At 45.8% G+C, this 144179-nt stretch overlaps 1 protein-coding gene across 2 annotated transcripts; it reads right to left on the minus strand.

Moving 5' to 3' along the window:
- Positions 1–11626: 11626 nt before the first annotated feature.
- TRIM72 (tripartite motif containing 72) lies at positions 11627–108365 on the minus strand. 2 transcript variants are annotated; one of them, XM_069244147.1, is made up of 7 exons: positions 108232–108365; positions 57421–57842; positions 47105–47200; positions 20596–20826; positions 20089–20111; positions 15887–16005; positions 11627–12991 (listed from the first exon to the last, which is right to left on the minus strand). In XM_069244147.1, exons 2-7 carry the CDS (start codon positions 57811–57813, stop codon positions 12429–12431), a joined length of 1425 nt encoding a protein of 474 aa, XP_069100248.1. In that variant the 5' UTR covers positions 57814–57842; positions 108232–108365; the 3' UTR covers positions 11627–12428. The 2 variants fall into 2 exon arrangements, with proteins under 2 accessions (XP_069100248.1, XP_069100249.1); XM_069244148.1 differs by lacking the exon at positions 108232–108365 and adding an exon at positions 97817–97954 and having other exon boundaries at positions 12221–12991.
- Positions 108366–144179: the final 35814 nt, after the last annotated feature.

The raw sequence follows: 144179 nt of genomic DNA on the forward strand, positions 1-144179 counted from the left end.
TTAAAGGAATTCCTATCTCTCCGAATCCTAACTGTAACTATATAGTGGCTACTGCCAATATAACATGTATATATTCACCAATAAAGTTTCAAAACTGAGTGGAGAAGACACAATATTTAACCATAAACTGTATCATTGACGGCAACATTTATTGTAGAATGATAGGTCATTATCCTTTTTATATGATAATTACAAGTTTTAGACATCACATATTTGACAATATCTTAAACGTTTTCCAAAACTGTGGTCTTTACTATATGTAGATCACTATGACATCCGCGGGAAAAAATACATTTTTGTTATAGACTTTCAGTCTTCTCAGAGTATCCCAGTGGACAGCCTGCTCCATTTTATCGTGCACTTCACCACAAAATATACAATGAAGCAACATAGACTCGTAATCTCATACTTATACTTATTCCCTGTGTTACTTTACGCAGATAACGCAGTGCTTTTGGCTCACACAGTAAGAGCACTTCGCAGTCTGGTGGAGTCTTTTGTGACTTTTATGAGCAAATTGGATTTAACCACAAATTTTGGGAAGTCTAATATTTTGGCATACGGCCCAAGCAAAAGCAATATCGTCAGTCTACAGACTGGCAGTCATTTGTTGAATAGAGTTAATACTTTGCCCTACCTGGGTGAACCTTCGACTCTTCTGGTTCCTGGCAGTCACAGATAAGAAACTACAGTCTCAAGCTAATAAAATTAGCAGGAGCAATATGTAACCTCCTGCAGCCTGTGGGAGGACCACACCTTTCCCCTCTGCTCACTATTTAAAAGTCACAATGTGTTCCTGCAGATCGTTATGGAGCCTAGGTATCGGGGTACTCCAGCATTCTCCCACTTCAGGTGGAAGAATACCGCATATGTAGGTGACTTCTTTGTCTCCCCCTCTCCCACTCACACAGCACCAGCTCACACTATGTTACCCATTCAGAATTAAGATTACAGTATCGAAGTGTAGAAGTGAAGCTGGCTCCTTTGTTGTTATGGGTGATGATCTGGACCAATAAGGAGGGAAGACTGAACAGGGACATCATAAGGGACAGTCTCACACTCGAGAGCCCCTGAAGATCCCCTGGATAGGCTAAGTAAGAGCTAGGATTGGCCAGTATGTTTGATTTACCCTCATCTTTAACAAAGGCTTACAGGCAGCTTGTTAAGCTTAAGTTTTGCAAATTTAGTCAAACCTAGAGTGTACGTATGGAATCTATCAAAAGTTCCTTTAAAGACTATATTTTATTGACTAGGCAAATCTACGCTTTATTTAAATTTAGTCCTGATTTAATAGCAAATGTCACTTTTGCTGCGCTTTAGAGCAGGAACAGTGTGGCATCTCCTCTGTTTCTCGGACGGCCAGAGTGCTTTTTGCTTTCCCACAAGGGTTTGCCCAAGTGACGAGTCCTCTTACAAAGGTTGTTGCAATATATCTTTTTTGTAGATATTTTAAATAGATTTTTATTTACTTATACTCTTTATAACCAATCTTAAAGTGCCTACCGCTTAAAAGGCAGCTTTTGGGCAGCCCTGTATGTCATGTTATGGGGTGAGTTCCTATTTGATAGCAGCAGTGAGGTCATGCAAGTCTAGTGAACGGTAGCCTCTTAGGCACCAAAATAGAAAGAGGACAGCACATAGAGTGGAACTCGCTGTCCTCGCTCTCATCACTCCCACTCCACTTCGGTTAAAGCGAGGCGGCAGGAGCCCCCGGTGGGGAGGAAAACCACTCCCCAATAAACAAACGTGCCTTTCCGAGTCGCGGGCGCATAAACACGGTGCATATGCAAAGTCATAAATCACAATACTTTTATAATAATGAATAAAGACATAGGGGGTCATTACGACCCTGGCGGTCTGAGACAGCCAGGGCTAAAGTGGCGTCCGTACCGCCAACAGGCTGGCGGTACGGAGACCCGTATTTCGACCGCAGCGGTAGCACCGCGGTCGCACCACCTGGGCCGGCGGTTTCCCGCCGTTTTAGCCCCGGCGGTGATAATCCACCAGGGCAGCGCTGCAAGCAGCGCTGCCCTGGGGATTATGACTTCCCTACCGCCAGCCTGTTCCTGGCGGTCTGCACCGCCAGGAAGAGGCTGGCGGTAAGGGGAGTCCTGGGGCCCCTGGGGGCCCCTGCACTGCCCATGCCACTGGCATGGGCAGTGCAGGGGCCCCCTAACAGGGCCCCGTGCAGCTTTTCACTGTCTGCATAGCAGACAGTGAAAAGCGCAACGGGTGCAACTACACCCGTCGCACGGCCGCAACACCGCCGGCTCTATTAGGAGCCAGCTCCTATGTTGCAGCCGCATCCCCGCTGGGCCTGCGGGCGTAAACTAGGTTTGCGCCCGCCGGCCCAGTGGGGATGTTGTAATGGGCACCGCGGGAGTGCGGCCGCATTGGCGGTTACAGCACCCCCATAGACACATAACTGGCTGTGGAGCAGCAAAGAAAGAGGGGTGTTATGTCTCAGGAGGTTTATATAGGGCTAGGCGCAATGGTTGGCCATGTGATACATATGTGTTAGCAGAAGTGTTATTGCTAAACTTCATTTGATTGGCTGCTGAAAATATTAAAGCATGAAAAGAGAAGCATAATTGGAGCTTCCGATCCTGACATAGATTTGTGAATTGACCGGCTTTTCTGTCACACTCTTTGGCTAGCACGAGCTGTTTGGAGGTTCCATTTAGCAGCGCCATCTTGAATATATTAACTTAATTTCAAAACACTCTTCAGCTTAAAGCAAATGCTATCTGTAGCAGATTGTATCAAAAGAATTGCTTAACAAAAATGTCAATAATTACAGAGCATTGTTACTTAGCCCGACATGAAAAACTGTCAATTATGCTCAACTGCATTGGTCATTCCAGCAGCGCCGCCTTAGATGTATTTAACCTTATTTCAAAAGAAGCCCTGCCTTCACATCGTGCTAGGTATGTCTCCATTGTGTCCCCCCATAGTGTGGCTTAATCACTGTTAACATAGTCCATGCTAAGTCACCTGCCTTGTGTTATCATCATAGTATTTGACCAGGGGTGCCCGACGCCTGGCACCTCATCCTTGACCTATGTTGTATGATTCTTTTCCTGACCTCATGTGTGGTGCGACCCATGTAGGCCAAATTACAAGGACAAGTTATTGCATAAATCACGTATTTTGTAATAGAATCATAAAGGACATTTGACAGATTATTTGCCCATTTGTTGTGATCTCTTTGGTGTTGTTTGTGAATCTGCATATGCTGCAGTTACTTTATTTAAAATGACCCTGCATGGGTGGTAGTGATAGCATGGAGCTTATGTCTTGATTTGGTTGGTCTGGCTGCATGTACAATGAATTCCTTAATACATGTACAATTAATTCCTTAATACATTTACAATGAACTCCTTAATAAATTTGCCTCTTATGAGAATAAGGGTGATGGCAACTGTATATTATGAAGTAATTTCTAGTTGTTCTTGATAATTTTCTTAATTTTGTTGGCTTGAGGACTGATTGTAAGTATACACGTGAGGGTCATGTTGTTGTCTTTACTTTTAGGACTTAGGAGGGTTTTATGAGGTGTGTACCAAGCTCGTTTAACAGCAGGTTTTAACAATTTCTTCAGGAATACTCATTCCATTAACTTAGTACTTAGAATATTTGCATTTTTGAATTCATGTTCCTTTTGTATAGTTTATCTTTATTTGTAAAAATTGTCCATAAGGCAAATTTTCTTTGGGTGAACGAGAGTGTGCACTCAAGAAACGTAACAGAGCATTTTTATCAGGGGGTTTTGGGTATGGCTTTCCACTATTGTGTTGTATCCAAAGGTCAAAAAATTGAGCATGTGTCTATCTTAATGCATTATAAGTAATAAATAATTAGACCGTCTATTGAGCCCTTCAAGGATTAGAATGAAAAAACTCCCCCTGCCCCGCCAACAGCTGAAAAACCTTTATAGTAAAAACATAATAAACTCCATTTATTATGTTTTTACTATAAAAAAAGACAGCTCCACGGCAGTGACGGGACAGAGGGGGAGTGCACAGCACTCCCACTCAGTGCACATGTATGTTTAGCCAGCGGTCTCAGGCTGGCAAAACATACATGTGCACTAGGCTCTCTCCAACCTCGCACTGCATTGCTGGGTTGGAGAGACCAGGCAGAGGCTCCCACTCTGCCTTGGAGTGCCCTGACTGGGCGCTCCGTCCAATCCTACTGTTGCTTTCATTCTGCCAGCAGCATGAAAGCTGTGGTATGATTGGATGCAGGGCAGGCTGGGAGCCTGTGCCTGTAACGATGGAGCAGAGCAGATGGAGCGGTGCTGCGCAGCAAAAAGGTACGTTTTATTATATATTGTTTTTCGGATCCCTCCCTCAACCATGAGCCACCCCACCCCTTTTTTCTCTGGCGAGCCACACCTGCAGGTCATAGAATCTCATATAAACGTCTGATTTTGGATAAAAGGTTTTAGAAAAATATTCAATGTGTTGTAATGCAGCTTAATTCTGTTGGTGCTGTAACAGGAGATCCAGTCTAAGATGGTTCTTTTGTTGCCACGTTTCGTTAGCCTCAGAAGGAGAGGTTAGTTGTGGACTGTTTCAAAGCAAAGGGGTCCAGTAATATAATTGACAGATGTTCTTTATAGTTGACCAATGTTCTTTAAAATAGAAAATGTGGCCATTTTAAAAAGAAGAAAAGCCTTTTCTGGCAAAACCAACCAACCACCCTTTTAAAAGGTTGGATGTGTCTATTACAGCTGCTCAGTCGGTGTCACTGAGACTGAGGCCTCGGTTGTGAGGGCACCTTGGCCTTCACATCGTGATTGTTGGACACTTGCTAGCTGCACAGCATTAATGAGCCTGTAGTATTATCTTGCTTCATTAAAGTAATACCCTTCCAGCTTTGCCCGATTTCTGCACCTCGTTCTGGCACAATTGGTGCATGCTAATAGGCTGCCGATCCATAGCGCCTCAAGGAAGAAGGGTGAATTCGGTCTAAAATTACAGCTGCATCATGTGTTACTGCTGCATGAAACGTGTACACACTGGGCTAAGGAGGGCTAAAGGTTTGGGGCGTCATAACTCGCGTACTTAAGACCTTTCGTAGCTCGTTAGTGAATGGAGGTGCTTTAGACAGTCCTTTTTATGCCATTGGTCCATGTGGGGAAACAAAGGCTAGGAATGTGCGCTGCACCTGCTTGAAATGTATGGCCAGTTCAAGTATACACTTAGACGTAGACAAAGACACACACTTGTGACAGTGCTAGCATACATGACCATTATATTACTGTCCTTGTACTCACATCCAGCGACGTATAATATTCTAATATAGCGCTGTGCACGGTAGCTCCAGTCAGACATATTACCAGAAAGGAGGGCTGCACTCACAGAGCTGTTGTGGATCATGCCTCACTCGGGGAGAGACTTTCTTGATAAATCAAAATACGGAAAGCTAGCAATCCCAAACTAGAGAACGTATCTGCAGGTGATGTGAGATGCTAAATGGAGCCAGAGGTGGGCAATTGTGGACGGGGCAGGGCATTAATGAGAAGTGGACAATGTAGTGTGAAGTGAAAAGAGAATCCCAATTCTTTGCAGCGGTGCTGCTATTGCCAGAGTGTGACTCCATCACATCGGTAAAGTGGTAAAGTTGAATACCTGTTCTGTCTTCCCGCACAACAAACAAAATGCCCTCTAGCCATACACGGTTGGTTCCTAATGGCCCTCATCTTTCCCTTTCCTATAACTAAAAAATTTTTGAAAAGTAAACAGACTTCTGTAGGTATTAAATCTTGTTTGGTGGCCATTTCCTTCCAAAAGCGAACAGTCACTCAACATTTATTTTCCTATTAAGTGTTAAGGAACTGCAAGAGAATTTACCCATGTCAGAGCCATCAACTATACCATTATTGTGTGCTGCCATATGAATGACTCTTAGGGGCTTATTTACAAGCCCCGCGTGCCGCTGGGTTGTCACTTTTTGTGACGCACCAGTGGTGCATAGTGCAGGCCCATATCCACAAGGCCACACAAAGCCACTTTGTGTAGTTTTTCATGGCCTTGTAGATATGTTGTAAGGCAACACAGCACAATTCGCTGCATTGCCTTACACTATGTCAGGGAGGCATTGTATGAGCATTGAGGTGGGTTTTCCCACCTAACACCCATGGGTTTTCATGCATTGCCCAGATTTACAATTATCTGTAAACCTGGGAATGTGTCAAAATCTAACATCCCCTCAGGGGAGGCGCAACAAGGAGAAATATTTTATTTCTCGTTTTTTCCTCTTTCTATGTGTGCCTCAGTCTGTAGCACACATAGGAAGAGGAAAAAGCCTCCATGGATTGTTTTGCGATACAGGCATCCTTGTACCATGGTGCAAGGGTGCCTGCATTGGCACTTGGCAGCCCATTGTGCACCAGTGCAGGGAGATGAGGACAGAAATGCTATATATCTTGTAGATACAGCACATTTCTTCCCTTTCCCTGTTGTGCAGGGCAGAGCAGCGAGGTCACTTGCTGCACTACCCTGCCCCATGGGGCTTGTGAATAAGCCCCTTAAAGCCTTGTAAGGCTGGGACAGACACTGGTCAGTCAGGACACTGTCAAGTTTACAGGCTTTGTTATTCTTATGAACAGGGTTCAAATTACAAAAAGGTTTCAAATGTATTTTTTATTTTTTTAGCCATCAACCAGAAATAAACATAATGCATATTGCATACACTTAAATGTATGTTTTTCTTTTGGCTTTAACTTTTAACAAATCTGTGCTGAATTTCGAACAATGGCCCATACTTGGTAGGTCCAGAGTTCTGCCAGTCTGGAGCAGGTTCCTCAAATGGACAAAAGTGCTGTTAGCCATCCAGAAAATGTTTTTTGTATGGGCTAACCAACCCAAACCTATCTACAGATTGTATGAAATTGGATTATTATTTGGGGTGGGCAACTGCCAGTTCAAGCAATATTCACAACCCTCGTCAGGGTGAACCCTAAAAGTCACTAAATTAACCTCTGCTCAACACAAAAATCCAATACTGGGACCCGGAGATTTGAATTTTTAACGTTTTAAGTAGAAATAGCACCAGAAATCTCACAGTGCCACTGATAATCAATAGACATGGTGGACCGAGACCTACGTGCGATTTGAGGCCAACCATGATGGAGCACCAGTCGGATACACCAACCAGGTCTGTCCTGGTGAACGATTGTACCTTCTGACTCAGAGGCCGATTTATATGTTTGCGGTAAAGATACTCCGTTGCAACAGTGGCAGTGTATCCTTACCCGTCTGATTTAGATCTCCGTCACTGCCATAGCCAAACCTCTCTGACGGCCTGATGAAGTAAGGGTCATTGGGGAAATGACAATATGTCCCCCACCCAATTAAGATGGACATATAGCCATTTTTTTATTGTTTGTCACTGCCAGGCAAATTCTGGTGGTGAGGGACAGTAAAATTCTAGTAATGGCCCCCTCGGCATGGAAGATGACTCCCAATGGTGGAGGAAGCACTACATTTTATATTTTCAAAAACAAAATCCTGTAAGTAAAAAACAGAAAACGGCTTGGTGCAGGGCGGCTCCATGCTGATGCAGCCTTGCACCAAACACCGAAATGCATTGGCAGCAACTGCTATCATGGCGGTTCCTGACTATATATTATAAATGACCACCTGCTTTGCTGTCATATAAAGATGTGGTGGTTAGTGCCTCCGCCAGAGGGATGGAGTAATTTACTCTGTACCCTGGTGGAACAACTGGCCATCCACCAACTTAGAAATGAGGCCATAAGTCCTTTATGTCCCAACCAAAAACATGAGTACACTTCTAAAGCCTCTCATAACCTCAGGGGTGGCACTTAGAGACTCACCATCGAGTGTCCACAGAGGCCTACAACAGGCTCTAGTCAGGGTTCACTTGCCACTGGGCAGATGGGTACTCACAAGAAAATATCTCTTGCAGCTCACTTTCTTCCTGTAGCCACACAGGAGGCTAGCCAACTGATCCTTGGAGTTTACCTCTTTGTCCTGGGTACAAGAGGGAGCAGGTCAAGTCTGTCAGCTCTCCTCTCAGGTCACAGACAGACAGCAGATCCAGTCTGATCTCTCACTGGTCCAGAAAATGTTCTGAAGTGGTTGCCTGGAGATGCCACATTGGTGACTGGGATGAGCTGTGGGGTTGACCCCTGGTCCCTTCCTAACCCACGGGCCCTGACCTACCTGTTGTTGCAGTAGTTCTTGTTTGTCTTTCCACAAAGAGGCCCAAAATGCAATGCGTCAGAGCATTTTCAATACGGTGAAATTCTTCAGTCCCACTCAACTTGGGCTCTGAAGGCTGGAGGTGTGTATGGGGTGTACACTGTGATAATTCCTGTGTCCTCCCACATCTAACACTAAATCCAGGTTGAGGCATGCACCGTAACCAACACAAACCTAGAAGCAGACATCTGGTAGGACAAAAGCAGGGTCCTTATGCAACAAGATCCATACAAATTGTCTTAGCATCCTTTTCTCTCCTCTCCTTTTCATGTGTGCCTCCAGTGTTACATGTAGCTCAATGAACCCGTCAAGTAGGATTGGACTCTGTAGTGTCAAAATAAATGCCCCCAGACCTCACCCTGCATATTTTGTGGTGTTCAGAGGAGTCATCTCGGCCCATTCAAGTCATCCTATTTTTCTCCTGGGAGGCTTTTCACACCTTTTTCACATCTATTCAAGGTTAATTACTGACTGGGGTACTACTGGAGAGTTATTGCACATTAGCCTTCAGGAACTTCAGGAAAGGAAAAGGTTGCTTCCTTAAAGTTACATTTCTCACTATTTTTTAAAAAGCCAACTTCATAATTGAACTGGATTTTTAATAACTTTTAAAAATAGGGGTTTAATTCATTTTCTAGCTGGTCCTGTTCCTCAGATACAGTATAGGTATTTTAATCTGTTCCCTGGGACACCAGCACAGGCTCTCCAGCAATCCTGGTGCGGCTCTCATGCTACCACAGCTGGGTTGGAGAAACCTAAGTGAGCATGTGTGTTTAGCTGGCATGCGACATCCGACCAAACACACATGCCCACTTAAGGCACAGACTCCCCTCCCCTGTTTCCCCCTCCCGTGACCCAGCCCTGCCTCTCCCCACACATGCTGCTGGCTCTTAGCCAGGGGGACGATGCTCCTCCGCCATTACGAAAGAAGCCGCCCCTGTCTGATGCCCTCATCTGTGATTTAGAGTGGAAGCTCACCATGATGGACAGGTTCAACTTGGGAATCAAACCTATCTTATACTGCTTTGCAAATTGGATGGACAAGGACACTCCTTTCGCACCACCTCACCTTTCAATTCATAAAGAGACTTAGGGCTTGATTTAGAGTTTGGTGGAGGGGATACTCTGTCACAAACGTGATGGACATCCCATCTGCCGTACTACAAGTTTCATAGGCTAGAATGGAATTGTAATCAGCAGATGGGACATCCGTCACATTCATGTTGGAGTAACCCCCTCTGCCAAACCCCAAATCAGGCCCTTAAAGTGGCAGACTTTTGCACATTTAGTCGAGGCTTTGTGAATGCAGAACTGTTGAATATATTAGGAGCCAAGCTCTCTTGGTATTACAATTGACAATGTAACCGTTTCGCCTTCCCTCCATGCTCACACAGTAAAATGTTGGACTCCCATAGAGGATGTGTAGGTACTTGTCTGCCAGATTATTTCCTTAAGTCCATTCAGTATACTTAAAATAAACTGAAGCTTCTGTAAAATATGTAGAGAAATATAGTGAGAAAAATTAACTAATGGCCAAGTTTATAGTTTAACAGCTGCATTATAGCCTATGGCACTTGTAATATGTGGGTTGGGATATCCACCATGTTGTGACAGAATGTACCATCCGCCAAACTTTATGTTAGGCCCTAAGTGGTTCTCTACACAGAAAATCGCTAATTAAAAAAAATGGTTCTTTTTGTGATCAACAGGTGTTGAATTGAGAGATATATTTTAAACACCTACACAAAGTGAGTTAAATCTACTACAAACATTACCAAACCCACATTAATGTAGCTGAAGTGCAATGCTCATGGTTTACCAGTGCATTCACCCAAGGAAAAAAAAGATAATTGGTAAAACTCTGATTATTTGTATACAAGTTTTGATTATAAATTGAAGTCATATTTTGGTGAAACACCCCGAGTTAAAACTTCACTATGGCATATATTTTTACAATAGAGTTTGAGGAAATGTATTCTTCTTTGGAACTATGGGTGTTTGCATTTAGGGGAAATATCTAGAAAAAACAATTGATCAATCAGGTGTTTGGGAGATGCTCCCTTTAAAGGTTTATCAAAGTTGTGATTTTTTTCTCAGTAAGACGTTACCTTTAAGTTCTATCTTTCTTTACACTGTCCTGAACTGCATGTGAGATTTTTCAAGACTGTTTTCTCATTTTTTAAATGTATTCTTAAGTCGATTATTTTTCGTTGCATGTTTGAGTCTCATTGCCTGTTCATTTATTTAACTGGCATTAACATTTGTTGGAAAAAGGAACATAATATAGCCTTAGAACCCGCCGTAGCGGGCTCTACCGGCTATTAAAGGCCCGCTCCCCGCGTTAAATGCCTGAGCTGAAGGCGAGGGCATTTAACAAAGGAGAGGGACTTGAATAGCTGGTAGAGCCCGCTACGGCGGGTTCTAAGGCTATTAGAACATTCTGCCACACAGGGCAGAATGTTCTATTAAAAAAAAAATGTTCACGGAGCCCGAGGGGATTAAAATCCCCTCGGGCTCCGTGAGGCTTTGTTCACAGCTCTTGCTGTGAACAAAGCGAATATTGGAATGTTGGCGCTGCGGGCTTTTACCAGCCAGTAAAAGCCCGCAGCACTCCATTGTTTTCAATGGAGCCTCCAGCATTCCAATGTTCTAATTACTATTATTGTCCTATGTATTGGATGAATATTTTTAAAACCAGATGTTCAGCCCCACCAACCTCCAACCCAAGGATTCATGGGTTTGTGATGGCTTGACGTGAAAGAAGGCACGTGAATAATCAGAGCTCCGGGTTTAAACACCATCATTTAGAAATGGATTAGTGAAGCCAGATGATGTCCCCAGAAGCATCAGAAAATTTGGGTAAAAATGATGGAATAGCGGGATGAAGTCGTGAGCCACTGGAATAGCCTCAAATGAGACACTGGGTGAAACTGTGAGGTTAACCTTGTATGCTTGAGAAACTGGGAAAGCCTGTGCCAAATAATGGTTTATGTTTACATGTTATTGCCTTTCATTATATGTATTGACATAAACAAAAAATGCTAATTAAAAGAATTTAGAAAATGAAAAGATTTAGATGTCAGTTCCATTTGTACTGATAACTGAGAAAAAGAGGTGGAGCTAGCTGCAAGAAGAGTCTTTGATTTAGTGGGCAGGAGAACCATTGGATCTAAACCGCTTAAGGGATCTGCTTTTAAGGTGACTTGCTGTAAATAAAAGACTCTGTGGTTCGTTTTGAAGTTTGCCCCTAAAAGATGATATTTAGAAACAAAGAACCCCGCCACCTTGTAACATAGGTAGCCTCAAGATGAGTTACAGAGTGCAGGCAAAAAGGAGATCTGATTAGTTGGGCTCCATTTCCTCATTAGACAAAACAGGAGGCAGCGAGACGCTTTATTTATTTATGTATTTATTTAGTGTATTTGCCTCCAATACAAAAACAAACAACAGCAGTTCATAGAACAGAGTGATATAGTAGTTAAATAAAACTCATACTGACGTGTCGTGATATGCAATAATTGTGACAGCTGTGTTTGGACATTTCAGTGCTCGGTTATAACCAGCATTTTCACTTATAAGGTATTGCAGCACATCAAAAGGTTCAGGAAAAGAAAAAAACAAAAAGGGATTGGAGAAACAGGCATCACAACTTAAAAGCACAATCAAAAGCAATCGATCAAATTATGCCTTTGAAAGTTAAAACATTTAGAAACGTAAATAAAAAACTTTGATTTCAGAAAAATGACGCCATAAACAGGGATTTCCCTGAGAAGAAGACAAAAGGAAAATGTAAGATGACTGACTACTGGAGCCTGGAGCTTTGAGTATTATTCACCAAAGGCAAAAGCTCCACAGTGATACATTGGCATAAAGATGTCCCTAAAAAGTGTTGTGGGTCAGCATGTAATTGCCCTCTAAATGCTATATTTGACATTGGACTGGAGAATTTGAGAGTTCAACACTAAATTAATAACATTTCCACAACATACATTTCAGGATTACTTTTATTTGTGTACTTATTGGCAGATCTTGACATCACCAGGGCACAGACTGAAAACAGAGTGACTAGAGAAGAAGAAGCTGAAAGGAAGAAGAAAAGAGAAAGATGACACAAACGAAATTAATTTAAGTAAAAGCAAAAACGAAGATTAGGTGAGAGAAAGCAGAAGAAATTAGAAAAAAGGGGGGTCTTCACTAATCCGAGCCTGGAAAGAAGATCTTCAGGGGCTGGCTGTTTTTGCCCTTGTCATGCCAGCAAACATCAAAGAAAGGGTACAGCTTGCCAGAGAACTTCTCATGAAACGTGTAGAGAGGGCGTAGGTTGTCCTCATCGTCAGCATTGTAGAAGGCCACCACTCCATCGCTGAAGCTGAGATAGATGCCGATCTTCTCTGGCTTCTCTTCAACCCGCAGCTGCCGGGGCTCCTTCTGTTCTAGGTAGGCCTCATACACCTTACCGTCCTTGAACCCCATGAGCCAGAAACCGTTAGAGGGGCTGGCATGCAGCCTGCCCTTGCGGTTGGCTGTCTCCGAGATCACTCCCACGCTCCAGCGGGGTTTATCAGCTACCACCACCTCCCAGTAATGTTCGCCGCTATCAAAACTCTCCCTGGTCACCAGGCAGTTAGATTTATCAAACCGACAAGGCTCATCTGACACTGACTGCTTGTGGTCGGTACATTCCACAGACCGCCCGTCCTCTGAGACCACAAGGTTCTGCTGCGCTGTCTCGGGGTCTAAGGTCAAATTTTCCAGTGCTAAGAAAAAAGAAAAGACACATTAAAATAAGGAGTTTCTGTAGCAAGAAACGGAAGGGGTGGAGGTGCTGGGGTAAGGCTGCGGCTAAGGGGTGGGGTTGGAAGGGAAGCAGCTAGCCCAGTAATTATATACTAAAGCAGTCTAGAATGTTTGGTTTTCAGAAGTGGGGTTTAGGAAGTGAAAACCTGTTAGAACAAATGGTCTAAACTGTAAAAAAAAATAACATCAAATTATCATCTTTTTGAGAATAGACATCATGTCCATGAAGAACATTCATACAGAAGCTGAAAAACATAGATAATTCTGCTTTTAGCGAATTTCATTAAATTAAACATTGTGAATCAGGAAAACACATTTTGCGAATAGTTCAAACAGATATAAAATACGGAAATACACAAGCCTGCTATTCATCCTATGACTTGCACCTGTTTTTGTGAAACAGGTACCCTGTAGTTTCCATTATGTTAGTGAGTTTTGTGAGCACTGTAGAGATCAATGAGATCAAACTCCCTTAGAACCTAATTTTTATTCATTCAGTGTAGCAAAATCAAGTGACCCCTGCGAAGCCATTCTGGAAACTGTGGAACCCAGTGGCAACTACCATACCACAGAAAAATAACTTATTTCCCAACTGCTGTTAGTCACTCATAGCTCAATACATTGAGGCACATTACTGGAACTTTTTCTGAATGCATCGAACTGGATTGGTGCTGGTTTTAGTGGACTATAGTTGATTATGCAAATACATAATCCACGCATATGACATGCCTCCTTCATAAAAATCATTTTGAACGGTACTCAAGACGACCACCAGCAAACGTTGAGCTTGGAATCTGCATCAAGAGACCGATGGGCCTGATTTATAGAGGACTTTTGAAACATAACATTTTACAACTCACATAGGCCTTTCTATGAGTCACAAAACATTTTCAGAGTTGAAAAGAGCTTTTGTGATCATTTCGAAATCACAAGTATGAAGGGATGTGGAGGGTACGTCCATCTCCTATTTCGGAATCGGACAAGTGTGTATCAATGGTTTGCCACTGGAATTGCTATTACAAACCACTGGTCAGCTCCCAACCTCCAAGTTGGGATAGTAATTGACTGAAAGCTTCCCCTTCGGAAATCATGTCAGTGGCATGGGTGGAGGAGCAGGCAGAGGTGCAAAGAACAGTACCTGCCCTCTCCAAGGCTTCTCAATGTCTTTCTAAAGGGGCAACATTTCTTTTATCAGCACAATGGAATGTAGCAATTGTTTGTGACCACAATTGGATCTCAAACCACTGATCTGTTACCAGCTCCAAGTTGATGTGGTAACTTATTTGAGAAGGGGAAGCTCTTTCTTTGTGAAAGATTGGCCCTTGTGAATTGTGATAGGTGGCTTCAGGAGAGCGGGCAGTCATCCAGGGAACCAATTCTTGCTTTTCTCTTTTTTTCTAATTCAAGTAGCACCTGTCCCTCTAAGGGACATGGTTTGCTTCTAAAAATGTTGACAAGTTGGAAATTCGAGAGCAGGGACAGGGGACTGCTGTCCCCCGCAGGCCTCCTTCTTCGTGATCACAGCCATTCAAAAAGGCTCACAACATGTGAGATTCCTCATTATTATTATTCATGAGTCAGGAGGTTTTGGACCCTCAATAAATATAAGTTTTGGGATGTAACTAATTAGTGCTTTAGTTGCATCGCAAAATTATGAGCAGGGAACAAAACTTCAGTGCTCATTGTACCTATTTGCAACCTACACAATGTTACATCAGGTTCTAAAAGTAGCAGCACTAATTTTATGTTTTGCATCCAACCTTGCTGACAAATGATCAGTTGCTGTATACTGAAGAAAGGTTGTGTCTAAAACCCAAGTCTTGTGTTATTGTTGTTAACTTCTTACTGAACTTTGCCAAGTAAAAAGCATAGTAAAAATATGACCTGGATACTGCAATTGAGAAAAAACAAGTCATATTGGAAATAGGTCACATTGGCCCATATGCATGAAACTTTCATTTTGCATTTCCTAAATAGCGACTCCCATGAAATTGCTATTTAGGAAATACAAATTAAAATGACCGAATGTTGCGATTTCCGAATAGTGATTACTATGGAGACGCAACTGCTAATAGGACATCGCAAATTTGGAAATGCAAAGCAATAGTGATTCAGTCTGTTAAGAAATGCTAAATAGCTTCATACATGTGGCTCATTGTGCCTTCCGGTGTTTCTTCTTGATGAAAGGGAACATCAGAAACAAGTATTCTTTGGAGATGTATTGGGCCAGAAGCAAAGACAGTTTTCCAATATAGGTATAAACTCATAAGTGGGTTTGTTAATCTGCTGGCATAGAACCTCTGCTAGCATACTGAATTTAGTACTCTAGCAAACCACCAGTACACCGATTTTCCTCTGTATTAAGATTTTTAGAGGCAGAACTCCTATATTTGGAGCAATTTTCAGATAGGTGTATTTGAGGGTGGCACTGGAAATAAACATCCCTACGTTTCATGGTGGGGGTGACAGAAGGGGTTTCTCCACAGGATACTTGCATCTAAACAAAAAAATATGTTTCGCACATTTCTGCAAAATGTACTGAAGAGACCCTTCCAGCCTATGGACTATCACAAGAGTTAGTTTAGTGGATGAAGTTTTTGCATGGATTTCTACAATTTGCATAGATTTACTTGTGTATTGTGAATGTTTATGATTTTATAGAAAGTTTAACATTTACATAAATCGTAGGCAGGAGTATATGACTGGAAGATTTTAGGCTTTCATTTGCATATTAAGGATCCAGCCTCATTCTTCTTAGCTTACACATACATTTCTGTAGCCTCCCTAAAATCACTATTGTCTTACAGTTTTCAGACACAAATTCATTCATCCAACCATATTCTTTAGATACTAACGTGGCATCAAGGAGCGGTACATCTTCCTCCACACCTGGAACTTGAAGTCATCTGAAATGATTGGCAACTGGATGTCAAGGCGTCCCAAAGGGGGTGATTCCCCTAGGACTTTATTCAACCTGCAAAAAAGAAAATACATTAGTGCAAAGGTTCAGATTTGTCTTACTATTTTGTTAAGATGCTGTTTTTTTTTTTTCTACTTGTCAGCCATTTTTTCCTAACCACCTTAACTAAGGGAATTTTAAAACGTGTCCTAGCAGCATATATTTTTATGATAGTAGCATTTACATGTTCATATGGACATGGGACATGGTGTTCCAAACGTATGCGTCTATATTATTAGGACCTATTGCATTTTATCAGTCTAGTTGGATTTCGCCCAAAACCTCACATCTTCCCAATCTACATATCTGATCAAACTCTTTGCCGTAGAATTTTGCTTCCATTTTCTGGCTCTTTCTGAGCATTTTTCCTACAAGAATTCATTGTATGCATCAAAGAAATATTGTATGTATCAAATGCACACAGAAAGTAAGCATTTATACACTTAAAAACATTAAGATTCCTAGTTTAATTGTAGTGATCAGTTCAGATAAAATGGTATAAATGAAAAGAAAATGGAAGGCCAATTTAGAGTTTGGTGAAGATGGTACTCTGTCGCCAAAATGTTTTTCTACTTGACTGATTTAAAGGTGGATGGTCCTCTAAGTTTATACTAATAGGGAAAAAATTACTGTGTTGGTGTAAACCTTCCCCTGACGGTAGAGTGTAGGAGCAGTTAAGGTAAATCATCTGACCATCTATCCTATTAAGAGTGGATGATTGGATGACTTTCTTTTACTGTTCATCATCATCAGTTATATCCTGGTGGTGAGGGACATTTAAAAAAAGAAACGTGACCCTCCCCTCGTCACCATGGAAAAGAATTGCCATGTTGTGGGGTGGGAGGTGGGTCCTTAGCTTTTTATTTTTCAAAAAAAGGCTCTTGGTTTGGGAGTTTGCTTTGGAAATAAAATAAACATTTTGGAAACATTTGAGGGCCGCCTGTGATGTTTGACGGATATGTTAAAAAGTTTTCTACATTGACAAAAACAATTACAGCAGTTCCTGGCAATTTAAAGCGATGTCCGTGAGCAAGTGGACATCTCTAAATCTGGTGGGTGAAGAAAAGGCAGGGTGGCAGACATAAAGTCCTTCCCTAACCTGTCTACCTTTACTCTGCCCTTCAAACCCCAAATCAGGCCTTCCTATCTATGTTTCTATAAAAAAATTTAAGTTATTAAGGTATTGCAGTTTGGAATGAGTTGGAAGTTAAATTTAACACTTTATAAAATACAGCTGAGGCTTAACATTTTGTTCAGAAACCTCTACTTTATAGTTTTAATGAAATTTTTAAAAGAAGCAAACCTTTCACACGTGACTTGTACAAAAAACGAATAAAAGTTGCTTTGCATTTTAATGTGAGTATGATCATTGTAAAGGTATTACCAATTTCCATTATAATCAAATGTATTCATTTATTCACTTGGGTATTTTATTACATGGCAAATCTCATCATTCTGTAATTTTGGAGCACTAGAAAATACAGAACACAAGGGAGCAAAGCATATACAATAAATATTGAGCATTTAGATAGTGTAAATGTAGTTTGGAAGCAACAGAGAGAATATTAGAATAGAATAATAAGCCCTAACTAGGAAGAAACTTGTGAAAGTGAACCTTACTGTGATTGGGTGACAGCATATGTTGTTGAGTCAACCAGGACCGTTAAATAGCCCTGAATTGTGCCATACACTGGATCTTAGATAAGATAACTAAGAGTCAAGACTTCAGACAGAGCTGTACAGTCAGAGCTCTGAGGTCGTGCCTGTCAGGACCAGGACTCTGTCACTGATCTCCACAATGTTGGGAACATGTTTAAAGGGTCTTCTGAACCCTACTGTGTCTTGCTTTGAGAAAAAAAGGTGGTCTGTACCTCAATGGTAAGAAACCAAGGTCAAGCTGCAACACATTGATGTGAAGTGTCAACTCAAAGTAGAACTAACCTCACAAGTCATGAAGCTCAAAGTCCAATGGTCTGGTCAGAAGATGTGCCATACACAACATTTTGAGGTAACAGTATCTACTGAGCTTGCTCCTGTGCCTTGCCACTGGGCCAATTCAAGTAGCACCTCCTGACTCGAGGGTCTATGAATGTCAGCTACGTGGTTATGCTCGCTACATCATAATGAAACTACATGGTAATTCAATTGTGCTAACTTAAGCATGCATCATCATGTTGAAGTTTAGAGGAAAACAACAATTTACATAGAATCCTACATCGGCAAATGCTCATGAATGTCCCACCGGGCCTCACTCATACAGTATTTGGCCTTTACATAGAACCACTGGCGCATAATCTAAGTTTGATCTGTTGCTTTCTGCAACTTCCACATCTGACTCTGCCCATAAAAGAACGCCAGGCACCTTTGAAAAGCATTCAAAACCGGCGGTTCTTCCGCCTTACTGCTTAATTTCCAGAGCCACTAAAATATTTAACCTTCCTCAGTTACAGACATAAATACATGTGACTCAATCGTGCCACGTAACGACTCTAGTATCTTTCAATTTCATCATCATCACAGTACTGCAAAACCATCACAACATCATTGGCTCGTCAGCATATTGGATAACACTCCAATGTGTTGTCCCTAGACGGTAAAGTCCTTCTTAGAGCTTGTACATAAATCTCAGAAAATACCTCCCTAACTTTGGTTTTAATGACCCCCTTCTCAACACCTTTACCCAGAAGTATCATAGCTTTCAAGTACATTGGAAGACCTGGAGATTGGAGAGACTACATGATCATCGCCCAACAAGCTAGCATTATGGCCTAATGAATGAATACCTAGTTAGACTCACAGCAAGATCATGGGTCCGTGGGGTGTTGATCATGAAGCATGTAGGTGCAAGAATGTGTTTGGTATCATATCGCCTATGTAGGTGAACAGAACTTCAAATTTGTTTTGTTCAAAACGTCTTGGAGTTTGGCAAGTGCAAAACACCTGCACAGTGGAAGAAGCCAAATTATAGAGCCTTCAACAGTACAGCCTCCCCAACTTCTATAATCATTTGAAATAACTTATATGCTTTGACTAACTGAGGGCTCCCACTCTCTGGGGGGGCTATATGATACTGATTCTTATGGTTAGCTTTGTCAGATATTTCTTAAAAAACGATGACACCCCTCATCCATGCTAGGTAGCCAGCTACATCTTTGGGGTTGCTACTTTGTCAACACCAACTTTGTGCAAGACGATTCATCAGAATTCTTGGAGTCTTTTGTTTATGAAGGTAAAGGGAAGGACGTCTCACATGCAAGTGCTAAAAATGCATTGTTAGCTAAAAAAACAGTATTAAAATGCTCTTTGCTGTCCCATCGTAGGCAAAGTTAAAAACAAAGGAGGAGTGAGTGAGAAATCGATAATATAAAGATACATTACACACTATCCTATTGAGCTAAGCATGTTTCAGCCCCTACATGGCACTAAATGCACCCTGAGGCATTCTTCAGGATTGTAAAACTCTTTCTATACATTGGCTATTCTAATAACCCTTCACTAAGTGAAATTAGAAAGATGGACTGAACCTTGATTACAGTCAATGTATTTCTCTGGAATCCTAGAGCAAACATATAAACACAACAACAAGGTTAAATAATTCAGTAGTCAAACACCAAATATATCAGTGCAAGCACTGACAATTCCACATGCCTGCTGGAGATCTCTAAGTATGGCGGGAGGACCTCCCCCAATGCGGACCAGTGCGGATGGTGGAGTATATTTCTTCATTCACCTGCCAGACTGAGAGACTGGCTGCCATGCCATAAATAATGGCATTATTTTTTAATGAAAGAATAACACTAACTTAACAGTGATCTTTTTTTCTTTTTTTGTGCACAACCTTCTCATAGTTTGTTTCCACATAAACCTATAATTTCTATTAGAGAAAACCGATCAAGCTCAATCAAGCTACCTTTGAAATGTCAGAAACAATAAGGAAGCACTGGTTAATGAACTGCAGTGCAGTACTCATTACTCTGGGTGAACCTCAGTAATTCGTATCTTAAAAGTTTGTGACCTCCATCAGTGAAGAAGGATTGACAGTTGAGGTCAGACAGTTCCAATCGAGAGTGGATAGTATAGAAGAACACTGTACTGTACCTGTTCGCAACCAGGCAATATTTCTGTGAGAACAAAAAGAAGAAAAGGGAAAATGAGTAAATCTGATGTGCTGATTTCACAAGAAAAATACTGTCTTAGAGACAGATTTCATACATTCAAAGACATGAAGAGCAAGCTACAGAACACAGGGTAGATGATCAACCAGAAGTGGTCAGAAAAGAATCAGTCTCAGAGACACGCAAAAGTACGTATAACTTTCAACAGCACACTACCAATCGAACGCTAGTACAGCTTGGGTAGTGTTAGTAACATGCACGGCTTAACTTGGAAATCCTTGCAGTGCAGGGGAAGGGTCAGTTACATGTCAGCTAAGCCTGACATGTACCAGACAATCACCATGGTGAATGGCCATTTAAAGCTACCAGTGTGTCACAACATTATCCAGTTTTCCAGTAGGCTGGACAACCTCTACATAGGACAAAACATGGATCAAGAACAATGAAAATGGACATTGTCCCACTCCTCCCCTCAGATATACTGCCGTACCCTGAGGAATTCAGTCTGCGCCTCTCCTTCCACTTCGTTCAGCACTCCCTCCATTTGCTTCAGCTGCTCCAGGTAGCGTGACATGGTCTTGCGTTCCTCCAGCAGTGCGGACGAGGCTGCGCGTTGCACCTTCTCTGCCTCCTGGCCCAGTGATGACTCCATGACGTTCAAGTAGGCTCGCATCATGTTCAACTGCTCACGCACATTCGCCTTGAACTTTTCTACTGTGTCCTGAGGAAGATAGGAGAAGGAGAAGACAAAGGGAGTGATGTATCAGTTAATGGCAACCATTTCATGGTGTTGTTTGCCATGCAATGACAACAGGATGAAAAAGTTCATTACCACGGGTGGACAAAGAGCTCTACGAGTCATAATTCATACATTGTGGCAGAAGCCTAGCTCATAAGCTGGATGTCAGAAATAAATGACTACAGGCTTACCTCTCAATTAAAAACTTTAGTGAAAACATAGTTATATTAAATTTTTGAGTAATACTAAGTCATGGGATCACACATTCAGAAACACTGGTGTAAATGTACATTCATGAGGTGATTAATTAAGATTGAGGATCTATCCTTCAAGATAGAAACTCATCATATTATAAGCATGGGAGTATTGTGTGCCTAGAAACAGACCTGCCAACACACACGTGCCACAGTGTGTCACATGATTATGGCTCCCTTCATACGGTCACCTGGTGAGGAGCCAAAATCACACAGTGGCAGGGAAAACAAACTGGAAACCACTGAACAAAGTGGCTTTCTGGCTTGTCTTGGAGGCTGTAAGTAGCCAATGTCCAATGAAGGGTGTGAAAACACCCTGGGACATCGTCGACAACCTCAGCAACCCTTTTGCTTTCTTCTGGGAGTGCGTGGGGGAATTGGTGGTGGGCAGGGTGCCTCTTAGGTAGCTCTCTGCACGAATTTCCAACCGTCCCAAAGCCCCACACCCCTCATCATGCAGTCAAATGTATTTATAAGTTGACAGGTCTGTAGAGATCGACCCTAAGAGTGTTTTGTCTGAAATTATCCTGAAAGATTTGTTTGCCGATATGGCAAAGACAAACAACTGACAAGAAGCTTGTTCATCTGCACATTTATGGAACTATATCAATTTGTTTCTGCTACGTTTCAATTTTTATTTGTGATGCTCCCTTTCCAAAAATATTTGTTCGTTTACATATGGAAAACAAAATTGCTGTAGCACAGTGCTGGTCAACAGTGATATACAAGTAAGTTATACACAGGCCCCAAAAACATCCTATAAAGAAGCTCTGTTGTCAGCCACACAGTTGAGTTATAGTAAAAAAGTATGCCTTTTAATAAAAACGTTCTGCATTGTGTGAAAGTTCCAAATCCTGCCTATGAGGCTGATGCAGATTACTATCTGAACGGGGAAAGAGTTTCTGCAAAGTGATTCCATTAATCTACTCCAAGAATACGGTAGGGTGACCTCCACCTAGAAGCAGAGAGGTAGCTACAGCCTTCAGAGGTCTGCTTTTATGGGAAACCGCATGCATTCCCTGCAAAACACCATGGGACATGAAAGGGAAAGGAAGTAAAGCAAATTTGGGAGTGCTCTGGTTGTCCTCTGTGGTCAGCATCCATCCTCCATCTTGCAACCGCCATACTTTCAAAGAAATCAAAGTTTGCAATCAACCAAGGGTAACCCTATCAAAAGGTGCAACACTAGAAATTGCAAAACATATATCTACGTACACATTCTGTTGCTTTCCAAACAATATTGCAAAAATGATGCACTCAGCATTGGCAAACATTTTAAACAGAAAAAATGAATATGAAGGCACCACTTAGGCGTCAAGCTACTAGACTTAAGGAGGAATCTCCTTTGAGGGTAGTTATTGCGTCCCTAAATCTATAAAATGCTATCAGCTGTCACAGCCCTTTGCAGAAAAGGGTAAAGCTGGATACCCTCTCAGGACTACAAGGGAAGGATATCCATGCACTCTTTTATCATATCATGTTAAACTAAATGGTATCCCCAGAGAGCACCAATATGCAGTCTGTGTTCCTCAGGATCATGAGCCGCACAAACCTATGCCAATAGGCATACATACATGTCAACTTTCAGGGACAAGGAACAAACGGAGCAAATGATACCCCTGCAGTGTGTAAACCTTGAAAAAAACACAATCACTGAAGTAAATCAATGTTTCCAAATAGTTAACATCAAATATTGGGCGAAGAGAATTGAAATTGGTAACCAGTACGTAGAAGCTGTAGTATGTGTGTCTAAAATGTGCAACAATCTATGCATACGAGTTAAAAAAACATTGGCCCTATTCACAAGGTATGTTCACACATGTCCATTCACTCATGTGTACATTTACTCTCATTTCCAGCTGCATAGTTACATCTTGGTGCAGATTTATACATCTTTACACCCTCAGGTTTGTGGTTGGAGGCTGAATTTATGAATGAAAACTTATGACTACTAACCTTTCACATTTTCACATTTAAGTTAATTATTCATTTTTTAAAATGAGCAAATATTTGATTTAATTTGACTTTTTAACGCCCCAAACTATTTTATATATATTTAATTTGAAAGTTGAACTCGTTTAATGTATTAATACTTACTTTAGGGTGTTATGTTAAGCCCCAGCCTCCATTATTTTCTATGGGGTTGAGTTGCAATACCTGTGAATGACCATGTGTTGCACTTGAGTTAGTCAAAGTCTAAGATCGATTACATTTAAAACTGTTTTGAGACCTTTTTGGCTGTGGAATTGGGCCTTATGTTTCTAGTGTAGTTCAGTTCATATGGGATATGTAATGTTTACTTGCATCATCTTGCCCAAATGGACTACTATACTGGATAAAAAAATATTTGATAACTTAGGGCCTGATTTAGAATTTGACGGACGGGTTACTCTGTCACCATGGTGACGGATATCCTGCTGCCAAAATCTAAATCCCATAGGATAAAATGGAATTTCGATTTTGGCGGACGGGATGTCTGTCACCGTTGTGACAGAGTAACCCAAATGTTCAGAGTTAAAAGGTTTGGCAATCCTACATGTGATTTATGTACTTCTTACAGAATTGCAGGTACTAAATTGCAGTGCCTCTGGGCACTAGTCCCAAGAAAAATAGTGGAGGGACTAATTAGCATATTTAATTCAGAATGACAACACAGGAAGTGATGTCACAATAAGTAATGTTACACCCTTATAAAAGCAAGCTAACTTAATCACACAGAAAAGTGATATGAAAGTTTTTTGTTGGTTTAACATTTTATAAATTGATGTAGGTGCAACTGAGCTGAGAAACGACACTTTTTAAACAGAGGTTCAACTCTTCTTCCCTCTAATATTTAATTTTCTATGCAGTTGTGGAAGCCCTGAGGAGGCTTGGGAACCACTGCCTTAAAGAGTTCTGCAGAGGAAGAGTTGGGATGTTCCTCACAGGTTTAGAGGTGGAGGACAGTACCTCAGAGAAAGAAGGGGAACATGGCAGCCTCAACATAGTGGGGTTTTGGGTAGAGAACCTTCACTCAGATAAAATAGAGGGACAAGGTTGATATCTTCGTTTAGCTGGTTTGGAGGATAAGAGCTCAGATAGTGCATGTAGACTTGCACACCTTGGGAGATGTTTATTTTCTAGGTCTGGTGAAATCTTTTGATAAGAGGCAAAGGGAGGCTTGGGGCCTTTTTAGGGTCGAGCCTGCGCGTGCATGCGTCTCGCTTGCGAGACTCTGTTTTGTACAGTAAAGGGCTTGTCGCTTACCATTTGGTGGCTTGAATGGCACTCTGCTTAACAGCTTTGCAATTTGTCACTGTAGACCTGGCATCATTTCCGTTCGTCTGTCTGGAGCAGAGACAAAGCACTGATTGATTCACATAATCAGTGCCCATCTGCTGTGCCTGACGTGAATGAGGAACTTTTTTGTCCCTTTTAACTTCTAGTGCCTTGCAAACAGAAGGCGTGAGATTGTGAAAAACGTGCCCAGCAGGACAAACAAAATTGCAAAGTTCTATTTTTCATAACTAACTTTCTTTTATTTTGCCAAGTCATCTTTTCTCACTTTGTACTCATGTTTTCTTTTGTTTTTGCTCGTGGGCACTGCCCTCAAAAGATGATCATTATCTTGGTCTAAATATTGCAAACCAACATTGTTTCTTTATTATGTGTAATTTCTGAAATGATGCTTTAACATAAACATGCAGTACACACCATTACACAACCACTCCAATTTGCTCCACTCCAATTCACCCCAATTCACCTCACATCAATCAATCCCACCCCTCCACTCCACTCCAACCCACTCCAATCCTCCTAACCCACCCCATTATAATCTGCCCCACTCCAATCCAAAACAATCTACATCACTCCAAAACAATATGCCCCACTCCAATCCAAAATAATATGGCCCCACTCCAATCGAAAACATTCTGCCCCACTCCAATCCAAAACAATCTGCCCCACTGCAATCCAACAAAAGCTGCCCCACTCTAATTCAAAACAATCTGCCCCACTACAATCTGCATCACTCCAAGCTGCCCCACTATAATCCAAAACAATATGCCCCACTCCAATCCTCCCAACTCCAATCCAAAACAATCTGACCCACTCCAATTCAAAACAATCTGACCCACTCCAATTAATCTTAATCCAGTCTCCCCCACTCCAATCCAAAACAACCTGTCCCACTCCAATGTGACCCACTCCAATCCAAAACAATATGCCCCACACCTATCCAATCCACCTCACTCCAATCCAATCCACCCCACTGCATCTCAATTCACCCCACTCCAATCCACCCTAATACAATCTGCCACACTCCAGTCTACCCCACTCCAATCCAAAACAATCTGCCCCACTCTAGTCAGCCCAACTCAAATCCATAACAATGTGCCCCACTCCAATCTACCCCACTCCTGTTCATTTCAATCTGCCTACCTCCAATCTGTCCCACTTTAATCCAAAACAATCTGCCCCATTCCAACCTGCCCTGCTCCACCCTGCCCCACTCCAATCCCAAACAACCCACTCCAATCCAAAACAAGGCGTCCTACTCCAATTCGCCCTATTCAGTCCAATCCACCCCAGCCATCCAAATTCACCTCACTCCAGTCCACCACAATTCACCCCACTACAGACCAGTCTAGCCCACACCAATCCAATTCACCCAAATCCAGACCAGTCCAATCTACCCAACTCTAATTCAATACACCTCACCCCAATCCACTGCAGTCCAATCCACCCCACTCCAGTCGCACACCAATCCAATCCACCCCAGTCAATATACCCCACTCCAATACACTTTACCCCAATCCAATACACCCCAACCCAATCCACTCCAGTCTGATCCACCCCACCCCACTCCAATACAACCCACCCTACTCCAATACAACTCAACCACTCCAATCCGCCCCAATCCAATCACGTTCACTGCTACCCAATTCACCCAAATCCAACCCAATCCATCCACACCACATTAATCCATCCCACTCCAATACAATCCACTTTAATCCACCCCACTCCAGTCCAATCCAGTCCACATCAATCCACCCTACTTCAGTCCAATCCACTCACTCCAAACCACCTTAATGTACTCCACTCCAATCCAGTCCACCCCTCCAATTAGCCCACCCCCCACCAAACCAATTAAATACATCCCACTCCACTCCAATCCACCCCACTCCAATCTATCCCACCCCACTCCAATTCACCCCACCTCAATGCAATCCAACCCAATCCAATCCATCCAATCCAATGCAACGCACCCCACTGCAGTCCAATCCCCCCACTGCAATCCAATCCATCCCACTGCAGCCCACCCCACTCAATTTTAATACACCCCATTCCAAACCAATCTACCCCACTCCACCTCACCCAAATCCACCCACTCACTCCAAACGACCACACTCTACTCCAATCCATCCCACTCTATCCCAATCCACCCATCCCAGTTCACTCCATCCCACTCCAGTAAAGTTTATCCAGCCCACCCCAATCCAATCCACCTCACCCAACACCAGTCCAATGCACCCCACTTCAGTCCAATCCACTGCACTCCAATCCACCCCACTCCAGTCCAGTGAATCCCATTCACCCCACTTCAGTCCAATCTAATCCATCCCACCCCAACCCACCTCACTCCAGTCCAGTGAATTACATCCACCCCACTTCAGTCCAATCTAATCCACCCCACTCCAATCAAAACCACCCACCCTAATCCAACTTAACCCACCCACTCCAATCCACCCCACTCTACCCCAAATCAATCCACCTCACTCTACTCCAATCTAATCCACTCCACTCCACCTCAACCCACTCCACCCTATTCCACCCCACTCTACAATACGAAGCGCTCTGCCACTGAATCACTCAACTCTTCTTCCCTCTAATCAACTCTATGGCACTCTACTCCCCTACTGCACTCTAAAACTGCAACAAAGCCACTCTACAACACTCTACTACCCTATTCCACTCTGACACTTCATGCCACTAAATTTTAGCCGTGCTGGACAGCAGTCACACTGGTATACATCATGGCAACACACATTGCCAAAGCCAATAGCTCTTGCAGAGGAGTGACCTATTGACTTTGCCAATGCTTGTTTGGAGTATGGTTTCAAATGACTGAAGATTCACAACAAATACCCCTAACCCCACTCATTACTCCTCCCTCTGTGCTGCAGACCGCCTTGGCCTTTTTTAGCTGGGTATACCACATTTCTTGCTGGGAAATCTCACATCCTCCTAACATTATTGACTAAGTTACACCCCTGCTCAAGAGCACAACCCCAGCCTCCTCCGTTGACAGACAAAGTGAACAGAAAAACAGAGCAACATAATTGAATTTCGCCCAGTGGAGAGGCAAGAGAACAAAATCTCTGATAAACCATGATTTAAGTAAAAGACCATCAGGCCAGATAGGCCTATTGCACTTCCAGGAAAGTTCTTCAAAATACAGTAGGCCTGCATGGAGCAATACCTGCATCGCCTTAATTAAATATATATTAATGAATTCATCCACTTTACTTTAAATACAACAGAATGGTGGTGGGCTCCCAGGCATCTACAATACACAAACGTGAACAGGCTAATCAAGCATCGAGCTTGACTCAAGCAAAGTGTCTGGATCTGGCTCAGCTCTTGGTCTCTGGGGACTGACGAGCCAAAATAGAGCCCTTACAGCCCTTTTTCTTCCCTAATGTAGTTTGGTTTAGAAAGTATTACTAACAAATACATGTGACTAATGCCTTCATATAATTGAATGTTTTAAATCGAAAAGCACATATGAAAAAAATAACCCGTACTTGAACTTTAAAGAATGTTGAGGAGTTTTTATTATATGTTTACGTGACATTTATTGCTTGGTTTTTACGCCAAATCTTTCGATGGCTCTGCTTTTGCTTTGTCCTTTATGGCCATGCCACACGCCAGGCTCACCTCTGGCTTGGCTGTCTTGATGAACCTAATGACTTATCCACCTCTCCTTTGGAAGCAGGTTAGTAGCAAGGGATGCATGGCTACTGAAGTGCCATGCCGATGCGTTGATCCTCTCTCCCAGGACAGCTCTCTGAGCTCCTGATCAGTCCCCCGTTGGCTGTTTTGAGCTAACAATGTGCCAAAGGTGCAGAGCTCCCGGAAGCAGGCAGGAGAGTGATGGCGGGCTGGACTTGGTGGATGTTGGTCTATGCTGCTTGCTCCAGTTCCTCTTCCTCTCTCAATGTGCTTTCACCACTATAGTTTTCTCTACTTCCCTCCTTTACCTCCTCTCTCCACTCTTTGCTCTCCCTGCCCTGCTTTCTTAACTTACTCTCTTTTTGTCCCTGCCTCGCCTTCCTTCATTGCGGTCATCACCTGCCATGTTCTGCATCAGTCCCTGAAGAACAAGTTACTTACCTATGGTAAATCTCTTTCCAGTGGATACTCTGTCTAACTGCAGATTCCTCACCTTGTGTATGATTGGGGATAGCTGTGATGTTTTGAATAGTTGGAATAGTTTCAATATGTGAAGTCGCTGGAATTGTTGTACAGGTTGGACACCCGAATTGCTAAAATAGATGGATAGCTGGATTTGTTTGATTATTTTAAGTGGTTGGATTAGATGGGATACTTGGGATGGTTCGAATACTTGGAATATTTGGTTTACTGAGGATAGATGAGAAAATGTGATTATTCGGAATAGTCTAACTACCTGAATACTATGAATATTTTGAATTGATTGGATATTTTGGAAACTTGGAAAAAGTTGTGATAACAGCAATACCTGAATAGTTCGTATTATAGAATAATTATAATAGTTGAGATAACCTAAATGACTGAAATGTCTGGGATAGTCTAAAATAATTGGTAGGCAGGAATAGTTAGACTATTGGTATATCTGAAATAGCATTTCTGGAATACTTGCAGTAACTGGGATAAGAGAGGCATTTGTAATACACAGAAATCCACTAACGTTGCAATAGTTGGGTAGGTTTGGACAGCTGGAATACTTGGGACATCTGGAATGTTAGCAATACCAAATTTACCAATTGTCACTGATGCCTGCTCTCAACTTTATTGCATACAGGCAGCTTTCTTACAGTTCCCTCCTACCTATGAGCCTCTTTGACCTAAGGTGTCATTGAAAATGCCTTAAGGAATGCATTCGACTCCGTGCACCATGACCTTTCTTTGTCATTTGCCACAGATATCTACTTTTCTGAGGCAAAGTGATACCATCAGCTAAAGAATCAGTCAGTTCTACGGAAATTCCTCTCACCTTCCATTTATTTGTGAGACACGTACTGGCTGCATAATAATGAGTATGTTAATATACATGTTTCCAAGCATCATCCCTGTCTCCCTAAATGGGATTCTAAAAAACACACTAATAACATATCTTTCACCAAAATGGAACCAGCGATCCTCCTCATCCAGCTCAGCATATTAGCCCAGTGTTTCTCAATTTTCTCAAAGCATAGACATAGTTCACTTGCGCCCAACCCAATCTCCAACAAAATGTGTAGAGCCCTTCATATATTTTTGACAATATATCCTTGGGGTAATATCACCTATAATCATGAAAAATTACATAATAATACATTTTTAGTACGAAATGCGTCCTTACATCCAGCTAGACCAGAGGACTAATTTTGCGCTAAAAAATAACACAAAAAATACAAGTGCTGACAACAACAGCCGCTCGTGTTTTGGTCAATCGCATTGTTCCATGGTACCCTGCTAAAATGTTGTCACATGTTGTAATGGCATCATTTTGGGATTTTTTGAGTAACAAGTGTGCCACAAACTTTACAAAATTACATGAGATTAGCCTAGCATAAAAGGGAATTTCACCTATGCCTTCTAGCAAGGCAATTAAAACCATTGATGGATGTGAGAAATTCTATTGTTTAGCCACAAGCTCAGGCACCTAATTCCATAGCTTATTGAGAATCTATTGATCTCGGTTCCTTTCATATTCCTATCCACACTTTATATTGGTCCTTTTTGTGTGGAGCTCACACAGTTACACAAGCAAGAACAAATTTCCCATCTGGAACCATGCTTTGCCAAAAACCTCTCCCAGGGAGTCAGCTTTCAGGTTCTTTCCTTATTTTCTCAGTGGGTCCACTCATGTGAAATAATAAGAACACAGAGAACCTGATTCACAAAGAGTTTGCTATAAGAAGGGGGGACAACTCTTGTGTTACTCCCAGCTTTCTCCTGCAATTCAGTTGTGAGAAGTAGTAGTATAAGAGTATGTCACAAGAAAATCTTTGTCAATCGGGCCCTATAAGATTTTCCTCTCCTATTTTGCTTGTTAGGACATCATACTTCATGAACTTACCCATATTTCTACCCCTTCATTATGAGCTACCCACAACCAAAGCTCAGGGCCATGTTTGTACAAAACAAGCAGTGGCTCCCAGAAAGTGCAGATTCACAAACCAGGTTGATAAACCATAATTTTAGTTCTTGCATTAGTTGCTCCACGCCTTTTCAAGAGCTCTTTGAACTGAACATCTGAAATGTATATACAAATAAGAACATACTTGGATACCATTTTCCTCAAACCTAAATCCATATCATAAAAAAGCAAAAAAGAATAATGACCAATTATAGAGAACGTCGCTTTTTAAGTTTTAAACAATAGGCTAGATTGGCCATCTTGTATAACCAGAGATAGCAGCTAATTTAGACAGTCAGCACGATTACTAATGATGAAAAACTGAGGTAATGTAGGGCTCCTATGCCCCTTCCACCTTCGAACAGGTGAGGGCTGTGTCAGCTTGGAAGCAGTTGTCGCAAACATATCTGCCCACACCCGACCATTCCACACAGCGGCTGATGGCTCAACGGCCCAGTCAGTGATGGGTCCTCAGGCTACCACCCCTGACCAATAGCAGCGTCTGTTGGTGGCAGTCCAGGAGCCAGCTGCTCAGAGCTCATCTCTGCCAAGAGCAGCTGCTGCTGCCAGCACCCGGGGAATGAATGAAAGAATGCGTCACGAGCGAGTCCAGAGATGACGATGGGCGGGGGGCTGTGAGAGCTGCAGAATGCGAGGAGACTTCAGTATTGTTCAAATTTTCCTCACACAACACATACCACTGTATAACTAAACTCAGAGGGTTTAACCGCCATCCTCATCTGAAATCAAATAGGTTCAAACCCAAACAGATATCATTTAAGTAAGGAATATTCTAGAATGCCTGTTGTTAGTGATTGTTGGAGGCAGATGACTGGTTAAATAGAACTGTTAGTTTTCTCTACATAGGATGGCTCCTTTATTAATGCATCTTTGTATAGATAAATGCAAGACGGCAGGTCACACATACATGCCAACATTTGAAAACAGGAAAGATGGATACTTTGAAAAGTAAAATCAGGGAGGGCGTTATATTTTCCCTGTTGACTTGTAAAGAAGTTGAGGCGATTTTAGATGGCATACAACTAAAATAAAGACATCATATGCTTATAAAAACTGGAGTCTGCCATGGGATACAGGTGTGTTGGAATGTATGGCACGCCCTTCCTTAGTTGATAAAATCAGAAACACTGAATTTGTCAATGAATTATTGCAGTACTTCAAGACATTGATGCACGTGTTGGCACCAAAATGCTGTGAAATTTCAGGTACTGACTAATGAAAGGTTAAAAGCAAAATTAGGGTTTTCACAAACAATGCAATATCCACACAATACTTCAAGTCGTTTCACAAAATGTATTTCATTCACACAATACTGAAAGCCTTTTCACGAAATATCCACACAATGTTTCAAGCCTTCTCACAAAAAAAGTTGTCTGTACAATAATGGATTTCTTTTTTCAAAAAGTATTTTGTCGACCAAATACACAACGTATTATGTACTCATAGGATTTTAACGATTTCCCCCAAGATTTACTCAATGTACATGATACTGAAAGGCTTTTCACACAATGCATTTTATCTATATACGGCTTCCAATCTGTTCTGCAGTGAGAGCTATGTCTGCTCAAGGAAAATCCCCCTAACTTCGTAGCAAAAATGATCAATGTAAAATTGTATCCACATTAGTTAATATTAAACTATGGACACACTAAGCAGGATTATCAAGACTGGCCATACAGGTATTTGAACTGAATTGAATTACATTTGAATAAACATTTTCTGAAATTGCCTTGGGCGTCTTGGTGCTAGCAAACCCTAAGGCAGACTGAGCCAAATAGGGGTGGAAATTAAAATGGGAAATAAAGCAACCATGTTTTTAACTATTTGTGGAAACTAAATAAATTGAACTGACTTTTAAAATGTAGGGGCAGTTTGTTTGTTCCATAATTGAGAGGTGGAGTACATGAAACTGCGGCTGCCCCATGAGGCTTTCTTAATTCTTGGGAAAGAAACTGAATAGCAGTTTGGGTAGCAGATTGCAGCAGTCCTCTTGGTCGGTAACACCTAAATTTCCTAGTAAGGTGGTCTGGTCCTGCTCTGTACAAGGCTTTGTGAGCCAGACAGAGCGCCTTAAATGCAACTCTTTTTTAATTGGAAGCCAATGGAGTTACACCAGAACATCTGAAACCAATTTATGCTTTGGTAGTTTTTTGAGGAGGCGAGCAGCTGCATTCTGCAGCACTTGGAGCTTATTTAATGGTAATTATTTAATGCCCAAACAAAGGGTATTACAATTGTCAAGCCTGGATAAGACCAGAGCGATGACAATTGATTTTTGAAGATGGAAAGCAATAAAAGGTAGAACCTTCCTCAGAGATCTCACCATTAAAAAGCAGGATGATATTAGTTTGTTGATTTGGTCCATAAGCGACAGCTCAGCATCAAAAATGACTCCAAAATTCTTAACCTTAGGGACTTGAGGAAAAAGTCCAGGAAAGGCATGAAGTCACAAGGAGTTGTTTCAAAAAGCTGTCTCCTTTACAAAGATGATAACCTCTGTTTTGTCTGAATTTAACTTCATACGGTTAACTGACATCCAATCAACAATTGCATCCATGCACCTGTTGAAACGATCAGTGACCTCCTTTGCATTATTTGAAGCTAACATCACTATTTGGGTGTCATCAGCAAAGGCTACCGTAGCAAATCCAAAGGAATTAATCAGCTTGGCCAATGGAGACACATAGATGTTAAATAGCGTAGGGTTGAGTGATGACTCCTGAGGGGCCCCGCAGGGAAAAGGATTTTGAATTGAACTCCTCAAGGGCCACCGTCTTCTCCCTATCCATCAGAACTTGAGAAAGGAGATCGTGAGCCAAGCCAGTGAGCCCAGTTTCTGTCAGAAGCTCTAGCAGTACAATGTGGCTTGCTGTATTAAAGGCTGTGGACAGATCCAAACGAACCACCACAGCTCTCCCACCATTGTCCATAATGAGTCTAATCTCTTCTGAAATGGGCACCAGGGCCGTCTCAGTGCTATAGCCTGACCTAAAACCACACTGCACTTCATTCAGAAATGTATTCACCTCCAGATAATCTGACAAACTTTTATTAGGATATTTTTTCAAGAACCTTTGTTGCAAATGGTAGACGTGAGACAGGATAGAAACTTTTCTCTTCCTTGTGATTGAGCAAAGGCTTTTTTTTTTTTTTTTTTACAATGGTAGCATTGAGGCGTATTTCCATAATGATACAAAAATACCTGTTTTGATGATAATGTTCAACAAAGTGGTTAAGACTGGAGCAACCTTGTCCGCTGAGACATGCAATACTTTAGGCGGACAAGGATCTGAGGGAGCTACTGACTTAGTATGGCCAATTAGCTTGATCACTTGGTTGGTGGTCAGGAGAGGAAAGTTGCAGAGCTTAGGTTTATTTGGGCTTGTGGAAGAGGATTTTGAACCTAAATAAGATAGAAAGCAGGTGAGATAAAATTACCTTGAAAGCCTCAACTTTATTTATTTTTTAAATCTGCAAGTTTGTCAAAAAAAGCCTGACTGGGAGGTGGACCAGAAGGAAGATTATGAGTAGAAAGAGCCTAAACAACTTTAAAAAGTTCCCTTGAACCATTAGCAGCCAGATTGATTTTTTTTCCATGTAAAATGTAGGGGCTGATTTAAGAGCCCCTAGTGCCTCCTTGTGCCACATTAGCATCATTTTTTTACGCTAATGAGCCCCAACAAGGCCAAAATTGCTGCACCAAATTTACAAAGTGGCGCAATGCATGCATTCCGCCACTCTGTAACCCTTTGTGAAACATTAAGCCTGCGCCAGGCATAATGTATGCAAAGGGGGCATTCCCCCGTTAGGGGGCCCGAAACAAATGGCACACAGAAATCTAAGAGATTTCTTTGCGTCATTTTTTTCGGCACTTTAGATGCCTGCTTAGAGCAGGTGTTAAAAGGAGGCACACCGTTGTTTTCATTGGGCCTCAGTGGGCTTTGCAGGAGTAAAAAGCTGAGACAAGATCTGGGTCGGAGGTTTCATCCACCCAAGACTCAGTTAAAAATACCAGATGAGGGTATAGGATTCCAAAAATTCAAGGAACTCATATTTATGTTTAAGGAGTGACTTAGTATTAATTTTAAAAAAGCATAGAGAATTCACCTTCGGTTCTGGGTGCTGTGGCCTAGTCACATGCACCAAGTTCTCCAAACAACAGCTAAAGTTACAATGGTTTCAACAATATAATCCACATTTACAAGGGGATACAAAATATTATAATTAGACTGCCTACCTAACTAACTGATGCCAAGGAACACTTCCCTTGCATATTGATAAGAGGGAAAATGACCAGGGGTCCTGACGCAAGGTGCAGTTCAGGCACAGATGGGTGCAGACGGGCTTGAATTTGGTGAACCTTCAGCACGCGATTGGCACGCTCGTGCTATTATTCAAGTTAAATAGTCTCCTCCTAGAGGAAGACTAGACCACTGCTTTCCCAAAATGGGGTCCGCTCGCTCAAACCAGCGAGTCAGGAAATGCCCCAAAATACAGTAAATTGACTCACTGCAGTAATTTAAATAGTGCCACAGTATAGATGGTAAAAACCATTGGAGTATAAATGTTAATAATGCTTTTGGTGCACCAGACATCAGCAATAGGTAACATTTATATTCACATTTAAAAGCCTAACATAGAGAAAAAGCGGCACTGGCACGGGTTCACGTTTATATTTAATGGCAGACATTGTGCCTACCAGAACTGACAATGTCCTAACATGATTTAAACAATGTGAAATATATTTTAATCATTAGAATGAATGAGTATTAGTAGAAACGAAGACAATTTATAATGATTTATGATTTATTAGTTTAAAGTTACATGTGGGCAGAAAAATAAATGCACATCTCTGTTATATTTAATGTGGTGCTTTAACAAAGACTGCAATTATTATTGGAATGCTTTCACTTATGTTGATGATATATTAATAATGCTGAATTGATAAGTTTACATATTGTATGTCTTTTATTAAGAGTGGTATTAATGCATTGTATATTTTGAGTTAGCATAACTAGGCCTGAAGTCTTTATATTTGCAGTAGCATAAAATGTTGAGTCATTTCTTTCCCTCTAACATTAATATTTCCAATAGGTTGTTTCACATGATTTGTAAAGGGTTCCTTTGTTTTATGTGCAAGTTGTACACTGCAGTGCCCTTGGATGGTTCAAAATAACAACATGATGACTGAAAGGAGAGTAGTTCTATTGTTTAATATACTCGTTCTCATGAGAAAGGAGAAAACCGTCTTGTGAAATGGGAAGGAACGTGGATTGCAACAAGTAAAGTACAAATTGTTAAATGCCATTCATTATTTCATGAACGGACACAACTGTCTTAGTAATTAACCTCCTTTTGACAGGAGGGGCGTAAAACTTTGGTTTTCCTTTGCACCAGGCACAACTTCTAGGGAGTGATACTGTTTGTTATGGAAAAACACAGTGCCATACACACATAAATGTGAACACAGGTATACACAGAGATACATGCGCATGAGGCTTTTGATTGTCTCTGCTTTGGATCAGGACAGTGCTCTCCTCAATTCCTGGCTTGGTAATGCACCTAACTCACACATTTTCACTCTGGCTTCTCAGTGGCATCTCTAGAAGTGAACAGGAGGCAAGGGTGGCACACACTGTGCCTCTGAGAAAACAGGTGAGGACTACCTTAAAAGGGCACACACAGAAACACACACACATATATATTCACTGAAATAAACGAAGGTTACAGGGACGTTATAGTTAGGTTCTGAATTTACTCATACAAAACCATAGAATTCACCTGTTATAGTTAGAGATATCTGAAATAACTATAACTCGTGTCCTAAGGTAACTATAACTTGCTCCCCCGCCATGCAACTTTTTTTAGCCCTTTATGGGTTATCTGGGACTGCAGGGGAGCCTCAAGGCCTTCCCCACAGTCCCAGTCCATTTTTTTGTTTATTTTATAATGTGCCCTTTATGGCCTATCTGGGTCCGTAGGGAAAGCCTCAAGGCCTCCCCCGTTGTCCCTGAGAATTGTTTTTGTTTAATTAATTATATGCCCTTTTTAGGCTATCTGGGACTGCAGGGGGAGCCTCAAGGTCTCCACCACGGTCCCTGATGAATCCTTTTATTTAATTAGTTATATGACATTTATGGGCTATCTGGAACCACAGAGGGAAACACCAGGCCTCCCCACGGTCCCATTGATCCAGCAAAAAAGGAGCTGCTTTAAGTAGCAGCTCCCTGGTTGCTGAATCAAACCTGCGTGCAAGGAACAGAGATGAAAACTCCTTTTTTGACAGCAGACATGCTGTCAAAAAGTGAAGTGTTTGCTGTGACTTGGCTGGAGCTGTCAAAGCTACAACCAAGCCACAACAAATAGCTATGTCTCAGGCGGGCACACCGGGACATAGCAGGAGCCGGCCCTGAGCGGTGGCGGCCCCCAGGGCCATCTGTGGCTCCTCGAGGGGGGCCGTGCAGCACTCCTCAAATGTGGCATAGCCGTGGGGAGGTGGTTGTCCCGGAGTCCGAAACTGACGCCCTTTCTTTTTTTTTTACTATTTGCACCATGTATAATAAAAGCCCCAGGGAGGTGGTGGTCCCTAGGGCAACGGGGGGCACCCACCACCCCGCATCCATATATATAATCATAGGCCTGGGAAGGTAGTGGTCCCCTGGGCAGCGGGGGCATGAGCCCCCCAGCATGTTAATTATAAGCCCCAGGTAGGTGGCTGTTCCTGGGGCAGTGAGAGGGGACTAGGTGCCCCCCTTGCATTATGATCTAAATCCCCCCAAGACTTGGCCCTTCCACGGCTTAGAAAAGACGAAGCGCAGGAGCCCACACTTCATAATTTTTTTAAATTTACAACAGAACTACTGCGACTCTCGCCGTAAATTTTTAAAAAGTTTTTTTAGCCCTGGAGGTTCCCTCTGGGACCCCACCACCAGAGCTAAGTGGGTGGTGACTGCACCCTGGCCCCTTTTTTTTTTTTTTTTTTTACATTTTGTTCAGGGACTGAGTCCCAACATGGCTGACAACACTTCCTTGTTGAAGTGTTGTCAGTTAATCAGATTTCAGCATGAGATTCTTGGGGGGGGGGGAGGGGGTCACGATACCTTGGCATCCCTATATATACAAATTTGGATTTCCTTTAATTTATCAAAAACTACCTAACTGATTTACATCAAATAACAAAAAGGGCTCTTTCTGGACCAAGAGATACCTTCCTGCCAAATTTGGTGGAATTCCGTCCAGTGGTTTGACGCTATTGCTGTTCAAAATCTCTCTGGAAAAATGAATGAGGAAAATGTGTTTTGGGACCGCCCCCCCTTTGTCTCGGCCCCCGCTTGACTGGTCTCCCCCAGACAGCAGCTGAAGTGAGTGTCGGATTTTCTTGGAAAGTTTTGTGAAGATTCATCAACCCGCACTTGGTAATTATTATTAATATATATATATATATATATTTACACACACACACACATATATATTCACACAAAAAAACCAAATGTTATAGTAATGTCATAGTTAGGCGAAAATGACTGTAAAAACGTAAACTGAAAACAACACTGAAATTCCCCAGTTGTAGTTAACTGAAATAACTTTAACTTGCGCTGCGCCCCCACCATGCACAGTGTTGTCAACAATAATGAAATTTCAGGTATCATCAGTGATTTTACCAATGATGTCAGAGAATAAGTCATGAGTGATGTAATATGTGAGGTGTTAAGAAGTGCAAGGCAAGGGTGCTAGAGTTATAGTGTCCAAGGCTCACACATCAGAAAATCTCTGACCTAGCCAACACAATAGAAACAAATCTCCTTTCACCACATTGTCTTTTTTACTCTGAACTGTGCCTCACTACTAATAATGAAAGCAGATGTCTGTGAGGAAATACTAGAAGGGCAGGAAGATAACGCTTCATGCCAGGGTCTCTAGGATCTAAGAAAAGTACTGGGTGTACTTCGAGGGGTAAGAACAGAAGTGTAAAATCTGAATTGTCCTTGAGCAGTAGTGACGGCAATCTAACAAGCACCTCATCTCTCACTCGTACATGTTCAAGGTGCTAGCCTCGCTGGTGCCTGAGCCATGACCCAAGTAGGGCTCGGCTGACTTGTGTTTGCTGCCTTTGGAAGAATGAGGGAGCTTGGAGTGTTAACCTCTTCTCAAAATGTCGCCTTCCTTCATCCACCAGTTGTGAGGGGATTTGAATCCTTTAAAAATTATGGCCTGTATTTATACTTTATGTAGCGCCGCATTTGCGCCGCTTTTTGACGCAAAACGGCGCAAACCTACAAAATACAATGGGTGAATATCTCCCATCTGAAAATGTACTTCAGCGCCTCATACAGCAAGCGCAATATAATGCTACAGTACAGCACATCGCTGAGAGAGCTTTGCAATCACGCTTGACAGTCCTAGGAATTAAATATAGTTGTCCTATCTCTAACAAAACGTTTGGGAAGTAGTCTGGAATTGGAAGCTTCTTGTAACCCTGTGCTTTTACTTCTGCTTTTCTTACTGGAAACATGTGACTTAATGATTTTATTTCTTTTTAGTATCACTCCTTGCATGCTCATGTTATCCTCCAAACTGTTTGCTGTTCGGTGTTTTTTCTAGTCCTGTGATTGTAACGCTTTTGTATTGTGTTCTGAAAATATGTTACTAGCTACATATGTTTATTATCGTTATTGCAAATCCCTTAGCCAACGCCCAGCAACTCTGACTGGAGGGGCCAGCGGAGAGGAAGAGACTTGCTCTAGTCTCTCCGCGGGCTCTTTCGGGAGGGGAAGTGACGGCGCGGGACGGGATTGGGTTAGAGGTAAGTGGGGGTGGGATTCAAGGGTGGGGTATAAAAGGGGGAGTGGTGGGAGGGACCGGCCTCTTTCCGTATGAACCCATCGTGCAGTTGGTTTGGCCGGTCCCTAGGGAACAGCATATAAGGCAAGTGTAGGCAGGGGGCTGGGACGTGGGGGGAGCCTGTTTTTATGCAGTGTAAAGGCTGCTAATTTCGTGAGTTGCAGCGCGGTTCTCAACGAGTCGCGCGGACCGCCAGCATGCACTTGCGGTGGCCGGGCAGAGTGCGGCTCGTGGCAGTTAATTCCTTTTTTTAGGGCAGCATTAGGAGACACAGTATAAACCGCCGAGCATAACCCACATTGCTCTGTTTTTCCTGGTGATCAAGCGGCGATGCGTTTCTGACTATATGCGCCGACCGCAGGTGGACACGTTTGGTCGCCGGACAGACCAGCTCACGGCACACATTCACGGCAGGAGGCACAAGGGAGTTTTTTCCGCTTTCGCGCCATGGCGACCAGCCATGACGCAGAGACGGTAAAGGCCGCGTTTTACGCAAAGCCGGCCGAGCTGACCTCCTCAGGCCTGAGGTTTTGGAGAAGGCCTGGATTGGAATGGTGCGGCCGACGCGCAGCGTGTCTGGCCGGGTAGCGGCAGTGATAGCCGCTTGTTCATCGCGGTCCTGAAGAGAGGTCAGGTATAGGTGCACAGAGAGCGCCCACCTTTGATGCAAGTCTGACTATAAGGGGACGCTCCCTCTCCAGGATACTAGCCTCGTATGTTAGGGTCCTCCCCAGGTATTCCCTTGGTAAAGGTAGGCCCTCCTTTTACCCCTTTCTAATATGATTACTTCATGCAGCGCACCATAAGCAAATGCAACAGGGATCCAATGCCCTGATGAATCCCCAGAGACCCTCCATAGCTCAATTTCAGGGGCAGAAACATGTCGGCTACTTCTTTTAGATAGGTGACCTTGTGAGTCATTGCTCTCACACCGGTCCCCCAGTTCTTTTTAATCACACCACACGGAACCCTTTATTAAAAATTCACCCGGGTATCTGAGTAGGTGTTTTTATTTCCCTAGCATAGCTGGATCCCCTTTCCAGAAATAAAATTAATTTACGCACTCCCTCCTGTTCCTTTAACAGTGAGGTCGAGTCCGCCCAGGTGGCACTGTCCTACCTGGGTGGGGCTAGGTGGTCATATGATGAAGCATGACACTATATAGTACTCTGTTTTGTGATTTAGCCGCTTGTTCATCGCCTGAGAGGGCAAAAAAGCCCAAAAAAGCGGCGGTGGGACGGGCACGCGGTGCAGCCTCCCCCACCAGCCAAATGGGAGAGGGTGAGGGCCCCCACTGCGAGGCAGAGCCAGTGGAGGAGGGGGCAGCATCCGAACAGCCAGATGGGGGCAATGAGGCCCAGCTGGAACAACCAGTGGGGGAAATCGCCCCCCTGGAGGAGTTAGTGGTACAAGAACTCCTGGGCCCCAGTGCAGAGTTGACTCCAATGGACTTGTCCCTCCCCAGAGATGGGACCAATTTAGCAGGCCTCCCCATGACTACCAAGAAGAAGGGCAAGGGCCCCAGGCAGAGGGGTGGCCCAGCGAAAGGGAAGGCGAACAAGGTACAAAACAGGAAGGCTGGGGGGGACGGTACACCACAGACACTTACAGGAACCGGGCAGAGTGGCCCCAGCCAAAGCAGGCTGGACATGGGTGAAGCTTGGGATTTAGAGGCCAGGATACGGGAACAACTCTGCATAGTGGCAGAGACAGAGGACAGGTGGGCCCAGTTATGTATGGAGCGTGAGATGGCCTCGCCATACGGCCGGCAACTAGAGAGGCCAGCAGAGGGTGCAGGGAGCACAGGGAATCATGTCACAGGAAGCTGGCAAGGGCAGCTGGGTTTGGGTACCGAGCAGTAAAGGGCAGGAGGCCAGTGCGGCCAGTGGATTAGGCAGCGTGATGGGTGCCAGTGGCGCACACAGCCATGAAAGGCGCGGAAAGGCGATGCCAATACTTGAGGTTGGCAGAAAGAAGGTGATGCCAACGGGGCGCAACACGGCCCCAGCACGTTGGTCTGAAGCGCTAGAGGGGTCTTTGGCGGCATTCTCTACTCCACAGGATCGAGGTTTCCACAGAGATGGTTTGCGCCATGAGGGACATGATGAGTTTCCAGCCAACTACAGGATGGCGAGTGGTGGTGTCGACAATAGATTGGATGCGGGTGAGGAAGATGTGTTGGAACTCGACTATGAGGAGGATTTGGATGACTGGGAAGATGGGGAGATACGGGAGGTAGAGGTGAGCAGCATGAGGGGGAGGGGGAGAGGGCACAGGAGCGGCGCAACCCCTCTTTCCGTTTCTATCTTACAGGATCGGGCTGTTGGAGGAGAACAGCATGAAGGGCGGCAAGGGCCGGCATGTGGACGAGGGGCCAGGAAGGTTTCACGGCCTTTGGGAACACAAGGGAGTAGTAAAGGGCAATGGTGGTCGGTCTGGGGGGATGGTGTTGGGGGGGAGATACACCTGCACGTAAGTCCATCGGGATGGGTGATTTTTCTATTTTGGACACATTGGGGGGCAAAGTTTCTCAAGGGGGGGAGAAAGAGAAGAAGCTACAGGACAGTGTGACCACTATGGACGAAGGTGGGGACAAGGTAGCAGGAGAGACGGCAGGGACAGAGGATAAAGAAAGCGGAAGTCACAAAAAGAGGCTTCCGTATATGGGGCTGGCTATGCCCTTGGGATCGCATGTGGCAGAAAATATGGAAACACGAGTACGTAGACGTTTTCAAACTCCTACATAGAGACATACAAGCTAAGGAAAGCTCAAAGGAAGAGGAGTGGGAGCTAGCACGTAGACCAAGGGTACCGATTACAATGGGCAATTGGACATCGGCATTTTTGATTTTCGCAAGCATTTATTGCGAAAAATACTCAGACAGGGCCATAGCGCTGTTTAAGTATATGGACATCATTCGGAAGGCGCAAATGCATTTTGGGGGTTTCGCCCGGTTGAGTTACGATGAGGAGTTCAGGGCCAGAATAAGTGTTAATCCCGGCAAACCTTGGGGGGATGTAGATCCAGAATTAAGGATGCAGTGGATGGCGTCGTCGCAGTCCACGGCATCTACACACACTGCCAGTGGCCTGCTTGTGGTTTATAAGCCTTTTCAGGCTCGTCCCGCCCAAGGAGGGGCGGGCGTGGGGCAGAGAGCTGCAACTAACACGACGGGAGCTTGCTGGAACTTCAACAAAGGTTTCTGTTCCAGACAGCCTTGCAAATTCAAACACGATTGCTCCAAATGCGGGGATCGTCACCCGGTTACACAATGCTTTTCACTATCCAGTCCAGCAGAGCAATGGAAAGCAGCCAGGGGCGCCCAAAACGCTCCTGTCCCAAAGGGGTCCTACACCAGTTTAGATCGACTTTATCATAAGCTGGCTACAAAGATACCCTGATAGGGTCACAGCCATTAAGCTAGCACAGGGTTTCCAGGAGGGTTTTCGGGTCAATTACCGAGGTCCGCGTAGGAGGCGATGGGCAGACAACTTGCGGTTTGCAAAAGAATTGCCACAGGTAGTTAGGAGTAAGCTGGATAAGGAAGTGTCATTGGGTAGAATTGCAGGGCCTTTTTACGATTGGCCGAGTCCAACTTTGATGATCTCCCCTTTAGGAGTAGTGCCGAAGAAGGCCCCGGGTGAGTTTCGGTTGATACACCACCTGTCATGGCCGGAGGGCGCATCTGTCAACGATTTCATCGCGGCAGAAGACACCAGGGTAGTATACGCATCTGTAGACAATGCAATAAAACTGGTCAGGGTATGTGGCAACGGGGCAGAATTGGCAAAGTGTGACATTCAATTAGCGTTCAGGCTACTGCCTATACACCCAGGAGATTTTGACGTGCTGGGGATGCAATTAGAGGGGGCCATTTATGTGGACAGGGTCCTTCCTATGGGTTGCGCGATATCATGCGCCCTATTTGAGGCATTTAGCACGTTTATGCAGTGGGTTTTCGTCAAGATGAGCGGGCATTGTGCGGTGACCCACTACTTGGATGATTTCCTTTTTATAGGCACAGGTGACTCCGGGGCTTGCGGGAAGGCTTTGTTGGCCTTTCAAGAGATGGTGCACCAAATGGGGGTGCCTCTGGCACCTGAGAAGACTGAAGGACCTCTGGGAATACTTACGTTTTTGGGCATCGAGCTAGACTCCATTACCTTGACAGCCAGGCTACCAGCACAAAAAGTCAAAGAAATGCTGGAATTCTTGGGCTCAGTGAGGGAGGCACGTAAGATTGATTTACGAACTGCACAGAAGCTTCTAGGCTACCTCAACTTTACATGCAGAGTAGTTAGAGGAGGGAGGACTTTTTGTAGGAGGCTAGGGCTGGCGATATCCTGGGCAGTACTGCCACATCATAGGATACGAGTTTCTTTGGGTCTAATAGAAGATGTGAGGGTGTGGGAAACATTCTTGAAACATTTTAATGGGGTATCCATGTTTTTCTGTGAGGACGAGACAGTGTGGCAAGTTCAGATATTTTCGGATGCGGCGTGAGCAAAAGGATTTGGAGTTTTCTGGGATGGTCGGTGGTGCGCTGAATCATGGCCAACACAATGGATAGAACAAGGGAGGAGTATTGCATTTTTGGAATTTTTTCCCCGCTTAGTGGCAATGGCAGTTTGGGGGCAGGAGTTAGCGAATAGAACAGTTTTATTTAGAGTAGATAACATGACAGTGGTAGAACTCGTCAACAGACAGAGGGCTAGGGACATTAGGGTTTTGCGCTTGTTGCGCCAGTTTATGCTGCAGTGTCTATCATTAAATGTAATTTTTAAAGCGGCTCGTATACCAGGAGTATACAATGAGATCGCGGATTCCCTGTCTCGTTCACAGAGGCAGCGTTTTCGCAACCTGGCACCTGGAGCAGAACGGAACAAGACAGCAGTCCCTCCAGACATTTGGGAGTGGGGGGCATGATGATCACGGGGCTGGTGGAGATGTCTTTAGCGGAATCCACTTGGCGAAGGTACCGGCTGGCTTGGTTGGATTTTCAATCATTTGAGCATTTTACAGGGAACTTTTGGCTACAGAAGGGGAAACCGTTAGAACACCAGGCGTTGAGTTTTGTGCTTTTCATGATTCAGAAAGGTTTGACTTTGGCGACTATTGGTGGGAAATTAGCTGGGGTGTCATTTTACGGGAAACTGTTTTTTGATCACGACCCGGACAGAAATGATCTTCTGGGCAAAATGTTAAAAGGATGGGGCAGGGTTAGGTCAGCAGAGGGTAAAGTGGCCAGAGAACCAATTAGTTTTGAGCTATTATTGGAGTTGTTGCACGTGCTGCCAGTGTGTTGTGCAGATGAGTATGAGCTGGCATTGTTTCGTTTATGTATGGTGTGGATGTTTTTTGGCGCATTTCGCATGTCGGACTTGCTGGATGTCAGAACAGCGGCAGGGGTGCAACATAAGGAGGTTTGTTTACATGGTGAACGGTTGGGGATTTGGCTTAGACGGTCTAAGACCGATCAGCTAGGCAGGGGGAAATGGGTTTGGTTGAGAAAAAGGGGCAATGCTATGGCCTGCCCAGTTCTGGAATGGGAAAAGTTCCAAATATTAAGTTTTTCCTCTAGGGAGGCTGGGGTATTTGTACACAGGTCCGGGTCCAAGCTTACTAGTTTTCAGTTTTTACACATTTTGCAGATGTCTCTGGGTCGGACGGGCTGCAGGGCCATGGAATTTGTCACACATTCTTTCAGAAAAGGGGCTGCTACGGCTGCAGCACTATTGGGTTGGGACTGGGCTAAGATGAGGGCGATGGGGGGCTGGAAGTCAAGGTGCTGCTGTAAGGCCCTGAAGGGCGGGGGAGCGAGTGTAGTATATTACGTAGGGGGGGAGGGTGCCGGTTTCAGAAAGCATGTTTTTACAGTTCTTTTTCCATTACAGGAGAGGTGCATGGCAAAATGGTCACGTGGCTGGTGGGCTATTCCTTTATCCACTGGGCGGCGAAGTTCGTGGAGAAACAAGTTTATGGCTGGGCATTAGGACTTCCTAGTAAACGGCACGAGGTGCAGTGGTGGGGGAAGGGCGGCATGCGGTGGGGTAACCTGCTTCCTTTCATCACATCTAACCTAATGAACAAGGGGTGCCTGGATTTGCTAATTATCCACCTGGGTGAGAATGACCTTGTAAAACTATCAGGACTCACACTACTGCAACACATGCAGAGAGACTTGGAGATCATTAAGCATAAGCTGCACGGCACCTGCTTGGTGTGGACAGAATTTGTGCCTCGTAGGGTATGGAGAGGGGCAGTCAAATATGGAGCAATGGAACGGGCTCGCAGGAAGCTTAACAGAGCTATGAGAGTTTTTTGCTGGGCACAGGGGATAAAAATCCTGAATCATGAGGGCATCACAGAGCAAGACAAGACGCTCTTTAGGGATGATAGGGTGCATTTGTCCACACTAGGGAACGCATATTATTTGATGAACTTGAGGTTGTTGGTCGAGGATTGGTGGGGGGAAAGCATGTGGGTCAGGGATCAGGAGTGACGTGGTCAGGTTGCAGTAGCGTGTATGCTGGGGTGGGGCAGCAAAACGCCAAATAGGTTTGTGCTGGTTGGCAATAGATGGGGGAGGGTGGTGAGTCAGATGCGGGCTTGGCCACCCTTCCAGGGAATAAACAAGCAGGTGAAGGCTGTGAGTGGAGTGTATGCAAAAACCAAATGCAGCATGAAAGGAAAAGGGGAGTGTGTAGGGGAATGGAAACAAAATGAGGGTTTGAAGTGGTAGGATGAGCGAGGAGATGTTAAAGGGAGGGCGTTATTAAAGTTGTGGTTTTCAAGATAAAAGTTCAAGTTAATTTTGCTTGTTGCAATCCTGTCCTATTAAATGACCTTTTACACTGAATGGCTGTCACTGGTTTATGTCCCGATGGAGGAGCCCGCGGAGAGGAAGAGACTCGCTCTAGTCTCTCCGCTGGCTCTTTCGGGAGGGGAAGTGACGGCGCGGGACGGGATTGGGTTAGAGGTAAGTGGGGGTGGGATTCAAGGGTGGGGGATAAAAGAGGGTGTGGGGGAGGGACCGGCCTCTTTCCGCTTGAACCCATCGCGCGGTTTGTTTGGCCTCCCACCCACCTGGCAAAGGTTAGATAAGAGAGAAGAGTTAAAAAAAAATGTATTTAGCAGAAGAAGGGGTAAGCGGGTAGACTGTCAGTTAGGGCAGGTTGCAGAAAGGGTTAGACAGTAGAAGGGGGAGGGTGGTGAGTCAGATGCAGGCTTGGCCACCCTTCCAGGGAATAAACAAGCAGGTGAAGGCTGTGAGTGGGGGGTACGCACAAACCAAATGGGGCATGAAAGCAAAAGGGGAGTGTGTAGGGGAATGGAAACGAAATGAGAGTTTGAAGTGGTAGGATGAGCGAGGAGATATTAAAGGGAGGGTGTTATTAAAGTTGCGGTTTTCAAGATAAAAGTTAAAGTTAATTTTGCTTGTTGCAATCCTGTCCTAATAAAGGACCTTTTACACTGAATGGCTGTCACTGGTTTATGTCCCGATGGTTTTGTCCCCGTCATAAGAATAAATAAGATTAGATAAAAACACCTTCAGTCAAAAAGTTACAGTTTTCGCTAGAATGGGTTATTACTGTCTTCAGTCTGTGAAAGCCTAAACTGCATGCATAAAACATAACATTACATTTCATTTAGTAATGTTAAGTTAAATGTCACGAAAGGCCTGTTCTGGTGGTTCTGAAGCTGGTGGTGGCTGTCCAGAGGTGGATCAGTACCGGGTTGCCCGGTGACATGGAGAAGCTGCCCCTTCCATGACCTCACCTCCACCTCGTTGAGCTGTCGGTCCAGCAGGGCGATGGTCTTCTCCTTGCGCATGCGCGCCTCCTGCAGGAGCACCTGTTGCTGAGGCAGTTGTTTCTGAAACGAAATTTAAAAAGACACATAAGGTGCTATAATGCGTTCCAACAGGGAGGAGTAGAGGTGGAAAAGAGAGGCAAAGAGAGGAGGAGAAGCAGATAGGTAAAACAGAGCAAAGTATGTGGCATACTCTTCCAAAGTAAAAAGGGTTGACAGCAGAGGATAGAGAGCTACTACGAGAGACAGAGATGAGGATAGGAAGAGATGAAGAGAACAGGGGTGTCCTGGAGGCTACACAGATGTAAAAAAAAACTGATATGAGGAGAAGGTCACCGCTGCTAGGGAAGGGGTAGAAGCACCAGCCCTAGCCGCCTTTCAGGTGCTATGCCACAGATGTAACAGATTCTACCCAACCCACTCCAGCCTCAGGGAAGACATGATGCCTCCCCTGCTACTAAAAGGTCTATTAAAATACAACCAGTCCAGACTGATCTTACCTGGCATTGGGTGTTTCCCCAGGAGACTAGTAGAATGGTGGTGCAGTACTTTTGTTACTGGGTGCCGGTTTTGTAGCAGGGCAGCAGTTTTAAAAGCACTGCAGAGTTCTTTGTATATCCAACAGTTTTCAGGCGACAATAAAAGTGCCATGATGACTTTGGTGATTAACTTACTTGCTGGAGAGAGCTCAGAGGTATGTATATTGGTAGGTTTGACTCATCTAAGGTTGCACAGATGATTAATATGCCTGCTGCAAAGAATGTGTATAATGCTATTAAAGAACAGTATTTTATGTGCTTAATTCAGTGGAATAATACTTTTGTCAAAGAAATCCTTTGGTTACTGTGCAGTTCATAACTTACAATCATAATCTAGCACAGTGAGCTATGAGCTGTTATCAAAGAGCTGCATGCAACCTGCATGGTATCGGTTAGAAAGTTATGTTTTTTTCCAGTTTTTAGTTATCCTAATTTTGCTAAAATGGGGTTGTTTGGGTGAAATAAATTGTTATTAGTAAAGCCAGCCCTAACCACTGTATTACATTCTGAATCCTGAGTTTATGCTTCCAGAGACCATGCAATCCTGCCTTCCAGTATGGATGACACATGAATCCTACACCTTGTGGAACCCTCTGACTCATGTAACATTTTCTATACACTGATTTACACATGTATGATTCATTGTCTGTGTGTGTGTGTGTGATGTAAAGTGCTCCACCAACCTACACTGGTAAGAAAGGCAATATAAAACAAATAAAATACATGTGAGTGAGAGCTATGGAGAGATAAGAGGCACTCTTAGAGAGAATCATTGAAGACTAGCCGCCAATAAAAATTGCCGTATCTTGATGCACTGTGGGGTCATCATTTACTATGTTTTACAAACTAATACAATTGAATATATAATGAAAAACGTGTCATAGAATACACCATTTTTTGCCATTTTTTCCCAAATTTTCTTGGGAGGGGGAGAACTCCCAAGCACATTGTAGTTGTCAAGCTCGGTTGCTATGCACTCTATGGGAGCTGGTGTAACAAAATTTGCCAGAGCTGCTTTGGGTTCCTAATTTAGCCCTGAATACAAAGCTGATTAGAAGGGGCCATAGGCTTCACAATGTCAGACCAGGTGAGAGTGCACGCAGCTGAGATGTCTGACAATGCATGGGTATGCCAGCTAAACTTATCTCTCAGGATATAGAGGCCAACTGTCTGTCCCAACTAGGCAACAGCTGAGAGGGCCCACAGGCTGAACATTACTCTCAACCTAACATAAACCTTACCAGAGAACAGTCGAGGGACATGACTGTCTCAAACAGTGCACCACCAGAGTAACCAAGCATCTAGACCTAATGTAGCCAGTCATCGCTCACCTTATGTTTCATCTCTGAACTTAATCTCACAGGATAATTTAATAATCAGCATGAAATAAACCCTCACTGTAATTTCACTTCCTGTCTTGATTGGGTTGACTGCTATGATGTTGGGTCATCAATATCCTGATGTGGATCCCTGCTACGACTTTGATTCCCAGCTATGTATTGATTAGGTCCCCCTGCTGCGACTTTGGTTGCGTGCTATGACTTTGTTTCCTGCTGTTTCTTGATTACGTTGCCTGTCATGACTATGGCTCCCTGCTCTGTCTACATTTATTTACCTGCATGACGTTGGCTCGCTGCTGTATCTTGATTTGATTTCCTGCTATGTCTTGATTTCCATGCTATGTCTTGATTTTCCTCCCATGACTTTGATTTGCTGAGGTGTCTTGGTTTAGTTCCCTGCTATAATGCTTGCTTCCTGTTATGCCTTGTTCCTTGCAGTGTGTGTATATAGATCATTGCAATGACTCCTCCACAAGCACTGAGTTTTACATCCACTTTAATAAATGCTTCATACGCCTTGGTTTCTATATACTGTCCAGCTTCAGGGTGCAGTGTTAGGGTATAGTGTATCAATAGAGTGCTTGTACAAGGATGCTTCGTGGCGCTTTAGAAAGACAAAACCTTTAAATCTCACAATGACTTGTGAAAAAGGTTGGAAGGTATTTATGAAAAAAGGCATTCAGCTGGCGTCTAAAATAGATTAGATTTGTTTCTGTCTACTCAAAGGGAAATATATCTAAAGTTTGCCTCCTAAAGTAGAAAAATCATGTATGCACCCCAGGCAGTACGTTCAATGGCAAAACGTGGGCAGAAAAGTGGATGTGCCAGCAATGTGGGCATATTATGATCTTCTGGAATGGCAGAATTAACCCAAGATATGGATCAGGGTCGCCACTCCTGGAAGAAGGACTTCCAGAACTGTAGAAGGTGCTATGAAAGTTACTCCATATGCACTGAGACATAGCTTACTCAGTGTGATTCGGGGGATGTGAATCTCAAATTTTCCAACTAAAAATGCAGAGGGTTTCAGGATGGAAGGTGAGATTACCAAAGTACGGGAAGGACTGTTGCCATGTGGAACAGGGTTAGTAATGATTTGCATTAGGTGGACACAGTGAGTAAAAAACAGTGGGTTGGGATGCTGCCCTGAGCAATTGCCACTGCTTAGAATAACTGCAAGCATTCATCCCGTCACCTTTTGGGTCTTTCATTGCCAGACGTATGCCTAGAAACTTCCTTAGACTGATGACGTTTTCCAAGCCTATTACTGTCAATGTTTATGAATTCATAGTTACTCAAATTTGCACCTATTCTAGGAGTACTTCTATGAGTGCAGATGTACTATTTTTTGGTAAACTGGTCATTATGTGGGCCTGATTCAGAAAGGTAATTTACACTTTTAAGCAATTTACACTTTTGAATAAGTTTACTTCTTTTTGGCTATTCACAAAATCTAAGTGCAAATTTACTCCAAAAGTTTGACTTACATGTGCTACCAAACTGAAGGGCCTTGGACCTATTCACAATCTGCATTTTGTAGTACGTTATGTAGTACTACAATAGTACCACAAACCTACTACAGTATGCTACTCACAAACTGCACTTTTAAGAACTACTTTAAAAAACAGTTGTATTTCAGAAGTACAGTTTGTCAACAGCATTTTGTAGTAGGTCTGTACTGCTATTATAGTGCTACAAATCATCCTACAAAATGCAGCATGTGCAGCTTGCACAGAGCACATCCTGAACTTAAGTATTTATATGTGGTCCCATATGTGATAATAAAGTAAAACAGACTCTATGAAATACAGGTTGTCCCTAGGACCACACCGTTTGAACAAGCAGGGAAGCCAGTATTTATTCCAAGTTATTTGGTTTCACAGTTTGAAATTCAGCCACCAGTTGTATATCCCTATGCCTCTCTAATGTTTTACGTCAAAGGTCACTGTTTTGGCTTTGATTTGTGGCACACAACAAACTGACAGCGACATAGCCAACCAACTCAGGGCTTCCTGACCCAACTACCAGGGCAAGAATGCATTTATTTGAGGAGTGTAACACCTCAGAAAGCCCCTTGAAGCTATGCCCCTGCATATACAGTTTCACACAAGAAACCAAAGAGAGAGACACTTATGTGAGTTTTTCACACCTGGGTTTTATCTATCTATAGACTTCTCCATTTGGAGCCAAAAACACTGCAACACCTAACCTGGGCATGATGCCAGTAATATGGAGATCCTGCAAGTTAACCAGATTGAATTTCAGCTAGTTAGTCATTGCTAATCATGATTTTTGTGAGCTACAAGGTGAGCCCACTGCCCCTGCATTCAAGTCTATCTATGATCAGGACAGAGAATGGATCAGCTAATTGTTTAAATTGGGGTATTCTAAAATCAACTTGTTATGGAGTATTTCTATCAGGGAAGGAGACATTTTGTATGCATTTACTGGACTGACATCAGAGAAACCTCTGAAGGGCCCTCTAGAGGGTTTGTGAAGTGAAGCATCCTGCAGCTTTAACAGTCTAAGGAATTCTCTGAAAACCCCAAGGAAGTGATATGCTCCAGAAAGGGTCCATCTTGAAATGGATCTTTGTGTGCAAGATATCACGCTTCCTGTTAATGATCGTATCGAAGTTGCTCTGCACTTTGTGGACAAAGGGCTATACTATTCCCCCACTGCTTGTTCTTTGACGTGTTCCCAGGACTGACGGATCAGATTGCTCCAGAATCACAGAAGATAAAAGAGAATTCAGTATCTTGGCCCCTGCAAATGCTCTTCACAATCCTGAGGTTGATGTTAAGAATCATGGTTCTGACCGAGAGTTGGGTCCACTCACGGACTGAAGATGTAGTTAACTCTAACCTTTTTTCACAGTATTGGTTAGGCAATGCTGCAACTTAGTTCAGACTCTGTTGTGAATTGAGATTCTTTCATTTTAGTTTAGTTATGCTTCAGGCAGATATATCATTGGTGAGTTTACTGCCTTTATTGGCATCTGCTTTTAGTGTGAGCTGCTCAGGGCCTGATTTAGGTCTTGGTGGAGGGGAATACTCCGCCACAAACGTGACTAATTTCCTGCTTGCCTTAATACGAACCCATGATATCCTATGGAAATCGTAATAAGCTGGACAGGATATCCATCAAGTTTGTGACAGAGTGTTCCTTCTGCCAACATCTAAATCAGACCCTCAGTCTTGTATGGTGAAATGTCACTTCCTTTTCTTTCCCTGTTTCAAGTCAATTCTGAGTATCAAAGGGAATTAGGTAGTTCACTCGGTAAGTCACAAATGCACTGCGCTCTTGACTCATTGCTCACTTTAGAAGGCTTCCAGTTTTCTTCCAACTTCTGCTATGATATTCTGTATTCCTAGAAGGATTTACCTATTGTTTATTTTTCTGTATGAGTTGAAGCTTTCGTCATTCTGCCTCTGTTTCCACTCTTCATCCAGCTAACCATTCTGGACTCAGAAGTGGAAACAAGATGCAACAGGCCTTCCTTTCAAACTAAAAGGTGTCAGGAAGAACGTCTTGGAAGACCTGAACTTGAAAGGAAGTCACTGAGTCATTCAAAGCATTATGGAAAAGCCAACCTACCCCTAACCAGTACTCTCAACGTCTCCCTTTCAACATAGTGAGGCGCAAATGGAAAAGCTGTTAGGTAGCAGCGCTTGCCCAAACTTCGGTGTGGTATCCTTGGACTGCATCTAAAGCAATTAAGTGTCATTGAATATTCCCAATATCATATGGAAATTAATAGAGACTGTGCACCTATTAAATGAGAGTCCAATGATTTCCTCTAGAAGCACCCCTGGAATATTTGGAGGATTTAGGATAGGCAAATTATGGCAATATGTGAGTGGAGGAAGAATCAAAGGGCCTTTAGAAGCAGGTGAAGATTTGGTAGGATGTGATTCCTAATCTTGAATGCTTTGTGCAGCATGCAGCTTATGCTCCATTGCTTGCTGAAGAGGGGAAGTATTAACAAATGTTCCTTCTGAATACAATCCACCTTATGTCCCTAATCCTTATTTGGAATCCCACCGCCACCGACACCATACCTATGACCTCTTAACTAACACTATCATAGGCTCATCCAAAAGAAAGCAAGTCTGAGCTTTCATCTTGGAGAGAAAGATCATCCCTACCATTCCTCCAAAGATATAGAGAACATTTGGCTTTTGCCAAAGATTGAGAGACGTTAAGTAGCATAGCCCAAGACAGAGCATAAGTGCATTTCCACATAGGACTTGGGCAGGGCATTGTTGCGCTTGATCTCTTTGGTATCACAGAGGAAGACATTGCTGCAAGTAATGGAAGAGGTCCAAGCCAGATAGAAAAATATTGGTCCACCTGTATATAAAGGGAACATCCACTTCAGGACCAGCCCTATGTCCTAGACTCTCCATTCATAGAAAGTCAGGTCCTTCTCTTTGGGGGTGATTTGGGAGGTTAGCTGAAAATGTAGATTACGTGGGTGGAAGATAAGCAAGTCACTGGTGTTAGATTGAGGTTCTTCAGCTGTCAAATCGACATTCCCTTTTAAATATTCCAGCAATACAGCTGTCTTCCTTCAGGGTACCTGGAGAGTTCTATGCTGCTTTTCTTCTCACTCTTCTGTGTTTTTTGTTACTTCAGGACTTATGCCAATGTTTCTCTCATTAGGTCCAATATCCTATGTGAAAAGGGAGGTTAGGTCTCTGAGAGTAACTCTGTATTCTCTCTTGTATCTGGTGTTTGCCATTTTTCACGCTGCTAAGCCAGAGGATAAACCCATGATGGCAGATCAGTCAATTTGCCCTTCCCCTGGTGACCTCAACTAGTGAACATCAGTGAAGTCCCTAAGGAAAAAAAAGAGTCTGCTACAAAGTCGGGCCTGAAGTCTCCAACCCTTTGACATGCCAATAACAGTGGAAGCCTCACAAACCAAAATGCCTCTCAAAGTATGTACTTGGAATTGACTTGCCCCATAAGCTGACATTCTAGATTTATGCATCACCTATGCCAGAGTTAATACTCACTCACTGTGTCCTACGGATAGACACTATCTATCTTTACATTCTAGAGGAGACTGAAGGTAAGCTCCTTCCATGATCCAAATGCTATCTACATTGGCCATTTTATTTACCCACAGTCTACTATCCCTGCGCTACAAATAGAGTGCCTTGTCACTTAGGCACTCACAAGCCATTTGCAAATTATTAGGAGTATGTGGCATTATACAAATGCTACAGTACATGGATGAAAAAGTAAATATGTGGTTTTCTTGGAGGAGAGCGGGGACAGGGCCAGGCAGAACTCTAGTATCCTAAAGCAGCAAATCAAATCAGGGTTTATAGAGTGCAACTATTCACCCGTAAGGGTCTCAAGGCACTAAGGGAGTTTGTCCTCTGAGATTCAGTTGAAGAGCCAGATTTTATGATTCTTCCTGAATAGAGGTGCAGGGTGTTCCAGCTCTTTGCCATGAGGTAGGCGAAGGATCTTCCACCCCGAGGTCTTCCGTATGCAGGGTCTGGTGGCTAGTGCTTGCTGACCAAAGAAGAGCGGTTTGGTGGGGGAGTAGAGTCTTAAATTAGCCAGAATGCATTGTTGTTCCCCCAGCTCTGCCAGCCGTCTCAGAACTTAACACACCTAGTTGGCCTTACTATTCCAGTGCCTGAATCCCAGCTACTAGCCCCTGAATTGCATCATCACCCAATGAAGGCTAATCATTCGGTGGATGCTGCTGAACAGGTCCAAGTACAACACATATCGGCTCAGGACAAGCACACAATTTAATCCATGTCCACTCAACCCTTAAACAGACAATCTCAAATAATGACAAGCTAGTGTTGATAGCACCAGGCTACAGAGTGGACTACAGCAAAAGAATAAACAAAGACCAGCTGAATTGCTAAAGATAATCACCTGAAGAGAACCTTCAAGTGCTCTACAGCATTTACTGGACACCTTCCCTGCCAATGGGGAACAATGCCAGGTTCGTATTGGAAAAGAATAGGATGGCTGCAACAGTAATCTATTGAGCAGGCCCAAGACAAATTCAGACACCTGCTCTTCTTTTGCTACCATTCGCATTGCTGCTTCCATCTTCAAAGTCCACACCTTATGTGCCTAGGCCCAGGAAAATTATCATTATTGTTTTTTTATTTTGTTTTTTGGCAAAACCCAGGAGCCAAAAATACATCAAAATGCTTTTTTTTCCTGGATTGGTGAAATTTTTCCCATTTTTGTTTTATGGTGATTCGGGCTTCTTCGCCACACATCAAAGCAGCGTAGAGAATAGAAAGTACCACAAAAATCTGCAACAGCTGCAACATTCTACAAAATCACATGCGCAATAAATTTGTGAAAGGGAGGGCAGGATACCTGTGTACTTCAAAGTGAAACCTCCAGAAGCTTCTCCCCCATTACAAAGGCACAACTTAGGTGTAAACACTTGAACTCACACACCACCAGTTCAGTATACTTCTGGAGCTGTAGATACTATGCCATGAAGAAGGAATGCTGTGCTGCTACAAGGACTGCCACTCTCTTGTTATAAGGGAACTGCTGCCCTGCCGTGCTGACCTGCTGCCCTCTTGCCTGTGGAAGAAGAACTGGACCTGCAACTTCATCATGAACACAGGAGCCCAGACTGGCTTCAAGGGCTAATCTGCTTGCCTCCTGATCTGAACCTTAGGGACATAAAAGCCTCCACAACTCGCTCCTGGTCCCAGCTGCAGCAAGTTCCTAACCCTCAAGTGGTGCCCCTCAGGTCCTAGATCCATGGTGTGGCTCAGTGCTCTTCAAGTCAAGCTTTTGGGCTCTTTGTGACCGCACAGAGACCGTTCCACTCGCACTGAAATTCAGCACAAGCCTCCACCAGCTTGTCTTTTCACACAGCAGCATCGACAGCCCGCAGGGGACCACCAACACAAAGCTCCAGTCCACCCATCCACGGTGCCCGGCCTGGTGTTTGCACCACGCCAACTATCGCCCGTGATGCTTCCCTTGCTCCTCCTGACCCTCTCCAACACGAATGGGAATCTTTGCACAAAACTTGAGAAGGTAAACCTTCAGTGGGACTAATCTGGGGCTGTAGCTCATCTGCACACAGCCTGAACTTTTGACTTTGACCCAGTCCAGAGCAACCTCTGTTGGCGTTTTCTGCTTTTAAGGACTATTTTACAGTTTATTCTTTAAAGATTCATAACTTCGATTCTACTAATTGGATTTTTGTTGCTATGGTCTTGTTTTAGTTATTAAATTCCGATCTATTATTCCAACCTGGTGTGGGATTTTCTTGTGTGGTGTTTTCATTGTTTTACTGTTTGAAGTGTTGCACATGTGCACATTGCCTCAGGCTACCCCAAATAGATCTGACACATTCAAAACCATGCTGGAAGGAGTTGTGTGGAAAATGGATAGTTTGTTCATGTCTTGTGGGATGGGCCGTCCCCACAGAATTACTAGAAAGTAGTCTGAGCAGCATCCACAAAACAGCCAGATCGAATTTAGCCAGACACCCTTGAGTCGTACTGTTAGGAGCACCCTCTAAGAAGACCTGTCCTCTGTGTGGCGCTAAAGAGTAAAACAATTGCCACCTTTCTCTTGGCAGCAAAGTAGGTAATTCTCACACTCTGGGGAGATAAAGAAGAGCCTGGATATAACATGTAGGGTTATAGAAAGCTTGTTTCTTTTTTGGTATGTGAAAACTGGTTAATGAAATGCAGGAGAATGGGAAACAATATCAGAGGCTTTGTCGACCTGTTCTTCTGTTATTTATGCAGAACAGCCACAGCATTATTTGTCCAAACAGAGGGCAAGTCCTCCAGCTGAGAGGCACCATGAATTGAGGAGAGGGAGGCTCTTAAGAGGGTGAATGTGGGTTTCATTCAGTAACTTGATAAGATGAAACATGATTAACATAACTTGGGCACTGTGGTTCTTGGAGTGGGAGGGTGGAGTGTTCTTTAATAAGGTTCAAAAGTATTATGTAAAATTCCAATTAAAATTATTGACTTCATATTTGGGCACATGTATAACAACGGGGTGCCCACATGTTTTCATAATTTATAATACATTTATATCCATTTAACAACCTGAACCTGAACTTATAAACACGGTGCTTAAGTTATGTAGGATTTTGCAGGTGGTGGCACTCATTTTTACAACAGGTACTAATTTTTCCTTTTGGAACACTGAAACAGAGCGGACTACAGAAAAGCAGACAAGAAAGAATGAAGGGTCACAGAAGAACAGTAAAAACGTGACATTTTTTACAACAGTTTTGACATCCGTTATCTTTTTGTTACTAATCATGCACTGCCTTCAGAGCCCTCAATCAGCTTTTTTGCATTTGATTAAACATCCTTTACTTTCATGAGGAAGCGATTGATCAAAAGAGGCCCTGGATGAGGACTACCTTCATCTTCTGGTGGGCTTCGGCTGCCTTGATGATGTTGTGGCCCTTGTGTTTTCCCAGCGAGGCGCACACACCGCAGATGACCTGCTTGTCCTGCTCACAGAAGACGCTCAAGGGGTCCATGTGCTCCTCGCAGTGGTCCCGGGGCACCTGCTGGAAGCTCTCCACCAGGTGCTGCAGCTGGCGGTTGATCTTCAGTGACTCAGCTCGGGTCAGCGCATGGCAGGTGGGGCAGGCAGTGGTTTGGCCATCCTCCTCCTTGGGCAGACCGTCCAGACACTTCTGGCAGAAAGTGTGGCCGCACTCCGAGGTCACTGGCGAGCAGAAGAGCTCGAGGCAGATGGGGCAGCTCAGGTCCTGGTGCATGCCCTGGATAAGAAGAGGCTTTGACATTGTGGTTACGTCACCTGGGAGCCGTCAATCTGGGAAGGGAGAAATCAAGGAGGAAAGTTCAGAAAAGGAATTTAAAGGTGTCCACCTGCATCACAACATGAGACAGTATGTGGTAGAGTGGCCGTATCACTCCACGTCATTACAGACACTGTTTCTATCCATGGACTTTAAGGTGGCAACCTAATGCATTCTGGGTTTTGAAGTTATGCTGTGCTACTCTTCAACTGATATGACTAACACAACTGAAAATATTGATCTGTAAGCTTAAAGCACAGGGCTGGAAACAATATCCATAATGGCATGGAGTGAGGTGTTCACTCTATAACATAGGAGCCCTCGGAGATAGCGTTCAGTCTTCACAAAGAAAAGAACTTCTCAATAACTTCCTCAATAGCTAAAATAAACATGTATTAACACATATGACACTGAGCAAACAAATCCAACCTTCCTGGAAAGGGTTACCGAAAAAGGTCTCTATTAGCAGGTCTCTATTAGCATGTTCCATTCCAGAAATGATAGCATCAGACAGATGCATAAAATTCAAGGCCCAATCAAGAGTATTCCACCTAAATACTGAGTTTTAAATATCGTCCTATAAAAATAACATAGCCAGAATACCGACTAACACAATATCATGAAGGTAAGTGTTAAGAAAAGTACTCCACATGTAGGTACGTTATATATATATATATATATATATATATATATATATATATATATATATATATATATATATTGAAGGTTTTTTTTATTTGTGGGAAATGTAAGACCTGCAAGTATAGTGAAAACTGAAAAGAGCCTAAATTCCCAGGAGTCCTTAAACCTTTCGAAATTAGAAAACATGTAACATACAATTCTGATTATTGTATATATGCACTGAAGTGTCCCTGTAATACGTTTTACATAGGAAGTACTATCCATATGGTAAAGAAAAGAATACTGGAACATATGAGGACCATAAAAAAATGAAGATAAATCCTATCCAGTAGCAAGGTATTTTAAACAATATCATGAGCAGAACACTAATAAATTAAAATTTGTGGTTCTGGAGAGGATGATGTTAAGTGAGAGAGGAGGTAATAGAACACTGGAACTAAGAAAGTTAGAATTACGTTTAATTATTGGCCTTAACACTATGGAACCAGTAGGATTGAATAAGGATGAAGAATTAGCTATTCATTTGATTAATTAGCGGTTATCCTTAGTGTTGTGATAAGGCTAAAAGCTGTGTATGAGGATGCACATAATGTACTGTACTGTATAATGATTCCTGAAAGCGCTGGGTGAACTTTTGTTTTTCTTTTGTTTATTTGCCATTACGAGTAAAATAAACGGAATTCCAAGGCAGCCTGTGACCGAGGTGTTTTCCTTATGAAGAAGGAACGGTTGTGAAATTTACAGGGGTTCGCTACCCCGCCTCTGGCTGCCGTACTAGGCGCGGACTTTCGAGCGATATCAAAGGAGTATATATATATATATATATATATATATGGAAAATGTCACTTACCCAGTGTACATCTGTTCGTGGCATGGGACGCAGCAGATTCACATGCTGTGCATTATCCTGCCATCTAGTGTTGGCCTCGGAGTGTTACAAGTTGTTTTTCTTCGAAGAAGTCTTTTCGAGTCACGAGACCGAGGGACCCCTCCCTTTCGGCTCCATTGCACATGTGCGTCGACTCCATCTTAGATTGTTTTCCCCGCAGAGGGTGAGGTAGGAGTTGTGAATATACTAAATGTGCCCATGCAATGGAGTAAGTATGTATGTACATAATGTGTATTAAAATAGTATTTATTTACAAATTTACAATTTTCATTCAACTTATAACTGCTACAGGCTCCCGGGGAGGTAGGAGGGCGCATGTGAATCTGCAGCGTCCCATGCCACGAACAGATGTACACTGGGTAAGTGACATTTTCCGTTCGATGGCATGTGTAGCTGCAGATACACATGCAGTGCATAGACTAATAAGCAGTAATCTCCCCGAAAAAGCGGTGGCTTAGCCTGTAGGAGTTGAAGTTGTTTGAAATAATGTTCGTAATACAGCCTGTCCTACTGTTGTGTTGTTAACACATCTACACAGTAATGTTTTGTGAATGTATGAGGCGTAGACCCTGTGGCTGCCTTACAAATTTCTGTCATAGGTATATTTCCTAGAAAAGCCATTGTGGCGCCTTTTTTCCTAGTGGAATGCGCTCTTGGTGTAATAGGTAGATCTCTTTTTGCTTTGATATAGCAAGTTTGAATACACTTCACTATCCATCTGGCAATGTCTTGCTTGGATATAGGATTTCCTGCATGAGGTTTTTGGAAGGCTACAAACAATTGTTTTGTTTTGCGAAACTGTTTTGTTCTGTCAATGTAATACGTTAGTGCTCTTTTTATGTCTAATGTATGTAAGGCTCTTTCGGCTACTGAGTCTGGTTGTGGAAAGAAGACCGGGAGTTCCACTGTTTGGTTTAGGTGGAATGATGATATAACCTTTGGTAAGAATTTGGGATTTGTACGGAGAACCACTTTATGTTTATGTATTTGTATAAAGGGTTCTTGTATAGTAAATGCTTGTATCTCACTTACTCTTCTAAGTGATGTGATAGTTATGAGAAAGGCTACCTTCCAAGTTAAGTATTGCATTTCACAAGAGTGCATGGGTTCAAATGGTGGTCCCATGAGTCGTGTTAATACAATATTAAGGTTCCACGAAGGTACTGGTGGTGTTTTCGGGGGTATGATTCTTTTTAATCCCTCCATAAATGCTTTGATGACTGGGATTCTAAAAAGCGATGTTGAATGTGTAATCTGCAGATAGGCAGATATTGCTGTGAGATGTATTTTAATAGAAGAGAATGCTAGTTTAGACTTTTGTAAGTGTAATAAGTAACTTACAATGTCTTTTGCGGAAGCATGTAGTGGTTGAATTTGATTATTGTGGCAGTAGTAAACAAATCTTTTCCATTTGTTTGCATAACAATGTCTTGTAGTAGGTATCCTAGCTTGTTTAATGACCTCCATACATTCTTGTGTGTAGTCTAAGTGTCCAAATTCTAAGACTTCAGGAACCAGATTGCTACATTGAGCGATGCTGGTTTTGGGTGTCTGATCTGATGATTGTGTTGAGTTAACAGATCTGGCCTGATTGGTAATTTGACGTGAGGTACTACTGATAGGTCCAGCAGTGTTGTGTACCAGGGTTGGCGAGCCCAGGTTGGTGCTATGAGTATTAGTTTGAGTCTGTTTTGACTTAGTTTGTTTACCAGATAAGGAATGAGTGGGAGAGGGGGAAAAGCGTAAGCAAATATCCCTGACCAACTGATCCATAACGCATTGCCCTTGGACTGAGGGTGTGGGTACCTGGATGCAAAGTTTTGGCATTTTGCGTTTTCTTTTGTTGCGAATAGGTCTATCTTTGGTGTTCCCCAGCGTCAAAAGTAATCTTGTAGGATCTGGGGATGAATTTCCCATTCGTGTGTTTGTTGGTGATCTCGACTGAGATTGTCGGCTAACTGGTTTTGAATGCCTGGGATGTATTGTGCTATTAGGCGAATGTGACTGTGAATTGCCCAATGCCAATTTTTTTGTGCTAAGAGACACAGTTGTGACGAGTGTGTCCCTCCTTGTTTGTTGAGGCAATACATTGTCGTTATGTTGTCGGTTTTGACAAGAATGTGTTTGTGAGCTATCAGTGGTTGAAATGCTTTTAATGCTAGAAACACTGCCAACAGTTCTAAATGATTTATGTGTAGTTGTTGTTGATTGTCCCATTGTTCATGTATACTGTGCTGGTTGAGGTGTGCTCCCCACCCCATCATGGAAGCATCTGTTGTGATCACGTCTTGAGGCACTGGGTCTTGGAATGGCCACCCTTGGTTTAAATTTATAGGGTTCCACCATTGAAGCGAGAAGTGTGTCTGGCGGTCTACCAACACTAGATCTTGGAGTTGACCCTGGGCTTGTGTCCATTGTTTTGACAGACACTGTTGTAAGGCCCGCATGTGTAATCCTGCGTTTGGGACAATGGCTATGCATGAAGACATCATGCCTAGAAGTTTCATTACAAACCTCACTTGGTAGTTTTGGTTTGGCTACATGTTTAATGCTATATTTTGGAACGCTTTTACTCTTTGTGGACTTGGAGTGGCAATTGCTTTTTCTGTGTTGAGTGTTGCTCCCAAGTATTGCTATATCTGGGATGGCAGCAGATGTGATTTTTGGTAATTTATAGAAAACCCTAGGTTGTGTAGACTTTCTATAACGTATTGCGTGTGAAGAAGACACTGTTGTTGTGTGCTGGTTTTTATTAACCAATCGTCTAAGTATGGGAATACGTGCATGTGGTGTCTCCTTATATGAGCGGCTACTACTGCTAGGCATTTTGTGAATACCCTTGGGGCTGTTGTTATCCCGAACGGTAACACCTTGAATTGATAACGCACGCCGTGTATTACAAACCTTAAGTATTTTCTGTGCGAAGGATGTATGGGTATGTGAAAATATGCATCCTTGAGATCTAACGTTGACATGTAGTCCTGTTTTTTGAGCAAGGGAATCACGTCTTGAAGTGTTACCATGTGGAAGTGATCTGATTTGATGTAGAGATTCAGCGTTCTGAGGTCTAATATGGGTCTCAACATTTTGTCCTTCTTTGGAATTAGGAAATTTTGTGAGTAGGCACCTGTTCCTTTTTGATGGTTGGGTACTAATTCTATTGCTTGTTTTTGTAACAATGCTTGGACTTCTAGTTGTAACAGGTCTAAGTGTTGTTTGGACATATTGTGTGCTCTTGGGGGCACATCTGGTGGGAAATTTATGAATTCTATGCAATAACCATGTTGGATAATGGCTAGGACCCATGCGTCTGTAGTTATGCTTGTCCAGTTTTTGTAGTATGCAGTAAGTCTCCCCCCCACTGGTGTTAAGTGTTGGGGGTTTGTGACGTTGAAGTCACTGTTTGGTTTGACTTGTTTTAGGGCTTTGGAATTTTCCACTAGCTCTTGGCAATTGTCCTCCCTTGTATGAGCCTCGAAACCCTCCTCTCTGGTATTGCCCCTGATAGGTGGGTCTGGTTTGTGAGGTGGAAGGCTCTGGTGTTTGCGTATGAAACCCCCCTCTAAATTGTGGCTTTCTAAAAGTGCCTCTGCTTTGTGGAGAGTAGAGCGCGCCCATGGCTTTGGCCGTGTCTGTGTCCTTCTTTAATTTCTCAATTGCTGTGTCCACCTCCAGCCCAAACAATTGTTCCTGGATAAAAGGCATGTTCAACACAGCTTTCTGGATTTCGGGTTTGAACCCTGAGCTCTGTAACCATGCATGCCTGCGAATGGTTACTGCAGTGTTGACTGTCCGTGCTGCTGTGTCTGCCGAGTCCAATGCGGATCTTATCTGGTTGTTGGAAATTGCTTGTCCTTCTTCAACAACCTGTTAGGCACATTTCTGGTGTTTTTTGGGCAAGTGCTGTATAATGTGTTGCATCTCGTCCCAGTGTGCCCTGTCGTAGCGAGCCAGTAGGGCCTGCAAGTTTGCAATCCGCCATTGATTGGCTGCCTGTGTTGCCACTCGTTTGCCCGCTGCATCGAACTTCCTACTCTCTTTGTCAGGCGGTGGTGCGTCTCCTGATGATTGAGTTTGCCCTCTTTCTTGCTGCTCCCACGACCACCGAATCTGGTGTTAGTTGCTGTGTTATAAAGACAGGGTCCGTTGGGGGAGGTTTGTATTTTTTCTCCACCTTAGGCGTGATAGCCCTTCCCTTCACTGGGTCCTGGAAGACCTGTTTTGCGTGCTTGAGCATGCCTGGGAGCATTGGCAGACTTTGGTAGGAACTGTGGGTGGATGCCAAGGTGTTAAATAGGAAATCATCCTCTATTGGCTCCGAATGCATTGCTACATTGTGGAATGTAGTGGCCCTTGATAGTACCTGCGTGTATGCAGTACTGTCCTCTGGAGGTGACGGCCTTGTTGGGTAACAATCAGGACTGTTGTCGGATACCGGTGCATCATATAAGTCCCATGCATCCGGGTCATCCTGTGTCATCCCTGTATGTGTCGGTGACTGCCTTGGGGGTGTTGGTACCGGGGACAGCTGTGGTGAATGTAGTGGAGAAGGCTGTGGCGAAAACCTTGGTGGTGGTGTTTTATCTCTTGCCACCTTTGCCTTTGGCTGCATTTCTGACTCCTGAAATGCCAGCTTTCTTTTGATTTTAATTGGAGGAAGAGTTTGAATTTTTCCAGTCTCTTTCTGGATATGCAGCCTCCTTTGGGTATGGTCTGGTTCCCCCATACTTATTTCCTGCTCAAATCTATGTTCATGCATTTGGCCGGAAAGTCCTTGCTCTTCTGTTTAAGAGCCTAATTTCGGCTCCAAGGCTGCTTTTTTCGGGACCGAAGGTTTCGAAACAGTCTTTTTCGGTTTCGAGGTAACTTTCTTCACCCTGGGTGTGTCGAACTCTTGGTGCCGAGATGGTTCGGAGCCTGAATCTCGACCGGAGTCAGATGTCTTCGGCAGTTGTGTGGCCTTTTTCGGTGCCGATGTTTGGTCACCGTCTTTTCGCTGGGTTAAGCCATGGCCTGCTGGCGGTGGCATCCCCTTGGCCTTTACTATCTTGGTTTGAGTCTTGGACGGGGCAGTCTTACTCACGGTTTTCTGCGCTGTCGCCGGTTGCTCACTTTCGGAGTCGTCTGAGTCCGTTTCCTGGATGGAGATTCTTTCCTTCTCTTCAACGTCGATCTGTTCTCTTGGTGTGGACGCCATTTGTAGTCTTCTGGCTCTTCGATCGCGTAGGATCTTTTTCGATCGAAATGCCCAAAGGCCTCGCAACTATCCTCCCTGTGTTCCGGTGCTAGACACAGATTACAGACCAAGTGTTGGTCTGTATAAGGATACTTCGCGTGGCACCTCGGACAGAAGCGGAAGGGGGTCCGGTCCATTAGCTTCGATGATGGACGCGGTCGAGCCGACCAGGCCCCGCTAAGGAGTGGAAGCGCTTCTACTAACGGTGTCGATATACTATACACTAAACCGGTACTGAGCACGAACAATACCGTCGAATTTTCGATGTTTAGCTAACTTTCCCGATTCGAAATACGGAGCGAAGAGGAACACGTCTGAACCCGATGGCAGAAAGAAAACAATCTAAGATGGAGTCGACACCCATGCGCAATGGAGCCGAAAGGGAGGAGTCCCTCGGTCTCGTGACTCAAAAAGACTTCTTCGATGAAAAACAACTTGTAACACTCCGAGCCCAACACTAGATGGCAGGATAATGCACAGCATGTGTATCTGCAGCTACACATGCCATCGAACATATATATATGTGTGTATATATATATATATAGATATAGATATATATATATATATATATGTGTGTGTGTGTATAGGCTAGTGCCAGAGACCTGGCTCCGTCTTGGCTCGAGGTCTTCTTCGACCCTCATATCTAAATGAGCTGAGCTTTAATGTGGCTTCTGACTGCTACCCACACTTCGGTATCATGAGCCAACAATTATAAGCAAAGCATAAACTTTTGGTGTTAAATAGGAGAGAAGTAGACTAGTCATCTAGAGGGGAGAATTGCATAATGTAAAACCAGAAAACTTGGGACCAGTCCTGGCTTCCCTACTTGACCAAATTGTGTAATTGTAGGAAAATGCTTTATTTTACAAAGCCTCCTTTTTCTTCATTATCACACATGAGAGCACCGATAAATGAGTTCAGGGTGTGTGTGTGGTAAAAACATTATCTGATATATTAAGGCAAAACACTTCTGTGTGTTAAAAAAATAAAGAGACTATCTCATTTCACTTGATGTTTTTTGCGGGTGCTGGGATGGAGAAGTTCTCTGCATTGTGAAGACATGTACCCTTACCCTGAGTGCCCAACTGTATTGTTGTCTGGAACCCTAATGCTGGCTTTTTTTGTCATAGGCAAACACAGATCATGCATGTGCATAATGGCATAGGCCTGTCTCACAAATTGCGGTTCTTATTGGACAAGGAGGAGCACCGAAAGCACTACCCTCATAGTGCTGGAAGGCTACTGCTTTTAGCAGGAGTTAAAAAGCACAAGAATGGTGGCGGCAGTAATCACTAGTAGTGAACAGTTCCTTTTCACCCTGTGTCAATAAAGGCCTACAGGCTCACTCACCGTTTTAAAAGTTCTGCTGCTGTGTGCTTAACTCACCCTTGGCCTACATCAGGTTGATGTGGAAGTGAGTGTGTGATGAAAGCATGTGCTGAATGCATTTCCATTTGAGATTGCAAGACACACTACACAAAGGGTGCAGTGGGGAACAGAGTGCACATAGGTAAATGTATGTGCACTAGCAGTGTGTGTGCAGTACAGAGACCGTAGTACTGAAAAATGTGCACAGAATGAGAGCATGTGCTGCATGTGGGAATGCTGGTAGTAGCATAGTACATGGGCACAACAGTACTAGACAGTGGAGTGCGCTGTGAATGTACTTTGAGTGCAGAAGTACCTACACTGGTACATTACATTCGGACTCTGGGTTTCAGTTTGGGAAGCCCAGGCCTGCCTGGTGAAAACGTAGGGAAGGAGAGGACTCCCCCCCCCCCCAGGAAGAGTTGTATATTGCTGCTGGGTGGGTCAAGCACTGGGGGATGGGAGAGCCAGGCTCTCCCTCATTTCAAAGGGATCTGTTATTCAGTGACAGATCACATGGAAGGGGCATGGGCACGTCCCAGGAAGAGGGAGACTGGGACGTGGGAGATAAGAGAATCATAAACGGTAGGGCTTAGGGCTGAGGATTGACCTTTGATGCATTTATCACTGTGGCTGACATCCAGGTGTGAACTCTGGTCACTCCCATGAATCTTGTGGTGAGTTAACCAGATCAGCTTAGTAGGCTGTGACAGGCATCCTTTCAAGAAGACGATGAAGGGGGAAATGATCCATTTCAAATAAGCAGAGTCCCCATGATAAAACCTCAAAGTTCCAGACCCTAAATCAACTTTGATGTCTGGACACGAACTATAAGTAGGGGAGTCAGAGACCCCCAACTCATCATCTGCTGAGCAGTCAGTCCTGCTGCATAAGGAGGGGAAGCTCTGCAAAAATTCTGCCTATGACTGGAATTAGGGGCACTGCCTGCTATTCTCCCTGCTGGGTGAGGGGACATCACCCAAGGAAACCAAGACCACCTGCCCTGGAGCCTAAAGCACCAGTACCTGCCTGCTCGCCAAGACCGATGTGCCTGTGTGGGAGAGGAGCGTGTTGGAGGAAGCGAGATGCAGAGGTGGAGCCCCAATGTATGGGGACCCTGAACGAGATGTGAGGAGCAGTGATGCATCAATCACGCCATTGCCCATGTGCCACGTTGTGAGTTTGGCGACCTGGTATGCCAGAAGGGGCCGCTGAGCACCAAGGACAAGTGCTGCACCAATTGGGCCATCACCCATGCCCAACACTGTGAGTTTTGCAACCCCATATTCCAGGTGGGGTCACCGTGCAGCAAGGACAAGTGCTGCACTGATCAGACCGTCGCCTGTGTGCTACGTTGTGAGTTTGTTTACCCTGTATGCCAGGAGGAGCCACTGTACACCAAAGACAAGTGCTGCATCGATCGGGCCTTCACCCGTGTGCAGCATTGTGGAAGTTGGCAACCCTGTATGGCAGGAGGGGCCACCATGTGCAAAAGAACTGTGTTGCAGCGATTGGGACATAGCCCATGTGTGGGATAGTTACTGGAGATAACTCTAACAGGTGCATTTCTATGGTTTGGTACATTTGAAATGTGGCCCTAAGTATAAGGGCCCTGTAACCTTTGTTTTCTTCAGTGAATATATATATTTTTTTCACTGAAAAAAACAAGAGCATTATAGTTAGGAAATAGAATTTAAAAACCATAGAAATTCACTTAAAATACAAACAAGTGTAGAGCCCACACTTTTTTTTCAATGGATCCACACCGAAAATGTTTTCAAAGAAAGCTTTTTAAGCCCTGGGGTGTCCCTTTGGGACCCCAGCACCAGAGCTAAGGGGTCAGGGTGTCCCTAGCCTGGCCCCTTTTCTCATTTATTTTACTTTTTTCAGCTAACTCTCAAGATGGCTGCCAACACTTCCTTGTTGACGTATTGGCTGCCAATCGGATCTCAGCACGCGACCAGGAGTTTTTTTTTCTATAGAAAGTAGGTCCTAACTATAACTACCTAGTGGTGACCTGTATATTTAAAAAAGAACACATGCTCCTGCGCCCGGCAGCATAAACAAGCCCACCATCTGACGATTTCCAGATTGCAATTGCTTTTATTGCAACTTGGAGTTCATTCATCAGATAACACTGCATTGCATCGTGGAGAAGTGTGGCACAATGGTTAGAGTGGCAGACCCTGAAGCAGAGATCTGGCTCAAGACTAGGGTTCAAATCCTGCTTCGGCAGGTCTTGGGCTCAATTCCCTTGGACCAGATAATTCTCGCCTCGGTGCCTAATCTAATTAATGAGTCACACTCTGCAACTCTGGGCAATAGCTTGCTTAATCTCCACAATGGCCCCAACAGTGCTTGGATGCCTGGCTTCACCCTGGGGGTGCCCAGGAGTGGGAACCTCACAGGGAAAAGCCAGGAGGGGTTCCATAGTGGTATGAGTACAGCGCCTTGAGACCCTAACGGGTGAGTAGTGCGCTATACAAGTGCAAAGTTTACAGCAGTGTCCCCATTTATGGCACATTTTGACCTTTCTCTGGGTCGTAATCATATGAAAATACAGAGTGGTCAGTTGCTCTTCCTTTAAAGTGTATTGCAAATAAACTGTTAAGAAAGAATTTAAGTGGAACACATAGCTAACCTACGTGGTAGTCATGTCACTCAAAGAGCGAAACATTTATGCATATAACTTGGTAACTAGTGGGTCATTAAAGCACAGTACTTCGATCTAAAGAGATCAGACGGTTTAGCAACATTGGCATTTCAAAAGTCACTTCCACTGCACAGAATCTCCCCATTCTTTGAAACATACTGAGAACCACATTAACCATAATATACTGCAAGTGTAAGTGTTGTTCCATCCATCCAGTTCTTTAACATTAACTCTCCAAAGAATCTTTCTCGCTTCATTATATTTACATAAATACATATCCCCGTTGTTTGCCTCAAAGAATTTAATTTGTTGTTGGGCAGGGTGATGTGCTACGCATTATCAAGGGCATTAGTACTGCCAATCCATTGTTCAAGTTGTTACATGGCTTCCTGCCTTAAGCACTAACTGCACTGTAATTCAACATGAAGCCATGTAAGAACTTGAACTATGGATTGGCCAGAGGCCCCACACATAGATCCTATCAAAGCCCTGGGGACCGCCACCTCCCCGGGCACTATTAATTAATTATGCAAGGGTGCCTTAGTGGCAACCACCGCGCCTTGGGAACTGCCACCTCCCTAGGGCACTGAAAAAGATATATGCGGGAAGGCCCGCGCGACCCGCCCAGGCCCGCCACCTTCCTGGAGCTATAAACATGAAGTGTGCCGCAGCCAGGCGTCCCCCCCCTCCCAAGGCCCGGGGGACCATCACCTTCTCGGGGCAACAATTGTTTTAACAGTGGCTGGGGGCGGCACGTAACCCCCCAGCAGCCCCGGGGACTGTAATAAATTAAAATCAGGGGTCTGTTGCAGACCCCTGGCCCCAGTGACCACCACTTCACCATGGCTACATTTTAACAATGAAGATAGGCTGCAAGGCCCCCCACTCTTGGAGCCATCGCAGAGTTTTTATCTCTTTTCCTGCACGTAAAAAAGCATTCAGGAAAACAGATGAACATATTCCTCCCACAAGCAGGGAGCTGCCTTTTAAAGCAGCTCCCTGCTTGCAGGAGAAATGCCAGATCCCGTAGGAGTTGGGAGCCGGCTGGGCTTCGAGGGCCTTAAGGCTCCCCGTGGTCCACCCAACTTTAGGAAAAAACAAAAATGGTTCCACCTTGAAAATCGTTTAATGAAGATGCTCGAGGAACAATCACATTGGCAAAGTTCCAAACACACAAGGCCAATGGAGACATTTCCTTCACCGTCCTTTACGCAGCTGTAATGTAGGAGATGCTCTATACATTTACCTAAGGAGGTAGCACTCACTAAATAGCCAATAGAAAGTATTTCAGTTGAGTTGACACTTGGCAGAAAACGGTGGTCTCTACTCGGATGAATTCTCATGGCAAGACTCATTCAGGCACGATGCTCATTTTACAGAAATTAAACCTCAGCTGCAAGCACTTACACATACAAACAAAGCAGATGGCCACGTTGAAGCTTCATTTCTGTAAAGTACTAATCTGCCTAACTTCATGTGCATGGCCAAGGCGAAGCAAATGTGTTTGCTTTGTATTTCCACTTTGAAAAGTTATTAGTAATCCTTGATGGAGATGTTTTCATCCTTGCCTTTTTCAAGTGCAATATCAAAGGCTTTGCGCAATGGGGGTTGGGTGATTATGCGGGTTGGCCACAGGGCCTAGCCTAAAGCAGTGGAATAAATGTATTAATTAAAATTACTTTACGTTAAAAGAAATATTGAAATTCACTTAAAAAAAACAGATTAAAGGGACATTAAAGTTATCTCAAGTAACTATAATTCTTGCCCTAAGGTAACTATAACTCGCGCCCTCGCCATCTGTTTTACTTATCCCCAGAAACTATAACTGGTGCCCTAGGGTAACTATATCTAGCGCCCTTTCCATGCACTGTTAATTACCCCATATATTACATTAATCGTAACATCTTCTATGACTTCATTGATAATATCACTGCAACATTTGTGCAAGTTAAAGTTACCTAAGGGCACAAGTTATAACTTCTGGACATAAGTATAACTATAACTGATTTATTTCTAGGGTTTTGTGTGTGTAAAATTTGAACTTAACTATACTGTCCCTGTAACCTTTCTTTTTTAGTGAATTGATGTACATATATATATATATATATATATATATATATATATATATATATATATATATAAAACTTACCCTGTGACAGTCACCCCTGGGTAGTTATAATTAGGTCAGCCGTTCTACCCACAGGAGAGTGATTTTGTGTTCCAAATAACTTTGGCCCTATTTGACGAATTTCTACAAAACTTTCCAAAAAGGTGCTACGTTTTGACTAGTTTGTGCATGGAATGTTTTGGGTTGATCCGTAAAGTGAGGGCTAAGAATAAGGGGATGGAATCAAAACACAATTCCCCATGCATTTTCTACTGATTTCTTTAAGAAGCACTACCACAAAATCTGCTGAACGAATTACACCTAATTTTGCAGGATCTCGGTTTGCAGATTGTGCTTTTAGTGATCTGGAATAAATCTGTTGAGTAGTTTTTTAGAAAGTAAGGGTCAAAAATATTTCTGTACCTGGAGGGTTGGTTCAGCAGGAGCATCAGTTTAAAAAAGGAGTGTTCTGATTGGCACAGGGAGCTCTTTTCCATTGGGCCAATTTGCTCCAGTGGGAATCAGACTTCTGTGGGAGAGAGCACAGGGCTTGGCTGCCAGCAACATGAGAAAATTATTTCTGGCAGCCATTACAGGACTCGGGGCTTAGTCCACTGTCCTGAAGTGTTCAATGAAAACAAATATAAGGGGGCAGGGTAGGGATTTCCTGCTTCCATAGGCCCCCATGTGGGGGAACCAGAGGGAACCCCTCAAGGCCAAAAGCTAAAACAAATTGGCAAATCTTGCTGCGATCACGCGGGACTCCTGCAGGATTAAAAAAAACAATAAAAATGGTGTCGGACTGCATTATTCAATTATAATTAGGGCTTCCAGTTTTAGAGTATTTATTTTTTTAACATTTCCGTCATATTTATTTTTTGGCCATTTTATTGGTATTTATCCATATTTATTTTGTGGTTTGAGACTAAATGGAGTAGCAAAATGGTATATTTCCATATTTATATAACTGATAAACGTGTACTCTTACACTGTTATGCCTGTTCCGCTTTAGCAAATTAAGCAAAACACTACTTTCAAAGGTAAATATTAGCATTATACATTATACATTATTCTAAAGATACCCAGAGTTTGTGGGTTCCCCTGGAGGAGACCAAGAAATTAGCCAACATACAGCTAAAATTTTGTTTCTTTAAAAACAAATAGGAAAAACGGGCTACCGAACAAGGCTTAGGTTTTTTTTCCCCAAAAATGGCATCAACAAAGGGTTTGTGGTGCTAAAATCACCATCTTCCCAGCTTTCAGGAACAGGCAGACTTGAATCAGAAAACCACATTTTTCAACCCAATTTTGGCATTTTACTGGGACATACCCCATTTTACTATTTTTTGTGATTTTAGCCTCCTTCCAGTTAGTGACAGGAATGGGTGTGAAACCAATGCTGGATCCCGGAAAGCTAAACATTTCTGAAAAGTAGACAAAATTCTGAATTCAGCAAGGGGTTATTTGTATAGATCCTACAAGGTTTTCCTACAGAAAATAACAGCTGAAATAAAGAAATATTGAAATTTAGCTGAAAAAAACCGACATTTTTCTCCCCGTTTTACTCTGTAACTCTTTCCTGCAATGTCAGATTTTATAAAGCAATATACCGTTACATCTGCCGGACTGTTCTGTTTGTGTGGATATATAGGGCTTGTAGGTTCATCAAGATCCCTAGGTACCCAGAGCCAATAAATGAGCTGCACCTTGCAATGGGTTTTCATTCTATACCGGGTATACAGCAATCCATTTACTGAAATATAAAGAGTGCAAAATAGGTTTCAAGAAAACCTTTGTATTTCCAAAATGGGCATAAGATAAGGTGTTGAGAAGCAGGGGTTATTTGCACATCTCTGAATTCCAGGGTGGCCATACTTGTATGTTTTTACAGGCCATTTCTCAAATAGACGTCTTTTTTACACACTGTCTTACATTTGGAAGGAAAAAATGTAGAGAAGACAAAGGGCAATAACACTTCATTTCCTATTCTGTGTTCCCCCAAGTCTCCCATTAAAAATGGTACCTCACTTGCGTAGGTAGGCCTAATGCTCGCGACAGGAAATGCAACATGGACACATCACATTTTTATATTGAAATCTGACGTGTTTTTTGCAAAGTGCCTAGCTGTAGATTTTGGCCTCTAGCTCAGCCGGCACATAGGGAAACCTACCAAACCTGTGCATTTTTTAAAACTAGACACCTAGCGGAATCCAAGATGAGGTGACTTGTGGGGCTCTCACCAGGTTCTGTTACCCAGAATCCTAAGCAAACCTCACAATTTGGCCAAAAAAGCACTTTTTCCTCCCATTTCGGTGACAGAAAGTTCTGGAATCTGAGAGGAGCCACGAATTTCCTTCCACCCAGCGTTCCCGCAAGTCTCCTGATAAAAATGGTACCTCACTTGTGTGGGTAGGCTTAGCGCCCGTGACAGGAAATGCCCCAAAACACAACATGCTTGCCGCCACATTCACCTGCTCTCTGAGTTGGGCTAACCCGCTATTGTCCCGTTCACTGCTTAATTTGTAAATAAAAAGGTGCTTGTGCTCAAAGCTCTCCTCTTAAACACGCGGTTGCTGAAATTAAAAGTGCGAGCACATAATACTGAGGCAGTGTAATCCTGAAGCCACCTCAGGCCTCTTCACTCTATTTATAGCCACTCGCTGTCCCTTCAGCTAACTCTGTCAGCTTCCTGCTTTTCCCTTTTCTGGCGCTTTTTCGTTTTTCTCTTCCTCCGTCTTCCCCACGTGTCTTTTACTTGCAGTAAATGCTGGAGACACAAAACTAAGCGCCGGCCCTCAGAAAAAAGTGCCGGTGCTCTGCACCGGAAACAACAAGCACAAATTAAGCACTGGTCCCGTTGCACAGACTGTGCTTGCGAAGGGACAGCAGGACTGTCCTCATCACCTCCCTCATAATTACTGGAAGAGGAGTTATCGAATGGGACTCCTCCAACTGAAAAATCACTCCCAGAGTCTGTGCCATTGTCCTATCCCTCAGATGCTGTCTCGGTATCTGCTGTCTCAGTCTCTGATCCTATGTCAGAGCTGTCCTCTATAACACGAGTGAGGGCGTGAGCAGCAGTCATTCAATGAAATGCCATCTCTGCTACTGGCTAAAAAGTTGCTCTAAAACACTAGCCTACGTAGACAGTCACAAAATTACTGGTGTGTGAGATACGTGCAACAGTAGAGGTCATCTTACCTTTGCTTCTACCCTCAATCAGCACATTCTTTCAAGACACTCAAAAAACACCTGGTCACATATCAATTGTCACAGTGTTTAGCACCTCTAGTGCCCAGTCCAGCAATCATTATTGGTGCTCCCACTCCCATGTCCTCCTCCTCCTCGGATTCCCTCACTACCACCCAGCAAGAGTGCCCTTCATCTCTCCATAGCTGCCCCCCCACACATACATTTCATTTGTATTATGGAGAAGGTAATGGCTAACTTTACTAATGTACTCAACTATTTACATAAAATACAGATTTGCTCTTTGCAGTAGGCATCTAAACCTTCTGTGCTTCTTTATGGCACCAAAACTGCCACTATACAAAAGTCTGATCACTAGTGTGAGCTCAGGCGCATAAGTTAGCGCAGTAGGAGCAATACAGTAGATTTTGGATATGCAAGTGTGCGCTACAGTTACCTATATGGGTTGCAAGGAGGGGGCTAGGGTTTGTGGGAGGAGTAGGCGGTGGATCTCAGTGGAGGGGATTATGTCATTAGTGCTGCAGGTTTCTTGAACATGTCTGCTATCTGTCCATCTAGATAGCCATTGCAGCAGTGCCACTAAATAATAAGCTTCAAAGGCTAGGGCTCCCAATCCTCCTTAGTCCAGTGGGAGCTGAAGCTTGTGAAGGGCCATACGATGTCTCCCAGCACCCCAAATTAAGTCACCTAGAAGTGGGTCAAGTTCTTTGAAAAAGGAGCAGGGGGGCATATAAGAAGTTTAGTAAAGTAGTAGAGCAAGTGAGGTAATATAATCATTTTTGCGAGCGCTATCTTGCCTAGCGGGGCCAGGGGGAGTGACAGCCAGAAGTGCATTTGGTATTTAATACCTGCTAGAACAAGCCGTAGGTTTCCTTCAAATATGTCTGTCGAGGGATGATATAGGCGGACGCCTAGGTAACGAGTATCTGGTCCCTGCCAGCGGAGAGGAGTGTTGCCTACATATATCAGGAGGGGCAGCTGGTTAGAGTGTAATGGGTAAATTGTGGATTTATCCCAGTTCACCTCGGAGGCCCTGATGAAGTTGTCCAAGATTGCGCGGATCGGCACAAGGTCCTGGGTTATGTCTCGCACGTAGATGAGAAGATCATCTGCGTATAATGACACTGTGTGGGTCCTAACTTCCAGAGTTATCCCTTAGTCTCTGCCTTCGCATTGGAGGCGTAGTGCCAGTGGTTCCATGGCAATCGCAAAGAGCAGGGGAGAGAGGGGGCAGCCCTGTACGGTCCCTCTACTCATTGGAAACGGGGCTGAGATGCAATGCCCCAAGCGAACATGGGATGTGGGGTTGGTGTAAAGTCAGCATGTGTACGACAACAGATATAGCCCTATTCCAAACCTAGTAGTGCCATGATAGGGATTCAAATGCCTTCTCTAGGTCGAGTATCAGGCAAGCTGCAAGGGGAAATGCCCTTGAACCAGGTCTTGGATACGAAACAGTCGTCAGGAGGGGCAGCTGGTTAGAGTGTAATGGGTAAATTGTGGATTTATCCCAGTTCACCTCGGAGGCCCTGATGAAGTTGTCCAAGATTGCGCGGATCTGCACAAGGTCGTGGGTTAAGTCTCGCACGTAGATGAGAAGATCATCTGCGTATAATGACACTGTGTGGGTCCTAACTTCCAGAGTTATCCCTTAGTCTCTGCCTTCGCATTGGAGGCGTAGAGCCAGTGGTTCCATGGAAATCGCAAAGAGCAGGGGAGAGAGGGGGCAGCCCTGTACGGTCCCTCTACTCATTGGAAACGGGTCTGAGATGCAATGCCCCAAGCGAACATGGGATGTGGGGTTGGTGTAAAGTCAGCATGTGTACGACAACTGATATAGCCCTATTCCAAACCTAGTAGTGCCATGATAGGGATTCAAATGGCTTCTCTAGGTCGAGTATCAGGCAAGCTGCAAAGGGGAAATGCCCTTGAACCTGGTCTTGGATACGAAACAGTCGTCAAGTGTTCTGGGATGTACTACGGCCCAAACATGAAACCATTCTGATCGATGTGGATACAGTCTGGAAGTATCCTTACATATCGGTCCGCCCGTAGCTTACCCAGAATTTTATAGTCCAACCCTAGAATAGCTCTTGGCTGGTATGATGATGGGTGGGTCAATTTTTCGCCAGATTTTAGTATAGGTACTAATAACAACTCCCGGAGCAGTATGGGTAATTCGCCCCAGTCTAAGGCTGTGCCATACATGGGGCACAGCCGTTGAGCAAGCAAAGTACTGAAGTTGTAATAGAATTCAAGTGGGAGGGCATCTAGGCCAGGGGTCTTGTTATAGGCCAAATCTTTGATTGCCTGCATTATATCTTCAGTGGCTATCTTGGCTTCAAGTGCTTGTTTCACACTCATGGGGATGCAAGGCATTGATAGTTCCATTAAGAACACTTGGGAGTAGTCCTCTGGGGGGTTGGACTATGCTTTTTATAGGGTTGAGTAATAGTTATTAAAAAAAAGGTGGAGGATGCCCTCCTAGGTGTAGACTGAGGTATGGACGAGGGTGAGTAGCTTAGTGATTGGGCTTGGGCTTGGGCTAGAGTCTTATCTGGCTAGCCATGCTAGCAGCCGGCCTGCCCTATCCCTCCCTCTGTGTAGCTTTGAGTTATGTGCAGGGTAGTTGAAATGGTGGAGATGTTCTAGGAAATTGTGTGTATGCAGATTTCGCTGTTGCTAGCTGAGGAATTTAGTTGGGGTTTTGGTCTGCAGTTTTGCTTAGTTCAGCAATGTGCTGTTCTGCGGCTGTTAGTTCCTTGTCTAGATTTCTACATGCTCCTACCACTTGGATTAAACAGTGACCGTGGATAGTGGCTTCAACGGCGTCCCACTCCACCAATTATTCCGGTTGCAGCACCATGTGGGTACCGGTGGTCTAGTGGGTGCCCGTTTTATTTCTATGTAGTGGGCATCATGGACAGAAACCACATGACCTAGGTAATATATTAATGGGAAGAAACATTAAGGGAAATAAAGCGCTCCCAACAATCCCCTTTTAAGTAATAGAAATAAAATCAATATTAATTAGAGGTACGGTGTTCTCGGCCCAGGAGGATCTTCCCCTACCTCCTATGATGTGTCAAACAGAGACACAACACACTATTTACACAGAGACCAAGGCACTCGTAAATAAATTATTGACTATATGATCAGTAGTTTCTAATACTCAAATTCATAATTTCAATAGTCCAATTCGCATGAGACATATATGTGAATAGAAATTCGGTGGAGTCCTTGAAGTGAAGAATTCATCTTTAATGAGAAACAGAAACAGCCGACACGTGTTTCGTCATGGGAGTGAATACTCCCCGTGACTTTCTCAAGACTGCAAAGAATATCAAACATAAAAGATACACATATAATATACAACATAAAACAAAACATATATTAAACATGTAACACAGAACTTACTTAAATCAATCTCAAATAACAGTCAAAATAACCCATAATACCATAACTAACACATTTACCAATTAAATCGAAAATTACAATTACACAACCCAATGTGTCAATATAATCTTACAGTAAACCCAAAGTCAGCCCCACCTAGTTTGGAAATGAAAGGGAGGAAACCAAGGCACAAACCGCGAGGAGAATAAAGAATATAAATGGTACTAGATAGAGAAAATTCCAAGAAACCAAGAGGACCTCAAAGCCTAGACCCACAACCAACCCTAAGACAAAGGAAGTGCAGTACTACCTAAATACTTACTGAATAAAATTAGTATCACCATGCAAGCCCAGTGTGTGCAAAAATCCCAAATATAACCAACGTGACCTAAGGTAAAACAAACCATACCTAAATTGGGTATAGCACTGGAATCAACAGTGTCCCAGAGTTCATAACAAATAAATGGATCCAACTCTGTTGACATAATAGATGTTTCTGTCAATAACAGAGTGCAAAATAAAATATGAAAAAATAAATTAAATTATAAAAATCCTGTGGATTCACCCAAGGTTAATCACAAAGCACCTACCGATCGTTAGCCATGTGTATGTGGGTCCGTGCAACGCAAAGGTGTATAAATGACACCTAAAGCAATAAAAGTTGGCACAAATTTATAAGCGTTGAGAAGAATGTCTCTCGTAATATCAGCCAAAACATCTATCCATGCTGACAGCGCATAGAACAGTCTGCAGCCCCCACTCATCTCACGTCCTGATTTGACTAGTGGAAGAAAACGGAGCACGAGTACATGGCTCCGAAAAAACGCGTGGCGAGACGTATATCGGTCTGCCATCTTTATAGTAGCAGGGTAACTAATGCCAAATCTCGCGAGAAGAGAAAGAATCCACAATGCGCGTTCGATTGACTCGAGCGTAAAGGAAACGTTCAGAGAAAAGGAAAAGGAAACGAAAATGGGCGCCATCTTTGAGAAGTGAAGAAAATGTGAAAATCCATTAATAACCCCTGTATTTATTAAACCCAGAATAACCCAACCTAGAATATAAATATTTCGATGTAACGAAAAAATATTACTTACTAATAATTACACAGTTGGAATAAAAATAAGAAAACCAGTGTCAGCTACAGATCAAGACTTAATAACAACAACCGTATATTAACAAAAGTCATAACAAAACCCAACTCACGTTTATACCTTGGTCCTCCCCTACAAACCAAACCCAATGGTTACATACAGGGAGTGCAGAATTATTAGGCAAATGAGTATTTTGACCACATCATCCTCTTTATGCATGTTGTCTTACTCCAAGCTGTATAGGCTCGAAAGCCTACTACCAATTAAGCATATTAGGTGATGTGCATCTCTGTAATGAGAAGGGGTGTGGTCTAATGACATCAACACCCTATATCAGGTGTGCATAATTATTAGGCAACTTCCTTTCCTTTGGCAAAATGGGTCAAAAGAAGGACTTGACAGGCTCAGAAAAGTCAAAAATAGTGAGATATCTTGCAGAGGGATGCAGCACTCTTAAAATTGCAAAGCTTCTGAAGCGTGATCATCGAACAATCAAGCGTTTCATTCAAAATAGTCAACAGGATCGCAAGAAGCGTGTGGAAAAACCAAGGCGCAAAATAACTGCCCATGAACTGAGAAAAGTCAAGCGTGCAGCTGCCACGATGCCACTTGCCACCAGTTTGGCCATATTTCAGAGCTGCAACATCACTGGAGTGCCCAAAAGCACAAGGTGTGCAATGCTCAGAGACATGGCCAAGGTAAGAAAGGCTGAAAGACGACCACCACTGAACAAGACACACAAGCTGAAACGTCAAGACTGGGCCAAGAAATATCTCAAGACTGATTTTTCTAAGGTTTTATGGACTGATGAAATGAGAGTGAGTCTTGATGGGCCAGATGGATGGGCCCGTGGCTGGATTGGTAAAGGGCAGAGAGCTCCAGTCCGACTCAGACGCCAGCAAGGTGGAGGTGGAGTACTGGTTTGGGCTGGTATCATCAAAGATGAGCTTGTGGGGCCTTTTCGGGTTGAGGATGGAGTCAAGCTCAACTCCCAGTCCTACTGCCAGTTCCTGGAAGACACCTTCTTCAAGCAGTGGTACAGGAAGAAGTCTGCATCCTTCAAGAAAAACATGATTTTCATGCAGGACAATGCTCCATCACACGCGTCCAAGTACTCCACAGCGTGGCTGGCAAGAAAGGGTATAAAAGAAGGAAATCTAATGACATGGCCTCCTTGTTCACCTGATCTGAACCCCATTGAGAACCTGTGGTCCATCATCAAATGTGAGATTTACAAGGAGGGAAAACAGTACACCTCTCTGAACAGTGTCTGGGAGGCTGTGGTTGCTGCTTCACGCAATGTTGATGGTGAACAGATCAAAACACTGACAGAATCCATGGATGGCAGGCTTTTGAGTGTCCTTGCAAAGTAAGGTGGCTATATTGGTCACTGATTTGTTTTTGTTTTGTTTTTGAATGTCAGAAATGTATATTTGTGAATGTTGAGATGTTATATTGGTTTCACTGGTAATGAAAAATAATTGAAATGGGTATATATTTTTTTTTGTTAAGTTGCCTAATAATTATGCACAGTAATAGTCACCTGCACACACAGATATCCCCCTAACATAGCTAAAACTAAAAACAAACTAAAAACTACTTCCAAAAATATTCAGCTTTGATATTAATGAGTTTTTTGGGTTCATTGAGAACATGGTTGTTGTTCAATAATAAAATTAATCCTCAAAAATACAACTTGCCTAATAATTCTGCACTCCCTGTATTTACTAAACAAGAGACATGTCCTCTATTATAGCTTTAGGAGAAAAATAGCGAAATGCAGGACATGAAGAAGGCCTAACCTGCTGTATCCAATAATGACAAAAATAACTAATAAATAAACAAGGTATGAGTGTCGTCAACCCACATAGTTATGAAAAAATCAATAAAACATAAATTAGTCAATGCAAACTGCTATTACACATTATCTCATGTAAATAGTCAGATACCGCCAATGTTAATTAACATATATCTCTAGGAAATGGAAACATGAAAGAAATCCTGTGCCCCAGAATATTTCAAAAGAAGAAAAGATATAGTTTAAGGAATACCAGATCAGGGATTTCTACTTTTAATAGTCAGATGGGAGATAGATTTCGTATTATCTCTAACATCATGTGTGATAGCAGTTTTATTATATACATGATTGTGTGTAGATGCAGTCTGTATTATGTTGGAAGCACCATTGGATCTCTTAAAATGAGAATTGGTGAACACTACAGAGCTCTTATACAGCAGGATGAACGTTATCCCATAGTTACACATATGTATCAATGCCCCAAATAGAATGATACCCGGACTTTCAAATTGTTTGGTTTTGAGATGGTACATGCTAGTCCACGAGGTGGTAATAGGGAGCTAGAATTGAGGAAGAGAGAACGCTATTGGATTCTTAAATTTAGAGTGGTGGAAATGGGTCTTAATACCAATTATGAGATGCAATATTATTTGGATTAATACTGTTGCTGTCATGTGTGCTGATGTCTTACGTTTAATACTGCTCAGTACTACTTATATATGTGCCCTTACTATCGGGGCAAATGTAATTATAAATGTTTTCCTTTTGGAAGTTTTGTTGTAATGGTATTCCTTAAATTATATCTGTTCTTCTTTTGAAATATTCTGGGGCACAGGATTTCTTTCATGTTTCCATTTCCTAGAGATATATGTTGATTAACATTGGCGGTATCTGACTATTTACATGAGATAATGTGTAATAGCAGTTTGCATTGTCTAATTTATGTTTTATTGATTTTTTCATAACTATGTGGGTTGACGACACTCATACCTTGTTTATTTATTATTTATTTTTGTCATTATTGGATACAGCAGGGTAGGCCTTCTTCATGTCCTGCATTTCGCTATTTTTGTCCTAACGCTATAATAGAGGACATGTCTCTTGTTTAGTAAATATGTAACCATTGGGTTTGGTTTGTAGGGGAGGACTAAGGTATAAACGTGAGTTGGGTTTTGTTATGACTTTTGTTAATATACGGTTGTTGTTATTAAGTCTTGATCTGTAGCTGACACTGGTTTTATTATTTTTATTCCAACTGTGTAATTATTAGTAAGTTATCTTTTTTCATTACTTTGAAATATTTATATTCTAGGTTGGGTTATTCTGGATTTAATAAATACGGGGGTTATTAATGGATTTTCACATTTTCTTCACTTCTCAAAGATGGCGCCCATTTTCGTTTCTTTTTCCTTTTCTCTGAACGTTTCCTTTACGCTTGAGTCAATCGAACGCGCATTGTGGATTCTTTCTCTTCTCGCAAGATTTGGTATTAGTTACCCTGCTATTATAAAGATGGCAGACCGATATACGTCTCGCTACGCTTTTTTCGGAGCCATGTACTCGTGCTCCGTTTTCTTACACTAGTCAAATCAGGACGTGAGGTGAGTGGGGGCTGCAGACTGTTCTATGCATCTGTCAGCACGGATAGATGTTTTGGCTGATATTACGGGAGACATTCTTCTCAACGCTTATAAATTTGTGTCAACTTTTATTGCTTTAGGTGTCATTTATACACCTTTGCGTTGCACGGACCCACATACACATGGCTAACGATCGGTAGGTGCTTTGTGATTAACCTTGGGTGAATCCACAGGATTTTTATAATTTATTATTTCACGTTTTATTTTGTGCTCTGTTATTGACAGAAAAATCTATTATGTCAACAGAGTTGGATCCATTTATTTGTTATAAACTCTGGGACACTGTTGATTCCAGTGTTATACACAAATTAGGTACGGTTTGTTTTACCTTAGGTCACGTTGGTTATATTTGGGATTTTTGCACACACTGGGCTTGCATGGTGATACTAATTTTATTCAGAAAGTATTTAGGTAGTACTGCACTTCCTTTGTCTTAGGGTTGGTTGTGGGTCTAGGCTTTGAGGTCCTCTTGGTTTCTTGGAATTTTCTCTATCTAGTACCATTTATATTCTTTATTCTCCTCACGGTTTGTGCCTTGGTTTCCTCCCTTTCATTTCCAAACTAGGTGGGGCTGACTTTGGGTTTACTGTAAGATCATATTGACACATTGGGTTGTGTAATTGTAATTTTAGATTTCATTGGTAAATGTGTTAGTTATAGTATTATGGGTTATTTTGACTGTTATTTGAGATTGATTTAAGTAAGTTCTGTGTTTCATGTTTAATATATGTTTTGTTTTATGTTGTATATTATATGTATATCTTTTATGTTTGATATTCTTTGCAGCCTTAAGAAAGTCACGGGGAGTATTCACTCCCATGACGAAACACGTGTTGGCCGTTTCTGTTTCTCATTAAAGATGAATTCTTCACTTCAAGGACTCCACCGAATTTCTATTCACATATATGTCTCATGCGAATTGGACTATTGAAATTATGAATTTGAGTATTAGAAACTACTGATCATATAGTCAATAATTTATTTACGAGTGCCTTGGTCTCTGTGTACACATGACCTAGGTAGTCAGCGGCCTGGAGGAGGGAAGCCAATGAGGCCATGCATAGGAAATTATCAATATGCATGTGAAGGCTATACGGTATTGAGAAGAAGTAGTAAAGTTTGGCAGTTGGGTTATGGACCCTCAAAGCATCCCCTAGGGACCAGTGGTGTGCCCAGTCAGCAGAGCACACAGTTTGTGTGTGTGGCATCTATTGAGATGAAGATCTAATGTGCAGTTATAATCCCCTCCCAAGATCCAGGGGATGCAGTTTTGTGGGCATGGACCAAGCAGAGGACGTCCCAAAATACCCTTGATTAGTGTTTGGGGCATAAATGCTGCCTAGCAGAGGGGATGGCCGGCCCTCCAGGAGCACATAATGGCCTTCATTGTCTATGGTATGTTCAGGACCTGATAGGGAACTCCAAGGCGAATCCAAATAAAGGCTCCTCAGGCGCAGGCAGAGTAGGTGGTTGCATATATTTGGCCTCTTCAGCCCAGGCGTCCCACCTCAGTGGTTATGGTATGTGCCTCCTGTAGGAGAACAATGTGTGCATTTTGTCTCTTTACGTATGAGTATAAAGTATATTGTTTGCAGGCAGTGTGCATATATCATACGTTTAAGGTGAGGAACAGTAATGAATTATGATATGTCTGCATGTGGGGTGGTTGTCGTTGAAGACAGTGGGAACATGGGGTGGCCAGGGTTCACTCGGCAGTGGCTCAGCCTGGCTCTGCACATGTGAATAAGGCCGATGTCGCAGGTGTACCGCAGCCTTTGTAGGGAAATGGTAAGGAATAATTGGGTGGGTAAAACAAGGAGAGCCTACCGCAACAGCAGTACACCCAAACTGATCCATTCTTTACAAAACTTTATGGAAATGTGGGAATGGGCCCTTGTGCAAGTGTGGTGTTTGAAGAAACATTGTGAATGCCCTAATATCATTGTAGGAGTGCGTGGGGTCCAGGGGTGGCCTCCCACGGGAGCAGCGGAGCATAACAGCAATGGGGAGATATGTGCATAGGAAAGCATCAACTGGTAACATAGGAAAATTGGTAGCAAAATGTTATGGTCATATTAGAGTATCTATTGTTGGTGGCGGAGTATGAGAGCGGGATTGAGAGTCCTGTTGGGAGTTCTCTGGGATGAGCATATCTTCATCAGAGGTGAAGAGGGCATGGTCCTTTTGATGTTCTGTGGCACGAAGTCTGCCTCCACCTGCCAGGCCTGCCAAGCCTGCCGCCAGTCCTCTATGATTTTTTCTAGATTTGGGGACGCAGTTGCAGTTGCCCGCTGTGCTCTTTCCGCTTGGTAGCGGCTTTAATTTTTTACCCTTGGTCTTGGGCTGGCTGGGTTTGGTACAGTCTGGTGTTGTTGTCCCTTATTGTTGCTATGCCCCATTCCAGGCCTCTTTTGGATCCATGAAAAACAATGTGGTGTCACTTGCGATGATCTTGGTGGGCTTGGAATAGAAGCGAGTGTCAGATTCCATGATGTGGTAGGTGACGTTTAACTTCCAGGAAAGAGAGTCTTTGCTGCTGGACTGCCTTAGTGTAGTCGGGGAACAGCATAACAGTTTTGTCCTCCACTCTGAGGGGGCCAAACTGGCGAGCGGCCCAAAGGATGGCGTCCCGGTACTTAAAATGAAGACGCTTTGCCAGCATGGGTTGAGGAGGGGCACCAGGCGGAAGTTGGCGGGTTGTCACTCGGTGTGCTCTCTCAAGAGTGTAGAATGCTGTGAGTTCTGAAGCCAGGGTGAAGGATTTTAACCAGTTTTCAAGATACTGGAGAGGGTCACAGCCCTTAATCTTCTCAGGTAGCCCAATTATGCAGATATTACTCCTGAGGAGTGTCCTTCTATGTCTTCAGCCCTGTTCTCCAGAAGGCAGACCAGATTTTGCATCTCCTGCATGGTGCGCTGGTTGTATTTGACTATAGGCTGGAGGGAGGCCATCGGCTGCTCGCCCTCAACTACTTTGTCTGTATGTTTTCTGTGGTCGTCTCTGAGAAAGCTTACGCCAGTAGCCATGGCGCTCAGGAATGTGTCCATTGAGACTCTAGAGTGTTCTATGGCTGCAAGTACAAGGTCCAATTTAATGGGCTGAGTCCCCAACGGGGCGACACCCTTCGTCTGGGTGTTAGGTGAGGTCTTGGATGAAGGCACCAGTGTCGGGCACGCAGGCATACAAGATGCGGTGATGAAGCGGAGTCTGCCCATACTGTGGGTCACCAGGGCGGTCTACCTCAGAAGCATGTAGTTCAATTTCACAGAGGAGATAGGCTCTGCTTACACTTGGTGGCTTCATGTAGGGTGTAGGGGATCCCTAGTCTGATTTCGTATGATGAGGACCTGAAGGAGACGCAGCTGCTGATGTGCGATGTCAGGCAGTAAGGTAAGTGAGGCTATGTGGGCAGCAGGGCTCGATTTGTTGGCCAACCTGGCGTATACTGCGTGTATCCTGCACATACAGTCAGTGGTCTAGAGCCATACCAGGTCTTGCGTCCCCAGATGGCTGCCTACAGAGTCTGGCAGTGCAGCCCACCAGAGGCGGCCCAGGCACCTGCCGGACGGGTCCCGTACACTTCCCAAGATGGCGTCTCAGCACTTCTCCAAATGGAACAGGCAGGAGTGCACAGCAGGGCGATGCTGCCGGTTGCACCTCCCTCGCACCACAGGGGATCCAGGGAGTCCACCTAATGGCAATTTTCCCCATTCAAACCTCACTGTGCGCCTCGAGTGTGGCACCGTAGCGGGAGGAGAGTCCCCTCCCATAGAGTGACAGAGAGACCTCTGCGGCAGACCCAGAGCTCCATGGGCAGTCCTCACGCCAGGAGGGCTGCCCAATCAAAGTGCATCAGTCCTCCGGGACCCCCACGTGGTACAATAGAAATCAGTGGCATGGGGACCATAGGCGTGCCTCTCCCAATACATCAGCAAAGGCCTGGTGATGCAAGATTAGCTGAGGGAACCATCCAGCAGGGGCCCCCTGCAGCACCAAAGTTCTAGTCCATCCAGAAAGGGCCTGGGCTGGAGCCCCAGCAGCCGTGGGCCTCAGCAGCACCCCCAGACGGCCAAGGAGAGGCCGCGGCCGCCAGAGAATGAGGCAGCACAGGCCCCTGTGGTAATAGGATACACTTCCACTGCCTGTCTGATGCTCGTCAGTGGTGCCAGCGGTATCAGGCGTGACCTCCTCAGTGGCAAATCGGGTCCCTCCGCTCCAGCCCAACTCCTGTCTCCCCAGCACTCAACTGCCTTCCGTGAGGATGCTGCGGCCTGCCTGCAACATCTGTGTCACCCCAAACATTCAGCTAGGGCTCCAGGCAACGCAGTCAGGTGCCCCGGGATCCTCAGACTTGGATTCTGTTCCACTGGGCGCCGGTACAGAAAGGACCCCAGCCGGACAGTGGACGATGGGTGGGCTGGCGAGACGGAGCTTCAAGGGCCCATGTCCACTATTTTGGCTGGCTTAGCCACGCCCCCCATATTATCAATGATATTATACAATATGTCATGAGTGATATAATATCTAGGGTAATTAGCAGTGCATGTCCTGGGAACGAGTTATAGTTTCCTTATGACACAAGTTTAGTTACTTCAGATAACTGCTGAATTTCTATGGTTTTATGTGAGTAAATGTGAACCTAACTATAAAGTCCCTGTAACTTTTGCTTTTTTAAGTGAATTTCTATGTTTAAAAAAAATTCTATTTCTTAACTATAACAACCTTGTCAGCTTTGTTTTTTTCAGTAAATTTCTCTGCTTTTTTTTAACATGAAGTACTATTTAATTAGATTATGTTAATCCAACCACACCGGGCACGGCCTTCGGTTGTATGCCTGAGGGTTCGCCAGAGAGCCTGGCATTTCACCCCTCCCTACCTAATTTGGGCTCTGGGGCCCCTATCCCCCTGGCCTGCCCCCCCTTCAAGGTTGTTACCTTAGCCTCGGGATGTGGTGGCCCCTGGGGCTCCATACCAGCCACAGGAGGGAAGTCTGCATGGGCCCCCTTCATTTAAAAAAATTAAGAGTCTGGGAGGTGATGGTCCCCAGGGCTCATAAGAGCCCAAAGGAGGGGGGCTGTGCACCCACCCTTCTTTTTTTTAATGGCACATGTCCCCAGGATCTGGCCCACCAGGGGGCTAAAGTTTGAACAAGCAGGGGATATCATGCTTGTTTTTTCAAATTTTCATCAGATTCACAGATCCTTCGCAATTTTCGGTGAACATATTTTTTTTTAATGCTTTTCTGCCCTGGTCGGGTCACAGTGAATCCCCAGAATCAGGGCTAGGGTTCAGGGTATTCCTACCCTGCCCCCTCTTCTGTGTTTTTTACAGGTTGTTTTGGGACTCAGCTGAGGCCTAGTCCCAAAAATGCTCCCAACATTTCCTGGTTGATGTGTTGGCATCCAATCAGATCTTAGCATGAGATCTCCGGGATCCACTGAGCCTCTGTGTCCCTAGATATACACATTTTGTTTTCCTTTAAATACTCCAAAACTATTTAACAGATTTACACCAAATAACAAAAAAAGCACGACCTGTGCACCAAGATCTACCTTCCTGCCAAATTTTGTGCAATTCCATTCAGCGGTTCGGGCTGTAGTCGTGTCTAAAGACCGTGTGTGAAAATGCATGGAGAAAACATGTATTGGGGCCAAACCATTTTCTCTGCCTCCACTTCATGAATCACCCAAAACTTTCAAGACAGCAGCTGAAGTGAGTGGCAAACTAGTTTTCAAAATTTCGTGAAGGTTTGCCAAATTGCGCCCAAATGATTGGCAAAATAAAAAACAATTTTCTTATGGAAATTAGGTCCTAACTACAACTACCTACTGGGGACCGCCAGAGGTAATATATATATCATATTCACTGAAAAAAGCAAAGGTTACAGGGATTTTATAGTTATGAACTAGAATAAAAAAAACATAGAAATTCACTCAAGAAAACAAAGGTTACAGGGACGTTATAGTTTTAAACGTACCAAAACACAGAAATCCACCTGTTATAGTTAGAGTTATCTCAAGTAACTATAACACACGGCCTAAGGTAACAATAACTCACACCCCGCTAGGCACAGTTATCTGATCAATACTTTTACTGCAGATGTTACATTGACATTATCAATGATGTTATCAAAGATGTGGGTGCTGTAATTTGTGGGTTCATTATCAGTGCATGTAGAGGTCATGAGTTATAGTTACCTTAGAGCATGAGTTACAGTTACTTGAGATAGCTCTCACTATAACAGGTGAATGTCTATGGTTTGGGACGTTTAAAATGTGAGCTTTACTATAACGTCCCTGTAACCTTTGTGTTTTTGAGTGAATTTCTTTTTTTTTAATTTGTTATCTCCTAACTAGAACGTCCTATGTTTTTTCAGGTGAATGTCTATGTTTTTGTAACTCAAAGTAATTTTCATTACTATACAATATTCCAACCACCACTGCGCACAGCCTTTGGCCCTGAGCATCTGCGGTTGGCCGCAGAGCCTGCCCTGCGGCCAACCCCTATAACCACCCAACCCTGTACTGTGCATGGCCTTCGGACGTGCGCAGCGAGTGTTGGGCGCAGGGCCTGGCCTACAGACAGTCCATGCTGCTAACCCCTAGACCAACAAAATCCTGCATGCCCCCCTCCCCAGGCCGATCTCAGCCCCGGGATCCCATCCCCGGGGCCCAGCCTAACCACTTCATTTTTTGGGCAGAGGGGGGCTGAGTGGTCCCCTCCACAGGCTGATCTCGGCCCCAGGCACCATCCCCCAGAGCCCAGTCTAAAGATGTAATTTTTTGGGGGGGAGGGAGCTGTGCGGCCCCCCTCTCAAGGCCAATATTGGCCCATGGGAACCTATCCCCTGGGGCCCGGCCTAATTATTTCAATTTTTGGGGGGAGTGGGCTGCCTGGCCCCACTCCCCAGGGCCGATCTCTGCCCAGGGACCCCAACCCCCAGGGCCCGGCCATGTGACCAGGGGTCCCCCAGGCCATACAATGACAAAGTTTGGGAGCCTGAAGGCCCCCGCAGTCCCAACCGGCTCCCCACCTACTGTGGGAGCCGGCATTGCTGTTACATAATTCCCTCTCTGTGAGAGTAATGTTTCCTAGTCTGCATCACCACAGGCAGGAAAACAGAGAAAACCTCAGTGCGCAGCAAGTGAGAGCTCTTTGACAGCTCTCACTTGCTGCGAGCAGAATGTGTCCTCTGACTTGGCAGTAGCTCTCAAAGCTGCCGCCAAGTCAGAGCAAACAGCTATGTCCTGGGGGTGGGCACACTGGGACATATTAGGAGCCAGCCCTGGGGGGTGGCGGTCGCCAGGGCCATCAGTGGCTCCTCACAAGGGGCAGCACAGCCCCCTTACAAAGAGTATTGCCCCAGGGAGATGGTGGTCCTTGGGGCTGCGGGGGGAGGGTGTACGCCCCCCACATTAAATATGATTAACGGTCTGGTGAGGTGGCGGTCCACAGGGCTGCGGTGGGCCAGGTGCCCCACTCTCCACATTTACTTTGTCATTAGCCCCAGGGAAGTGGCTGTCCCCGGGGCTGTGGGGATGGGCTCCCACGCTTGTTAATTCCAAAGCCCCAGGGCAAAGTCCTGGGGCTTTGCCATTTTAATGGGTTGGTGGGCACCCTGCTCCCCCCCTGTTGCCCCAGGAACCACTACCTTCCCGGGGCTAAAAAGATTATGGGGCTGATTTAAGAAAAGTGGCGCTGCCCCCTAATGCCACCATGTGTGCACTGTATCTAAGATAAGGCGCACCAGGCAGTAGTTAGGGAAACTAGTGTCAAACTTTTTTAAGCTAGTTCAGAGCTTGGCAGGACTAGAGTAAAAAATGTTGATGCTAATCTTGCAAAGCTCATTAAGGTCCACTAAAAACAATGGTGTGCCTCCTTTTTCAACGCCTGCTCTGAGTAGGCTTTAAGAGTTCCAAAATAAATGACACAAAGAAATCTCTTAGATTTCTTGCCACAATTTTTTCGGTCCCCCTAATGGGGTAATGCCCGCTTTGCATACATTATACCTGGCACAAGCATAATGAAGTGCAAAGGTTACAAATGGTGTAAAGCATGCATTTGTAAATTTGGAGCGGCAATTTTGGCCTCATTGGGCCACATTTGCATAAAACAAAATTATGCTAATGTGGCGCAAGGAGGCACTTGGGGCTCTTAAGTCAGCCCCTATGTGTTTTTAGGTGAATTTCTATGCTTTTTTAGGCAATGCACCCGGGACTTGGCATACCCCGGGCTTCAGTATTAACAACCACTGTGAGTCGCACGTTGGTGCGGGCGTCAGCCACTGGCCGACATCCACACTACCTCACTGGTGTGGGTCACAACCAGTGGCCGGCACCAGGGAGGGGGTTAAAAAATCCTCGGGTGCGTATCTATGTAGATATATCTATCTATGTAGATAGTGTTATCTATAATATTTATAGATCACTTTTGTCAATGCATGTGTGGTTTCCCTGGGGGCTGCAATCTGCCCCCAGGAAAACCAGACCCACATATAAAAGTGATCTCTCTCTCAATGCATATCCTTCAACTGTCGCGTTTCAACTGTAGCTTTGAGGCAGCAATAAAAAAGTCAAGTAAGTCTTGTGATTATGTTTCTGCTACAAAAGGATCAGACTTTTGTCTAGTGGCAGTTTTGGTGCCATAAAGAAGCGCATAAGGTTTGTATGCCTACTGCAAAGAGCAAAACTATATTTTATGTAAATAGCTGAGTACATTAGTAAAGTCAGCCATTACCTGCGCTATAATACAAATGAAATGTATGAGCGGGGGCGGCTGTGGAGAGATGAAGGGCACTTTTGCTGGGTGGTAGCGAGGGAATCCGAGGAGGAGGACATGGGAGTGGGATCACCAATAATGATTGTTGGGCTGGGCGCTAGAGGTGCTAAAGACTGTGACAATTGGAATGTGACAAGGTGTTTTATGAGTAACCCCATCTTGTATTCCCCTGGGTGTCTAGTTTTAAAAGATGCACAGGTTTGGTAGGTTTCCCTAGGTGCCCTCTGAGAAAAATGCCAAAATCCACAGCTAAGCACTTTGAAAAAAACAGGTCTGTTTTCTTTGGGAAAATGTGATGTGTCCATGTTGTGTTTTTGGGCATTTCCTGTTGCGGGCGCTATGCGTACCCACACAAGTGAGGGTACGCATAGCGCCCGCTATTGGGACCCTTGGGGAACGCTGGGTGGAAGGAAATTTGTGGCTCCTCTCAGATTCCAGAACTTTCTGTCACCGAAATGTGAGGAAAAAGTGTTTGTTTTTCCAAATATTGAGGTTTGCAAAGGATTCTGGGTAACAGAACCTGGTGAGAGCCCCACAAGTAACCCCATCTTGTATTCCCCTAGGTGTCTAGTTTTAAAAGATGCACAGGTTTGGTAGGTTTCCCTAGCTGCCGGCTGAGCAAAAGGCCAAAATCCACAGCTAAGCACTTTGCAAAAAACAGGTCTGTTTTCTTTGGGAAAATTTGATGTGTCCATGTTGTGTTTTGGGGCATTTCCTGTTGCGGGCGCTATGCGTACCCACACAAGTGAGGGTACGCATAGCGCCCGCTATTGGGACCCTTGGGGGAACGCTGGGTGGAAGGAAATTTGTGGCTCCTCTCAGATTCCAGAACTTTCTGTCACTGAAATGTGAGGAAAAAGTGTTTTTTGGCCAAATTTTGAGGTTTGCAAATGATTTTGGGTAACAGAACCTGGTGAGAGCCCTCACAAGTCTCCCCATCTTGGATTTTCCTAGGTGTCTACATTTAAAAAATGCATAGGTTTTGTAGGTTTACCTAGGTGCCGGCTGAGCTAGAGGCCAAAATCCACAGCAAGGCACTTTCCAAAAAATAGCTATGTTTTCTTTAAGAAAATGTGATGTGTCCACGTTGTGTTTTGGGGCATTTCCTGTCACGGGCACTAGGCCTACCCACACAAGTGAGGTACCATTTGTATCGGAAGTCGTGGGGGAACCCTGGGTGGAAGGAAATTTGTGGCTCCTCTCAGATTCCACAACTTTCTGTCACCGAAATCTATGGAAAAAGTGTTTTTGGGCCAATTTTGAGGTTTGCAAAGGATTCTGGGTAACAGAACCTGGTGAGAGCCCCACAAGTCACCCTATATTGGATTCCCCTTGATGTCTAGTTTTAAAAAATGTGCTGGTTTGGTAGGTTTCCCTAGATGCCAGCTGAGCTAGAGGCCAAAATCCACAGCTAGGCACTTTGCAAAAAACAGATTTCAATGTAAACATGTGATGTTTCCATGTTGCGTTTCCTGTCGCGTGCATTAGGCCTACCCACGCAAATGAGGTACCATTTTTATCGGCAGACTTGGGGAAACACAGAATAGCAAAACAAGTGATATTGCCCTTTGTCTTTCTCTACATTTTTTCCCTCCAAATGTTAGACAGTGTGTAAAAAAGATGTCTTTTTGAGAAATGGCTTGTAATTCACATGCTACTATGGGCACCCTGGAATTCAGAGATGTGCAAATAACCACTGCTTTTCAACACCTTAACTTATGCCCATTTTGGAAATACAAAGGTTTTCTTGATACCTACTTTTCACTCTTTATATTTCAGTAAATTAATTGCTTTATGCCCAGTACAGAATGAAAACCCATTGCAAGCTGAAGCTCATTTATCGGCTCCGGGTAGCTAGGGATCGTGATGAACCTACAAGCCCTATATATCCCTGCAACCAGAAGAGTCCAGCAGACGTAACAGTATATTGCGTTCAAAAATCTGACATTGCAGGAAAAAATTACAGAGTAAAACGTGGAGAAAAATTGCTGTTTTTTTAGCTCAATTCCAATATTTTTTTTTATTTCAGCTGTTATTTTCTGTAGGAAAACCTTGTAGGATCTACACAAATGACCCCTTACTGAATTCAGAATGTTGTCTACTTTTCAGAAATGTTTAGCTTTCTGGGATCCAGCATTGGATTCACACCCATTCCTGTCACTAATTGGAAGGAAGCTGAAAGCACAAAAAATAATAAAAATGGGGTATGTCCCAGTAAAATGCCAAAATTGTGTTGAAAATGTGATTTGTCTGCCTGTTCCTGAAAGATGGGAAGATGGTGATTTTATCACAGCAAACACTTTGTTGATGCCATTTTCAGAGAAAAAACCACAAGCCTTCTTCGGAAGCCTTTTTTTCCCATTTTTGGGGGAAAAATTACATTTTTGCTGTATTTTGGCTAATTTCTTGGTCTTCTATAGGGGAATCCACAAACTCTGGGTACCTTTAGAATCCCTAGGATGTTGGAAAGATGCAAACTTGGTGTGAATAGCTTATGTGGACAAAACGTTATGAAGGCCTAAGTGTGAACTACCCCAAATAGCCAAAAAAGGTCTCAGCACGGGGGAAGACCCAGCAGCTAAGAGGTTAAGCACTGGGCGGTCCCTCTAGCACATCAGCACCAAAGCTAAGGGGTCAGGGTGTCCCTATCCTGACCCATTTTTGTTTTTAGCCTCGTTTTTTTCTGGGACTCGGCTGAAATCGAGTCCCAAGATGGATGCCAACACTTCCTTGCTGAAGTGTTGGCAGCCAATAAGATCTCAGCATGGGATCAGGAGGGTTTGAGGAACCCTTGCGTCCCTATGTATACAAATTTGGATTTTCTTTAATTTCTCAATAACTACTGAACTGATTTACACCAAATAGCAAAAAAAGGTTGCTTTCTTGACCAAGAGCTACCTTTCCACTAAATTTGTTGTAATTCCATCCAGTGGTTCGGGTGCTATCACTGCACAAAAGCCCTATAGAAAAATGAATGGGGGGAAAAGTGCATTGGGACCCCCCCTTTTATCTTGGCCCCCACTTGATGGATCACCCCAAACCTTCACAGACAGAGGCTGAAGTGAGCATCGTATTTTCTTGGAACATTTTGTGAAGATTTATTAAACGGCACCAAAGTTATTAGCAAAACTAAAACACTTTTTCTATAGAAACTAGGTCCTAACTGCTTATGGGCAACCGCTAGTAGGTAAGCTAAAAAAAAAAAAAAAAAAAAAAAAAATAAAACAAAAAATATATATATATATATATATATATAGATATATATATATTTAAATAAAACTGTGCTGATGTTTCAGAATATATCAGAATTAGTTCAAGTGAAGCATGTTTTTGTAATTCGGAAGTATGGTGGAAATAAATATTTGAATACGATCAAAACACCTCTATATACTAGTTCATGACTTTTGCACACATTATCATTTGTGTGCAGTAAAAACATATTTCAGTGTAAATGTAATGCTCATTTCAGTTAAAAATGTGTGCTACCACACCATGCACACTCCACACTATGCCACTCAACTCCCCACAATGCCCTCCCACTCTATGGCACGTCACTCCATTCTATGACACCCCAGTCCACTGAACTGCATGCCACTCCAATCTAAGGCACTATACGAGACGCCATGCCACTTGACTCCACGCCACTCCAATCTACAACACTCACTTCATGACACAACACGCCACTCCATGCCCCTCCACTCTACACCACTTACACCAGTCCACTCTACTCCATTTCAATCTATCCCACTCCACTCCAGTGTACTCCAATCTACCCCACTCCACTTCTCTACAATCTACCCCAATCTACTCCACTCCAATCTAACTCACCCCACTCCATCCAATCTATCCCACTCCACTCCAATCTACCTCACTCCAGTCTACCCACCCCAGTTTACCCACCCCACTCCAATCTAACCACTTCAATCTGCCCCACTTCAGTCTACTCCCCTCCAACCCAGTCTAACCCATTCCATTCTAATCTACCCCAATCCACTCCACTATGATTCAGTCTACCCACTCCACTAAGATTCAGTCTACCCACTCCACTTCAATCTACCCCACTCCAATCCCATCTACCACACTCCAGTCCAATCTACTCCACTCTAATATGCCACATTCCACTCAAACTAACCCAATTGACCCCACTCCACTCCAATCTACCACACCACTGAAATCTACCCTACTCTGCTCCAACCTATCCCAGTCTACCCACTCCAATCTACCCCATTCCACCCCACTCTAAAGTAGCCCAATTCAACCCACTCCACTCCAGGCTACTCACCTCCACTCCAATCTACCCCACTCCATTCCATTCTACCCCAGTCCAATCTACTCCACTCTATTCCAATTTACCCTCACTCCACTGCAATCCATCAAGCTCCTCTTCACTCTAATTTATTCCACTCCACTCCAATCTACCCCACTCCACCACAATCTACCCACTGCTATCTACTACAAAATCTACCTCACTCCAGTCTACCATACTCTAATCCACCCAATCTACCCAACTCAACTCTAATCTACCCCACTCCACTCTACTCCACTCGACTCTACCTAAATCTACCCCACTCCATTCCAATTTAATTTAACCCACTCCATCCAATCTGCCCCACTCCACTCCAGCCCAATCTACCCCACTCCAATCTACTCTACTCTAATCTATTTCACACCACTCCAATATATCCCACTCTACCAACTCCACTGCCATCTACACCACCCCACTATACCTCACTCCAATCCAACCCACTCCAGTCCAGTTTATCCTACTCCACTCAAATATAGCCCACTCCACTCCAATCTATGCCACTCCAAACAACCCCACTTGATTCATCACGTTTCAACCTCCTCACTCCAATCTAACCCATTCCATTCCGATCTACTCTCATCTACCCCTCTCCACTTCAACCTCATCTATCTCACTCCACTCCATTCTTGGCTCCACTCCAATCTATCCAACTCCGCTCCACCCCACTGCAATCTACCCCACTCCTCTCTTCCCCAATCTACCACACTTCATTCGACCCAATCCAATCCACACAATATACCCCACTCCCCTCTACTCCAATCTATCCTACTCCATTGCACTCTACCCAATCTACCCCACTCCACCTCACACCAGTCTACCACGTCACCCAAATCTTCCACACTCCAGGCCAGTCTAACCCACTCAACCCAACTCAACCCACTCCATCCATCTCCAATCTACCCTTCCTCACTCCAACTCAAACTATCTTTCTCCAATCTACCCCATTCACTCCACCACACTTCAATCTACCCCACTCCAATATGCCCCACACCACTCTACCAACTTCACTCCTATCTTCTAAACTCCCCACCAATCTGCCCCACTTAAAACCACCCTGCTGCTATCTATCACACTCCAATCTACCCCTCTTCACTCCAATCTACCATACCACAATGCAGCCGATCGACCCTTCTTCAAACTGCCCCACTCCACTCTACCCTTCTCCAGCCTAATCTACCACACTCTACTCCAATCTACTCCTCTCCACTCTTATCTACCCCACCCCAACTGACACCACTCAATATACCCCAATCCACAGCACTCAACTCTTTCCCAATTGGCCCCACTCTTTTGCAGTCTAGCACACTATATCCCACTCTACTCTACTCAGATCTATTCAACTCCAATCTACCTCACTCCACTCCAATCTACCCCATGCCAGTCTAACCCACTCCACCCCAATCTACCAGACTTCACCCCAATCTACCCCAATCCAATTTACCCCACCCCCACTTCAATCTACCCCAATCTACCCCACCCAATATACTTCACTTCATCCAATCTACCGCACTCCACCCCACTACAAGCTGCAACACCCATCCCAATCTACCCCACTCCCCCAATCTACCTTGCTCCCCTGTACCCCCAATCCACACCTCTCCATTCCATTCTTCCCTGCTATAATCATCCAATATACCCTGCTACAATCAACTCCACTGCACTCCCACCTACCAATCTCTACTACATTCTACCCCACCCCACTCCAATATACTCCAATCTACCCCACTCAGCTCTTTCCCAAGCTCCCTCACTACACTCCAATCTAACCCAAACTCCCCCACTCCAATCTACCCTACTCCAATTTACTCAAATCCACCCCAGTCTATTCCACCCCTCTCCATCCCATGTGACTCTATGTCAATCTACCCCACTACACTCTACCCCAACCAACACCATTCCAATCTACCCCACCTGCCACTCCACGCCACTAACTTTTAGCCATGTTGAACAGCAGCCACCCTGGTGTACATAATGGCTAAAACCCATAACCAAAGACATTAGATCTTGCACAAGTGAGACCTATTGGCTTTACCAATGCCTGCCTTATTTGTCTCCTCCCCTGACTCTCTTATCTTGCTGTTCTACTAATCCTGTCACTGTGCTATTGTCTAACATATTCTGGTTGCAAAGCAGGGGTTCTGTGCAACCAGAAGACCCACCCTTCCACCTCTTAACTGTGCCCATTGAGGAAAAAACGGATTGGAAGAGTCGGGAGATTAGTAATACTCCAGGGCCAACCACCTGCCTCCCGGCAATGAGGAGTGTGGCGTACTTATTAGCATGTTTTGGCTAGTTAGCATTTGGGATTTTTTTAATTTGATAATAATAATCGTGCGGGAGGTCTTCACGTGCCATTGCTCACATGCACGGTAGAAATCAAGGGAATCCAGTCTGTCAGCGCACACTGGCGTGACAGGGCCTTGCTTGCTCCTCCCAAGGCATTCTTCCAGAGATGCAGTATCTCGTAGGGCACCAGCAGCTTGCCCACCTCAGGCATGTCGTTACACGCTTCATGGTGAAACCGATATGTTCCTCCCACGCGCTGTGCTAGAAGTGCAGGGAACCTCGAGCCTATCTAGCATGCCAACCCCTGGCAAACAATACTACTTCCTGCGTAGAATTCACGGCTTCATCAACCTGGTCCTCTCAAGCACACTACTGTGAAAGGACCCCGTCAGCATCGCCCCCCAGGCTGTGGCCCATAAGAAGTTAGCGAATAAAGGGCGCTGCCAGCCTCTCCACCCTCATGCATGTTACAACACATGCACCGGAGATGTAGGCGCACCCGGCATGTCCCACGCGCGCACAGTCTCATTCATGTACAGGGGCTGCAGTGCCCATGCGCGCCATCAGGACGGTCACGAGCTTACACGGTCAGCAGGGTCAGCACTCCGAGCTCTCTCTGCTCCCGGGGTCCTGCCTGGTGGTAATAATGTGTGGGTCCTGCTGCGGAATGGGACAGCGTGACTTGTCCCTCTCCAACTCCATCTGGCGGGGTGGAGGGAGGGGGCTCCCAGAGCTCCTGGAGAGCGTCCAGGCAGAAGTGCGCGGCCAAGGCTCTCAAAGTGACTATATATAGAAGTGAAAGTCACACTAGGAAGGTTAGGCACGGGAGGTTCCCAGGCAGAGAGGAAGGCGTCCGACCCCAGCCCCCAGTGCTACAGAAGTCAGAGGTTGTCAGTCTGCTCAGACTCAGAGACTCAGAGACTCAGAGGCGGGGGAGGGAACAGACGGTGGAGCGGGTGGGAGTGGGGAAAGGGCACCGTCAGGTAAAACCAATAATACTGAAAACCTGCAATATCTGTAGAAAGAACGTTCTCGATATCTTGACAAAACAAGCACTGGCAAAGCCAATAGGTTTTGCTTATGCGACTTCTATTGGCTTTGTCAATGTTTTTTTTTCATGTTGCACAGCAGTTGAGCTGCTCTGTAACATGGCTTAAAGTAAAACATAAAAAAAGCGCTATGATGCGGACAATGCTGGCTGTGTCCTAACTTTTTTTTTTACTGTAAGCGGAGGTGAACGAGAGGTACCATATGTCATAGCTGCCAATGTTTCAGATTGATTTATGTAACATTTTCATAATTTCAGTGTAAATAATAAGTGACATTTCAACAACCGAGGGACTCTTTCTTGTGAGTAAAATCAATCCAGGAAGACGAGGGAGACATATCAATATAAGAAATTGCACCCTTTTGAGCAACGAGAAAAGCATAACAAGTGTTTACTTTAGAATGATATACCGGGTCAGTGACACTCTCTCTAAGGCACTCATTTCTTTAATCGAAGTTCTCAGGCTAGCCGATGCCGTGGAAAGTGACGCACACCCTGCAACGGCTTAGACTCCGGCGTGCAATCACCACCAACGCCGCATAATTCTCCTGGCACACACAATTTTCTCCCTCTGGGAGGCTCAGCTGGTGAGGAACGGCGGCTGCCGCATGGTTTAGTATATCATGACTGACTCAGGCAGCGGGCTGCAGGGCTGGGGTTGGGTCCTGAGATAAATACCGCCCCCGCGGTGCGAGCAGCTGCTCCATTGCTGCACTGACTCTCTGGCTGAGGGTTCACAAAGACTCGGACTGGCCTCCCACGCGAGTCAGTCAGCCACTGTAGAGCCGGGTCGCGCGGCGGGACAGATCCATATCACGGCAGTGAACTCAGCAGCTCTCAGCTTCTTCCATCATATGTGCTCAGGTTGGCGACGGGGAGTCAGCCACGGCCGGCCCTGCCTGGTCCGAGTGGGTCACAGGAATCGATCGGCGAGAGGAGCTGCACTCACTTGCCCACACAATTGTGCCACCAAAAAACGTTATGAAATGCCTCAAGTTCGCACCGCTGGAGGCAGCAGGGCGGGACCGTCACTCACCCACTCCCACTTATTAAAGTTAGCAGGTCTCAAAATCACTCTGTGTCTGAGTAGCGAAGCCATTGGGCACTGGCACCTATTACATACATTATGCCGCACGGTGTGGGGCCCAGGGGTGTGTCTCTTACAATATATAGTAGCAGAGTACTGGCAGAGCTGCGAGCACATCATGAGCCCAGCTCAGTCATAGTGCATTTTAGCAGTACTCCAGCTTGACTGCTGAGGAAGCGCTGTAAAGCGTGATTTTTCATTTCAGTGCGGTGGTGCGGATCACCACACTGAAATGTGTTCGTCTAACGCCTGATCATGGTATGTGGCAGGGCTGGCAATTCGAAAAGTAAAAAAAAAGAGTGCCTGCACTGCAGGAGCCTGCAGTGGAAGGACACTGGCCACTGGTCACTGGCCACTGGTACAGTATTTGTGCCAGGCTCCATGGTAGGATGGCAGGACAAAGACTGTACTCGAAGCCCAGGAGGAAGACACGGTGAGGAAGAGGTGCTGACCAATAGTAAACAAGGAAGCATCAGTGACGTGGGAGCCAGGCAAAGGTAAATAAAGTGACTTGGGAGCCAGCCAAAGTTAAGTAAAGGTAAGTAATGGGCAGGCTCCAAGCACCTTGTAAGATTTTTTTTTTTTTGCATTCAAGAGATTTCGCACAATCATTCTTTTCCAGGACACTCAGGAGAGTCAAGACCGCATCTACCCAAATGCATGAGTTTTTTAATTGAAAGTCTCGAACTGAAATGTGCCTCCGATTACCTTGAACATTTCACAGCATCCATGCTTACAACATGAAATGTCACATTATATGGACCTGCATTTTTGTGGCTTGACCACGTTTTAATTGTGATTTCTATACTTCCATTGAGACACAACCGAAGGAGAGAAGTTGGATGGGAACGAAGTTAACTGAGTCCCCAACAAGCTGTGTGCTGTAGAAACACAATCCGCACAGAAAGGGTGTGTGTGTTTCACCAGGATTACACAGTCGCTTCTGGGGAGAAATGGAGTTGTAACACTGGTGAATATCAAACATGTTTCCTTGGTTAACGTGCATATTAATCACTTTTTGTTTAGCGGTCTCCATAGCCGATGTGGTAAACGTCTCAGGTCACAAGATGCTACTGAAGGAATAATGTGTGCTTAGATGTTAGATCCAAGGTGTAAACTCAAACCCAATAAATGGTGTTACACTTCAGGGTGTGAGGCACATGCCACGTAAATGACACTGAACTCCTGGATGTGAGACTCACACTTGTCGTGAGATCCTGCGCTTCCAGGTGTGAGATACACACATCATAAAAGACATTGTGCCACAAGGTGTGAGGCTCATGCCCGCAGTGCAAGGATACAGGCCACAGGAAGAAGTACTTTGGCCAGGATCCATGACAGGACAAATCCTCAACTGGAAGCAAAGGGGAAGACAGATTTATTGACCAATAGTAAGCAAGGAAACAAGAGTGACATGGGAGCCAGTCGATAGTAAGTAAAGTGATGTGGGAGCCATGTGGAAGCCAAACTTTGGTACGTAAAGGTAAGTAATGAGAATGCTCTAAGCTCCTGTTAAGATTTCCTTTTTAAATACAAGAGAATTTGCAAGCAAGGCACAAGCGTTGTGCAGGTGAAACCTAAATATGATCAAGTAAATTGCATGATTAAACTGCACTCACTGTATTTAATTATTTGAAACACTTGCAAATGTACAGAAAGCAAGGTAAGTGAAATGTGTGGTGTCCGTCACAGTCGTGTATATTTCTCCACAGGCGTCCACTGTGCACTTTAATGTATTGATATGCTCCTCGTACATATGTCTTTTCACCCTCTGTGAGGTTGATATTAGGCCCTCCGTACGCTCACATATCTTGTTTCTCACACCATTTGTGTATTCATAACTCTAGGGACACACAAGCGCTTGACACATGTAAGGAAATGCTTCTTTTTAGGGGCGAGAGCAAAGCACACCATCCTGTGTTGTAATCTCACTTTGGGCTTCAAACCACGCCCATGTCACGTCAGTCTCTTTCATTGGTTTGTGGGCTTGCCTTTTAAAATCTCTTTGCTTTCATTGGTGAAAGGCACGCATGCGTCATGCCTTTTCCAGTGTTTAGCCCTCCTCGAGCGCACCAACCAAGTACTGAAAACATACGAGGCTCCATGTTTTCCGCCCTGTTTCTGGACTACTTTTTCTCTTTTTTCGCAGCACGATGTCGCTGGGCAGAAGTCGAGCGCTTTGCATGAAATCGATCCTGTTACATAGGTAATTGCACTTTGCCGGTTACGTAGATAATTGCACCTTTGATGGTTACGTGGATAGTTGCACTTTTGTCAATAGGTTTCACTGCGAGTGAACTTTTATTTCCCTTTGTGTGTCTGTTTTGCGCTGATGGCGGCCGTCAGCTCGCTCATGTGAAACTTTTACTTTTCAGTTTATATGGCAAGAAAAGTCCGGTTAGTTATGTGAAACTCTTTTACTTTTTATTTTCAATTTATGTGGCAAGAAAAGTCAGGTTAGGAGTTTACAATGCTAATTGCTCTAGCTCGAGCAAACGCGAGACCCATTGCATTGCAAATGCTTGTCTATACTTACCCCCAAACATTTGGACTGATTCTGCTGAATTTTCAACTCTGGAAGTGAACTGAGACCTGCCAACCAGGCTCCAGGCCCTGTGCTCTGACTCTTAAAAGTATTGGTTTAATGGGCTTACCCCAAGTTGGCATAAGATAACTTACTTAAAAGTCCCTAGTATATGATACCATTGGTACCCAGGGTCTGTAATTTAAGTGACCCTCGTGGACTGCATCAGTAATTTTACTACCACAAGTGTGGCAAAGCAAATCATGTCTCCTAGTCTGCCGCTGCAGGCCGGCAGCAGTTTTAAACTACTACCTCAACTTTGCCATTTAAACCAATAGAAAAGCCGAAGCCTTATTTTTTAATATAATAAGTCATTCAGAAGTCAAGCCAATGGAACCCTAAAGATTGGGTGCATTATATTGGGCAGAAAGAAAGGTATTTTTACATGTCCTAACAGTAGAAACACTGCATTGTTGTTTTTACTGTGGAAGGGCTAGTAGCCCTGTTGGTGAATATAGAGTTACTTATTGAAAACTCAGCAGTTCTAACGTCCAAATTAAACTACTAAAGTTGGTACTTCAAGGTATCAAATGCATCACTGCATTAAACCTGACTAGTTGCTCAAGTGAAATTTAAGGTAACTATTTGACAAATGGTACTTTAGAAAATTGTCACTTTGTTGCCCAAAGTTATCCAGTAGCCTCTTTTGGTTGTACACAGCTATTGTCCTCAAGACTGTCTGCTGCCCTCCTGGGGAGAGATGAGAGCAACTTTCAAGAAGAGGTACAAAGGACCTGCCAAGTGAAGAGGTGTGATGTCCCCCTAGCAGGAAGGCCAGAGTATGTGTGAGCCCAAAATGAAAGCTCCACAGGGAAATTCACCTTTGAAGGGCAAATGGTAGTCATACTAGGGAGGGGCTTTGCTCTTTTGTAGGGAGGGTAGTATCTCTGGCAGAGAGGGTAAAGCCATTGTCAAACCATTTGTTCAAGGCAAGTGTAGCCCCCTGGTAGCCACAGCTCTGGGTTGGGCTTGGGAGCGCCACTCGCACAGAGAAGGACCTCACATTGTTAGGAGTGAGGATGAATAGTGCTCTCTGGGACAGCTAGATGTCACACTTCGCATGGAGTTATCGTCAGGCAGGAGTTTCCTTGTACCTTAAAGCCCACTGGCTAGTTATTCCAACATCACTGTAGGCTCAAAAGGGGCATAAAAGTGGTACCCCTGGCACCCGACCTCAGATCACGTCTGTACTGGAGAGAGGACGAAAGAAGGACTGGCCTGCTGCTCCCTGGAGCCAGCAAAGAGAGGCAGCACCAAAGACTGGACTGCACCTGATGTATATTAGCAAAGAGATGACTGTGCCTGCTGCTCCCCACTCATGGAACATCTGACACATGTGCCAGACAGAGGAAATGACTCCAAGAGTCAGTTACCTGACTCCCTATTACATCTACAGGGTCATAAAAACTGAGACGCCTGCACCCTTAATGGCCCAGCGTCAAGAAGCCTGACCGCTCCTGGACACTGAGGTGCTGCCCAGGAGACCAAGTCCTGAACTTCCAATGTTGCCGGACCTGGGATAGTTGTCAGAGTGCAGTTTGGTCACCCAGCAAGGTAATTACTACAAGTTATAGGGTAGTTAGCTATAGCCAGAGACCAGTAGACCAGTGGCAACTGGTGCAGTGTGGACGTCATCTGGACACTGTAAGAGATCGACCCCTGAGGCCAAAGTTACCCCCTTCCCCAAGCGCAAACACTGTGGGGTGGCTACAAGAAGACCCACTGCACCGCACTTCAATGGTGGTTTGACCTAAGGACTTGGAAGTGGACTGGAGAATTATAAAACTGAGTGGTAACTGCCCATCTGGACCTGCTCTGCGCCACAGCTACCCAGGACTGAGTTAAAGTTTACAAATAAACCAGGCTGGACCTGATACGATTTATGTTATTATTAAACGGTGAGGTCACACAACCACACCATATGATAATCAACATTTCACACAAGCTCTATGCAATACAATAAAAGTTGGCAGAAGAAATGCTCCACTGGTTGAATGCACTATCCTGGCTGGGTGGGATCCTGGTAAGGGCTTGCAAGGCCACACCCACTGCTCAGCTGTGCTGCAACCGGCCTGACCTGTAGTTAAAGTGAACTAGCACGACGGTCAATGTCAGCTGTCTTGCTAATGTAGCCAAAATACCATGACCCCAGACATTCCTACACTTTCAATTTTATTTGCAGGATTTCCCTGGAACTTTAACATATATTGTGGTTACTTGTATTTACATTCTATTGCTATTTATTAGTTTGATGTTGTGCAACACTGAAGGATACAATTCAGCTGTAACACGATGGAATAACAAAAGAATTATAATGAATAGTACGGAAAATCAATATACATGAGGATCCACACACTTGGTATATTTGATATTGATATGCAATCGGTCAGTGTAACAGTACCAAGACGTACCACATAATTTCGGCCAAATTAAATATTACTAATGACATTTAATTTTGGGCCGGGTTATAACACCAACAACTCTTCTATGGGCAATCCTCCAATGGGTGAAAGAACCAGAGGTCCACACCCCCGGGCTTATCACCGGGGTGGTAGGAGATAGGCTGATGTGACCAGAAAGAAGGTGTGCAGCTCCTGGTTCCCCTTCCACCTGGATTTCCTACAGCTTGGGATACCTAAGGCCCCGGCTGGCATTGGCTTTATATGGAGTTGCTTGATAGCATCAGCATCTTCGGTTTGAAACGATTAAAACATTGCCAGAAAGGGAACTCGACCGAAAAATCATACTCCTCTCTCTTTTGGCAATAGATCTATGTTATGTTTTACCCCTAACCCTTTATGTGTGTGTTTTACTGTCTTTTAATGCCGCTTGCATTCCCTGTAAAACTGGAAGACACATCTGATAGTCACAACAGATTGCATGTTCGTTCTGGGTAACGTTGAGCGACCAAGGACCAGCAATTGCACATTTGAGCACACTGTAAACACGTCTCTTCCTCTGCATCGCAAACGCAAGCAAAACATTTTCAGAGCAGTCAATTTCGTGGATTAATGCCAACAGCGATTTGGCTATTCTGATCATATGATCATGTGCCAACCCCCTTAACTGGGAGAGCATGGGAGAGCTCTGCCAACATTTACTTCAACCCACAGCGCTGCTTAGTCATTTCAGATTATGAAGTCGAGCCTACGAGGGGAGAAGACTTACAGTCTTGTTACTGAAACTGCATTTTTGAAGTGTTTTCTATATCCTCCTCCCACAAAATGTGCAGCTAATTAGTCACTGATGCTGCCTTAGCTCTGACTGCGGGTACTTATGAATACCCACCAGAAGGGGTAATCCACAAAGTCACTACACTCCAAAATACAACAAAAAAATCCTCTCAATGCTGGGTGAGCTGAAGTCCTCACCTGGATCAGTGTACCACGCACATTTAGTGCTGGTGTCGCCACTGAAGCACAACTAACAAGCACAGTTTATGTAACCTACATTCTGGAAAATTACACAACAATAAAATGGTGATATTAAAACAAAAAACAGCAGGCTTAGTGACAGAAAGGGGAGTGAAAATGAATTCCTCGAAGAGTCCAGCTTCTCCTCTTCCTTGGCCAGCCCAGTCAAATTGGTGAGTCTGTGGTCTGATACTCACTTTTCCACAGGCATGGCAAAGCATGCCAAGGAGTTATATCTTTCCTCAGGCGGCACGTTAATAAAGAACTGAAATTCTTCCCACCTAGCCCCATCTTCTATCATCACAAAATCTTCGTAAAGTGCAAATCTGAGATTTGAACCCGAGCCTTTTGGGTCCAGAACTACCTCTTACCCACACCTGAGCCTATCCACTGACCACAGACATCTCCTCTTAACCAGTGAACCACATCTCAGCACAACTATCACAACTATTCTCCTTTTACCACCTTTCCAGAGCTTATCAAAACCACTGAACCTCGCCTCAAGTTAGCAAATGAACCACATCTCCTCCCAAAAAATGTTAACAGGTCACACGTGCAGTTACTCACCACACTTTGTCTAGCAGTTTAAAAACGGAGTAATTGCTGGAGAAACTGGTGTACCTGGCCAGATATGCTAAACTCGGGAATCCCAGATAGCCCATTTGGTGTTAACGTATGATTCACACGTAAAACGCAAGATAAGAGGTACTTACTGTTTTATATATGTATACCTCGTTATTTGTATCTATGTGAATTTGTGGTACATGCTAATAATGTGTGAAATTGTGGTTCTGTACTGCAAATGTGAACATCAATAAAGATATATATAAAAAAATCAATTACAGATTGGTCATGACTTCTGTACATCTTAGATCTTGCCACTGACCCTCATAACCTACCACCCACTGGACCAATGAATTGTCGAGTGACAATTATTCAATCACAAGCAGGGATTTGACTAGATCTTTCAAGACAATGAGAAGCTATATAGGTTGGGCCCTGTAAACTGAAAATAAAAATGTTTCCTGTGTGAGGAGCAGGGGCGAGACCGCCATTGGGCTAACAAGGCTCTAGCGGCCCCTGTGTATCCCCCTGCCGCAGCTGCCATGGGCTGGGCTGGTCCTGCTGGGCCTGAGTTCAGCCCCATCTTAAATATTTCCCTGGCCTCTGCAGGCCATTTACAGCTTGATGAGGCTTCTTTAATATGTCCTTGCTTCGGGTTCCCTCCCCAGCCCTGCTCTCTGCCTGATGTAGGCCCTTGCAAGGTAACCATTAGCAAGGGATAGGTCAGCGTGGACGAAAGACAAACTGCAGACGCAGACCACAACAAAAGCCAGAGATACAAGCTTGTCACTGTGTAACTACCAGTGCAAGGCAATGATAAGTAAAACACTCTGTGGGTTAATTTGTTTTTTAAAATACTATGAAACTAAAACAGACATATTATTAGTGCTTTGATATATGTTCATAGTGCTTTGGTCCATTCACCATACGAGGCATAAAATGCTGCATTCTGGTTCTATCGGTCCTTTTAGTTCCTTCAGATGGTATCTAGGGGGCAAAGTTACTATTACCTCACGCAACGCATGGTAGCAGCTGAAACTGCCGTCCTGCATTATGTGGAAGAGAGAGAACGGGACAGCAGCGTATCTACAAACATACGGGGCTGCTGCTCCACGCACACACCATTGCACCATAGTGCAAAGAAGGGTGTGTGCGTGTTCTAAGTGCAAAACACAATGCTTGCATTAAGTTAAAGGTTTGGGGGAATTTAAACATTTCGCATATTTTGCGTCAGCTTCTGCGGTGGCATATATTTTGCTGCAAAGCTCTGTCCGCTAATTTTACAGGTGGGGACCCCTGCGAGACCGGTCAATACCTAAAACCAACACTTTTTGTAAACATGGCTCTTCAATCAAACACCCACTATCCCGTACTTAGGCACCTCCCCACCACCACCCTACCAAAGTTTGGGTCTAGGTGCACGCCTGATGAGGAGCACATATTCACATTTATATTTTCTTCAATACCAGAGGACATTGTAGAACAAATCCTACTTCCATGCAACATTTAAAAACATGTCCGCCATCTTACCTCGGCTCTGCCACCGCTCACTCTTGTCTCTTTAAGGGATTGCCGTGTTTTGCTGGCAAAGATTAACATGTGCTCAACCTTTTGCAGGTTGGCGGGCAGTTCACTAGCCTCCTAAACGCATTACCCCATACCATCCTTGGGCTACACTTCCCTCAAAAAAGTTCCCTAATTTACCCAGGTTTAAGAGATTTGGTCACCCCACAGCCACTATGTCTCAGAGTTGGAAAGTCTCATATGAAAGGGGGGGTCGATCAGTCTAGATATCGGGAAAAAAAAGCTCTTTGGGTCTGGGCTGAGGTACAGGCATGCTAGGCCTGGCCCGGCTATTGCTTCCTCTAGCCCTGTGGTCTTCAAACTTTTTAATGCCTCGCCCCCCCCCAGTTGAAAAATAAAAATCATTGGGCCCCCCTCAGAATTTTTCACAATTATTTTAGAAAGATGGCAATGTTTAAATAGGTTTAAACCTATTTAAACATTGCAGTCAAGTACTGTTACCTTTTTAAAACTGCAATAACATGTTTTTGCTTAAAACAAAGGCATGTTATCTGTATAATATTTCTTTTGGGCAGAGTTTGGCGCCCCCCCCTGGAATCACTTGAGGCCCCCCAGTTTGAAGAGTCTAGCCCCATCTCTGCCAACGTCTCAGAGGCAGCCCAACCACGGTAACCACTATGGATAACAGATATGATCTATAGTGCCTAAAAGCCGCAAGTTGGCCTACTAACCCTAGACACATTCCGCCCTGTAAAAATATCGAATAGCATGAATCTAACCTGAAAGTTTGCAGGGTCGCTCCCGCTCACAGGCTCGAGGTCACAGTCGTCTGCCGCTGGGTCGAGACTGAGGGTCCGTACGAGGAATCTCGGCGCCGCCCAAGCGCCCCCACCTCCCACTTAGCACCTGCGGCCTATTTCTGTCCAGGGCAAGGCTGGCACGACGCCTGTGGCAGCTGAGGAGAAGGGGAGGGACACGCAAACCATGGGGGGGGGGGGGGGGGGGGGGGAGGGAGAGGGGGAGGGCAGCAAGAGATGACAGAGCACGAGTGGATGAACACCCGTGTGCTGAATAAAAAGCGGAGAGGAAAATACATTTTTTTGTAGAGCGCCTGCTTCCTACGTTTTTGCAGTTTAGATTCGCTGTTTTTAACTGATGTTACAATAACCAATCGAACGTGACGAGATGAAAGGGCAGGCGTTTTAGGCCGAAGATGGAACATTATGGCTATTTATTTGAGTCATTGTTACTCCCTCTTGGGTAACAGAGGAGAAAATGTGTGTGGTCACAGTGTACGCAAGTGTTCACGCGAGTGAGCAGAGTAGCGGGAAGCAAGGGGATAGGGCAGTGGCGTAACGAAACTTGAGGGGGGCCCCTGCAAATAACAGGGCAGATTGTAATGCTCCAAACCTTGTCTGGGAGGTAATGACCTAACTGGTATAGAGCCAGACAGTCCCTGACCAGGACCTTGGGTACCTTCCGAGCTCTGCCTTTCTGCATCCCCTCCAGCAACCAACAGCGGGTCGTCAATCACCATGCCATGGCTCGGGAGCAGAGAACGAGTGCTACAGCCACCCAAACTAGCCGTGGAAAAGTTCTGCTCCGTTTCCATTCCATCATCAGCCATGCGGAGCACTTTGAAAAATGAAATGTTCTTTGTGATGGTCTCTTGTTTTCTTTTTGTATTAACCATAGTGCCTTTCACGGCACTCACCACCCATGGGTCCTTTTCGAAAGGCAGCAGAAACTTGCTTCCACTCCTTCTATTGTGCACAAGAACATTATCCCCCAGACGGATGTCCCGCTTCTTTGCTCTTCGCTTTCTCGACATCCGGTCATTGTTGTTTTCTCTTTTGGACAGTGCTTCCTTTACTGGATTATGGAGCTCAGAAGGTTCTTGCACATGAAGAATAGTGTCTCGAACTTGTCGATTCATGCACAAAGAGCCAGGCGTCTCTCCAGTGGTGGCTTGAGGATTGAGACAATAGTCACGCAAGAAGCCATATATCGCACAGTCCACATTATGACCACCTGCCACTGTAATCCGCAACACCTTGTTGAGAGTTCTCATGAAGCGCTCCACTTCGCCATTGGCTTGAGGCCACCAAGGAGCGATTTTTTTTGTGAAGGATTCCGCACGATTGTAAGTATTCAGCAAACTCATGGCTAGAAAATGGTGGTCCACTATCTGTGCATATTTCTTGTATCAAGCCATGGGTGGCCATGATCTTTTCAAAGCGAGGGATGACCTGAGAAGCAGTAAGGGACTCTACGATTTCGACTTCTGGATATTTGGAGAAATCGTCAATCACTACTACCATGTGACGACCATCTGGCAAACTTCCAAAGTATGCACTGGCCTGCCACTTTCCAGATTCTACAGCTGACAGCACAAGCTGTAGACACTCATCACCATAGGTAGCCGCTTTGATTTCATCAATGGAAATAGGTAAGGGGCGAGATCTTTCTACCACCAGCCTCACATACTCCTCCACTTCATCTGCATCAGCAACCTCTCAAGGAGTAGCTGGTCGGGCATGTCTTGACAGGTTATCAGGCTGGTTGAGAGATCCAGGCCTGTATGCTACTTGAAAACAGTAATCTTGCAACTGCAGAATCCACTTTTCTATTTGTGGTGGGGGCTTGGAAGAAGAACCATTAAACAGTGGCATCAATGGCTTATGATCGGTATGCACTATGAACAGCTGTCCATACAGGTAAAGGTGAAAATGCCTGCAACCCCAATGCACCGCAATGGCCTCCTTCTCAATTTGAGAATAGCGCTGTTCAGTCTCTGTCAATGCACGACTTGCATACGCCACCGGAGCCCACTCCCCATCCGATTGTTTCTGTGCCAACACTGCCCCCAACCCAGTGGGACTAGCATCAACATATAGCTCTGACTCTTTATGGGGATCAAAATACACCAGTGTCGTGTGCTCCGACAATGCTGACTTGGTGGCTTGGAATGAAGCATCTTGTTCAGGTCCCCACTCCCATACCGCATTGGCCTTTATTAAGTCTCTGAGCGGGGCTGCCAGAGCTGTTAGGTTTTTTATGAAATGCCTGCAGTAGTTTATCATGCCCAAATAACTACAAACGCCAGATATATTGGTGGGAGCGGCTGCAGATTGAATGTTTTTTACTTTGGCAGGGTCGGGTATAACTCCTTCCCCAGAGAAACGGTAACCAAAGAATGCTTCTTCAGTCTGAAAAAAGGCACACTTGTCTCTGTGAAGTGTAAGACCATGTTTTTGAAGCCTGTGGAATGTTGCTCAAAGACGGTGTGGATGTAGCTCTATGGAGGGTGCATGCACTAGGATGACATCACTTACATTGAAGACTCCAGGGAGACCAGCAAGCACCCCAAAAATAGTGTCCTGAAAAATTTCCGCTGAGCTCGAGATCCCAAAACTCAAACGCTTGTACCTTCTCAGGCCCACATGAGTGGAAAAAGTGATTATGCCTCTAGAGTCAGGATCTAGCATGAACTGATAGTATCCAGCACGCAGATCCATCTTCGAGAACCATCGTAATCCTGCCACCTCCGCAACAATGTCATCCACGGTAGGTGTTAAATGACGTTCTCGCTTAGTGGCGACATTTGGCAGGTGCATGTCAACGCAAATCCTCACATCTCCTGGCTGTTTGGGCTTCCTTGTAATTACGATCGGTGACACCCAGGGGGTGGGACCATCAACTTTCTCAATTATATTGAGCTGCTCAAGCTTCCTAAGCTCATCCACCTTCGGACGCAGATGGAATGCCACCCAACGGTGTTTTAATGCCACCGGCTGTATGGATTTATCAATATGCAAACGTAGCATGCGGTCTTTCAGGCAACCAATCCCCTCAAAAAGCTGCTTAAACTCAGTTTGTAAACTCTCCACAGTTCTGAGGTGCACACTGAAAGCAAATGATACAAGGTTGAGTTGCTCTGCTGTTCTGCAGCTTAGCAACATGTCAGATCCAGTCTTGGTCACAAACACTCTGGTGCACACTGAACTCTCCTCATGGGATAAGGTGGTGGTGAAAACTCCCACCAATGGCAGCGGTTGCGACAATCCAAATGCATATACTTGAGTCGAGGTCGGCTGTAGCTGAGGTTGAATGAGAAGAGTTTTCAATAGTGACTGCGCCAATATGTTAATGGAGGCACCAGTGTCAATTAAGGCATGAATCTTGTGACCTGCGAGGGAGACGGAACATCATGGTATTTACTTTCGAGGATATCCTCCAGGCTGCAGAGCATGTATCACATGGACAGTCCCTTCTTCCTCTTCATCGTCATCCAGATCGTCGTCTTCACCAGCGACTACAGGTGGCTGCACTAAATAGACAGTTTTGGATTTCTGGGACTTTGAACGGACAGCTGATCGACAAACATTGGAAAAATGATTCATCTTATTGCAGCTTGAACATTTCTTGCTTGGGCTGGACACACCCCTTGATAAGGGAACGGGCCACCACACAAAAAACAAGCTTGTGAGCTCATGGCCACCTTTTGCCGATTTTTCTTCTTCTCCGTGACCGCTGTGTTGATGGCGTTCACAGGTTCAACCTTAACCTGAGTCTGCAATGCTGCTTCCATATGGGCTGCCCATGCTTTTGACAGTTCTTTAGATCAGCCCATTGTGAGAATATTTGCCATTGACATACCGGATACTTGTAATACATATATATTTTCTCTCAACTTGACAGATGCACAGCCCTGTATGAAATGCGCACAAATTCCATCCTCAGGGTCCGCCAATGTACATGTGCGTGCTAGTTCTCTCAACCTGGCATAGAAGGTATTGACAGACTCATTTGGGAGCTGCTTTGCCTGCCTTAACAAGAACTGCTTATTGTCTGGGTTCACTAGAGGTTCAAAATGAGCCGACAGAGCCCTTTTTAACGACTGGTAATTGAAAGGTGGGCCCTCTTCAACCACAGACTTTCCCAGTTTATGAATAGCTACACCTCCTAAGTGTAGGAGCATGGGGCAGCGTCTCTCCTTGTCCAATGCCGTGGCTGCAAAATAAGTTTCCAACCTATCGACCCATTCTTTCCACGAGCTGCTTGGACAGAAGGAGGACCTTCCACAAGAAAAGGTTCTAGCGCAGGAACTGACGACATGGCTACCATGTTGCAGGAATACACACAGTAGCTTCAAATTCACTCAAACCAGTGGTATCTGTGGTGCGTGACCTGGGAGATAATGACGTCTCCGTTGGGTCATTTTTCAACAACCACGTCACGGTACAGGTGGCCTCATGTGGATATGCGCTTGTGGAAACATTCACTGTCACCTCATTATCATTGCAGCATATAGTATTTGTTGTGATGTATACCAGTGTCCTGACTTGTTTCTCCTGTGCTTTTTTATTGATGTGTCCTATGTTTAGTACATGCTACAGTTCCTCCAATTTATAATTATCAGATTGTTGTAGTTTGTAGTATTTCCATGTGTTTTTCTTATTTCTTCTTTTTTTTAATACATGGCATGGAGACAGTAAACTCCCTCAGTCTGTCTCTGTAGTGCCACTTGTGCCCAATAACGTAGAACTAAACGTTGGTTCTGTAATCTGGTTTTTCTTTCTTTTTTTTTTTTAACTGGGAGCCCCACGAAACACCTTTCGCGTGAGTCTTCCTGCTCCCAGCGCTTACTGCATACGCGGAGTCCTCCATAGACTCCGATCAAGGGAGTGCCGAAAACGTTGCCCCAGCAACATCCAGGAAGCTTCAGGCCCACGTGGAGCCGAGGACGAGAAGCACTGCCTCCAGCACTTTACTTCAACAGGCTGTTGAAAGCCGAACGTTGGAGCATGCGTGTGGCAGGGCACAGCAACTACCGCCGCACCTCCACAGCAAACTGCAGCAGTCGGGCCCCCAACAGTGCGACACCCCCAGCACGAGCACCGCACGCTCCACCACTTCAGGTATGGAGCACTGCTTTCCGCAACCAGGATAGCAGATAAGGGCGCGAGGGAACAGGCACCCGCTCATCGCCAATTTGTTAAGTTCTTTGTACTGCAAACTCAGGCCTAACCTAGTAGCACTACGAAATAAATGTACATATCAGACTGACACTAGTACTTAATCACTGTCCACAAGGGAAGCTCCTTTGGCCCTTTTATTACTGCCAGTTCACGTCACGGGCTACACCATCAGGTATCCAAAACGCAGGGGAGATTATAATCATCTCCCTTCATTATGGTGCGTCATGGGCTGGCCCATGCCACACATAACACAGGGTATCAATGGAGATACAATGACATACAGGCAGCAGAGGAAACAACCATTGGTATTGGCAAAGCCAGTAGGTTTAGCTTTAAAGTGCCCTTGCATTTAAACATAGGAATTCACAAATGCTGTTTACATGCATTGCATGCATAAATGCCATTTATCACATTAATGTTTCTCCATTTTGCTTTGACATCGGTGAAAACAAAAGTAGCAACAGAGGATTCGGTTACTTTCTATATGGAATGCATGTAGTGAGGAACTAGGGCCCATATTTATACTTTTTGACGCTAAACTGCGCTAACGCAGTTTAGCGTCAAAAAGTTTTGCGCCGGCTAACGCCATTCTGAAGCGCCATGCGGGCGCCGTATTTATTGAATGGCGTTAGCCGGCGCAAGCAGACCGGCGCTGCCTGGTGTGCGCGAGAAAAACCACGTACACCAGGCAGCGCCGGCGTAGGGGGAAAATGGCGCATGGGCGTCTTAAAATGGGGCAAGTCAGGTTACGTCGAAAAAATCGTCGTAACCCGACTTGCGCCATTTATTTTCGACGCCCATCCCCCATCAACATGACTCCTATCATTGTAAAGATAGGAGTCATGCCCCCTTGCCCAATGGCCATGCCCAGGGGACTTCTGTCCCCTGGGCATGGTCATTGGGCATAGTGGCATGTAGGGGGGCACAAATCAGGCCCCCCTATGCCAAAAAAAATTATTAAAAAAAAATAAAAAAATACTTACCTGAATGTCCCTGGGGTGGGTCCCTCCAGCCTTGGGTGTCCTCCTGGGGTGGGCAAGGGTGGCAGGGGGGGTCCCTGGGGGCAGGGGAGGGCACTGTGGGCTCATTTTGAGCCCACTTGTCCCTTAACGCCATGCCTGACCCAGGCGTTAAAAAGCGGCGCAAATGCGCCGTTTTTAGCCACGCCCACTCCCGGGCGTCTCTTTTGCCCGGGAGTATAAATACCACGTAAAGGCCTGGGAGTCATTTTTTAGACGGGAACGCCTCCCTTGCATATCATTAACGCAAGGAAGGGGTTCACGCTAAAAAATGACGCACATTCCGGGAACTTTGGCGCTAGACGCCTCTAACGCCATAGTATAAATATGGCGTTAGTTGGCGTTAGTTTAGCGTCGAATTTGCGTCGAAAAAAACGACGCAAATTCGGCGCAACCAGAGTATAAATACGGCCCTGAATGTGGTAAAGTCGTGAATGACAGAAAATTTCCATTCGAATAATAGTCCCCATGTATTACAATGGAGGCACTTGCTGCAAGGCATAATGATACACCAAATAGGCAACAGCATCAGGCTACAGAGTCGTCCCTTAATTTGTAAAAGAATAAGTGCTGTTGCCTAAAAGTTTTCTCAGAAGCCCACAACCAGCACTGGCAAATGTCCGGATTGCTGCATATCGGGGCAGTGTAGTATGGATCTTACCTCATGCCTCTTTCTTCCACCACCATAAACTCTCTGCCCCTTTTCTCACTCCTGTGGGTTCCTTTTCATCCCGGCAATTTACCTTTGCCGTTGTTATTCTGTCTTTCCCTTCCTCCCCTTCCTCCATTTGTGATCTTCTCTCTGTTGCCCTGGGTCAAAGTCTGATGAGGAAAAGTAAGGGCTGATGTGCCCCACCTGCATCCACCGGCTCAAATTAAGCACTGAACAAAGGTATACTTCTCTGAGTGGAGTCAGAGTCCACTCCATGTATATTTTACAGAATTTGTTACAATACATTACACTAACGCTAAACTACCAAGCCAGACCTAAAAGGGTGAACCAGAACAATAAATGATTGTCAAGGGATACATTAATGACAAGTGCACGTGCTTACTCTTTTACACTCCTTTTACTGCCAGTACAGCCTGAGAGGTGACGTAAAACAGGCACAGTACATCTCACGTTCACTGCTGCACCACAATACTTTAGCCATATATCATAAGCCGCACTTCAATTCAACACTCTTCCTCCCAGACACACCCTCCCGGTTTAGTGTGCTACTTCTCTGCAAATACATTGTGATGCAATCAGCACACGATACACTATGGAGTTCTTTCCCTTACATGTTCCGTGGAATTGTTTTTGCACGTTTGAGAGATCGCCGGCTTGGCAGGGAAAGAATATAAATGCATTCCATGACTAAGCTAGACAGAGCAGAAGTTAGATACCGGAAGCCGCGTTGCTGATTTTGTCGGGTCTATCATTACATTAAAAAAAACTTTAGGCAGCTGCCTTAGGGTTCTAACTCAAGGCTGTACAAGCTAGTCACTGAAAACTTCTGATACTGACCTGTGCCTAGGAAAGGAGCAGAGTAAAACGGCAAAATATAATTTTGCCAGGGACTCCGTACATTTTTGCACCAGAAATGGGCTGGTCCCCACCACGGGATGTACCATTTCCAGTCCCACCTAGATCTATTTCGGATATTACGATCGTCCACTTTATAGGTGCAGCTCTGTGGAAGGATGTCAAGCACGTCATGTGGTTTACAGCAAAATGGACTCTACCGCCAAATTTTGGAGTCACTGACCCCAAATAGTAAGGCACCTGGGGCTGAGATAAATCTCTCGCGGACAAAAGAGGGAAATATTTGAGGGTCATCCTGCTCCCAACATGAGAAGCTCTTGGATACTGAAACTGGTTGGCTGGGTTAGGAGTTGCTGACATGCCACAAAGAGGCAGGTGGGGGCTGAATCTTACAACACACAGCAGCAGACCATCCACACACTCCCTCACTGATCGTGTCCTCGCCCTTCTTTCTTCTTACCGCTCTCCAACCGGTCTCTCTACTCCAACCTTTGCACACATATCTCAGCTTTCTTCCTATCACACTTTCTTTCTTCACTACCTTTCTCAACCTCTTTCAATCTCGCAATTCCGTCCCCTTCGCTATGTATTTCTGTTTCCCTCTCTTCATCTCATTCCTTTCTTTCCCCTTCTGCTTCCTTTTTTTCTTTCTGCACCTCTCCCTTTCTCACTCCACCTCTCTTACAGCTGCCTCTTCCGACAGCCTATCTCACCTCTATTGTCTCACCCCAGTTTCTCTCCTTACGTTTCTGTCTCTTTCTTTCTTCATGTTTCATTATCTGCCTCTCACTCCCATATCTCACATCATGTGTTACTTCTCCATCACATGTCTAACAAGCATTAGAAATTGTCATGCGGCCTGACTTTAGCTCACAAGGGCACATCTCTCATCATTCACCCTGCACTCACACCCCTCGCAGCACTCACACTCTATACACACACTTCCTCCTGCACCGTCACAGTAACACACCACTCATGCTGACTGCCCACCTTGCAATCACACACCTCCCATCCTGCGCACACAACTAGAACCCTGAACAGTCACACACCTCCCATCCTGCGCACACACCTAGAACCCTGTACAATCACACACCTAGAACCCTGTACAGTCACACACCTCCCATCCTGCGCACACACCTAGAACCCTGTACAAGCACACACATAGAACCCTGTACAATCACACACTTGAACGCTGTACAGCCACACACCTCCCATCCTGCGCACACACCTAAAACCCTGTACAATCACACACCGCTCACCATGTACTCACTGCTCACCATGCAGACACACCATATATCCTGCACACACTGCTCACTCTACTAGCACAAACCACACCCCAAATACTAACACACCGCTTACCCTGCCCACTTATACACCCCTCACTCTGCACACTGATCACCCTGTGCTCGGATGCTGCTCACTCTGCACACTCACACATCACTCAACCTGCAACCAAACACTGCTCATTCTGCACAAAGACACCAGTTGTGCTGCAATCACACGCTGCTCACCCTGCACTCACACAACTCTCACTCTGCACCCACCTATGTTTCACGCTTCACTCACACTGGGGACACTGCACTGGCACCGCTCACATACCAATTGCCTTACGCTTTTTATACGAGTAACGCATCACTCATGGTGACCTCCCATCCTGCCCTCACAACCTCCCACCCTGCACACACTCACACCTCTCAACATGCACTGCTGAGCCTGTAAAATCACACACCGCTCACCCTGCAGCAAAACTCTGCACTCAGACACCTCTCATCCTGTCCACTTACACAATGCACTGAGCCAACACTCACCCTGCACAGACAGCTCCCACACAGCACTTACACTGTCCACCTTGCACTCACACATTGCTCACACACCTCTCAGATTGCACTGACACTGCCCACCTTGGACTCACACCCCTTTCACACTGCACTCACACACCCCTCACCCTGCATCCGCACTGCTCACCAAGCACTCAGTGTTCACCCTTCAATCACACCGCACAACCTTCACTTACACTTAGACCGCTCGCATACCTCTCACCCTGCTCACACACCTCTCACCCTGCACTCCCACCCCTCACATACCTCTCACCCTGCACTCCCACCGCTCACATACCTCTCACCCTGCACTCCCACCGCTCACATACCTCTCACCCTGCACTCCCACCGCTCACATACCTCTCACCCTGCACTCCCACCGCTCACATACCTCTCACCCTGCACTCACATCGCTCACATACCTCTCACCCTGCACTCCCACCCCTCACATACCTCTCACCCTGCACTCCCACCGCTCACATACCTCTCACCCTGCACTCACACCGCTCACATACCTCTCACCCTGCACTCCCACCGCTCACATACCTCTCACCCTGCACTCCCACCGCTCACATACCTCTCACCCTGCACTCCCACCGCTCACATACCTCTCACCCTGCACTCACACCGCTCACATACCTCTCACCCTGCACTCACATCGCTTACATACCTCTCACCCTGCACTCCCACCGCCCACATACCTCTCACCATACACTCACACCGCTCACATATCTCTCACGCCGCACTCCCACAGCTCACATATCTCTCACCCTGCACTACCACCGCTCACATACCTCTCACCCTGCACTCCCACCGCTCACGTATCTCTCGCCCTGCACTCACACCGCCCACATACCTCTCACCCTGCACTCACACCGCTCACATACCTCACCCTGCACTCACACCGCTCACATACCTCTCACGCTGCACTCCCACCGCTCACATATCTCTCACCCTGCACTACCACTGCTCACATACCTCTCACCCTGCACTACCACCGCTCACATACCTCTCACCCTGCACTCACACCGCCCACGTATCTCTCGCCCTGCACTCACACCGCCCACATACCTCTCACCCTGCACTACCACTGCTCACATACCTCTCACCCTGCACTACCACTGCTCACATACCTCTCACCCTGCACTCACACCACTCACATACCTCTCACCCTGCACTCACACCGCTCACATACCTCACCCGCACTCCCACCGCTCACATACCGCTCACATACCTCTCACCCTGCACTCCCACCGCTCACATATCTCTCACCCTGCACTCCCACCGCTCACATACCTCTCACCCTGCACTCCCACCGCTCACATCCCTCTCACCCTACACTCCCACAGCTCACGTATCTCCCACCCTGCACTCCCACCGCCCACATACCTCTCACCCTGCACTCACACCGCTCACATACCTCTCACACTGCACTCACACCTCTCACATACCTCTCATGCTGCACTCCCAGCGCTCACATATCTCTCACCCTGCACTACCACCGCTCACATACCTCTCACCCTGCAACCCCACCGCTCACATATCTCTCACCCTGCACTACTACCGCTCACATACCTCTCACCCTGCACCCCCACCGCTCACATACCTCTCACACTGCACTTCCACCGCTCACATATCTCTCAACCTGCACTCCCACTGCTCACATACCTCTCACCCTGCACTCACACCGCTCACATACCTCTCACCCTGCTCACATACCTCTCACTCTGCACTCACACCGCTCACATACCTCTCACCCTGCACTCCCACCGCTCACATACCTCTCACCTTGCACTCACACCGCTCACATACCTCTCACCCTGCACTCCCACCGCTCACATACCTCTCACACTGCACTTCCACCGCTCACATATCTCTCAACCTGCACTCCCACTGCTCACATACCTCTCACCCTGCACTCACACCGCTCACATACCTCTCACCCTGCTCACATACCTCTCACTCTGCACTCACACCACTCACATACCTCTCACCCTGCACTCCCACCGCTCACATACCTCTCACCTTGCACTCACACCGCTCACATACCTCTCACCCTGCACTCCCACCGCTCACATATCTCTCACCCTGCACTCACCGCTCACATACCTCTCACCCTGCACTCCCACCGCTCACATCCCTCTCACCCTACACTCCCACAGCTCACGTATCTCCCACCCTGCACTCCCACCGCCCACATACCTCTCACCCTGCACTCACACCGCTCACATACCTCTCACACTGCACTCACACCTCTCACATACCTCTCATGCTGCACTCCCACCGCTCACATATCCCTCACCCTGCACTACCACCGCTCACATACCTCTCACCCTGCACTCACATCGCTCACATACCTCTCACCCTGCACTCCCACCCCTCACATACCTCTCACCCTGCACTCCCACCGCTCACATACCTCTCACCCTGCACTCACACCGCTCACATACCTCTCACCCTGCACTCCCACCGCTCACATACCTCTCACCCTGCACTCACACCGCTCACATACCTCTCACCCTGCACTCCCACCGCTCACATACCTCTCACCCTGCACTCCCACCGCTCACATACCTCTCACCCTGCACTCCCACCGCTCACATACCTCTCACCCTGCACTCACACCGCTCACATACCTCTCACCCTGCACTCACATCGCTTACATACCTCTCACCCTGCACTCCCACCGCCCACATACCTCTCACCATACACTCACACCGCTCACATATCTCTCACGCCGCACTCCCACAGCTCACATATCTCTCACCCTGCACTACCACCGCTCACATACCTCTCACCCTGCACTCCCACCGCTCACGTATCTCTCGCCCTGCACTCACACCGCCCACATACCTCTCACCCTGCACTCACACCGCTCACATACCTCACCCTGCACTCACACCGCTCACATACCTCTCACGCTGCACTCCCACCGCTCACATATCTCTCACCCTGCACTACCACTGCTCACATACCTCTCACCCTGCACTACCACCGCTCACATACCTCTCACCCTGCACTCACACCGCCCACGTATCTCTCGCCCTGCACTCACACCGCCCACATACCTCTCACCCTGCACTACCACTGCTCACATACCTCTCACCCTGCACTACCACTGCTCACATACCTCTCACCCTGCACTCACACCACTCACATACCTCTCACCCTGCACTCACACCGCTCACATACCTCACCCTGCACTCCCACCGCTCACATACCGCTCACATACCTCTCACCCTGCACTCCCACCACTCACATATCTCTCACCCTGCACTCCCACCGCTCACATACCTCTCACCCTGCACTCCCACCGCTCACATCCCTCTCACCCTACACTCCCACAGCTCACGTATCTCCCACCCTGCACTCCCACCGCCCACATACCTCTCACCCTGCACTCACACCGCTCACATACCTCTCACACTGCACTCACACCTCTCACATACCTCTCATGCTGCACTCCCACCGCTCACATATCTCTCACCCTGCACTACCACCGCTCACATACCTCTCACCCTGCAACCCCACCGCTCACATATCTCTCACCCTGCACTACTACCGCTCACATACCTCTCACCCTGCACCCCCACCGCTCACATACCTCTCACACTGCACTTCCACCGCTCACATATCTCTCAACCTGCACTCCCACTGCTCACATACCTCTCACCCTGCACTCACACCGCTCACATACCTCTCACCCTGCTCACATACCTCTCACTCTGCACTCACACCGCTCACATACCTCTCACCCTGCACTCCCACCGCTCACATACCTCTCACCTTGCACTCACACCGCTCACATACCTCTCACCCTGCACTCCCACCGCTCACATACCTCTCACACTGCACTTCCACCGCTCACATATCTCTCAACCTGCACTCCCACTGCTCACATACCTCTCACCCTGCACTCACACCGCTCACATACCTCTCACCCTGCTCACATACCTCTCACTCTGCACTCACACCACTCACATACCTCTCACCCTGCACTCCCACCGCTCACATACCTCTCACCTTGCACTCACACCGCTCACATACCTCTCACCCTGCACTCCCACCGCTCACATATCTCTCACCCTGCACTCACCGCTCACATACCTCTCACCCTGCACTCCCACCGCTCACATCCCTCTCACCCTACACTCCCACAGCTCACGTATCTCCCACCCTGCACTCCCACCGCCCACATACCTCTCACCCTGCACTCACACCGCTCACATACCTCTCACACTGCACTCACACCTCTCACATACCTCTCATGCTGCACTCCCACCGCTCACATATCCCTCACCCTGCACTACCACCGCTCACATACCTCTCACCCTGCAACCCCACCGCTCACATATCTCTCACCCTGCACTACTACCGCTCACATACCTCTCACCCTGCACCCCCACCGCTCACATACCTCTCACACTGCACTCCCACTGCTCACATACCTCTCACCCTGCACTCACACCGCTCACATACCTCTCACCCTGCTCACATACCTCTCACTCTGCACTCACACCGCTCACATACCTCTCACCCTGCACTCCCACCATTCACATACCTCTCACCTTGCACTCACACCGCTCACATACCTCTCACCCTGCACTCCCACCGCTCACATATCTCTCACCCTGCACTCACCGCTCACATACCTCTCATCCTGCACTCCCACCGCTCACATACCTCTCACACTGCTCACATACCTCTCACCCTGCACTCCCACCGCCCACATACCTCTCACCCTGCCCTCCCACCACTCACATACCTCTCACCCTGCACTCCCACCACTCACATACCTTTCACCCTGCTCTCACACCACACACCACTCACATACCTCTCACCCTGCACTCACACCACTCACATTCCTCTCACCCTGCACTCCCACCGCTCAAACCTCTCACCCTGCACTCACACCGCTCACATATATCTCACCCTGCACTCACACCGCTCGCATACCTCTCACCCTGCACTCCCACCGCTCACATTTCTCACTCTGCACTCCCACCGCTCACATGCCTCTCACCCTGCACTCCCACCGCTCCCATACCTCTCACACTGCTCACATACCTCTCACCCTGCACTCCCACCGCTCACAAACCTCTCACCCTGCACTCACACCGCTCACATACCTCTCACCCTGCACTCCCACCGCTCACATACCTCTCACCCTGCACTCCCACCACACACCGCTCACATACCTCTCAACCTGTACTCACACCGCTCACATACCTCTCACCCTTCACCCCCACCGCTCAAACCTCTCACACTGCACACACACCGCTCACATATCTCTCACCCTGCACTCACACCGCTCACATACCTCTCACCCTGCACTGCCACCGCTCACATCTCTTACCCTGCACTCCCACCGCTCACATACCTCTCACCCTGCACTCTCACCGCTCACATACCTCTCACCCTGCACTCCCACCGCTCCCATAACTCTCACACTGATCCCATACCTCTCACCCTGCACTCCCACCGCTCACATACCTCTCACCCTGCACTCCCACCGCTCACATACCTGTCACCGTGCACTCACACCACTCACATACCTGTCACCCTGCACTCCCACCGCTCACATATCTCTCACCCTGCACTCATACCGCTCACATACCTCTCACCCTGCACTCCCACTGCTCACATACCTCTCACACTGCTCACATACCTCGCACCATGCACTCCCACCGCTCACATACCTCTCACCCTGCTCTCCCACCGCTCACATACCTCTCACCCTGCACTCCCACCGCTCACATACCTCTCACCCTGTACTCACACCGCTCAAATACCTCTCACCCTGCACTCCCACCGCTCACATAACTCTCACCCTGCTCTCACACCACACACCGCTCACATACCTTTCACCCTGCACTCACACCGCTCACATACCTCTCACCCTGCACTCCCACTGCTCACATACCTCACCCTGCACTCACACCGCTCACATATCTCTCACCCTACACTCACTGCTCCCATACCTCTCGCCCTGCACTCCCACCGCTCACATCTCTCACCCTGCACTCACACCGCTCACATACCTCTCACCCTGCACTCCCACCGCTCACATACCTCTCACCCTGCACTCCCACCGCTCCCATACCTCTCACACTGCTCACATACCTCTCACCCTGTACTCCCACCGCTCACATACCTCTCATGCTGCACTCCCACCGCTCACATATCTCTCACCCTGCACTACCACCGCTCACATACCTCTCACCCTGCAACCCCACCGCTCACATATCTCTCACCCTGCACTACTACCGCTCACATACCTCTCACCCTGCACCCCCACCGCTCACATACCTCTCACACTGCACTTCCACCGCTCACATATCTCTCAACCTGCACTCCCACTGCTCACATACCTCTCACCCTGCACTCACACCGCTCACATACCTCTCACCCTGCTCACATACCTCTCACTCTGCACTCACACCGCTCACATACCTCTCACCCTGCACTCCCACCGCTCACATACCTCTCACCTTGCACTCACACCGCTCACATACCTCTCACCCTGCACTCCCACCGCTCACATATCTCTCACCCTCCACTCACCGTTCACATACCTCTCACCCTGCACTCCCACCGCTCACATACCTCTCACACTGCTCACATACCTCTCACCCTGCACTCCCACCGCCCACATACCTCTCACCCTGCCCTCCCACCACTCACATACCTCTCACCCTGCACTCCCACCACTCACATACCTCTCACCCTGCACTCACACCGCTCACATACCTCTCACCCTGCTCTCACACCACACACCACTCACATACCTCTCACCCTGCACTCACACCACTCACATTCCTCTCACCCTGCACTCCCACCGCTCAAACCTCTCACCCTGCACTCACACCGCTCACATATATCTCACCCTGCACTCACACCGCTCGCATACCGCTCGCCCTGCACTCCCACCGCTCACATTTCTCACCCTGCACTCCCACCGCTCACATGCCTCTCACCCTGCACTCCCACCGCTCCCATACCTCTCACACTGCTCACATACCTCTCACCCTGCACTCCCACCGCTCACATACCTCTCACCCTGCACTCACACCGCTCACATACCTCTCACCCTGCACTCCCACCACACACCGCTCACATACCTCTCACCCTGTACTCACACCGCTCACATACCTCTCACCCTTCACCCCCACCGCTCAAACCTCTCACCCTGCACTCACACCGCTCACATATCTCTCACCCTGCACTCACACCGCTCACATACCTCTCACCCTGCACTGCCACCGCTCACATCTCTTACCCTGCACTCCCACCGCTCACATACCTCTCACCCTGCACTCTCACCGCTCACATACCTCTCACCCTGCACTCCCACCGCTCCCATAACTCTCACACTGCTCCCATACCTCTCACCCTGCACTCCCACCGCTCACATACCTCTCACCCTGCACTCCCACCGCTCACATACCTCTCACCCTGCACTCACACCACTCACATACCTCTCACCCTGCACTCCCACCGCTCACATATCTCTCACCCTGCACTCCCACTGCTCACATACCTCTCACCCTGCACTCACATCGCTCACATACCTCTCACCCTGCACTCCCACCGCTCACATACCTCTCACCCTGCACTCCCACCGCTCACATACCTCTCACCCTGCACTCACACCACTCACATACCTCTCACCCTGCACTCCCACCGCTCACATATCTCTCACCCTGCACTCATACCGCTCACATACCTCTCACCCTGCACTCCCACTGCTCACATACCTCTCACACTGCTCACATACCTCGCACCCTGCTCTCCCACCGCTCACATACCTCTCACCCTGCTCTCCCACCGCTCACATACCTCTCACCCTGTACTCACACCGCTCAAATACCTCTCACCCTGCACTCCCACCGCTCACATAACTCTCACCCTGCTCTCACACCACACACCGCTCACATACCTTTCACCCTGCACTCACACCGCTCACATACCTCTCACCCTGCACTCCCACTGCTCACATACCTCACCCTGCACTCACACCGCTCACATATCTCTCACCCTACACTCACTGCTCCCATACCTCTCGCCCTGCACTCCCAACGCTCACATCTCTCACCCTGCACTCACACCGCTCACATACCTCTCACCCTGCACTCCCAGCTCTCACATACCTCTCACCCTGCACTCCCACCGCTCCCATACCTCTCACACTGCTCACATACCTCTCACCCTGTACTCCCACCGCTCACATACCTCTCACTCTGCACTCACACCGCTCACATACCTCTCACCCTGCACTCCCACCGCTCACATACCTCTCACCTTGCACTCACACCGCTCACATACCTCTCACCCTGCACTCCCACCGCTCACATATCTCTCACCCTCCACTCACCGTTCACATACCTCTCACCCTGCACTCCCACCGCTCACATACCTCTCACACTGCTCACATACCTCTCACCCTGCACTCCCACCGCCCACATACTTCTCACCCTACCCTCCCACCACTCACATACCTCTCACCCTGCACTCACACCACTCACATTCCTCTCACCCTGCACTCCCACCGCTCAAACCTCTCACCCTGCACTCACACCGCTCACATATATCTCACCCTGCACTCCCACCGCTCGCATACCTCTCACCCTGCACTCCCACCGCTCACATTTCTCACCCTGCACTCCCACCGCTCACATGCCTCTCACCCTGCACTCCCACCGCTCCCATACCTCTCACACTGCTCACATACCTCTCACCCTGCACTCCCACCGCTCACATACCTCTCACCCTGCACTCACACCGCTCACATACCTCTCACCCTGCACTCCCACCACACACCGCTCACATACCTCTCACCCTGTACTCACACCGCTCACATACCTCTCACCCTTCACCCCCACCGCTCAAACCTCTCACCCTGCACTCACACCGCTCACATACCTCTCACCCTGCACTCACACCGCTCACATACCTCTCACCCTGCACTGCCACCGCTCACATCTCTTACCCTGCACTCCCACCGCTCACATACCTCTCACCCTGCACTCTCACCGCTCACATACCTCTCACCCTGCACTCCCACCGCTCCCATAACTCTCACACTACTCCCATACCTCTCACCCTGCACTCCCACCGCTCACATACCTCTCACCCTGCACTCCCACCGCTCACATACCTCTCACCCTGCACTCACACCACTCACATACCTCTCACCCTGCACTCCCACCGCTCACATATCTCTCACCCTGCACTCCCACTGCTCACATACCTCTCACCCTGCACTCACATCGCTCACATACCTCTCACCCTGCACTCCCACCGCTCACATACCTCTCACCCTGCACTCCCACCGCTCACATACCTCTCACCCTGCACTCACACCACTCACATACCTCTCACCCTGCACTCCCACCGCTCACATATCTCTCACCCTGCACTCATACCGCTCACATACCTCTCACCCTGCACTCCCACTGCTCACATACCTCTCACACTGCTCACATACCTCGCACCCTGCTCTCCCACCGCTCACATACCTCTCACCCTGCTCTCCCACCGCTCACATACCTCTCACCCTGTACTCACACCGCTCAAATACCTCTCACCCTGCACTCCCACCGCTCACATAACTCTCATCCTGCTCTCACACCACACACCGCTCACATACCTTTCACCCTGCACTCACACCGCTCACATACCTCTCACCCTGCACTCCCACTGCTCACATACCTCACCCTGCACTCACACCGCTCACATATCTCTCACCCTACACTCACTGCTCCCATACCTCTCGCCCTGCACTCCCACCGCTCACATCTCTCACCCTGCACTCACACCGCTCACATACCTCTCACCCTGCACTCCCAGCTCTCACATACCTCTCACCCTGCACTCCCACCGCTCCCATACCTCTCACACTGCTCACATACCTCTCACCCTGTACTCCCACCGCTCACATACCTCTCACCCTGCACTCCCACTGCTCACATACCTCTCACCCTGCACTCCCACTGCTCACATACCTCTCACCCTGCACTCCCACCGCTCACATACCTCTCACCCTGCACTCCCACCGCTCACATATCTCTCACCCTGCACTCCCACCGCTCACATACCTCTCACCCTGCACCCCCACTGCTCACATACCTCTCACCCTGCACACTCACACTGCACTCAGATTTCGCTCATGCAGCACCCCTGCACTGCCAACCTTGCTGCACACACACCACTCACCCTTGCCTCAATCACTGCTCACACTCTGATCACCTTGTACACATCCACCACTTACCCTGCACTTATCCACTGCTAACCTGGCACTCACATACCACTCGCCCTCAGTGCTTAATTTGTGAAAAAATATGTGCCAGCGCCCTTGCCAGGAGTCAGCTGTAGACTGCACACCCTGTCGCCCAGTGAGCTCTGATGGGTAGTAGTTTCAATGGTATTGTCACTGGCACTTCCCCCCCAAGTGTGATAATTCAGACTATTCCGTGCCCCCTAAGCTACAAGAATGCCTTGGGAGGCAGGTGTTAGTCATCTTAAGCAATATTGAAATAATAACCAACTGTTGCTGTGCTAGTTTCTAAATCAGACAAAGTGCGCCACCATGTGACAGACTATCATAAGTTTTGGTGTTAACAATGAGGTGCTGGTGCCGAGCAACAGAAACCACCAGCTCAAATTAAGCACTGCTCGCTCTGCACTCACACACTACTTATACACCACTCAGCCCGCAGTCACGATCTTCTCACTCAGCCTTTAATCACTGTTCAGCATCCACTCACCCAATGCTCATGACTGTGAAGGTATTTTATTGAATATTTATCAGAGCATGTTACAGTTCAAGCTACAGGCAACATAGCATATACATTTTAGCAACAGCAATCAAATAACACCTTCACTCTAGGAGTAAGAAAGAAAAAACATTATTCTCCTAGAGAGTGCCATGTGCACGTAGGTTAGATCAATCCTGGGCATCTCACACTGATCTCAAGCACTCAGCTGCACGTTGAAGTTGATGATGGAAAGGGCAGGGGAGCAGGCCGGGACTGCATTACAGCAACACATTCCTCCTGATTGTTCTCCTCCCATCTGTGCTGCTACCAGAGAAGAACGAAAACTATAACTATCTGATTATCAAGGAAGCATTGCTCAGCAGCATGGCAGTGGCAGGTGTGTGACTTAAAGGGCAAGCTCCACCTGTGTATGTATTAGTGGGCCTTCTCTAGTGAAAAACAGGGCCAAGAGGCACAGGCAGCTTGATACACTAGAACAGAAGATCAAAGCTGCTTGTATAAACACATGAACAGTGCTACATTTCATTAATAACCACATTTTATTGAATTTACAGAGCAAGTATCATCAAATGTGGCACAGTCATCAATAACAAGCAACTCTGGAGCACAGACATATATGAAATAGTTATTTCAAACCACAGTCCCATGATGATGGTGTTCCATGGTATGCCCACAATTTCCCCCATGTTTCCGGGGACAGTCACATGCCTCATATATAGGTTTCTCTTGGCAAGTGCACAAATCAACAACTTTGCGCCATAGTTGCATCAAAGGGGGTGAGGGATGTTTCCACAGGAGGCAACATCTCTTTAAGCTACCACACATTTCACCCCTATAAAAACCCTCACAGAACATGGTCCCCCTAGCTCCTCCAAAAGACCTAGCAAAACATCCTTGGGGCCCAGGTCAATCAAGCATCCCAAAACGGCAGATAGTGCACATCCCACTCCATCCCAGAAGGGGCACAATGCCAGGTAGTCCCATGCCACGTGGTGGAAGTCTGCAGCGGGGAGAGCGTAGCGAGCACAAGCAGATTGTGCGGATGGGGCCATCCATTATATACAGCATGGTGACAGGTAAGTCACATGTAAATAGTTGATTTGGACGAAATCATCAGTTCCCTGGAGGCCTGGCATGCCTCCCTCCAACCCTCATAATCCCGTTCGACCACCCAGTCCTCCCACTTCTGTCTCAGGAAAGGAGAAGGGAGATTCCGTCTTGCTTCTTGTGCAGGCTGAAGACTCTTTGCCCCCAGAAGATGCACCGCCAGGAAAATGTTACAGTTGTTGGAAGGAGCTGGAGAAACAATGTTGCAGAGAGGAGTCATCATTGGAGCAGCAGATTGTTGGTTCCTTGAAGGTCCAGTTGCAGGCCTGGTGGCTAGAAGATAAAGTAAACGATGCAGAGGCATGATGCTGGAATCTTGCATGTCACATCTGAAGATCAACCCTGGAAGGAGACCCTAAATAGCCCAGGGAGGGGGATTGGTCACCTAGAAAGGTGACCACCTATCAGGAGGGGCTGTAACATCGCCTGCCAGATCTGGCTACTCAGAAGCACCCAGGGGTCTCTTCTCACCTTGGATTCAAGATGGCAGAATCAGGTTACCACCTGGAGGAGCTCTGGGTACCACCCCTGAGGTGGTGATGGACAGGGGAGTGGTCACTCCCTTTCCATTGTCCACTTTCACGCCAGAGCAGGGACCGGGGGGTCCCTGGATTGGTGCAAACTGGTTTATACAAGGAGGGCACAAAATGTGCCCTTCAAAGCATACCAGTGGCTTGGGGAGGCTCCCCCCCCAAGCCATGTAACAGCTATTTCCACAGGGAGAGGGTGTTGCCTCCCTCTCCCAAAGGAAATCCTATGTCCTGCCTTCCTCTGCTTGAAAGGGCTAAGCAGCAGGAGGGCAGAAACCTGTCTGCGGGGTGACAGCAGCGCGGGCTGTCCGGAAAAAAACAGAAGGCTGGTAGGAGCACTGCAGGGGGTCCTCTAAGGAGCCCCCAGAGTGCATGGAATCATACAACCAATACTGGCAACAGTTTTGGGGTATGATTCCAACAGATGTGATACCAAACATGCCCAGGTTCGGCGTTACCATTATGTAGCTGAACATAGTTAGTGACCTATGTCCAGTACACGGGTAAAATGGCGTCCCTGCACTTACAAAGTCCAGGAAAATGGAGTTGGATTTCATAGATGCACTTCTGCTCATGCAGGGGTGCCCCCACACACAGGTACTTGCACCCTGCCCTCTGGCCATAGCAGTGACTTACAGTTACCTGGTGCAGTGACCTGTAGTGAAAGTGTGCATACACCTTTTCATGCAGGCTGCAATGGCAGGCCTGCAGAAACATTTTACATGGGCTTCCCATGCTGCAGTCCATGGGGAACCCCCTAGTGCTCGAATGCCCTGGGTACCTAATTACCATGTACTAGGGACTTACATGGGGGCACCAGTATGCCAATTGTGGAGTGTGCCAAGTCCTAAGCAACCAAATGTAGCGCAAGAGAGCACAGTCACGGGGGTCCTGGTTAAGCCAAATCCCAGTGTACACAGTCAAAACATACTTACAGCATGCAAAACGCGTGGGTATCCATGCCAAAAAGATGGTACATCCCTACAGATAGTTTGCCTGAATGCATTAGTATCAAGTGAGGTACATCATTTTAAAGAGTGTGCTGCATCCCATGGGGTTAAGAGGCAGTTGGTTCCAAGTGTGGGGGTCACTGTCTAGGGAGAAAGCCAGGGGTTGAAAGGTAAGAGTCCAGGCCAGATTACGGAGGGGGTGGGGTGTATGAATTCCCAGGTGAACAAAGGAGTTCTACCTAAGAGGTATGTCAGGTCACCTGTGACACCCTGCCACATCCCCGGTCACTTAAAACCAACAAGGATTTATGAATGTTAAGGTGAAGGATCTCCAGGCACTGGAGAGCAGAGGGCGAAGGATCAGCAAGAAAGAGGATAATGTCATCAGAATAGAGAGTGATTTGATCCTCAAATCCATCTCCCCATATCTAGCCCGTGATCTGAGCATCACAGCATATCAGACAGCCCAGAGGTTCATTAGCGAAGGCAAATAGTAGTGGGGATAGGGGAGACCCCTGGCATGTACCCCTTCAGATCAGAAAGCAGGGGGATAAAACTCCATTGACACGATCAGAACACACAGTGTTACTAAATTAAAAGGTACCTTATTATGGTAACAAAATACCAAAATACTGCATAGACATTACTCCACAAGGAGTTTATATAGACATTATAAGTCAGTGATTAGCAGGGATAGCAATAGCAACCAGTGCAACAATAGAAAATAGTGCAGGCTCAAGTCAAAGACCAAACCCTATATAAATTAAGTGGAATGTGAAAGGCAGTCCCCCACCCACGGAAGTGGAATCTGTAGAGGGGAGCTGGAGGAACTAGAAACCCCAAAAGGTAAGTACCAGGGTGCCCCTAGCGACCAAGAGAGAAGAGGTAAGTATCTGTTTTTTCCCCAAACTCATAAATGAAATTTGGAAAAGGACTGTGCAAGACCCAGGCAAGACTGGAAGAAACCAAAGGTGGATCCTGACAGAAGAGGTCCTGCAAAAGAAGGGGACCAAGTCCAGTTCAATTTGGAGTGTCCAGTGTGGCAGGAGCCACTACCCGTCCTTCTGGAGATGCAGGTCGACGATGGAGACAAGGAGTCAGCTGTTCAGCACCGGAGCAGGAGCAGAGTTCCAGAAGAGATGCACTCGATGTATCACGGTGGAAGAAAAATTGCAGGCAGTCAGTGGTGTTGGAAAACAACCAACAAGCCTTGGCAAAGGCAAAAGTAGCAGATCAGGAATTGCAGAGCTGCCAGAGACCAGCAAGGTCCAGGGGGACTCAACCCAGGGAGGGGAGTCCCAGATGACCCTCAACAGTGAGGAGAGTTGGAAGAGGAAGATGAGGATGGAGCCCCCCACAGGCATCTCACAGGCAGCAGCAGCAGGCACAGGTGTTGCAGTGATGCCCACTCAGCTCACCTGAAAAAAGATTCCACATCGCTGGAGCAGCATGCAGAAGACTGTGCTTTGCAGGGAAGAGTGCTGGAGGAAATGGGCTACATGGAGCCTGAAGATCCCTTGGAGGAGGAACAAACAAGTCTTGGTAGCTGCAAGAGTCGCTGTGGATAGGGGTACTGTCCTGCATGGAGAGGCAGGGGCTTACCGTCTCCCAAGTTGGACAGCTGGTAGAGAGGACTAAGGGGACCATTCCAGACCACCACCTGTGATGCTGGTTCCATGCAGTTCTGGAGGAGAGAGGATCCACACAGCCGGTCGTCTTTGCAGTTGGTGGGTGCCTGCAAGTGCAGGGGAGTGACCCCTTCACCCCAAGGGAGATTCCGTCTTGCTTCTTGTACAGGCTGAAGACTCTTTGCCCCCAGAAGATGCACCGCCAGGAAAATGTTACAGTTGTTGGAAGGAGCTGGAGAAACAATGTTGCAGAGAGGAGTCATCATTGGAGCAGCAGATTGTTGGTTCCTTGAAGGTCCAGTTGCAGTCCTGGTGGCTAGAAGATAAAGTAAACGATGCAGAGGCATGATGCTGGAATCTTGCATGTCACATCTGAAGATCAACCCTGGAAGGAGACCCTAAATAGCCCAGGGAGGGGGATTGGTCACCTAGGAAGGTGACCACCTATCAGGAGGGGCTGTAACATCGCCTGCCAGATCTGGCTACTCAGAAGCACCCAGGGGTCTCTTCTCACCTTGGATTCAAGATGGCAGAATCAGGTTACCACCTGGAGGAGCTCTGGGTACCACCCCTGAGGTGGTGATGGACAGGGGAGTGGTCACTCCCTTTCCATTGTCCACTTTCACGTCAGAGCAGGGACCGGGGGGTCCCTGGATTGGTGCAAACTGGTTTATATAAGGAGGGCACAAAATGTGCCCTTCAAAGCATACCAGTGGCTTGGGGAGGCTCCCCCCCCAAGCCATGTAACAGCTATTTCCACAGGGAGAGGGTGTTGCCTCCCTCTCCCAAAGGAAATCCTATGTCCTGCCTTCCTCTGCTTGAAAGGGCTAAGCAGCAGGAGGGCAGAAACCTGTCTGCGGGGTGACAGCAGCGCGGGCTGTCCGGAAAAAAACAGAAGGCTGGTAGGAGCACTGCAGGGGGTCCTCTAAGGAGCCCCCAGAGTGCATGGAATCATACAACCAATACTGGCAACAGTTTTGGGGTATGATTCCAACAGATGTGATACCAAACATGCCCAGGTTCGGCGTTACCATTATGTAGCTGAACATAGTTAGTGACCTATGTCCAGTACACGGGTAAAATGGCGTCCCTGCACTTACAAAGTCCAGGAAAATGGAGTTGGATTTCATAGGTGCACCTCTGCTCATGCAGGGGTGCCCCCACACACAGGTACTTGCACCCTGCCCTCTGGCCATAGCAGTGACTTACAGTTACCTGGTGCAGTGACCTGTAGTGTAAGTGTGCATACACCTTTTCATGCAGGCTGCAATGGCAGGCCTGCAGAAACATTTTACATGGGCTTCCAATGCTGCAGTCCATGTGGAACCCCCTAATTACCATGTACTAGGGACTTACATGGGGGCACCAGTATGCCAATTGTGGAGTGTGCCAAGTCCTAAGCAACCAAATGTAGCGCAAGAGACCACAGTCACGGGGGTCCTGGTTAAGCCAAATCCCAGTGTACACAGTCAAAACATACTTACAGCAGGCAAAACGTGTGGGTATCCATGCCAAAAAGATGGTACATCCCTACAGATAGTTTGCCTGAATGCATTAGTATCAAGGGAGGTACATCATTTTAAAGAGTGTGCTGCATCCCATGGGGTTAAGAGGCAGTTGGTTCCAAGTGTGGGGGTCACTGTCTAGGGAGAAAGCCAGGGGTTGAAAGGTAAGAGTCCAGGCCAGATTACGGAGGGGGTGGGGTGTATGAATTCCCAGGTGAACAAAGGAGTTCTACCTAAGAGGTATGTCAGGTCACCTGTGACACCCTGCCACATCCCCGGTCACTTAAAACCAACAAGGATTTATGAATGTTAAGGTGAAGGATCTCAAGGCACTGGAGAGCAGAGGGCAAAGGATCAGCAAGAAAGAGGATAATGTCATCAGAATAGAGAGTGATTTGATCCTCAAATCCATCTCCCCATATCTAGCCCGTGATCTGAGCATCACAGCATATCAGACAGCCCAGAGGTTCATTAGCTAAGGCAAATAGTAGTGGGGATTAGGGAGACCCCTGGCATGTACCCCTTCAGATCAGAAAGCAGGGGGATAAAACTCCATTGACATGGACCTGAGACATGGAAGTATTATATAGGAGATGCACCATTCCACAGAATAATGGGCCTAATCCTGCTTGTAGGAGAACAGAGTCCAGGAAAGACCAGGAGACGGTGTTGAATATCTTACAAAAATCTGCTAGTAGTTATGGCCTAGATGATGTGTCTGAGAGAGGGTCAACCGTACACGACAGATACAGTGGCGGGTACCTCTGCCCAGGATAAAGCCACACTGGTCTGGATGAATAAAATGGGATGGGGTGCTGCCTAATCTGATCTCTAGGATTTTAGCAAAGATCTTAATCGATGAGTGATTGATGAGTGAGATCGGGTGATAAGAAGACCACACGTCCACAGGAAGTGACACTTTTGGAAGAACAACTATAGTGGCACAGTCGAGGTCCTGGGGAAATTATCCCTGTCATTGCACCTCCTTATATAGGGCCATCAGGTGTGGTTTCAGAATAGTGCAAAACCTCTTATAGTATTCAATTGGAAAACCATCTGGACTGAGTGTTGTCCTGGATAGGAGTCCCTAGGTGGCCTGATCGACCTCTTCAGCTGTTAAGGCCTTGCTGAGGGCATGGACAAGGGAGCATGGGAAAGAAGGTAAGAGGATGTCTCAAAGAAGAATTTTTTTTACCTCTGTTACAGGCGGTGAGTGCATCTTATAGAGGTCTTGATGAAAATGCTGTGAAGGCTTGGGAAATCACCAGCAGGTCCTTTAGGAGGTTGCCTGCTGTGTCTCTGATGGCCAGTACTATTCTAGTGGAGACAATGTGTGTCACCAACCAGTCTAGCATTTTGATTAATTTGTCTCCTTATTCATAAACCTATTGAGTCGAGGCTCTCCTGCACTGCTTTGCCTCCTTGAGGGAGACCTCCCGTAATTTAAACCAAGCTATCACCAGGAGATGTTTTCCATCTTCTGTGTCAGAACTACAAACCTGACATTCTAAGGTGAGAATTTGGGCCTCTAGATCTGTCACTTGTAATTGTTGTAGGAATTCCCTTCAGCGCACATAGCCTATAAGTATTTCCCGCAGGGTAGTTTTACCAGCTTCCCACAGCCTTGCCACCGAGGGGACAGAGCACAGGTTGGCTTGGAAGAAGGTCTTCAATTCCTTCTTATGTAAGTGGCGCATTCAGAGTCTGTGAAGTGCCATGCATTAAATCTCCAGATTGGGCGTTGAGTCTGTTGTTGAACCCCCATTCAGTAAGGAGAGGGCAATAATCAGATATGCCACGGGGGAGAATCTGGATGACAGCAGTGACAGGAGATCAGCTGCTGGCAACTAAAGCAGGTCAATTTGTGAGCCAGTATTATGGGCTGTGGACTGATGTGTGTACAAGCGCTGTGAAGGGTGCCATTAACGCCATGCATTGCAGAGACCCATGAAGTCCACCCAGGCTACTAGGCATGCCGTGCGTGCCTACCTGCCTGGGTGAGGGACAAAGGAAGTGTCCCTTGCAGGGTCCGGAACTGTATTAAGGTCCCTACCCATGAAAGTAGTCCCTGGGGGGAGGGCCTGCAAGAAAGGCTCCAGCAGCTGTGGGGGAACATAGCAGGAAATGATGTTGTAATGATGCACGGCCATGCGTCCTTTGATTCCCCACGTATCTCCCCTGGTGGGTCATTGTGAAACTTGATTACAGTCAGAGGGAAGAACATGTGTAGAAGAATAGTGACTCCCCCTTCCTGTAGTGACTCCCCCTTCCTGTTTGCAAATGGGTTACCATCAACTCGAAGTTGGTGGTAACTGCAAATGTTTTGCAACCACATTTCTGGTGGCAAAACATTCTTACATCCCCGCGACTCACTATTAGAAAGGGACACCATTGGCACGCCCCTTCCTAATAGTGAGTTGCAATCCCTATTTTGCAAGTCGGTAATAGGTTAGCGACTCCCAAAATAGGGATGGAACATGGCAAAATGCCTTTTACCGGTTGCAAATGGCTCCATGGGCCATTTGCAACCAGTAAGAAAGCTTCCTACATCTGGCCCTATATTGTTTATTATAGAGTAATACCGCAGACCTCTTTATATGGTCAAGAGGACTGTTAACTTTCCAAAAGACAATGTTAATTGTGTGGGGAGACAGAGTGACAGAAACATGGAAGTTAAGGACCTGTCAGAGGAAGTCAGTTTGTGCACTGTGGCCCAGAGTCTTATCAAGGGGTCAGAGGCATCGCATTGGAGAGCTCATGAGTGCCTGAAAAGCAAAAACAAACATAACAATAAAACTATCCCACAAACACCAACAGGTCTTCCCTCCCAACTTCTCCCACCTCATACTCCTACCCTTGAAGTATCTGTCGCCGCTCAACAAAACATGAGTCACAAAAGGAACAGTCAGAAAATAAAAAGAAACTTGAGGGGATGCAACAGCAATTAGCGTCGCCTTTAGATCTGATGTTGCGCCTATTAGCAATGGAGCAAGTAGCTAGGCACTAAGGGGTAAGGGGCATATTTACAAGAAAATAGTGCATCATAGATGATGCGCCACTCTTCTTGCGCCCCCCGACACACACCATGGCTGCGCCGCATTTAAAATACAGCGCACCATGGTGGTCATTAGGCCAACAGCATCAAAACTGTCGACACTACTGTGGCGCTTTGCTACACTAGTGCCAAAGATGTTGATGCTAGTGCAGCAAAGCACAGAGAGGCCCATTGAATATAATGGTGCGTCATTTTAACGCCTGCTATGAGCAGGCATTAAAAATTATGGAAAAAATGGCACAGTGAAATATTGTAAATTTCATTGTGACATTTTTTAGGCCTCCCTGTGCTGGAACACCCCCCCTGCATACATTATGCCTGACGTAGGCATAATGTGGCGCAGGGGTCTCAAAGTGACGCAATGCAAGCATTGCACCACTTTGTAAATATGATGCAGCAGAATAGAAACCTTAGCACCGTATTATCTCAAAACAATGATGCTATGGACAAACTAAGGTGGCACAAGGGGCTTGTACATATGCCCCTCAACGCCTAAGTTTGAAAAGCATACATCTGGCCATTAGAGTAATACAGCATCACAAATGTAGGGCATAACACTCATATCACCTTCTCCCTACACCTCCTGCAGCAGAAAAGTCAAGTAATGCGGTATATAATACCATTCTGAGAGTCTGCAGTTAGTTTTGTCTCACTGTGGGCTCCCGTCTTGACCTAGGTGCGGTGAGGGGAAGAGGATGATTAAGCCAAGGAGTCAGAGACAATGTCCAGGGAGCTGAACAACTGTGGAGTGGTTGCCAAGGTTTTGTCATGTTCCCCAACAGCTGAAGTCTCTGCCATCAGGGGTGGGCTGGCAGAGGTCCCCACTTCTCGTCGGGCAGGTCTCGACTTCCGAGATCTGGAGCACCTCCTTCGGGGACCCTGGGCAGGGAGCAGCAGGGGTGATCTGGCAGCGTCAACTCCACCCAACCCTCCAAGTTGGTTCTCAGAAGTTGGGACCAGGTATTGATCTGTTTTGTTTTGGGTCATTGCAGGGGGGGCGCCTTACTGTGTCCCATCTTCAGGGGAACTCCAGCCGGAGATTTGAGATCATACTGTTGTTGGGAGTGGGCCCACTTGCCCCAGAGCAGCTCAAGCAGCCTGCTTCAGTGAAGGCCATTTTTCCAGGGCAGGCCCACCACTGCACCCCAGCCAACCCAGCATAGGAAGGCAGCCCAGGTGAGAACAACAAGAGAATTTAGTTGCACCTGCCCACATGCCCGAGGGCAGCATGAGCAGCTGGTGATGTCCAAATAAGGCTATCAGAGATGGTGCAGACATGGACTGTGATCTCCTCACCTCAGAAAACACTCATGCATGACGGAGCCCCCAATGTCGTTGGTGTGCCCCAAGCCAGCGGTCCTAGCTTCCCATCTCGAAGCCCTCTGGGTGATGAGGCTAAACAGTCTTCTCCCCCAAGGTTACAGGCAGGCAGAGAGGCTCAGGGGAATCACAACCGCCCAAGGTCTGGGAGGTCGATAGGGTGCTTACAGTCTGCAGATAATCACTGGCAGGGACACCACGTAGGCGATATGAGTCTGTTGCAGTTGTACAAGGTGGATGCGTGGGTAAGGAGGGTGAGTATGCAGGTTGCTGCAAAGGATGCTGTCACCCCCCCTAATCCAAGGAATTCAGCTGTCACAGCCGCCCTTCAGGGTCTGTGAGTGGTGTTGACACCAACAAGTGGTCCACCTGGTGAGTAGATCCCAGCCCCTCACGAACAGCAAGGGTGAGGGACTCCTCTGGGGGAACCAGCAGCAACTACGCCTCCCAACCCCATCAGAGTCGTGCAGGCACACCCCTCCAGGTCAACTGGCGCCAGAGCCACCACTGTCTTGGGCACAAGTGAAACACCCCCTTGGGGCCCCAATCAGCAGAGCAGCACCGGTATATCAGTGTACAGTCACTTCCCCCCTTGGTGCAACAAGTCCATCCGTGTGAGGTCTCTACTAAGTAAATCGCCAGTCATTCAGGGTGCAGCAGTGCTTTCTTTCATTCTCCCTGCATCACAGAACTCAGTCCACCGCCAACTACTGGGCCCCAGATCACACCCTCAGGAGATATTTAACTGCTGGGATCCCTAAGCAGTTCCTATGTGGGCCCCACAGCTGTCCAAAGTTGGGCTCAGTGACCGTCAGGAGCAGTTCAACCGTGAGGGCCCCAACGCACTGCCAACAGGTCTGCTGCACCATCAACGCAGCTAGAGGTAGGGGAGGACCACCAACCTCCCTGGCCGTTTAGTGATGTGGGACCAAGCCTGCCGGAGGGGTGGGGGAGTCGTCTGTGAGCCCACAGTTTGCCTTATCTGATTCGCAGGGCTGATATTTTGCAGACCTGATCGCGGTGGTCCCCACGTCAAGAGGGTCCCGAGTCAGCTGCAGCTCCAACCACAGGACTGGGGCCACCTCCTGATTGTACATGGGCTCACCCACTCTCCGTGGGTTCTCCACATGCACAGGAGGGCCTGTCCATTGGTCCGTCCGTACCGCCAGCTCCAGAGGGACTCCCGCTTCGTAAAAAGAGAGTGTTTGCGGGCTGTTCACGAGTCGCGCATCGGATGTACTGCCGCTGCCATTTTAACTGCGGTCTGCTGCTCGATCAGTCTCCATAGCAAGGCCCCGGGAGTTCTGCCGTAGCCCCGAAGGGGGCCAAAGAGGGTGCCCAGGACACCACATTCGTCAGGAACCTTGGATGGGAATTCTTTAACAGCTGCTGTCAGGCAGGATGCAGGCAGATTGAGGTCAAGCGACAGGAGCTCCGTTAATGCTCAATCCCCATCTTGGCCTCACTGGCCACGCCCTGAACAGTACTACATTTAATAAAATGGCACTTTGCATCGAGCATGTTATTTTGAATCCTTATTTACAATATACTCCAATGTTGTGCCAAGATGTGCAGACCTTCTCACTTGAGAGGGCCTGAGCCTTGCTTTCACCTTCGCACTGGTAAACGAGAAAGTTAGATTCTTGTTAACTCAGCAGACAAGCTTCTGATACATATCTTAGTTTCTAGCTCTTTGAACTGTTTCTTGTGAGAATGAGGGGTAAAAGCTACAGCTTTTACTGTTAGTAGTTTTGCGTTTTTTCATATGACTCATCCATTGCCTATGTGGAGAAAAAATGTAAAAGTAATGAGATATTGAGATGTATTAGCGTCAAATGCTACATACCGTTAAAAGGGTGAAGCCATGTTAATTTGTTTTGCAAATAATAACTTATTTTCTTTTTGTTAATAAATATGTGCTAGACTTTGAGTAGACTGAGAGAGTGATTTTTATTTAACAATCTGCTGTTTCGGGCCAAGAAACTGGCTATTATAAGCCCGAGGTTACGGGATTGGGCTCTACATGATGACACTAGGCACCATCGCAAAGGAAATATCTCCGCAGGGAGCTATCGTGGCGTGAGGTCCAGCAGCTGATTTGCTGATCTGGGGGGGACAATGTTATTTCAACTAAAAGAAACATAATACAAAACCTAAGCATGCTTTAGATCTGTTATTATGCATGCCATATGGGACACTTTCAAGGAATACAGAATGTCAACAGGTAGGTGATGATCAATAGACTGGGTGGGTAGGTAGAAAGGGAAGAGCTCCCAGGAGAACAAGTGTGTCTGCTATGGTATAGAGAGAGTGTGTTCTACAAATGTGGAACGGAGAAGATAAGTAAAAGTGTTAGAAGCCAGGTATGGATCCTATGGGGATGAATGTGAGTGAGAAAGAGGCTTGTTGAATCAGCTGCACTGGCTCCTTCACTAACTTCTCAAAGTTCAAGCGAAGGAAACCCAAAAGTAAGGGGGTCAGCAGGTGAGAGATAACTTCCTTTCTCACTCCATGAAGTCAATTAGACTGACCCATTCCCTGCTCCCCTCTGTTTTCCCTACAGTCCCCTTCTACTCCACACTTGGTGTTCCTCTGCTGATTTTACTTGCTTACTGTAGATTCCAAGACCTAAGCCTTGCACGGCCAATGCTCCCTGCCCTTTTTTTTCTCTGGCTGTTTTCTACAAACCGGGGCTCTAGTTACAGCCTTTACCCTACCCAACCCCTGTAAGCACAACCTTGAGTTTTGGGCCTTAAATAGATGAATGGTTATTATAATTCTGTTTCTAATGTGTTGCTAATGTGTTGTGAGCTTTTGACATAGAAACCTAAAGGTAGGGTGACCGGACGTCCCAGATTTCCCCAGACAGTCCTGGTTTTTAGAGGACTGTCCTGGTGTCCCGACGCTTCTCTTAATTTCAAATAAATGTCTCGTTTGTTGGGATAAAGGCCAGATTATTAAATGCATGTCCCGGTTTTTGGGACAAAGGTCAGATCACATAGGGAAGCATAAGTTAAAGAGGCCTACAAAATATAAAATAATTAAAGTTATTTATCTGTTACTGTCAGGCAACACAGTCCCCTGTCTGCTCCCAGCAGAGAGACGGAGTAGGAGGCAGAGAGAGGTGGGTGGGGGCGGGTTGGGGTGCAGGGTGGGAGGTCAAGCCATAGCTAATTTTATATATGTAGTCTCGTAAGAGTGTGTGTGTGTGTGTATGTACACGCACACACACGCGCACACACACACACACACACACACACACACACACGTATAGGCACACATTCACAAAGTTTTGCAAAAAAACAGGACAGGCCAGATATAAAAGTGAGAATAATATCTTTAGTCCTTCTTTTATGTCTGACCTGTCCCGGTTTTTTACTCCTCAAAATCTGGTCACCCTACCTAAAGGTCTAACAGGTCAATCTACATTCCCAGGACATGCAGAAATGTATTGCCATCAGGACCATGCCTGTCTCACTCTCTGCCCTGATCTTCTTTTCTCTAGGGAAGTGTTATCTTCAAGTGTGTTACACATTGTGCCACTGGTGTGTTGTTTTAGGAAGAATGGTGGATTATCTGTGCTCCTCAATAACCACAATCAGCCCGATGTCCTGACACTGTTTTGGTTTGTTTTGTGATCACTAACTTGTTTGATTATTTAAATAAACGTGTCCCAGATTTTGAATAGGCAGAGAGATTGTTATTATATAACATTTTGATGCATTAACCATCCACATCCTAGCTTCTTCTCCTATTACTCGATGACTTGAAGCTTGCCTTTGACTATGTACAGTACTCTGCTGCCTTTCTGTAGAAGCTCACAACGTTTGCCATATCAAAAGCTGTACTCTGGCAAACCAACATCTGGGAAGAGCCACAGGCCCCCTCTGTAGTACTCCTGAAAGTTCTTTTTTACCACATTGGTGTGGCATCAGCTGCCCTATCATGCCAGACCTAAAAATCGAAGGTCACATATCTATAGTAATGTTGTATTTATTGACAATGAACTTTGGTTATGCCTTGGCCCATTGTACTGACTTTGACTCAAGTACATTCTAATGGGAACTTGAATTCTCTGTTGTTTCTTATAATGGGAATGTTGTACAGTTGTGGCTCTGATATGTATATATATTATAAGATCGGCTTCCATACTCGCTGATGTTACATCTATTAACAAAGCAGGCTTGTCACAAGGTTTTATGGGGCCCTGCTGAAAAACTACGTTTCTATGGAACTGGAGTTTTCTTTGGGGGATTTTGTGAATATGAGTGACATAAGTGGCATTTTAAACCAGTCTGGGCAAGTAGATTTGATCAAAACACATTTATACCTAATATTTGTTATGGTTAGCTCTAGTATAAACTTAGATTTTGGAATCAGTTGTACAATGATAACCATTTTTCTACAAATAATTATCAAGGATTTTCATATTTCTTCAGGACACAATCTCAGGGTCATATAGTAGGAGGTTTACGAGCTTTGCTTCATAAGTATGTATTACCAGCTCAGTTGATCTACCAATATGACTTCACAAAGAGTGTTTCTACTATTTTTGAGCAAATAACCACCCCCTTGACCTGATCCATCAAGGACAAATCACTTGCATAATTTACTTCTTATTATGTGTAATTAGGTACCACTTCTTATTTCTTTCTGTCTAACTCTTGTGACTTCTTCAGTATGATATTCCTCTTCCTAAGTACCAATACGGCCAAGTTTTCTTAGCAGTAATGATAGAATACCCTCAATGTTATCGTGCTACCCACGGGAACCTAACATTATATTATCTTCCGCACAGTAGATACTATGTAATACTATGTAATTATAAATTGTATTTATGTATTTATTTATTCATTCATTTAGTTATTTACTCTGTCCAGTTATCAGTGCCAACCAAAGATAAAGTCCCTCTCCTTCCCCTTTCAACATGGTAAAATTAGTATACCCCTAAAGGAAGAGTGAGCAGTATTTCAGAATTAAAAACTGGGATCACTTTAGACATAGAAATAGGACTACGTTGTGGTCGGGCCCAGATCACAGTCACAAAAGGACTACACTAATAATATTTAAGGTCAGTGACATAGAAATAGGACTATGTTTTGGTTGGGTCCAGATCACGGTCACAAAAGAACTACACAAAAATTTTTTAGGGTCACTTTTTTTATATACGAAACACACACATACATACAGACACACACACATATACATGCACATGTATACACAGTCCTTCTCCCCATGTGTGATGAGACACAGGAGCAGGCGTTTAATGAGTCTGGGCTAGGGTGATGGAACACTTTCACCCCTCATGAAATCCTACTGTGCTGCCTAATAAAGCAGAGGCAACACAGCAGGTGTTTATTTTAACAGCTCAGCTTCTGTTCCTGTGTTGAGAGTCAGAGGAAACGGGAGCCTGTACTACACTGTGATAATGTGCATGCTCACCGACCCTCTCAATAACTGAACACCAGGAAAGTCATTGAAAAAAACAGGTCTCTCTAGGCAAATCTGG

Source organism: Pleurodeles waltl, chromosome 7 (assembly GCF_031143425.1).
Source record: "Pleurodeles waltl isolate 20211129_DDA chromosome 7, aPleWal1.hap1.20221129, whole genome shotgun sequence".
Classification (NCBI taxonomy): Eukaryota; Metazoa; Chordata; class Amphibia; order Caudata; family Salamandridae; genus Pleurodeles; species Pleurodeles waltl.

What these genes read in the sequence shown, in the direction of transcription:
- TRIM72 (XM_069244147.1), bottom strand. Translation starts at nt 57,813, where the DNA reads ATGTCAAAGCCTCTTCTTATCCAGGGCATGCACCAGGACCTGAGCTGC. An exon ending in AAGCCCACCAGAAGATGAAG is followed by an intron (nt 47,201 to 57,420) that starts GTAGTCCTCATC and finishes ATTTCGTTTCAG; the next exon opens with AAACAACTGCCTCAGCAACA. An exon ending in GTACCGCTCCTTGATGCCAC is followed by an intron (nt 12,992 to 15,886) that starts GTTAGTATCTAA and finishes CTTTTTTCTTAG; the next exon opens with CACTGGAAAATTTGACCTTA.